The sequence below is a fragment of the Struthio camelus genome, chromosome 1 (assembly GCF_040807025.1).
Source record: "Struthio camelus isolate bStrCam1 chromosome 1, bStrCam1.hap1, whole genome shotgun sequence".
Taxonomy (NCBI): domain Eukaryota; kingdom Metazoa; phylum Chordata; class Aves; order Struthioniformes; family Struthionidae; genus Struthio; species Struthio camelus.
The window spans coordinates 145,557,715-145,701,893 of NC_090942.1; the positions used below are offsets into that span (position 1 = coordinate 145,557,715).

Genomic DNA, 144,179 nt, shown 5'->3' on the forward strand with positions numbered 1-144,179 from the left:
GATATTATAACAGATCTTAAATGAAAGAACAGATTTATGGAAATAAATGGAATGTTAAATAAAATGCAATCGTTCTTTTTCAAAGGTGGATCTGGCCAGAATAATTCAATTCATTTTATAAGATAACTGCTTTCATACAGAAAATAAATGTGGAAAATTATGCGACTTAATATGGACTATTATTCATAGGAAAATATTATTGAAAGAAGAAATGCATGGGAAATTAAGTGGAAGGAAGACCTTTCCCTAACAAGATGAAAACGAATGAAATTGAAGGACAGTGCCTTACTGGAGAGAGATTACTGCTGGGAAGAAGGGTAAACCTTGTGACTATCATAGTAATGAACCTGAAACACATGAAGGGGCAAGGGCAGGGGGAGGAGCAGGGAAAAGGCAGGGGCAGGGGCAGACAAAATAGAAAAAGGAAAAGGGAAAAGGGAAAAGGGAAGGGGAAGAGGGAGGGGAAGGAGAAGGAAAGAGAAAGGAAGGGAAGGGAAGGGAAGGGCAGGGAAGGGAAGGGAAGGGAAGGGAAGGGAAGGGAAGGGAAGGGAAGGGAAGGGAAGGGAAGGGATGGATCTAAATCACTTCAATGATTCAAGGAAGTATAAATGAATGCAATCTGGACACTGCCACATTAAAGCACCAAATTACCTCATTCAGTTTAGTCTAACTAAATGAACTTCTATCTGTAAATGCACCAGCAGGGTAAACATAAGGAAGGACACAATCCCTTTGTCTGAATTACTATCTCTTGCTTATCTATGCTAAATAATTATCTTGGGAACATGTGTAAAAAGTAATGGCAGTCTATCCATAGCTACTATAATTATCAGGTTCTGGAATAATCTTTTAGAAGGATGATTATGTACAACAAGCCTAACTACTTTTAAGAAGGGTTCTATAAATTATAATGAATACTGCATAATAAGGGAGTTTCAACAACAGGGGCATAATTAATGATTAAAAGGCTTCTTCCAGAACCAGATTTTCAGCTATACAAATAAGCATGTATTAGGTAACGTGTATTAACACAGGTTAAATATACTATATAAATCAAAAGTATTACTTGCATCATCTGCATGGTTTGTGTTGAATAAAGCCTACAAATCTGTGGAAGAAAAATACTCATCTTGTGCTCATCCAGGTTCAAACAGTGATTGTCTCCTGCTGACTAGCCTTTCACTGTACTAGAGGTACTAAATATTTCAATTCATAATGCAAATTACTTAGTTTTTGCCCTGAAAACAACAACTGGAATACTTACATTGCTAAAAATAGCAATGACTTACTTGGATTGTTTTGTTCTGGCTGCAAGCACAAATTCTTTCAACGCCACACATTATATTATATCCATGCAAGAGGACCTTTGCATCATAAACCAACATCTCATCTAAGTCAATTTGTTTCGAAGAAAGTGATTAGGAAGCATTTGAAACAGTATGGATTTTTAAACTGAGTTTATGTTCCTTAAGTCAAAATGTCACTTTCTTATTGTACTCATGTAATAGCACTAATAGTGTTAGATGTGATGCTGTGAATGTAGTGCATTAAGTCTAATCAACAACTAAAAAGTTAAAAATACATGTTTCTGTAATGACAAATGAACCACTGAGATACAAGAAGTGTAATAACTTTGATTAAACCTCCTTCTCATTCCTGGGAAAATATTAGAATTTATTTCCTGTTAGTACTGTCAAAATTGTATTTACTGTTTTTGATTGGCAAAAGTCCCTCATTCAAGTATAAATAAATGCTTAAAGATGTTGATATTGTTTGTTTGTTTGCTTATTTGTTTAAATGATCCAGCACCCAAGACAATCTCTTGTTTGGTGCTTCATTGTCTGCAAAAATGGAAAGGTAGTAAGACAGTTATTAAACTTTTGTTCTGTTTTCTACAGAGCACAGTAACAGCAGCATAGAGATTTTGTTTCACAAATAAAAAGATATGTGTTCTGGATTAAATCTGTTCCAATATTTCTATTTATGAAGTTATACTGCTTACGCTTGCAATCACACATGCAGTTCAAAAATGTTCATTAAAAAACAAAAATGTTTTAAATAGTGAACAACAGGCTTTTCTACATTTGATTCTGACCAAGAAGGAGGAACTTCAATGGTAGAAGGCCAAGTGAGTATTCATCAAAATGACAGCTTTTAAAATAAATAATATTAAGGACACAAGTGTAAAACTATCTAAGCTGGATAGATAGCAGGGAAATGCAGAAAGAAGGAAACAGTTAATTCATGAGCTTTTCAATGACCTGAAACTTAGCGTAGAGATATGTGAAATGTGAAAATTAGGTCATATTATTAGAGATGACTATGAAAGAATTTCTATAACAGGTACATGTAAAATAAGAAAGGAAAAGATACAAAGAGTTACAATGATTGAAAAATACAGATAGTAACAGGAAATAATTTTATAAATATAATGTTCAGCAATGGAGCACAAAATTGATCCTTTAAGGGGAATTAAAAGCTAAAATTAATGTTATGAAGGATAAAGTCCTTGATGTTATTTAGCATCAGTATTCATTGAGAAAAGAATAAAACCTCACTTGTCATTATCTGACTAACAAAATTAATATCGTCGACAATCTCACATGTACTTAGCATAGAATGAGAAAAAAATTGGTAAAAAAAAAAGAGTGGATATTTTCAAATTTATTTACCTAATAAAGCTCGTTCTAGCCTACTGAGAGATCTGCCCAAAACAAGCTTGAGCTGTTTATATTTAACTGTAAGGAATCATAGAACATGGGTGAACTTACTGAATACAGGTAAAGCATAACAATGCTGTTCATGCCTACGTTAAAGGAAGGTAAAACCAAAAGAGTGGTGGAACTGCCTTTTGAATTTCCATACGTGGAAGAATACTAAGAATAGATATTCAAGCAAATTATTTGTTAACCAGATGTTAAATAATCACAAAATATAGACGTATATTTATGTCTAATAAGGGACTATTAGACTAATATGTCTAATAAGTAAGCCGATTTTTACTTCTGCCACAACATTAACCATCATAGATAATTCATGATTATTATTTGGAAAATATACTGACCTTCAGTAAGATTTTTGACACAGTTACATAGATTATTTTCATATGTAATCTAGGAAATCATAGTCTTCCTAAAATTACTGAAAGGACAGTGAAGATCTCACCAAATTGTTCCTAAAAATGTTTACAACAGAATCACATTCTAATAGGAAGGCTGTACTCGTTAGGTTCCTTAGGGATAATAAATAATAAATCTTTTAGATATTTTATTGTGGTTTTTTTCATTATAATTTAAAGCAGGACAGAGTAACCTTACTCAAAGCTGGAGATACGAGTTTGGGAAAGGAGAGAGAGAAAGCAAAAGAAGAAGGTGGAGACTACAAGTACTTCAGAAAGTATTAGCATTAAGATACTTTGATCAGCTAGGGAAAAGCCCAAATAGATATTATAAAAGTCACTAAGGACTTGCGCACTTGTGCACAAGCTGCAGAGGAAATTGACTGCAAAAATATCTCATGGGGAAAAGACTGACCAAGCATCAGTTTTGTACCTATACTGAAACATAGACTGAATATCAGTTAAGAATAATATGCTTCCTTACAAAAAAATGCTAGTTAGGAATAGCTGTGTCATATTTAAGACATTCAAAGTAATCGCCGTCTATTCTTCCCCGCAAAAAGTAAAAAAGTGGATTAGTAATCTAATTTTTGGAATAACATTTCAAAAAAGATACAGATCAACTGAAAAAGAGTGTGACGTAGTTCAGCAAATGCGATTAGAGACCAACAAGCAAGATCTGCTCAGAAACTTATGAAGAGTTGGTGGATGTTATTTAATTTAAAAAAAGAAGGCTGAGGAGCGACATGATAAGCTCTTCAAATATGATAAAATTTGCCAAAAAAGAGAAGGTAATGAACTGCTGTCCATGTCAGCAGTTCCTTTTGAAACAACACAAGAAGTATTGAGCTTAAACTGCAGGAAAGGAGATTCTGGATAGACATGACAGAAACATTCCTAGTGATATGCACTCTTAAAGAATGAAGTGCATTGGTTAAGAAGGCTTCACTACCTATATGACAAGTCTTTTAGAGGACTTACGTATTGTTGATCTAACTTCAGAACAGAGAGATGTATGGGGTGATCTTCTGATGCACTTCCACTCTAATCTTCTATAACATGACAATGATGTAAAATTACAAAGACAGAAGTGGTGAGAAAAACATTCCCAATTAAAAGTCAGTAAGCACGTTGTCCCAGTAATAAATAATGTCAAATCAAATTTAGAAGGCTAGAAGCCTGACTGCTTGGATGGGTTAGAAGTCTAGGGAGAGTGTGAACTAACTTTTCCATTAACTTGTATTAAGCACTAATACAAAAGTTAGTAGAGAAGTTACTTCACGCTTTCCCGAGACTTCTGAAACACCCAATCTTATCTTTTCTCATATGATTTTTTACAATAAAATTCGAAGTTTTTTTTTTTTTTTTTGAGACAGGTTTCCTTTATTTTTCTCTTCAATATATGAAATATTTTGGAATACAGACTTTTTTTTCTTTTCATTTAAAAAGTGTTAACACCTAGCAAAATTCCTATGAAATATTATTTTAATAAATTCACTTTACAGTATGAAATCAGTGTAGATCCTTAAGCTCCAGTTATGTTCCAGCTTTAAAATTCAAGGAACTTTAAGTTCTGTCAGATCAAATAGTTGGGTTATTGCTATACAGAATCAAGCATTAAGGAGGAAATAAGAAACTATCTACAGCAGGAAAGCTATCAAAAGGTATTTATCTTTCAAGTAAACATTAAAAAAAAGCCTTACCATATTTTCAAAAGTCTATAATTAATTAAATGAAATTATGTCCCTTTTTTGTGTCAGAAAGAAGCATTACATGATTAGGAATTCATCAGCAGTCATCTCACTTCAAAATGCATGTGTTATACGTAGCTAATTTTGTTCTACTGCATTAATAAAATTGCTTTGGACCTAAAGGATTTGGAACAACTTGTTCATTAGCTTGCTTCATCATTCAAATGCCATTCATTTGAGATATTCCTATTTTGCTTAAATTTCATTAAATCTTCTCAACAGACAATATATAGTTCTTCTCATTTGTGGGAAATGCTTTCAGGGAATAATATGTTCTCTTTCAAACATACCATGATGCATTTTCTTCACAAAAATACTGTCTTTTCTGTTGTGTATATTTTCATTTTACCATATCTTTTCTATTGTGTATATTTTCATTTTATCATATTCCTTAACATGAAAAAAATCACTCCCTAGCTGATGGTAAATGACTTACATTACAACATTGATTATAAGCAGTTTTCAACAATCCATCCTCCGATTTTTGGTCTTTTCTGGAGTTCTAGCATGTCTCAGTACATCCCTAATCCGGATTACTGAGGGACAGAGGCAGCATCATGCTGCAGATGCTAAATCTAGATGCAGATGATATGTCTTTCTTTCCTAACGCTGCAGTTATCCAGATCAACGATGAAGGCATACTTTAGTAAACTAGCACATACAGCTTCTCTGCAGAGCGTATCTTTTATTCCATTTATTTAATTCCATTAGCATGCAGCTAATCCACAGGAGTCTTAACTTTTAATCTAAGAAGTTCTAGAGCTGTTAATTCTTGTTTTGCATTTGCATCTGACTCATGACTGGAAGTTCCTGTTTAAATCTGAAAAGGAGGTGAAATTTCATTCACATCTCTTTCTCTGTTATATGGATCAGTTATGTTCCATTATCCAAAAAGAGATGAATATCCCTTTCTGGGGGGAAAGAAGGTATTTTAAACAAAAATTGTTAAATAAAAACTAAATCTTCAGAAAATATCAGCTGTTTTTGGAACACTTTGCAAAGCCTGAGTATGTTTACTTCTGTTCTGACGGGTCCCTGAGGAGGTAAACATTAAATAAATGCATAAATAAAACAGATTACAAGAACTTTTTCTCAGGCAGCTTGTATGCCTCAGAGGATTTCAGAGTGATTGGACCATGAGGTTTTTTTCATCAGATAACTGGTGAAGACTCTAAGGAGAGTACCACAGGAATCCTAGGAAAGACTGGGACAAACATGGGTGAAGAGGTGAGTGGAGTTGTTCTCCCTTCATTAACCATAGGATTCCAGTCACTCAGCAGAAAGTTGCAGATACCCAAGACAGCTGCATGAAAGCCAATGTGAAGCAATATGAGCTTATTTCATATTCCCACTCTACGTTAATGCAGCCCTAAGCGTTCATGTTTGATTCCTTTTCCCAGTGCTGTTCATAAATCAGCAAAGGAAAAATAAAATCTTTTCACAGAACCACAGAATCGTTGAGGTTGGAAGGGACCTCTGGAGATCATCTAGTCCAGCCTCCCTCCTCAAGCAGGGTCACCTAGAGCATACTGCCCAGCATCACATCCAGACGGGTTTTGAATATCTCCAGCGAAGGAGACTCCACTACCTCTCTGGGCAACCTGTCCCAATGCTCTGTCACCCTCACAGTCAAGAAGTTTTTTCTCAGGTTCAGGTGGAACTTCCTGTGGTTCAGTTTCTGCCCGTTGCCTCTTGTCCTGTTGCTGGGCACCACGGAGAAGAGGCTGGCCTCATCCTCTTGACACCCTCCCTTCAGATACTTGTACACATTGATCAGATCCCCTCTCAATCTTCTCTTCTCCAGGCTGAACAGGCCCAGCTCCCTCAGCCTTTCTTCAGAGGAGAGATGCTCCAGTCCCCTCATCATCTTGGTAGCCCTCCACTGGACTCTCTGCAGTAGTGCCATGACTCTCTAGTACTGGGGAGCCCAGAAGTGGACACAGGACTCCAGGTGAGGCCTCCCCAGGGCTGAGGAGAGGGGCGGGATCACCTCCCTCCACCTGCTGGCAACACTCTGCCCAATGCACCCCAGCAGACCATTGGCCTTCTTGGCCACAAGGGCACACTGCTGGCTCATGCTTCACTTCTTGTCCACCAGCACTCCCAGGGCCTTCTCTGCAGAGCTGCTTTCCAGCAGGTCAACCTCCAGCCTGTCCTGGTGCATGGGATTATTCCTGCCTAGGTGCAGGACCCTGCACTTGCCTATGTTGAACTTGATGAGGTTCCTCTCCGCCCACCTCTCCAGCCTCTCCAGGTCCCTCTGAAGGGCAGCACAGCCTTCTGGTGGGTCAGCCACTCCTCCCAGTTTAGTATCATCAGCAAACTTGCTGAGGGTGCACTCTGTCCCTTCCTCCAGGTCATCGATGCTGAACAAGGCTGGACCCAGAACTGACCCCTGGGGGACACCACTAGCTACAGGCCTCCAACTAGGCTCTGTGCCACTGACCACAGCCCTCTGAGCTTGGTCATCCAGCCAGTTCTCCATCCCTCTCACCATCCACTCGTCTAGCCCACACTTCCTGACTTTACCTACAAGGATGTGATGAGAGACAGTGTCAAAAGATTGGCTGAAGTCCAGGCAGACAACATCCACTGCTCTGCCCTCATCTACCCAGCCAGTCATTCCATCAGAGAAGGCTGTCAGATTGCTCAAGCATGATTTCCCTTTGGTGAAGCCGTGCTGACTCCTCCTGATCACCTTCTTGTCCTCCACATGCTTAGTGATGACCTCCAGGAGGAGCTGTTCCATCACCTTTCCAGGGAAGGAGGTGAGGCTGACAGGCCTGTACTTTCCTGGCTCCTCCTTCTGGCCCTTTCGGAAGACTGGTGTGACACTGGCTTCCTTCCAGTCCTCAGGCACCTCTCCTGATCTCCAGGACCTTTCCAAGACGATGGAGAGTGGCCTAGCAATAACATCCGCCAGCTCCCACAGCACTCGTGGGTGCATCCCATCAGGGCCCACGGATTTATGGATGTCAAGTTTGGACAAAAGATCTCTAACCTGATCCTTCTCCACCAAGGGAGAATCTTCCTTTCTGCAGCCTTGCTCTCTTGTCTCCAAGGTCTGGAATTCCTGAGGACTGGCCTTAGCAGTGAAGACGGAAGCAAAGGCAGCATTCAATAACTCTGCCTTCTCTATATCCTTTGTTACCAGGGCACCCGCCCCATTCAGCAGTGGGCCCATGTTTTCCCTAGTCTTCCTTTTGCTGTTGAGGTACTGGAAGAAGCCCTTCTTGCTGTCCTTGGCAGCCCTTGCCAGGTTTAATTCCAACTGGGCCTTAGCCTTCCTTGTCGCATCCCTGCACACTCTGACAACGTCCTCATGTTCCTCCCAAGTGGCCTGTCCCCTTTTCCTCGTTCTGTGTACTTCCTTCTTCTGCTGGAGTTGTGCCAGGAGTTCCTTGCTCAGCCATGCGGGTCTCCTGCCCACTTTGCTCGACTTCTTCCTCAGAGGGATGCACCGATCTTGAGCCTGGAGGAGGTGATCCTTGAATATTAACCAGCTCTCTTGGACTCCTCTTCCTTCTAGGGTCCTACCCCATGAGATTCCCCTAAGCAGGTCCCTCAAGAGGCCAAAGTTAGCTCTCCTCAAGTCCAGCGTTGCGATCCCGCTTCTTGCCCTGCTCCCTCCTCGCAGGATCCTGAACTCCACCATCTCATGGTCACCGTAGCCAAGGCTGCCCCCAACCTTCACATCTCCAACCAGACCTTCTTTGTTTGTTAGTACAAGGTCTAGCAGCGCACCTCTCCTCGTTGGTGTCTCCACCACCTGGGTCAAGAAGTTATCATCAATCCTCTGCAGGAACCTCCTGGACTGTCTGTGCCTAGCTGTGCTGTCTTGCCAGCAGATGTCAGGGTGGTTGAAGTCCCCCATGAGAACCAGGGCCTGTGATCGTGAGGCTACTTCCAGCTGTCTGCAGAAGGCCTCATCGACAGCTTCCTCCTGATCAGGTGGCCTGTAGTAAACCCCCACAACACTGTCACCCATGTTACCCTCACCTTTAATCCTTACCCATAGGCTCTCAACTTGCTCTTCATCCACCCCGAGGCAGAGCTCCACACATTCTAGTTGCTCCCTCACATAAAGGGCAACTCCACCAACTCACCTTCCTGGCCTGTCTTTCCTAAAAAGCACATAGCCATCCATGACAGCATCCCAGTCATGTGAGCTATCCCACCATGTCTCTGTCACTGCAATGAGATCATGGCCCTGCGACCGCACACAGATCTCTAACTCTTCCGGCTTATTCCCCATGCTTCATTCATTGGTATACAGGCATTTCAGAGAGCCAGTCAAGCATGCACGCTTCCCAGGAGAGGTGCAAGAGGATCCTCCATAGCCATGTTGCATGCTGTCTCCCCTGGTTGTATGCACCCTCTGGAGGCATCCTGACTTGAGCAGTGTTTTACTGACTCTCCTGCCACTATACCACTCCCCTTCCCCCATCTTGCCTAGTTTAAAGATGTCCTTACCAGGCTGGCCAATCTGTTGGCAAAGACACGCGTGCCCCGCTTGGTAAGCTGGATCCCATTGCTCCCCCCATCAGCTGTCGATCTTCAAACAGGGTCCCACGGTCATAGAAACCAAAGCCCTGTTGCCAACACCAGCGGCGCAGCCAGTTGTTAACTTGCAAAAATCGTCTACTCCTCCTCCCGTCCTTTCCCCTCACAGGCAGCATTGAGGAGAAAATGACCTGGGCTCCCAGACCCTGGACCACCATTCCCAGAGCTCTGAAGTCCTGTTTGATGGTTTCCAATTTACCTTTCGTGTCGTTAGCACCCACATGGGAGATCAGCAGAGGGTAGTAGTCCGATGCATGGACAAGCCTTGGCAGTTTTTCCACGACATCTCTTATTCGAGCCCCTGGCACGCAGCAAACCTCTCTGGACAAGAGGTCAGGTGGGCAGAGAGGTGCCTCTGTCTCCCGCAGCAGGGAGTCACCCACAACAATCACTCGCTGTTTCTTCCGGGGGTTGCTGCACGGCACAGGGTCTGCCAGGCCAGTTGCCTCCCTTGGAGCCATGCCCAGCTCCTCCTCAGCTTGGAGGGCGCTAAACTTGTTCTTCACAGGCAACTCTTGAGGAGGAGCAAGAGCCTTTCTCCTTCTATGAGAGGTCACCAGCTTCCAGCCCTCTTCAACAGCGTTATGATTCACCTTTACACACGGTGCTGAGCCCTCTGACAACTTCGCTGCAGTGGGGGGTGGGGACTCCTGGAGCTGAACAGTCTCTGAGAACGCCCTGTCAATCTCCTGCTCATCCTCTCAGATGCTACGCAGCCTACTAACCTCCTCCCGTAACTCCTTTATCTGGTGACGCAACTGGTCAACCACAGCACACCTCACACAGGAGAGCTGACTGTCAGCCCAGGCCCCACGGAGAAGCCCCAGGCACTCCCTGCAGCCTGACACCTGCAGAGCTGCATCTGCTGTCTGAGGGTCTGTCTGGGGGTTTTCTTTTATAAAACTGTAATTTAACTTTTTGTCAACATGCTGTATTACCTCTTTTTCACGCTCAATCCATGAATGATTCGCGTCAGTAATTGCTATGCGACCTTTCTAGCCTTACTGCTATATGAACTTATATTGAAGAACAGGCTTTTCCTTGGTATTTCTAAAATTCTTTGAGATCGAGGTTAAGCCTTAGAGACTGAAAAAGAATAAACGTACAGTTTTTAATGGGTATTCAAGTTTAATTTAAATATTGTTATGGTAGCAGTTTTATACAACACATGTTTTTCTTTCTTTTTGATGTCATACTTTTCATAAAAGAAAAGAATTATTACTAGTGAAAACTCTTATTAAAGGTGCAGGTTGTTGATACTTTTCTGGAGCTTGTTTCTTTTGTTTTAAAATGTCACCTGCTGTTTTTAAGTTACAGTTTCTCAAATGCACTACATTGTGTGCTCTCTGGTCAAACAAATTGAAGCAAAGATAGGTTGCCATAGAAACAACATCAGGGCAAGTCAGTGAAATTGTTAAAAGAAAGCAATGGCTGCAAAATCAGCAGTGCTTGAATCACACAAGCAGATGAAATGCTGAAGAATGCCTTCACTTTAGAAAGGGCAAATGTTTAAGGATTAGTCAGTGAGCTGCTCATCAGAGATTCATACTGTGGCAAATAGGTCCCTTCAGACTCTCTTACAAAGCTTCCAAGCGTAAGCCAAAATTTATTTGTAAAGTACACAGAGGTCTAGACTGAAAAGAAAGAAACGCATTCCAATGCATTGACTCTGCATGGTGGAGCCAGTTAATCAACGAGGGAGAAAGAAAGCTTACAGTCCCCTAAGTCATGACTGAAAACACTTAAGAATGGGGCATAAAGAGAGAGAAAGGGAATAGTGAGATTGATGAAAAGGAACAAAAGTGAATAATTCAAAAAAATGAATATAGTTACAGTAAATGCTCAGAAGAAAACAAGTGACACTGTTGGCCAAACATTTAATAGCATTCCTGCTTCAGAGGAGATTGGGGAAAAATTATGGAGATGCCTTCTCAATACTAAGTGTATCCTAAAGACACTAAATGAGGAACCAGGTAATACACACAGGGGCAGGGGTGTGACCGATGAATAAACCTCTACAGTGGAAGAAGGCTCACAGGAGATGCGTAAGGGCAAGGTGCCCCTGAAGCTCGGGAATAACGTAGGGTGTGACTCATTAACCACAGCTTTGCACCAAAAGCTGACTTTATCTCAACAGAAAGGGAATCAGAAGGTGACCTTTGTTTTAGATAAGCAGCTGCATCTGTTGAGTGGATCAGCTGGTGTAAATGTTTCTTCCGAGTTTATCAAAAGCCTGTGAATGTCTCCCTGAGTTAGGCAGCCTAACACAGAGTATAAAATCTGAACAACCAACAGAGGAATTTCAAAGAAAGCAATGGACTTGAGCTGGCCTCAACCCATGCATTCCTTCCCAGACACTGAGGATGCCCAGTGTCATGACAGTGAGCATATCATAGAGGCAGGTAATGGGAATCACACTGATATTATGATTGAACTGTATATTGCAACGGCTGTATTTTCCTAAGTGTATACATACACTTGTGTTGTCACTGTATTGCTATATCATTCTGCTAAATCAAAAATCCCATGTAACATCAAATACCTTCAAAGTGAACTTTTATATTAAACACTACACTCTCCATGTGTGGAATATCTAAAAGAACCTGGTCAGAGAGTACTGTACTGTGACAAGGAGCATGGGTGGGAAGGGAAGGAGGAGGGAAAGGAAGGGGTGAGAAGGGAAGGGGACAAGTAGGGAATTACTTTTTCTGCTGCTACTAGTCTTCTTCAAAAGGAAGTATCATTAGAACTAATAACTCTTTCTCAGTTTCTTTTCCAAGTACATGTTGATCTGCTCTCCCCTTAGCCTATGATAATATTATTTATTAAAGAAGAAAGAGTTTAGAAAAATGTAGAAGGTCCTGAGACTTCATTCAGGAAAATGTTTTTAATGGCTACCAAAATAAACTCTAAAAAATATTCATGTCTATTTTATGTAACTGAACACATGGACAGTTAGGTGTTGAGTACAGTGCGGAGAGCTGCACATGCAGTTTGTTTATAGGTCAGTATCTCACCACTAAAATTTCTTCCATGTTTGAATCTGACTAAATCATTTATTAAGTATAAACTTACTACCTTGAGGCTATCCGCCAAGAAACAAATGTTATGTGGTATCAGATGCTGTACAGATATGTCAGGGTTGGCACATGTTAAGATGTGTGCATTCATGGTGATAGCCTGACTTTCTCTCTTGTCTGCTTTTTGGCTTTGAGGTACCCAGAGTCCTCTGTGGTTTCAGTTGTTCTTTGGACAAGATGTTGTGATTACTCCTGACATGAGATTCTTTGAATCCTGAAAATATTTGTGTGTGGTATTCTCAAAAAGGGTTTCCAATAAAAATGAAGGAAGAAATCTTTTGCTATAGTGAAGGTGAGGGCGTGCATTGACTAGATGACTACATTGATAACCCTTCTTGCCATTTTTCCAAATTATTGCTTAAAATGTATAGTCAACTACTTCATGCCCTTTGTAAATCATCAGAATTTTGGTTTAGATAGTATAACACATATGGAAGAAATAGTTTACCTTCCATTTAGTTAACATGTTTTCTATCTCAAAAAATTTGAAATGGCATATATTTCAGCAAATTAATTCTGAATTTAACTGAATTCTTTTAAGATTTCAGAATACCTTTAAAAAATTTCTGATTATATACAAAATATTTCATGTTCTATTGACACTACTTCAGAAATTTAGAAGTATTTTCTCACTGCTTCTAATAAACAATACCAGCAATAAGAGACAGGCTAGTCAGAAGATCAAAGAATTGTAACATCATTCAATTACTTAGTTTATCATGTTAGTCAAGAATAAAACAATTATGCTATCTTCTTTCTGCATTAACACTATATAATCATAATTTAAATAGCTAAATTGCATTTCTCAGTGATGAGGTATGTAGGTTCATTATTGCCAGACATTAAATTTTCACTTTATTCATTGATGAAATGTCTTTCTTGAATTTAAAACGTGGGAGAATTATAGCACTGGATTTTTTCTGGTTATTTAGAAATAGGGTCATTTCTGCAATAAATTATACCATTTGTTTGTTTGCTTATTTGTTTCAGAATTGTCTAGATTTTTTGGCTGTAACTGTCACAAATCAAAATTTTGATGTAGCTAAGGACAATAAAGTGCATATCACATAATCCATGAAACTTCGGATAAGAAGTGCTCTGAAAGTAGGTTAGTGAAAAGAAGATGAATAATAGCTTCCCAGATACCTACTCCTCCTTTCTGTTATTCGGCTAGATGGTACTGGCCTAAATGTGGGAGCACATGTTGTAGGATCCTGGTGCTGCCACTCAGAAGTTTCAATTTCTCTCACACTTGGTAATTTTGATTGCCCTGAAGTCTTTCCGCCAACAGAACTCACTGCTGATTATCAAATTTAGCTCCAGAACAGGAATGATAAAAGGTTTTCTTGCAAGGAAGGAAAGGGATGATTTAAAGAGCCAGGTAACCAAAGAGTCTTTCCCCTGATTGAGATCTCTTTCTATCATCTAGAAAAAGTCTGTATAAGGCTAAAAAGACAGTATTTGCTTGCTTGTTAGCAACGAGGAAGGTGCAGTGAAAAGGTGAAGAATTCAAGCAAGGTAAGATTGAGGTCACTTCGCTTCTTCCCTGTCAACTCTTCCAACATTACTTTCAAACTGGAGCCAAAGATATTTGGAATGCTTTTTCTTCTGATGATATTGACACTACATCATATAGGTGATAAGATACATACCTCTAGAATGGATAGATAGATAGACAGATAAATATAGTACAATAAGAGGTATATGTCTTATCATCTATATGATGTAGTGTTATTTGATGATGCAGACTTATTTAAATATGACCAGACACATTCTCTAGAACATTTACTACTTCATGAACTGTTTATCTCCAAAGTTTTTGAGGCAATAGCAAATGCTTGCTAAACTGCTATTTGTTTTAACTCTACAACAGATCTAGCACAGTACAGTGCCATTCCATGACTAGAGGATTATCATAATACAAATAATAAATAACTAAGATCTCAGCTAATATTTTTGATATCATCTTTTTCTTTGATATTACTCATTGCTTGGTTTCAGCTGATGAGATAATATGAAAGATGATAATAGTTTTTTCTGTCCCATGAATATACCTAAACAAATGGAAGAAAATTTGTACTTAAAAGAACAGATTGTTTTTGAACTGTATAAATGAAAAACAAAAACAAAATAAAACAAAAAGCAACCCAACCAACCAAAAAAAATAAAAAAAATCAATCAAACAAACAGAAACAGGAAGGAGAAACTTCTGCCAGAGGACACATTTTGCAGAGTGCTAAGCACGGTAAAGTCCTTCAAAGCAGACGGAGCTTCACACCTTTGTATCATTCAGGAAAGAATAGACCCACAGATGACAAGAATATATGTCAAAATTCCTCCTCAGTAATTTGAATTTTATGTTCTTTTCACTCTTTTTCACTCTTTCTTAAGCAGTCATTTCACAACAGTAACATACTCATTTCGTATAGTCTTTCAAGACGCATCAGAAATGATTAAACTAGAGCAAAGCTGAGACAGGAACTGCTTCCTCCTGAACAGAAGTACATTCCAGGCTGCTAGAGGAAGAAAATTTTCATCATTAAATAAGAGAAGATAACTTTCTCCTTTGAAGTAAATGTAGGCAAGGAATCCCATTTTGTGGGACTGGGGTATATTCACAGCAGAAAGAAGGAAAAACATAAATAAGAATATAACCTCATGGTTACGAATCATCTCTATGTTAAATGTCATAAATAATTCATATAAAATATTTAGGAATTTGAAGAGAGAATGTATTATGTATGCATTGACAATAGTATATCTTAATAAACAATATCAAGATGGGCTGGTCTTACCTTGTGACCATCCATTCCTTAGTAGGCTTATTCATGCCTATAGGACAATAGACAGATTAAAATTCTACTCAGTGTAAACAAAATGTCAGCCTAAAACTATAGGTAAGTCTGAACATCTACAGGAGTGAATGAAAATGAACATTATGAATGTTTAAATAAACTTTTGAGAACTGCTACTATCAACTACACTGCTCTCTAGCTGAGAAATATAAACCATCAAAGTAAAAACGTAAGAAAAATAGACACACTTATTGGTACATTGACAGAATAAGAATCAGTTCATACTATATAAGACATTTACTAGATATACCCTTATTATTAGATTAACTCTTTTTTTATATACAAATGTACACATTTACATAGTTATTTCACCTTCTAGGCCTCATTGATTTAATACTTTTAGGTTATAAACAATGCTTAAAATAACTTTCTAATAACCTATTCCTAAATCTTTTTCTTTTTCTTTTTTTTCCTAGCCACTGGAGAGCTCAGATCATAGATTTTAGCTTATGAGAGAGAGAGAGAGGAAAAAACACCACCACCACCACCCCAAAAACCACTTAATATAATGCATATAACCAGAAACATTTCTTCACTATGATTTCTACTTCAAAGGAAGCATACCTAAGAATGGTGCCTTTGCTCAGGACCATAATTAGATATATTTTTTTCAAAGTTTCTCAAGTAAAGGACGTATTACCTACTAAAACAATGTAATTCTTAAAGTTAGAATGTAATAATTTACTATAGCGCTAATGTATAGTCTTAAATGTAAGCATCTGGTTCCACTTCAGTTAAAATTAAATGTTTGGAATTAATTTGTTAAAACTATGTAGCACTTTAAGTGTCTCATCACCAAGAATTTGATTACTATTTCTTTATAACACTGATATTAAAAGACTCACTTGAGATTCCTGTGGAGATCTCATTTATTATTACAGTTCTTCATTACAATATCTTCATTTAATGGATGATTTTAAAAGTGTTGCTAAGAGCTTCCATGGTATACTACTTATTTCTAATTTTATATCGTTATTTAATAATTCAGCTCAATAATACTAACACTATTCCCTGATTATCTTCAGCTTTTCCTTGAGAAAAATATAAAATTGTATAACTTATGAGTCAGATTATTACCTATAAAATAGAATGATTTCTTTTAAGCATTGAAAATAAGGGATTTTTTTATTCTTGCTACTATTATTTATCTGTTATTAGCTGATGATCTAGTCATGCAATTGCAGTTATGTGGAAACCTTTTTTTATTTTTATTTTTTATTATTATTTCATTCAGTAAGATTGAAACAATAAAAATAAAATTATGATTATAGCACAATGGAAAAATGGCTTATTGAAATATATGCTTTCACTCCACAGTCCACTTATGACATTATAAAGAGGAAGAGAAGGAATGTGCCAGGTGTAGGTTAGGGTCAATAGATAGAAAGATTGTAAACTAAATCTCATGATTATAGATTACATATTATTGTATACAAATTACAAATATGACTGAAGGGTGAAGTACAATACCAGGCACGACAGTAGGGAAAAACACTTCTTTAATGATAAAAAGACAATGCTTGTGTACATGATGCTGCAGTAGAGGATATCTGAATGATTAATACATGTTCTGAATATGTAATATTCTTCAACATTATACTGAAGAAAAGGAGGAAGCACATAGCACCACATGGCTTGCTGCAGACTCATATGCCTGAACCACGGCAGCATAACTTGTGCTGTTATTTACAAGCAATGTGGTGGCTACTTCCCATAGGTAAAAGATATGGATCCTCTTCAAAGTCAGCTGATCTTTCCACAGAAGGTTCCCATTTTCTTTAATTTGATAATACATCCATTCTATGAACACTTTTTTCTGATAGCTTGATCATATTTAGATTTTTTTTTGCTCTGTGGACTGTTTCTCTGTGGACCTCTCTGAACCTGTTTCTCTGTGGACTACATATTTTCTTTAGATGTAGATGTCTTTCTTGTAAGACATAGGATCCTACTGAGGTTTTTCCAAGTGTAGTTCAATATAGCCTTAATATTTTTGGTAACACATACATTCTTACTTTACCATTTCTAGACTCCTTCGGAGGTGAGGGGGGGTGAAATTCAAGTGACATGGCAACAGTAAAAAAAAAAAAAAAAAGAAATATATGTATATGAAAATGTATACATATGTATGTACTTACACAAGTTTAATGTCTTTCTAACTACTTGCTATTATCATCCTAAATTCTATTTAATTACAACAATGTTAATGGTAGTTAGCAAACTGTTTTCTTAAACCCAATTGATTCTTTCCAGGCTATAATAAAACTCTTTGAACACCTTTTGAACAGTATTTTAGGTTTAAGCATTCTAGAAACTAATATTTATATATTTCAAGACTTATACCTTTCTACATTTTATCCATTTATACAATGCTAAAGTTTTTATCATTGCAGCCAAACTGCACAGAAATGAAGGAGTATATAATGTCTGCCAGGCATAAGAAGCTTCTAACCCTTTTATTCCTGGCCAACATTATAAGTCACTGCTCAGAGACTACTAGTTTAGTGCTTTGAAATACCTTCATTATTTCAGTAGTCCAGTTAGCAGTGCAGCACCAGAAAGAATTGCATTTACACAACTACAGGTGATGAAACGTGGCATGAGAAAAAAATGGAAGGAATCTTCTTAGTGTGCTCTGCCTTAACATAGTACAAAATTTTGATAATGATGGCAGAGGGAGGGCATGAACTAACAGTGATCAATTATTTGCAACGGTTTTTATTTTGTTTTGCAAATGTTCCTCTAACTGCCCTGGGCCTGTCCTTTAATTTAGGCTTCCCTGTAGTTGTCATGGCAGTAGTAGGACTCTGGGGTAGATCTGAAGGTCTGATTTAATCTGACCAGTTTCCACCTTTGACACGATATGTGAAGTAAAAGGCATCTGTAGGAGAATCCCAGGTTGGCCAAAACAGAGCAAAGAGAATTTTGGGCACTAGCTTGAAGCAAAATTCTTGCCTCCTAAGAGATATCAACTGTTTCAGGCTATCTGTGCATAAAGGCAACAGACCTTTCTGTCACTAATATTCACAAAGATAATTTCCCAAAGATTTTTATAAAATACTTTGCTTTTGTTCTAATGAAGAGCACATCTGAAGGAAAAAAAAAAAAAACAAACAAACAAATTTCACTCATATTCTGTGCAGTTTCATTCAGATGAAGCTGGTAAATAGCACATGCCATTTGTTACAGGATTTAATTCCAAATTCACATGCAATCTTTGGTGATAATGACACAGCATTGTGTAATAATATCTTCTTTTGAAGGACCAAAATGAGATATGTTCCTCTTTGACAAAAACGCCTGGAGAAAATCATATCTCTATATTAAAGAGAGTGAAAGAGAATTCCTTGCACTTCCTTCACAACAACCTGTTCTCTTCTCTTTTTTCCTCCCTTTCAGTACTATTGGTATTCTAGTTTTTCATATGTTATAAATGATGATCTTATGAGGACTACAGTCAAACCTCTGAATTTAAAACTTGAAATTAGCCTTTCAGTTTGGTTTAGAAGTGCACCTTTGAAGTGAATCTTTAGCATATCCTCATTTACAGCACTTTTCCAGCACAGTCTTGGAGTTCATGAAGTAAATGAATGTTTTGTTACATTAACAGGAAGCATGCCTGGAAAGGGAGTGTTCTGGGTCATGGTACAGCCTCACAGTACTTTTTTTTTTTTTTTTTTTTTTTTAAAGGCATTTCTTTGAGCAGGGACCTGACCTCTTCTGTCCTAATTTACCTTTCTGATCTTTAGATTCAGATCACTGGAGTCCAATCCCTATGTTCCTTCCAGCTCTAAAGTTCTTTTCTCAGTTTCTCTGTCTCTACATATTTTCTTAATACAAGATTGCGTATCAGATATTGCATATCAAAATTTGGCAGCAACAGCAGCTTATTTTGGGCTAACTTCAATGTTTTATGTTAGTCCTGATCTGATCTATGCCTAACTAGTTAGGCCTTTTGGGGGATCGGAAAGCATTTAATCTCTTTCCTATCTGCCTTTGAATTTTGTGAGAGCTGTGTGCCTCCCTGCCCAGATAGCAGGAAATAACTTTGAAACAATGTAGCACAAATATGGCAAAGCTCAATGCACAGCTGTAGGAAGGTCCAGCATCCCTGGCTGACACTCATACCCACATACTCGCAAGCACCAAGGCATGTCCAGGTGATCTGGTTAGATTTCCTTATGGTGACATGGAGTGCAAGGGATGCTGGCTACTGCGTTCTCCTTGTATGGTTTTACTTGGATACATAGGGAGTTACTTCTGTTCCATAACTGAACAAATGTTACTCTTGAACACAGATTTCCTATGTAAATACTGCAAAGAGTTAAAATTCAGTTCCATTTACATTTAGAAAACATCATTTCCAGTAAGCTCATTTAATATAATACCCTTTGAACACCATTAAAAAGTTGCAGAAACAGCTGAGCAAACTGAAAAATTTATTTCAGGAAATGTTTGCCTAATGTTCTTTTCAGGTGTTCACAGCCTCATGTTTCCCAGGAAGACTGAATTTATCTTTTCACAAAGTTACAAACAGAATAAAAACATCGATGGTGCTCAGTGATTGACTTCCATGGGCTTTTGCAAGTCTGCTTTCTCGCACTGATTCTACAACATGCCTGAACCGTAATGTTTACATATAGTATTATTCCATTTCTCTTTCTCTTCTGTTTTATCCTTTAGTGAATCTGTGCAGGAGTTAGTTTAACTTTAGTTCCTTATGTAGGATTAAGTGAAATTTAGTCCTTTAAAAATTAATCCAATTTGCCTAGTGAAAAAATCAATGACAGTTTTAAATGCACTTGGATTTACCAGGGAACTGAGGAGGCTTTTGTCAGGTTTCAATCAGACTCTTACCACTGCCTTCTGTGTTTATCCTCCAGCTTGATTTTTTTTTTTTTTTTTTTGTTTTGTCTTGGTAGATAATGTTGGAATGGAATCATTTATCCGGGATTTTTTGATTCCTTGTACCTCTGTTAGAAAAGGAACTCCAACAGGCTGCCTCATGCCCAGAAAACCCAGACAAACAGCCAGTTTGTACACAAGCGCAGACTGACTGTGCAGCTCGTGTTTGGCGACTGGAGGTATCCAGACCGTAATGTGCATGCATTGGCCATCTGTTCATTCTTGCATCGGTCAGATTTGCAGTGAAGGCCAGTGTCACATAGTGGCTGTTGCAGCTCTGTCCAGAATAAATATGAGAGTAGTGTTATTGAGTATACTCCTGAGCTTTTTGTTGTAGATGTAGTCATGCAGTTCAGTTGCCTCGCCCTTTGTTTTTAGGCTGCTCAAGAACTAAAGAGATTCCTGTCTATCACAGGTTGCTCATTTTGGCACAGTGCCTGTGAACCTCACTGTCTCTAATCTATTCTTCACAACACTGTACTGGGCTATCCAGCCATTGTGTTTTCACAAGGAGAGCATAGTGTTAAGAAGAAAAAAAAAAAAGAAGTCAAATTTCAGGTAAATCTGAAATTCATTTCCTGAAAATCTGACCATCTGCTGCCTATTTTGCAAGGCTTCTGAACTTAGTTGTTAAATCTTTTTTAATATCATCTGTTTTACATCCTGGGGACATGTAGCTTTGTCTCAGATTTTATAGACAGATTCCCAAACAGGCTCTAGGGAGCAGGCACACTTCCACCTATTTTCCCTGAGCAGGTATTCTCAGAATACAACCACTGGCTTGGACTTGTCATAGTCGTGCCAGATTTCTCACAGGATTTCTCACTGTCATGCCTGCCAGCTTCTTCTACATCTCAGAGAATGGGAGGAAAAAGTAGCACTCACTGTATCAAGCTATGTGTACAGTACACCTATAGTGTAATAAAATGCTATCACAGTAAGAACATTTGTCAAATTTTTTACTGCAGTCCTAGCATCAATGTTAAATGCTGACATTCACAATTATCCCTTTCCCTGCTCCAGAAGAATGGTTCATGCCCCATGCTGTATACACATAAGCTATACTGGGGAGAGGGACACTTTCCATCCCTCTTGTTGAAAACTGTTTCTCTTGGCAAAGAAATAATTCTTATGGGTGAAAGAATAAGAAGAGAAAGTACATACAAGCCTCAATATGATTTTCTAGACCAGTATTATGATCAGTTCCTTGGAATGGAGAAGTTGAATTTGGACTACCGTATTCCTTTATACACTTTACATATGTCAGTAAATTAAAAAAAAAAAAAAAAGTAATAGAATCACAGAATGGTTGAGGATGGAAGGGACCTCTGGAGATCATCTAGTCCAACCTCCCTCCTCAACCAGGGTCACCTAGAGCATATTGCCCAGGACTGCGTCTAAGCGGGTTTGGAATATCTCCAGGAATAGGGACTCCACAGCCTCTCTGGGCAACCTGTTCCAGTCACCCTCACAGGAAAGTTGTTTTCTCTCAGGTTCAGATGGAACTGCCTGTATTTCAGTTGGGGCCTGTTGCCTCTTGTCCTGTTGCTGGGCACCACGGAGAAGAATCTGGCCCCAGCCAGTCTTGGAGAAGGAATTAGGATCCAGGATTCATGCCTTCAACACAAGCACTCTGACTAGTAAGTTGGAGCTTAAGCCCTCTGGTGTCAGCTTCTAAACTATTGACTTCTCAGGTATCAATGCTACAGTTGGAATAGAATGGTATCATCTTAATATTTAAAAAAAAAAAAAAAAAAAACTTTGAGTGAATGATAGCAAAGGAGAAAATATTTTGCATTTAAATATGTATATATATTGATATATATATATCCCTGACATTTCCCTGAGATCATTAAGAATAGTCTTTATAAATATATATATGTATGCACACACACATACACATAAATATATATTTCCACATACTATCCATATACTACACATTACAATCCAATCCTTTAATTTTTTTTTTTTTTTTTTGTTATTATTCTAGGAGCTGAAGTATTGCAAGAAAGTAATGGACAACAATCTCACTCTGGCATTTATCCAAACCCCTTGAATGCAGTATGATGTAGTAAGATTTCATCAGTGGCTTGCAAGAAGAAACCTTTCCTTTTAACTTAGTAAACTGTAGTCATATGAAAAAGGAAATTGTTCCTTATTTTTTTTTAAAAAAGAGGACTTTCTAATCTCAGAGAATCAGATGGAGAACTACTGTTCCCCTTAACAAATATATTTCCAGCAAGAACTGTTTCATTTGCTACACAAATTTCCTGAGAAAATAAACAAATCTCATCATCTAAAATGATGATTGCATTGGTTCAATTATTGATTTTTTGCTACTCCTCTAGAAAATAACTTTGCTCTATTTATCAAAATCCATAAGCTTAAACACTTTATTACTGCCCTGATATGTTATTTGCAAGCTTGATATAATTGGGAAGATAGCTATTCTTTGCTGCATCATCCGTTTAAGTCTTAATGGAAAACTACCCTGTGAGCAGTGAAATTTTGAAGTTAATATTAAACTAAGGCAATTACCTGAGGACTGGTATGAATTATAACTCTCAGTGCAACCTAAATTAATCAAACAAACAAAACAGAGTAGAATGATGTAGAATAGTTTAAATTGCATCACTTCAGATCTCACTGGTTATATAAAAGGAATCTTACTTGAATTAATTGATTAGAATTAATTGTAACATGTACATAGGTAAGTCAAATTTTTTTAGTCTTTTCATTTTGTAGTTTTGTACATAAAACATTCAAGAAACTAGTCGCTCTAACACCAGTGTAGAGACATAATGTGTTACAGAATGCAAGGTCTAATGGATTTCCAAGTCATATACAACGCTTTATGAACCTACTAAAACATCAGGGAGTTAGTGGTAAGATAATTTAGAGAGCAACAAACAGAAAAAGTTGAATAACCAACACTCTCTCCATTCTGCCAGTGTAGCTAACTACTCAACAGAGAGAGCACTAGGGAAACTTAATTTTAGAAACCTTGGTTGTCTGACTGTGTCATCCAAAGATTTGAGAGATTACAGACAGCTTCCAGTTCAAAGCACAAAACACAAAGCTCCTAGTTACATGACTGCAGTTTCACCATGAGAAAGCTGCAAGTAATCTTTTATATGCCATACCATTGACAGAGATGGAAGAAAGAAGTTATTTAAAGAAAAACGTTAAAGTTCGCATTTGGCATAGCAATGAAAACAATTTAAAAATTAACTGCATAAAAGAAATGAGTATGAAATTTAAAAACAAAACTTCTTGAATTTCCTGCAGATTTAGATCCATACTGGAAGGAATATGATGCCCTCTATATAGCTAATATATTGTAAACAGAAGAGATGTGACAGAAGAAAAATCCAAAGAAAATCTAAAAATAAGCAGTGATTCAGTGATCTACAGGCATTGTTTTGTGCTGATTTTGATACAACAAAGCAATAGAGCACTTGTTCTAATATTTTTAGAGCATGACACTCCTCACTCAACTCCTAAAAATGTATGATTAAAAAAATCCAACAAAAATACCTTTTCTTCCAAAACCATTATGGCATAAGGCATATTGTGCTATTTTTCCTTATATAGTGTAATATTTGAGAAGAATGAATAAGGAAGAATAATTTATTGATGATCCCCACCTGGCAGACTAGATTAGTTCTGCATTTTCTACACAGGTCCAAAGCACTGAAAAGCCAGGAGTGAGCTCCCTTTCCGACTGATATAAATGTGGTAAACAGACCAGCATCTAGGATGACGTCTAGCATAACTTTACCATCATCATAAAAGTAATTATATTCATTTTCTTTCATTCTGAATATCAAAATAAAAGCAAACACAATTAAGCTGGACACTGTCTGATATATTCAAAATGTAACAATTTTCTGTATCAATGTTTACAGTTTTGTGATTAAATTTCTACAACAAAGCAGAAAAATAGACCACACACAACTTCACTGTAGTTTTCATATCTTTCCTAACCTCCTGAATTAACAAACCTTATCCTGTGAACGCAAATTTAATTCTATCTATTAAAAAAATGATATTGTTTGGATGTAATCTCTTCACATATAACATCAGTTTTGCTTCTTTCCCCCCTAAACTGATACTTCTTTCTCTGCTCCCATTTGACTCACCAGATATTTTAGCCTTAAACTGTTTATCAAAATCATCTGACTGCAAGAAGTGTACTGCTGTCAGTCAGCAATGTCAAGTGGTTTGCCACAGAAATTTCCTGAGAAAAAACGTAAATCTCATCAAATCTTATCAGCTCATGAGAAAACATCTCACCAGCTAAGATAATAATTGCACCTATGCAATTACTTTTTTTTACTGCTTTTCTAGAAAAAGAAAAGTTGATCTATTTATCAAAATCCAGGAAGCTTTAATATTATATCTATATATTAGTACATAGCATTACATATGATTATATATTATTATACATTACTATAGTAATGCATTAATAGTATATTATACATTCTGTATATTCTACCACAATAATTATTAGTGATAGTGTATCCTTCAGTAATTACAGCTTATAAGACTTTCCTCACTGTTCAACAAGTCCAGTAATATATATGGAATTTTGATGAAATGGTGGTTATCCTAATAAAAAATGTAAATCTTTTAATACATTTTTTTTTCCATTTTTATCAACATGAATGCATAAACAAGTTGAGACACGTCAAAGAGCAGGTGCTCTCTTAAAGGGGGTGGTAAGACCTGGCAGGATCTGGGGGCGGTGGGAAAATCTCACCGCATGGGCCTGGGTATGAAGTGGGAAAATCTCTGGCAACACCTACCTCCTTTCCCTATGGAGGGAGCATGGATCAGCAGGGCAGTCTAGGTACTTTAAAAATAACTGAAGTGTAATTATTTAATGAGTGAAACATTAGCATAACATTCAGTAACCAAACCTGTAAGGTCCACCTTAATTTTGGACCTGAAGCCAGATGCCTGAATACCAGCCAGTCACTGAATGCTCTTATTATCTCCTATTATAGATAATGGGCAAGAAGAGGCATCAAGCAGTAGTAATTCGTCTCCTCCTAAAATCAGGTAGACTGCTCTACTCAGCTCATACTTAGGTGTCCAATTTTCAAATGCCAGCTAATTATTGACATTTGGTTTTAACATGACTGCCATCTATAACAACTCCATAACTTTACAGCAAAATATTCAGATTGGTATAAGTGAAATGGAAAGTCTGATTGTGATTGCAGACGAAATAAAGATGAGTAAAAAGTAGTGAAGTGCACCTTGAAAGAAAGACCAGATTACTTTTATATAGCGTAGATTACATAATGATCTAAGTTTCATTTTTTAAAAGACTATTTGAGAGCTATATACCTTGTGAAAGTGACGTATTGGACAGCTAGATGAGAAAAATTAAGCTCATCTTCAGTTTAAAACTAAATGATACAATTGAAAAAAATCATACGATAGTGACATCTTTGAGAAAAAAAAATAGCAGTTATCGGAAATGGCATAGATATTAGACTAGGCAGACAACAGAAATATTTAAATTGATAAGGACATGATGAAGATGAGTTTGAAAGGGCTGAATGCAAAATGAAACAAAAAATTTACTTTACTTGCTAGTGGTGTGACAATGAGATGCTGAATAATGGAATAAAATGAACTTTGGACTGAATTAAAACAAAAAGCAAACAACTAAAAAACCTCTATATCTTATCAAGAGTCTTTTTTAAACTTAGTTTTGATGGCACTGATATTCATGAAGCCACAACGTACCTCTCATTTCATGGTGTATGGGAAGGGGGGGAACCCAAAACACAGAATACAAGCACTTACGGTTGAAGTAGATATCTGGTCTGACCAGATTTCTGTATTAATAACTAGAACATATCTGTGCCTCCCTAGGTCAACAAAACATCATCTAAGGTGATTTTAGGGGAGAGGAAAAGGAAAATGCCAGCAAACTTCTTAGAACTTTGCTCCCCCAGCTCAGCCTATGCTGCATGTAAAGCTTTTTGCTTGTTTGTCTTTTCGAGGCGGGGGGAATGTTCTTTTTTCTGTTTTGTCTTTAGTTTCAGAATCTCTATAATGAGAATTAGCAAGCAGATTTAGGGCACTAAGATGACAATTTTCATGATACTTTTGCAAGTTTGACAGATATGTACATAACTTATAAGATGTTTTAGGATTAATGAGGTGAATGCATCACTTTCTGGAAATGAAGATGTAAAAATTAAGCATAGCTGAAAGTTCTCTTGAAGCACATATATTTCATAATTCTGAATGTTGCCAAATATTGTGAACAAGATGACAAGCACAAGTATGAAGAATTACTGACACGTTATGAATATCAGACAAGAAAAGGACATTAATTTATTTCAAAACTGAATTTCAAGTGAATGTGCAAGGCTACAGTAAAACATTTAGGACTGTGTCTTCAGCATTTTTATTGTAGCTACTGGTATTTTAAGAAATGCTGATTTGTGTGATACAGTATATTTAATCTATTTCTTTTTTTTTCTGTGTGTTTATACTTCATGTGTTTGCTATTTTTTACATTAATAAAGGTATAATTAACACTGAGTATTTACAGTTTTCTCTCTTTTTTTTCAAACTGTGAATGGAAATCTGCATATCTGGCCTGAGCCCAAATGCACATTATTTCAGAAATTCAGGCAAAATCCTTCAGTCCTTTCTGCATTATAACAGCACGCTCTACACACGCATTAAAGGCAAAAATAAAAAAATTCCAAACCTAATAAATGAGTAATAACTCATTAATGAATTTATGTGCCATTTCAAATTTGTAATGCTTTTAACTGAAGACTGTGTAATTTTCTTAGAAATTGAACTAACAAAGTTCTGACTGTTTGCAAATCATTCTCTGAGTTCATCACATGTTATGATGGTGACATAAACATGCACTCTGTGATAAGCCTGGCTATTTAAATATGACTTTATTAGATTTGTCATGTTTTGAGGATCATTACACATAAATGCCTCTAATATCACAGAATCACAGAAGAAGTGGGGTTGAAAGCACCTCTGCAGATCATCTGATCCAAACCCCCTGCTCAAGCAGGGTCACCAGGAGCAGGCTGTCCAAGATTGTGTCCAGATAGCTGTTGAATATCCTCAAGGATGGAGATTCCACAACCTCTCTGGGTGACCTGTTCCAGTGCTGAGTCACTTTCATAGTGAAAAAGTGTTTTCTTGAGTTCAAGTGGAATTTCCTGTGTTTTGATTTGTGCCCGTTGCCTCTCATCCTATCTCTGGGCTCCACTGAGAAGAGTCTGGCCCCATCCTCTTAACACTCTCCCTTCAGATACTTGTACACATTGATCAGATCTGCCCTCAGCCTTCTCTTCTCTAGGCTGCTCAGGCCCAGCTCCCTTAGTCTTTCTTCATAGGAGAGATGCTCCAGTCCCTCAATCATCTCAGTCGCCCTTTACTGGACTCCCTCCAGTAGCTTCCTGTCTCTCTTGTTTTGGAAAGCCCAGAACTGGACTCAGCACTCCAGATGTGGCCTCCCCAGGGCTGAGGAGAGGGGGGAGGATCACCTCCCTCGACCTGCTGGCAATGCTCTGCCTAATGCAGCCCAGGTTCCCGTTGGCCTTCTTGGCTAGAAGGGCACATTACTGGATCATGCGTAACTTGTTGTCCACCAGGGCTCCCAAGTCCTTCTCTGCAGAGCTGACTCCCAGCCTGTGCTGGTGGAACTTCCTGAGGTTCCTTTCCACCCATTTCTGCAGCCTCTAAAGATTTAAAGGTCTCTCTAAATAGAAAAACAATCATCCAGTGCATCAGTCGTTCCTCCCAATCTCCCAATTGTCTTTTCCAAACTTCTTGATGGTGCACTAAGTCCCATCATCTGGATCATTAGCAAAGACATTAATCTCTATTGGCCCCAATATCAACCCCTGGGGGCACCACCCTAGTTAATATCTTAATCTTATTTTATCTTGTTTCTTAAAGAAAACTCCCACCTCTGGTTTCTTCTTTAGGAACAATAAATTCTGTCTTACTCATTCCACATTCACTACAAATCCTGTGATCCAAATAGTACTCTATTCTGTCCATTTCATACAGTTCAGAAAAAGGTAGAACCAAGTCCTTAATGACCTATTGTCCTATTACAGGGGAAACCTATCTTAGGGTGAACCAGCAAAATTGCCTTTTCATCAGCTGTTTTCCAACTATCTGTGGAGTACATCAAGGGCTCATTCTGAATTATCTCCACGTAGGCATGCTGACTTTTCCCTGAGAACAGACATGTGGAAAAGGCAAAGTCACATTGTGAAGTGATAGACAAAAACATCTGTTCTCTGAAAGAGAATAAGGCACCCGACATACCCCCAGTAATTTTCAGGGCTGAAATCAAGCTAACTTGAGGTAATTTATATTACAGGTGAGTTCTTATGTGTCCTAAGTTGGGGTTTTTGGTTCATTCCTAGCTCTGAAATGGTGTGGCCTCGAGTTTTTGACACTTCTGAAATAACGTTAAGGGTGCATCACTTAGCATATTGTAGATCTTAGTCTTGAATTACCCTGTTAATATTCCACTTTTTTAGCACATATTATACATTATATTTAAATATTATTTCTATAATATTTTAGAATTTGTGAAGTCATAAGTGTAGTCTGTGTAGATTTTTTCTATTTGATGCAAAGTATCTGTTACTAAAGACCCAAACCAAAACTATTAACTCACAAAACTGCATAGAACAACAATATTCCTTCTAAATCTTCAGTGTTACAGAGCTGTTGTTGGCATCACTATTAATGCTACAGAATATTATTGCTACACTCTAGCTGCTTTGGCTATAGAATAACCATAGTGGTGGCAAATATAATAGAATTTAAATTTCAAAAGATTTGAAGTCATAGAAATATAGCTTCCTTCTTTTCCCTTCTCTCCCTTCCCTCTCCCTCTTACTTCCTCTTTTTCATGTTATGGCACATTAACATCTGACTGGTGCCAGTTTGTACCTTTATCTGCTATATACCTGGGGTAATTAAAAGTTAAATGATTTTCTCCATCTTAATATATAGGTTAGAACATATAAATTTTTTCACCCTGAGAAGGCAGACAGATGCTAGGTGTACAAATGAAAGGTTTGCTTCTGGTATTTTTGCGTTACTAAATGCATATCTTGAGATGCAACCTGTGTTAAGTAATCAGCAGTACAAAGTCAGTAAGCAATCAAGAATACTGTCTATATTTCAGTAAAGTATTGATATATAAATCAGGTTCTTTCCGAACACCAGGTTTCACCATCAAAAAAAGTAAAGGCCAGAAAATCTGAATTACTGAAGTTTTATCTGTAAAGGCAGCCTAGAGAGCATTACATTTGTTTTATTCTTAGAAAACATAAGGACGCTTTCAGCTGCCAAAGCCTGTATTCTACAGCACACCTTCAGTTACTGATTAGATTACGTAAATTTAGCCAGTTCTAAGTCCCTGAAATATTTTAGAAACTAGCAAGCCATCTTTGGGTAGCGAATTTAGTTAGTACGAGTCTCACTTGATTTACATATATCTGGAGCAAAAATCCCAGCCCTACCCAGGATATGCTGCTTGCAGAGTTAGGTTTTCTTCCTACTCATTACAAATCTAGCATATCTTTCTCCTGATCTATCCACATTCAGATGGCTATAGGCAAAGGCTCTTGAGATTTGCACATCACTGTAGAAGTGGACACAGCTTTAGCGCTGGCCTCCCAGTGAGTGACTGCTCTGCCACACTTTCAGCATTCTGGGAATTTTGGGTTAGTACTTACGACCTATGCCACCTTGATATAAGGCTAAAGCCTTTTTAACACTGGTATGATATTCCTGGATTTGAAAAGTTTTATTTTTAACTTTGTTTCCCTTGTGATGCATTGAACTGAATCCAAAGAAATTCTTATCTTCTTTCTTATTAGAATGTGTATTCACAAGCCTGCAAGGTGCGTGTGTGTGTATGTGTGTGTGTATGTATACGTATATGTAAACTGTGACACTAAGTAGTCACTGTAATACACTTTTTTAAATTATTTTTCCTGTATTTCACCCCTACTGTGATCTTTTACTGCTTTTTCAGGTTTTCACCAGTAATTAGGTAGCATGTATACTTCTTCACCAAAACAAAACAAAGCAAGCAAGCCAAATAACAACAATAAAAACTCACCCCATACAACTTCACTCAGATACTTGACTATCATTTCTATACTCAGTTCTATTGTCTTGCCCCAGATAAGCAGAATTATCTGTTCATATAGTGATTTAACAATCCTGAAATACTACTGGAAACATAGCGAGTAAGAGAGTGACATGGATTCATTCCATCTTGATCTGCCAAGGTTTACTACAAAGGACTCTGTGACAAAGCTCCTAACTTGCCATGCAGAGCACCAAAATGTGCTGTACATTCAGCTTCTTTATTAGTCATGCATCTTTATTTGGTAGTTTTGTATTTATATCCATAAGTGTGAAACATACTTATATTCACAATGATTAGTTATTAAATATTCTGAAATGCACATGAATGTCATCAGCATTGTTAGAGCCCTGAGAATGCAATATCTCGTTAAGGTTAGTTGACTCTTGTGGTTGTCCTGCAGATGCCAAAGTCAATGCAAATAGCTGCAAAATGAGACGCAGTCAAGTGTGGATCCCAAATAATCAGGAAATAGCAAATTTCCTTTTTTTTTTTTTTTATTTCAGAAAAAGAGAGATATATGTATGTGTGTGTTTATGTATATACAGATACAGGTATATGTGTACATATTATATGTATTAATAGATACAGAGGATACAGAAAGGTACAGGTATAGATATAGATGATATAGATATAAATAGATAGAGATAGAGATAAAGATAGAGATAGGGACAGAGATGATAGAGAAAGATAGATAGATAGATGTATAGATATCGCCATAAAAATAATGCTGACAGTAAGAAGCATTGAAATATATTTGAAATAAATATTTCTACCTTGTATTCTGTATCATACAGTGTCTTCTGGTCCTCAATTGTAACTCAGAGTGCTTGGAGTCAGTTGTAAGTCAGAGTTTTGGAGCTGCCCATAGGATTCAAACAAGTTCATTATCTTTGGGTGTATGAGTTTGTTAAGGACTTCAACTCAGTTTATATTTGTTAAAAAACTGTGCCTTCTGTGAGAGAAAAACAAGTTTATATAAATCTCCATCTCTCCAGGCTGTAGATGTAGCTCTATTATAGCTGAGTCTTACTGGGAGATTTCCTGCTCATGGCAATTTAAAATTCAAGATGGGTACAAAAGATGAAAAACTAACGCAATAGAAACTGCTACTTTTTGAAGAGATCTTTTAGATTAATTTTTCAAACTGAATTATTTTACTATATTTCTGAATTAACATGACTAGTAATACCTTAGCATAGCTCATGTTCAATAAGTGTTGGAAATGGTTCTAATCTTAAGTAACTTTCAATTTCTAGATTATGTCTTTTTACCTCAGTGCAGCAGGTACTAAGAAGTTGTTTGGTCAGAAGGCTGTAAAGAACTCGTTTTCTACCCATGATTTTACTTTACTTGCCACCAAACACACTAATACACTATGATACGCACGTTGGTAAGGTGCTAGAACTCTGTAACTATAGAACTCTGCTATGAACTCATAACTTACTAGTTTTGACGATACACCACGGTAAGGTATTACTGTGCAACAATATAGCATTCTGTTTTACTACCGCTTACTTACTACAGTATTGCTAATCAATAACATCCCAGTTCTATCAGTAGCTATAATGTGAATAAGTGGAATAGTCATTATATTCTAGAAAGTATCCAGAATCTGAGAAAGAGCCTAAAGTAAAAAAAAAAAAAGCCCCACCAGCAGCACCATCACCAAAAACCTGACCTCTTAAGCTCTCCCTCTTCCTCAAAACCCACATAAAATCAAAGTTCAAGATTCCTGTGGGCCCTTGTTATACGTGTCTGTTTATTCTGTTCTCAAATTCACCTCAGCCGTATTCTGTCTAAATGACTGAAAATACACAAACAAAAATTGCTGTAAGTCCTCTTGGAAACATTTTTTTTTTTCCCAATACAATGAAGCATGTTCAGAGCTTGTTCAAGTTCAATGCACCTGCAATTTTGTTTTTAACAATTTCACTTGTATTCCTTATATAGTAATATCTACAATTTAGAATATTTAAAGAGGAACAATATAAATAATAAAAAAAATAGCTATGAGAGTGCTGCAGTGCAGGATTTCTCCCTATCATGTTAATATTTTATTTCATCTTAAAAAAATAATCTTGTCTATAATAATAATAAAAATTATATTTATTATTATAATTCAATCAAAAAGTAAATAAGAATATCCATACTTGAAAACTTTCTTAGACCTTTGTTCAAACTTCATCATCTGTAGAACTGTGATGAAATTCTCATGAGATGCAAATGACTTTTTAGATCTGTAGCGTGTTGAATATGTAAACTTTACATAGTGACTAATACATAACTCTATAAATAATGTGCAGATATCATAAACTCTCTGAAAAATATGTTTTTCATTAGTATGATATAGGAGATGAGAGATATAAACTTTACATTTTCAACCATTTAATAAATTCAGATATAATTTTACTTTGCTCAGGTGTATAAGAAAATAAATACTTATTTTAACTTGCAGATCAACAATATTTCATTTTGAATTTTCTTGGTCAGTTCTGTGAAAGCATTAAAAAAAGTATAAGTTTAGATTCTTGATGTGTAGCTCTCAACCTGCTCATCCTTCTTGCATTATACTACTACTAGGAATAAAACTCAAACAGAATTTTTTTTCTTTTTTTAAAACTTCTTCATTATTTAATAGAACATTTGTGTACTTTTGTTTGTTTGTTTATTTTTCTATCATCAAGTGTTTTCCCTTTGGAACAGAGCATGGAATTATTGTATAGTTCTTTTATTAGATAACTTATATGCATCTATACCTGAGGTAAATTCAGAGGAAGTCATTTCTTGGATATTTTGCAATCAACTTTTAAGTGTGATTTAAATATTATTTCTTTTGCAAACTGTATTTTTGAGAATTATTATTTGCATGAGTCTCATTAGAAGTACTGAAATCCTCCAGCTAGCTAGAAGAAGCTTCATCTGTCTCCAAGGAGGCGTTTTTCCTCTGGTAGCCAGATGTGTAAATCCAATTTTAATCTTACATTATAGGCACTCACCATGTTCTGCTGAGATAAAATGTGTGGCAGATGTTCCTGATGGAAAGTTAAGTACCTGGCTTGGCTTTTTAAAGTTCATTTTAATGCGCAAATAATGCGATCACAAAATATTTGTACTCAGACTTGCACTTAATCACTTGTGGTAAGATCAATATTTTCTCTCCAAGTGTAATGGGAGCCAACGGAATAAGTAGAAAACATCTAATACAAAGCAGTAAGTGACAGTTTACTTACAGCTCTATTCATAGCACCATCAAGTTCACTGCACTGTTTGTGACCTCAGGGCACTTGCTGAAATTCCAATCTTTCAGCAGAAATTTAAGCTCAGTGTTGGCCTAGTCATTCCCTTCACCCCAGCAAAAAACAAAACAACAACAACAAAAAATATATATATTCTTTTAATCATAAACTGATATTTCTAAGGATAATATGTGTAAGTATTTTATATGCTTTTATATGTCATACTTATGTGATAGGGCATACAAGTGTGATAGGTTGTTAACACAGGGTCTGTGCTACTTGACAGACCTTAAAGATTAGCTGGAAAAAGCCATATTAACATGAACATGTCAAGATAAACCAGTTATCTTTACAGTGCTCTAAAAGAGTGATTTCAGACATGGTCATAATCACAACATAATTTGCCCCCCTTTGGCATCTCATATATGCATGTCATTTGTATGTGAATGCAGACAGCTTCAGTTAATAGAAAAAAAAATCTATATTTTCTAGACATGAATGTTTATTATTCTGTACATCGATTATTTTAAAATCTTACTCATTTCTACTTACCTGTATGGCTATCTATTTATGAAATTGGTATAGTACGTAGTATGCATGGTTTTTGTACTTTACATTAAGTGGATTTAAAGACTTTACCCTACATGCTCGTATTTCTAATGAATCAGTAAATGTTGTTGTGTAATGCATATTTCCATATTTTCCTTTTTTATAAACAGCTTTTTTCACTTTATTCGTTTAAAAATGAAACGGATATTAGGAGTAGGCACATAGAGCGCAACCATGCTTTAAGTCTTCAAAGTGGAATGCCTTTGCCAATATTATTTTGACAGGAAAGATAATACTATGATATTCCAAAAAATCATAGATATTTATCATGTGAAGATTTTTCCTTTTTTTTTTTCCCTCAAGCCCCATCTTGCCTTATCGTTACCATATAGATTTGTTATCTTTAAATCTCTTCTTTTCCATTGCTATTTCTTGTGTTTAGTCCATAATATTCTCTACTTTTCCGTACATTTATTCTCCCTCTCACCTCCTCTCTTTATACATTGTTAACTCTCACTGCTGTTTTAAAAAACATAAGGATGGTAGTTCATCAGTTTATACATTCATCTGAGGTTATCTACTCTTCATGTTCAGCCATGTGATAGGACTAAATCAGATCAATGATAAAATAATTGTTTAGCGGTAGATTTGCAACAATATGCTCTGGTCTGACTATTTAATACCCTTACTGGTGCTTTCTTACATGTTCCATGAAAATTATTGTGTGTTCTTTCTCTTTAAGAATTCCAGTTGCTGTTGCTGTTGTATAACTGTTTTGCAAGCGTTTGCCAACTTACTCAGAAGTTGCTTGTATGATTCATAGCCAGCCCTAGGGATATAACACTTACTGCCATCCCATTATAGCCTGTTCACAAAAGAGCTCTTCAGCTGTTCTGGTCTTCAGAGAAATTTCATAAATAAATGCACAAATTGGGAAACATAAATAATTTGAGGGAAGAAAGGAATCTCTACAAATATAAAATGTATTTAATGGCAAGTATTTACTGCTGTTTAAAAAGTCTTATTTATATTCCATTTACAGCAACTTCAGATCATCAGAGATACTTAAGCGTTGTAAGGACTTTATCTCCTTTGGAATAAGTCAAAAATTATAGATCAATATCATACACAACAAACAGGATTTTTATAGCAAGTAGTTTCCCTTTTCCTACATTCATATGAAAGTAAAATATCCAGCATGAACAAATAAGTAGATTTTCCATTAAAGAGTTGTGTAGTGTCACGTGCTATTTACAACAAAACAACAACAAATCTGGGGCATGTTGACTTTGCTAGCTAGGATGCAGCTGTGTATAGCTGAGTCTGAGGGAACATTAGTCCAGGGCCTACCTCTGTCAATCTGCGCGTTTAAACTCTTTAGCTCTGGATGACATTTTCATACGGACCATGAAAATGCCTTTCTTCTTCCTCCCTCACAGGCTTAGTGAAATAATCTGAGTTGTTTATAAATTCGGTGTGCATGGTGAGGTGTTGGTGCTACTCATAAATTCTCTCTTAGCTCTTAATTACTCCATCCACTGTTGATTACTGCTTCTTAGGAAGATAATGTGACACGGATAACGCTCCTACCTAAACCTTTACACTGTGGCACAAATTGTCACTATTTTCAATATACATGAAGTATCTGGGTTCAGACTACTTGAACTAAGAACATATTGTTCTCTCATTATTTATACTACAGTTCAATATTTACCTGTGATCTCAATTAACCTTTTTCTTCAGTTACAAAAGTAGAAGACCATGTAGCCCTGTAACATGGCATTGCCATTGCTAATTGCAGGCCATAGTCTTTGGATTGAGTTTGGAAAGCCTCAGGACTGAGCTGCCTGTAGCTTTGTTTACCTGTGGCAGTAATTTTTTTTTTTTTTTTTGTGATAATTAAGTCTAGACTAACGATGATTCTTGAATTAGAGTTAAGATTTCATTTATACTAGCAATCATTTTTTTTTGTTTTATACATATGTATGTAAGGTATGCCTCCTCTCTGCTCAGAAATAAGATTTTGAGTGTAGCACAAATATTCACAGAAGGAAATATACATAAAAGATTTTGTATGAGGGAAGATATTTTGAGCAATTTTTGTTTGAGTGCACACGTGACAACATACGTCTCTTAGATTTCTATCACTGTACAGTTATATGAACATCTACCTTTCAGAGAATGTACTTGAAAAGAAGGGCTCACACTTTATTAATGTTCTTGTAGTGAAATGTCAGTTTCGGAACAATCTGATGCAGCAATATTATTTTGTGCTATATTCTCTTTGTTTCATATTTACTTACGTTGATTGTCTTTGGTATGCTTAAAAGATCTATCTGTGCCATGGACATATGTAGGTTAGCATTTTGGACATATATAGGTTAGCATTTTTTTTTTTTTTTTGGCATGGAAGATAATATCTCTGAGATAATCTTTTGGGGGATATTCCACAATTTTTTATTTTGTGTTGATCAAATATCCTTTCCAGAATGAAGTGTTATGGCTAAAACAAAACACTCAGCACACAATGGCCAGCCTTCGCAGCTTTAGGGATCCCAAACACTGTGTATTTACCTACTTCCTGGCAAAAGCATTTTGCCACATCCTTCTCTCACTGCTGATGGTATCAGTACTTACATTTTCCTAGAAATACTTGACTTGATGCATACTAGTATCATAATTCCTTTTCACAGAGATACCAGATTGCTCTTTGCTTATTATCAATTAATGTGTCTTTTTTTTCTACGTTGCTGACATTTCCAGTTCTTGATCCTACAGTTTACAGCAGAAGTATCTAAAAATATAAATTCTCATATCTTTACAACGATAGCTTAGGCTAATGAGTTTTGCTTTGAATAAAAGTTGATTTAGAGTGTCCACATATTTCTCAATATAACAGTAAGTTTCTTTTGTTCACTGTTGTTCATCCTGTTTTGAGTTTTCTATTTGCGAATATCAAGAAATACCTGCCGAAGCAAATTCAATTCCTTTTGGCTAATACATTTCAGTCAATAGTAACACAGTTTAGACCTTAGTGGAGTGTGGTGGTTCCACTAAAAAGGATGGAATTAAATTGGTCACAATTTATGTTTTAACATCTTGTCTAATATTCCTTTTTTAATTTCCAGATTTATTTAAACCTTCCCTAGGTATGATCGGAATATATTTAAATGCACGCTAAATCAAAAATGTCTTGTTCCTTATATATAGCTACTTTTAGCTGGAAAAACCTGTTCATCAAAATGGTAACAAATGTGTAATCTGATGATATAACCATGAAGCAGTAGTACAACAAAGACATAAATAAATCCTCTTATTTCAGCAGAACCACAGGGCATAGTATAATAGACCACAGTTTTGTAAATTATTCCACTGATTCGTACACGACAAAATATCATTGAAATAATTAAGTTACAATCAGTAGCAAGTTAACAGGGATTTTGAAAATAACAGTCTATATAATTTATTAACATAAGAAATAAGAACTATAAGGTTCTTTTCAAATTAGTATTAACATAACTAACCCCCAAATGTTTTTTACTGTTAAAAAAAGATGGCTATAACCAAAGCTAGTGTTATAAAGAACATATGATAACCATATATTCTTGATAAATGCTGTGTGGTAGAACAAATTCAAATGTGAGCAAGATCATACCGCTCCAGTACGTATGCATATATCCCATGTAGGCTTTTTTTTTTCTTTTGGTAAAAAATGTTTTGTCTAGAGTCTGAAAATGAGATTATAGATTTATATCAAAGCTTAAAAAAGGATAATTTATAAGCCACATTCTTTTTCCAAGAGTCTTTAATAGAAAGTAATAATGTCAGAAAATAATGTATGGTAACTTTCACTAGCTATGGAATTGTTTTTATTTTCTTTATTTATTTTGACTTTTCTCATATTCCATCTAGATTCTAAGGGTCAGTGATGGCCCATAGGCACCTAGATCCAGGAGATTTCCAGAAAGGAAATGGAAAAAATGGAAATTAACACTGTAAGACCAAGCAAATAACATATTTACTGATTTAAGAAGCACTACACTACAGGCTGCAAAAATTTGGAACACATCCCTGATTATCGCTTTTTGTAAAAATGACTCCTGCAGTTATCACGGCTGAACTTTGAGAAAAATGTTGAGGTATGTGAGATTGGTGAGCAGTGTTCCTCCTGATTTATAATGCAGTGCCCAGTTATAGTTAAATTAATGTGGCTATTTCCTTTTTTTCCTTTTCTTTCTTCTACTTTGTTACCCAGCATGATTTTAACACCTTGCAACTGTTTATAAAAACTTGAATTTCAGTTGCATGATTGTTTATTTTACAGGCGCTTCCTTCATCCTTGGTCTCAACAATAGTAAATATGATTTAGGCATATCATGCTACCGAACTATGAATTTTAACAATACAAAAGCTTCAAGATAAGACTTCAAGATTTAAGGAGCTATTATTCATATTAGATAAAATAGAATGTGTGAGTAGTGTATTTTCTGTCCACTTTGGAATAAGTTTATTCCCATTTCACTTAGGGAACTTTTCATTTACTTCAGGATGAGGATATGTTACTGTGGAATAACTAATACATCATAATTTTTTATCCTATGATAACTTGGTCATGTCCATAACCTCATTTAGTAGTTCCACAAATATAACTTACGTCTATCTTCTTATCATTCTATTGTGAGTAAAGTTCTACAACTGTTGGGACATATTTGAGTACTCTTACATAATATTTCATTCTTTGAACAAACCCATTGGTTTCACTGGAAAAGCTCTCAGTGACTTCAATGAGCTGTGAAATTAAGCTATACCCTTGTACTCTTTTCACTCTGAATTTCGTCACGGACATTTGTACCGCTGTTTTGTCGTATGAATGTTTGTGGAAGAGCTTTTAATTCACCTGAATCCCTGATATTCACACATGAACGGCTATGTTCATAACCCCAGTGTATAAATATGAAATTACTAGTGGAATTTGACAAGGTAAAGTTGAATGAAAGTTGTGCAGGGTAGACAGTCCTTATGAAAACCCTGAGCTCCCTTAAGCTCCCATTTTTTAGAGTTTTACATCAAGTGAGAATCTTTATATCCTAGGTACACTAGAAAGGCTTTTAAACAGACTTACTGAAATCAATGAAGATATGTTAGTTTACAGTAGCTGAAGATTTTACCCTTCATTTCAGGTTGAGGAGAGAAACAATATTTGAGCATATGTAATCTAAAGACTAGAATACCTGGAAAAAAATTAAGAAAAGATTTGGTATTGAAGATATGCCTTATTTTAAGCTAGGATTATGATTTTCAGGGGCCTAATCCAGGCTTTAGATGATTCTCAGTAGCAATGCCATGTCTGAAGTCCCTGAACAGTCACTGGAGCACTTTGTGACTTTCAGTTCATCCTGCTGGATCCTAACTAGATTCCATTCCGAGGAAGGCAGGAGTAACTTCTTCCAGAAGCAGTGGAGCTAAACTGAGTAGCACTAGCAACGTGAACCTTTGGGAGACGGAAGAGAAAAGAGGGATGAGTTGAATTCATGGTATATGAAAATATGGGGAAGAAGCCCTTATTCTCCAGTATTTATTACTTCTACTTATCCTTTGTAGTCATGGATGATGGTGACCTACCGGATTACTGCCAGAAAGCTATTCTTACCGTATGATTAAACAGCTGCCTACATGATGTGACTCAGAACTATAATAAATCCTCTTGGTCTATTATGCATATTGGAAACTCTTTGAGCAATTATAACTAATAAGTAAAAAATTACAGATCACAATTGGTATATAAGGAAGACGAACAAAGAGAAAAAGTACAACCTCTAATAAACACGGTTTTTGATCAGCTCAGAGATAAGATTTTTTTTTGAATAATTTGTCAGAGTAAAAATCAGAAGATCTTTGTTATGCTGAACAAGAGAAAAACTGAAACACAAACACCTTCACTTGAAAGGAGACAAGAGGAGCAAATTTTGAATGTTTTAGATCCAGCTTACACTAACTTTTCAGCACCTTTTTCTGTACAGAGTTTAGGTTAATGTATAAAGATTGATGAAAAAAGTATGTAAGTTTCTTTCAGAGAATTTTTTGCGTCATTTGAGCCAGAGTCCCCGCACACACCATAAAGCTCTTAGAACAAGGTCAGCTAGAGTTGATGTTGATCCTGATGGAAGTGGATGACTCTCATCGCCATACTTTAAAGAACGTTTTTTATTGGAACTTTAATGATCCTTTTTTAGTACTTCACAGTCTATAACAAAGTTTGAACCTGAACAGAACATATTTTTACAGTATGTGTTCATTATGGTGCCTTTTATTTGCCTCTTAATATCAGGCTCAGCACTCTATGTTGCAATTTTTCTATCACCTCATGAGACATGGATATAGGTACTGCTAAACTTAAGTAATTATACCACAACACTAAATTCTCCAGTGAAAAGTTATGGGAGGGGGCTTTGCCTTTTTTTTTTTTTTTTTTTTTTTTTGAGAAAGATAGTATAGTCCAAAAAGATTATGCCAACATGGTTTATTTGAATATAAATGTCTAAAGCTATTAAGCTTTTTCATATAGTTTATTGACAATCTGTAGATAAGGATACTTAATTTGGTGTAAAATGCAATATTTGAGATTTCAGTGCCACACATTCAATGCAGCAGTGGTATCAGTGGGTGATGTTGTGATTAATAATCTTTTTTTCCTATTGCAGTGTTTGAAAACAAAATACTTTTTTTATTGCCTGAAACGTTATCAAATCATCAGCTAAAGAAGCATGGTCTGAAGTGATGAGAAAGTGACATATCTGTTGTGCACATACTGGCCCCCGCAGTTTGAGGAACCAAACTGCCATCACATTTCTTCCTGTCTCTCATTCCTGTATACTCATTTGAAGGGGTGATCCTCAAATGTTTGTCCAACTGTCTATCTATATGTGAACATTATAAGATATATCTAGGCTTTTTTTTACATCTCTTAAATTTAATTAAATGCTCTCAGAACATCAGGAGATAATACATGCCTGTAATTTCTCCTGAAATATTGGTTGGCTTTTCATTACAACATGTGTGGCTACAGTAGGTATTAGCAACACTGCCAGCCTGACACCTGCACTAAACAACAGACTCACCCTAATGTAATTTAATAAGATGTCTTTTGTTATTAAACTAAGAATTGTATGTTGCCAGGCGAAGTGGAAAATAGGTCCCAGAGGTTGTTCTCTCTTATTCCATCTGCAGTTATTTTTAGCGGGCTTTAATATTTAAAAGTCTATTACTAATTTCAGCGTTGCCTGCACAAACCTGCTTTGTAGTTCTATTGCCAAATTATCCCTTGAAGGCAAGTGCTGTAAATAATTTCTCAGATCTGTTCCTAGACACTTGCCAAGGTCATTATCTAGCTTTCCCAGAATTCCTCTATTCTGACTTTGATTGTGAGTGGTAACTAAGAAACAGTTATGAGATGCAATCACAAGCTGTGGCAGTCTTATCAAAAGCTGAAGATGGTCCCAGAGCACTCTAATGAAGCCAGTGGCTCAGCTGCTCTTGCTTTCTTAATACTTCATTTATCTTTCGATTTGGTCAACCAACAGAGCAGCAACAAGAGCAAACATAAAACAGGAGCTATGAAACAGACATGACAGCCAGCAAGAAAGGAGGCTCCAGAGAACCAGCTGGCTGCAGCAGATTATAAAATTTCAGCATTTGACTCCTAACTGGCAATAATTTGTTCTTGTGTTTCTATGCTTTGCTGCTCTTATTGTGAAAGTCCCAGTTTATGCATGCTAAACTTAAGACAAAAAAGGTAAAGTAGATGCGTAAATAGAGATGAATAAAGTTTTTCATTCAAATATAACCTTAAACGTCCATATGCACTTCAGGTCTGTAAGTTTAGGCGGTACAGAAAAAGATATGAGTGTAGTTATGCAAGTTCCCATAGCAAGCATATGACAGGGTCATTTGCAGAATTCAGCTTCCAGCCCCACATCCTGGCATCCCTCAACCCCTCTGACTAAATATTACTGTAATTTCTAACTCTAGTCATTTGACTTCTACAGATTGACAAGCTTAAAATTAAAATGCTTTACAAGCTCCAGAATCCTCAGGGTGAAATTTGGTCTCAGTGGAGAGAAAAGAATGCTTCCCCAACTTGTAGCTGTTCACTTTAAGGAGAGATTAAAAAAGGAGAAAAGGACAGAAAGGAAAGCCAGAAAGAGAACAAAAGAACAAATTGAAAGGGAGAGGAGAGGGAAAGGGAAAAGGAAAAAAGAAAAAAGAAAAAAGGAACAAGGAAAAAGGGAAAGGCAAAAAGGAAAAAGGAAAAGGGAAAAAGGAAGGAAAAGGAAAGGAAGGGAAGGGAAGTGAAAGAGAAGAGATAGTAGGAAAGAAAGAGAAAAAGAGGAAGAATAAGAAAAAAAGGAACTGCCAGGCTGCTGACTGAAAATTTCAACACTCACAAAAGTACATTACTTTTTCTTACCTTTTCAGTGAATAAATTATATATATAGTATTCTAGGGATAGCATACTTTAGATTCAAAAGCTGTATCTCTGCTAATAAATAGAGTTAGTCAATATTTATAGGAGCTGGAACTTGTTTGACCATATTGCTACAGTTTTAAGGGAGTTTCTCATATAGTTTGGGCTAACCAGCATGCTTCTAACAATTTCCGGACACAGTTAGAGGTTCACCGTGGTATAGCGAGCTTTCCTCCTCTGAGTAAGCAACTTACATAAGACCATCCTCATTTAAGAGTTGGGAGAGTTTGATAGTATGGAAGCACTTCTTCTATGCCTATAGACTTGAGTGCTAGAAAACAGCCCTAGCCTCTTTTAATCTTTTTGTATAGACACAATATCATTGCTTTATTTGAAAAATAGGATGAAATTACATAAATAAAGGAGAAAGAATAAACCGTATTCAGTTTTAATTACTGTCTTTTTGAGAATTTAATTCTAAATAAATCTAAACCTTAACATTTTGTATTCCTTTGATGCATACAAAATAAGTCCAGAATCTTATCAGCATCATTTTTAATTTGCTTTCATGCATTTTTTCATATAATGCTTAAGCAGAAAAGAGAAAAATAGCAGAAATGAACTTTTCAGGAGAACACAGGTTCCTGGGAGGAAGACTTTGAATTAAGTATCAGGAAGAAGTCTGTTTATACACGACTGCAGCCGAGGCAACAGAGTAAACACTTCTCTGTATTAAGAGCTATTTTTGTTTTGAAGGTGTGGGTGATTCATTTTGTAAACTCAACCAGTGCATAATATATTTAACCCTAAATAATTTATGCAAGGGGAGAAAAGTACTGTATAGTTCTGTATTTTATTGTAGTGTTTTGAGCTTAATTTAAATTCCTTCAGTAAAAGGATATTCAAGTGATTTCATTCTATAATTGGAGAACTAGTTTCTCTTAATTTGAAAGCATCACATTTTCTACATAATATTTCTTATGCATCATGAAGATATACATTATAACATTATCTTTATCCTTTGGATATCACTGTAGGGAAAGTACACTTCTCATCTCAGTCAGGTTTTCTTTGTTTGTTTCTTTTGATTTTATTCTTAAAATGAGAATATTATTTTTTTTCTGAAAAATGTAAATTTGGGCCGCCTGAAATTATTCATAAATTCACTAAATACTTCTCTTCTATCCAAAACTATTCTAAACCCAGACAATATATCAGAAATGAAATATTTTCAGTTTTGCAGTTTTAAAATAAAGGATATTTAATTTAGAAAGGAGGGAGGAACACAGACTGCACATACACAAAGAAACCTTTTCCAGATCACTATAACTCTGAACTCTGTCCTAACTAACATTCCCTCATTGCCTTTGTCCCACACTTTCTATACCTACTCAGAGATTCCTCCATCATGCAAAAGCAAAGCCAAAAAAAAAAACGACTTAAAAAGCCAAAAAATACCAAGAAACTGTAGTAATGAATTCTGTAGCTGTAGGTAAAAAAAAGCTATTTTGTGGATTTGATCTTGTATTGAGTTAATGCTGTGTTTTAGTTGTCACTCTGGGTTTCATTTCTTTTGTAGCCCCTGTACTTAGTGAGCCCTGATGAAATTGCATCACAAAAGTTGCAAAGAGGAATTTTTATTGATCAATGAGAATCTCAAGGTTCAGGACAGATCTATCCTTCAAAGATGTGCCAAAAAGGCTGTGGCAATTAGAATTGCTAATAATTTTTCTTCTAATTTAATATAGCCACTACCTGCAACCTTGCCTGTGCCAAGTCCACCCCATCATCTTGAAGAAAGTTATACTGATGTAAACTCTTTTACAATCCTGTACTTCATCATATAGTGGTTTTAGTATATTAAAATCCCCTACCTCTCTCAGCTGAGAGATATGAGCTGCATCACTCCAAAGAGTTGGTGCAGCTACACAACGTAACATTCAAATAAACTTGGAGCTTAGGTCTTAGCTTGGAATGAGGAGAGAGTTTAGATTATCAGTTTAAATTAGACACTTAACTTTTAGACAGCTAAATTTAGATAAACTTCAACCTTTATATTCTGGAACAAAAGGTATTTATTTTCAATACGAATGTGCTGCGTACATTTGTGACAGAAAGGAAATAAATTAAACTAAACATATGGTTTCACTGAGATATGACCATACATTAACCCTGTAATGAGAAATATCGTTTTAGCATTTCATGTTCAAAGTCAGGACTTAACTGGGTCAGCTGTTCTACTTTTTTTCCCCAATGAGACTATGGAAAAGTACTAGCTCTGTCTTTTGGAAAGACTTTCACATTTTCTTAGAGACATGCTTAAAAAATAGATACAAAGTGCTTTTGAAAGGACAAATTCTTTTAAGACGATCAGAGTTCATACTCTGATTCTGTAAGGCTCAGAAGAACAGGAGTGAGCCAGGTCTTTCAGGACAAGAGGCAATGGGCAGAAACTGAACCACAGGAAGTTCCACCTGAACCTGAGAAAAAACTTCTTCACTGTGAGGGTGACAGAGCATTGGGACAGGTTGCCCAGAGAGGTAGTGGAGTCTCCTTCGCTGGAGATATTCAAAAGCCGTCTGGATGTGATCCTGGGCAATCTGCTCTAGAGGTCCCTGCTTGAGCAGGGAGGTTGGACTAGATGATCTCCAGAGGTTCCTTCCAACCTAAACGATTCTGTGATTCTGTGATTCCCCTTCCCCTTCTGGCTCCTCCCTTGTCTCATTTCATTTTTTTGTCCTTCTTTGCTACTTCATAGGTATCTTTTGCAATTTCTGCATAAGTTTTTTGCAATTTGTTGAAAAAAGAAATCCCTGAAAAAGATATCTTTTTGTTACAATTTACTTTCTTATCATTGGGAACCCCAGAAAGTGAGTCTAATAGGTTTCGTATCTTACTTTTTAGTAGGAAAAAGACTCAAACAGATGCTCTTAAAAACAGCATTCCCTGCTAAAGTTTTAGGATTAACATTTATATCTGTCCCTAGCATTCAGGTTATAGGAATTCAGTGTCTTTCATGTAAGTGACTTTTATGAATTTCAAGATAGGTACTTTCTCTTGCCTTTCTCTGACTTTAAATGATGTTAAACAATTTTCTCAATAACGTTCAGATATTGTCTTTTATTAATAAGAAGCTAAATTTTTTGACTCAGATAATTCTAGGACTGCTTCATATGCTCACTTAATTTCTCCAAGTATACAAGGCAATAATTTAAATATAGAAATACTGAAACTAAGGCATAACTGCAGGCTAGAGGAATTCCAATAATTCATCATTTGTGTCATGTTCACTCACAAAATCATACAGTATGCCTAAGAAGCTGTTTATAAAGCTACCGAAACAACCCTACGTACCAGAGGACCTTGTCAAATTTCTGTGGAATCATTGCACCTATTTCACAAATAAACTTATTTGTATTTTTCTCAGTAGTGTCCTGTGAGATATTACATGCTTTTCCTTGCAGAGATTGTTGAAATTGTGCCCTCTCGATGAACAAGGCTTCTACAGCTTTTCCCTGCATGTGGGGTAAACAGAGAAGAGTTCACCTCTCTTCTATTTTATTTCTCTCGTACTTACGAAAAATTATGCATGTTATGTCCATTAACTTTATCCATCTTTTTTTAAGGAAGTTAATAATATTTTTTTCCTAAAAAATATTCTTCTTTCAATAACTATTTTCGTTTTTCTAATCAGAAAAAAGATTAGAAAACAGATCTGTGTTTGCTGTTTCATGACCCGGACTCACACCATTCCATCATCTCACAGGTTAAATCATTAACTCCATTACTAGTAATTCAACAAACTTTTAGATGCCCCAGTGCCCACTATTGGGAAAATCAGAGTTTCTTCAATCCTGTTAGCTCCACCTTGTCATTGTACTTCCACTATTGCTCCTAAGCTGGTCCTGTGCTTGTGCTGTGCCTGTAGCTCAGGCACAATTGTTACCCAGTAATGCCTCAAAGGCATTAGCCTGCATTGAATGATATTAACGATCTGTCTTCACCTATGATTTATTTCATGTGGAATGCTGAGTTTTCTTTCTGACATGCTGTACACTAAAACAGGCAATGAATGCCTCCTTACTCTCAGTTCTGTGATAGAGGATCCTGTCCTAGATTGCTCCCTCTCTGTGTCCATCCCCTGACTGAATGGTAGCTTTGCTTACTGCCCTAAACCCGAAGTTGCTGAAAGAATAATCTGCTTTAGCTGTTCTATAATACCATAAAACTCGTGTCCAGCACAAAAGACTATCATCCAGCAGCAGTATAACCAGAAAACTCTTAATGCATTGGTCAAATTCTGGCCTGAAGCAAAAAAGAATCATGATTTGGGAACTCGTGAAAGCAATATGCGAGAATATGACACCATGAAAGAGAAAGTGATAGTAATTAAAAGATCAGCCTGACTGGATATCAGTTTGAGAAGAAGATAAAAGCCTCAGTGGACTTATAAAAAGGATAAAATTACCAATATATATACTTCTGTTTTATAAAGAGCTGAGCAGCTTACTCTGAACAGCTCAATGAGTGCAAATAGCCCTGTGAAAGGTGTAAGTATCTTTATTTCCAGGACACAGTATATTCAATACCAAACTGTCTGAGGATTGTCACCTATCATTCAGCCATTTAAATTCATCTCAGGAAAAGCATGACCCACTTCATAGCATTTCTTTGACAACTTCCTGCACACTCAAGAAGCACATTAACAGGAATGTCAGGAAAGAAATAAGAAATGATGGTTATTCTCGATTGAGTAAGATGACATTAGCAATTTACATAGAAAAATATTCTATAGCGCTAAAGAGTTAAAGTCATTTTAACAATAACCCTAAGAAGTTTTACTAGAAAAGAAACTGATAGGTATTATATAATGCTAACATGTGCCCATTCCCCAGAATAATGGCCACTTAGTCATAATTTTTTTCTTCAATTTTTCAGGAGTAGTAAAATTGAATTTTTCATTCTTTAGAAATTCCAAGTAGCATATGAAATTTCTGGCCAATGTAACTATATATATTCCCCCTTACACAATCATTTGAGCCATTTATTAGATCTGTTCTTATATGTGATGTAGAGTCCTCTTTTATAGCCAGAAGGTCTTCTTCTTAAGATCTTAATAAAGTATTCCCTTCGCTAGTCCAGGATCTGCAATAGAATGTCATTATATAAAAACAATAAAGTCTAGCTTCAAAATAACTCTCAATAATATCATGCTTCTTCATTTTAAGAAGAATTTATGATAATAGAATTACATTTTAGGGTTGTGGGGAAACTCTACTAGCTCACTGTGTTTTCCTTAGGAATATTCTTGAACTAAGCAAAAGTATGTATCAAAAGCAAAGTTTGTCTTCTAAAGGAGACATCAGAATTCTATATATACTAAATTTGAAAGGAAACTGTTATCTAAGCTTATGTATAAAGGGTATGGCACTATGGTGGTATTCAGATCATTAAATGAGCAAAAACTTCATTGTCTTTGTTAGTCATTCTTCAGACAGTGTAATTAAAGGCTGAAGAGGAGGATATCGAGCATTTTTTTGCATACTCAGCTGTGCAATATCAAAGCACAGCTTTTATACCAAGCAATACAGGAATAGTGATTTTCCCCCAGTAGGCAGATGACTGGGAACATATCTACAGAGTTAGACAATTAACTCCTTGGTCTTAAGTTCTCTCATGGCATAGGTGACAGATGCCAAATTTGCATTCACGCTGCAACTGCAAAACCCTTCTGTACCTTTTCGCTAACATGCCTCTCTAAATTCCCTCTTCTCCACCATTTGTAAATATCTTTTTTTTTTTTTTTTTTCAGGGATAGTCTGAATGATAGTGGCATACTCTTCTACCTAAACTCTGAAATGAGCACCTAATATTTGTCCATGACTATCATAATGGCTTCCTACTTTTGTCTGACTCTTCCTTCTCTTCTCCTCCCCACCCCGCCCCACACCCTCTTCCCAGGCTTTCAAGTGTGTCCTATTCTGATAACAAGGTTGTCTACTGTTTGGATATTCACCTTCTGCCAAATTTATACTAATTACAGCAAGAGTTAGCTCCACTGCTACATTTCATCCATTTTATATTCTTTATTGGATATTCACCTCTGCAGGAGGGTCCTGGCACTGACCACTGCCCATTCATTTTAGAGCTCTTACCATTAATTCATCTATTTCACTTGTCATCTTCCCACATCCTTCTTACTTCATACATATACACAGACCCACAGACACACAGACACACAGAGCACCTTCTTTTTAGTTAGATTTGACCCATCCACTAAGTTCAATGACTGCTTTCAACATCCAGTTATCTACTTAAGGCAATGCAACTCACTACACAAAGAAGATATATGAATAGAGTTATAGTCGCAAGATCCTGTCGACACAGTTATGTATTGTCCTTCCCATTTACTGTCCTTCCCATGCAACTGCTCTGACTTTAAATACCAAGAAAAACTTACTATATTTTGCTTTCCAGAGGTGCCAAGAAAACTACCTGGGGCACAGAGGAACTGTATTTATCCAGTAGGTCCCTCCTCACACTGACTATATGAAAGGACTATGGAATATAAACATATTGTAAACTTACAATATGTAAACATATTGTAAGTTAGCTGTACCTTGAAAAGCAGAAAATCAGGTGGGAAGAATGTAGTATTCTGCTCATTTAAACAGTCCTGCAATAGCTGTAAGGCCTAGTTCAACAGATGTAAATCTACCTGGGCCAAGGTATACTTAGGGTTCAGAAAATGAGAAAGAGTGCTGGAGAAGAAACTTTCACTCTTTTGCTGAGAGCTGAAAACAAGCGTTGGAGACAGTTCTCACTGTGCACAGACCATGTCATGCTGTTCCATATACCTCAGAGAGGCTGGAGATCAACCAGAAGGCATTTAATTATCACAAGATTTGTCACAGCTAAATTTAGCAACTGTTGCTCATATCAGTTAATTTGTTTCTGAAGAGAGATAGCAGCATGCATAAACCCTCCCAGTCACTCTCTCCTGACAACATTTTACTGGGAAAAAAATATTTTGATTTTGAGAGTTTGTATTTACGCAACGATTACTGCAGCAATTTATTGGAGAATATATGTTTCACGGTTAAATCAAAAAGTACTGTAAGGTACTCTTTTCATCTGATTTTTTAAAAGAAGCTAGGCATTTTTTACTAGGTCTCCTGAAAATTTATTTATTATCAATCTTTTTCTAGATCGTTTCTCCTTCTAGCTGTCAGAAGCTAGTGGTCCCAACAGTCCTTCATGAGAAATATTTCTTTCATGACACATCCAGGGCAAAAGGGGCAAAATCTCCAAATTGGCAAGCTGAACAGGGACCATCTGAAAAGCTATAAAAAGTAAGAATTTAAATGTTCGACCAATACACCAGGAAAGTTAATATTTTAAGAAGCATGCTCTGCTAAATTGAGACATTTGGTAGCCTCACTCCCAGCTGAATCTGTTTAATAAACCTTCAGAATGTTTAAGATTTCAAATAGGAACAGGAGGAGAGAATCAATTTCTCAGCCAGTTTTTGCTGTCTACATACGAGTTGGCACTGTTAGAGATGTTCACGGCCGTATACAAAATGCTACTGGTGCAAACACAGAGGCATGTGTGCAGTATATTGTCATTGCAAAACTTTCGTAAATTGTTCTACTGGAAAACGCTATTATAAGGTAATATAGGAAAAAACTATTTCAGCAAGCATCACCTTGATAACATCAAAACAGCTTTTGCTTGCTTTCTGAGGTTGAAAGGTATGAGGTGAAAATAATATGCAGTTACTCTGAAACTGTTAAAGGAAACATATTCCATTTTCCTCTACAACAAAAAAAAAAAAAAAAAAAAAAGAGAGGGAACTCAAATCCAGATCAGTGTTAAACTGCACAGATTTAAGATTATTCTAAGACTCTGGGAGTGTAACATTGCAAAGTGTTAATAGCATGCAGATTTAAGGCAAAAGCTCTCTTTTTATCCTTAAATAAGGATGCAAAGCAAAACATTTTTGTAAGTTTGATAAGAAAAGAATCACACTTTGTTCACACGTTATATCTTCCCTTGCTGTCACTGGTTATGAAAAAGGGTGTGGGATGGAGAGGAACTGAACTATTTAAAAAGTTACATGTAGAGATTAAATCAACAGATAGAACCCAAGTTTCTAGTCTCAAATCCATTTACTCATCCTACTTGGCACTTCCTTGCAGGAAAATGGAGATTTGGTTATTTATGTAAAATCTGATTTTTCTTCTTTTATGAAAGTTAGTGTGAGAAGTAGCATTATTGTCAGTACACTGAAGTAATGATCTTGTGGTCAACATGTTCAAATAACCAATGAAAATGCGAAAAAATAAAGAAATTTGGAGCAGAGAGCTCAACAATCTGCTACTGTTGAAATGCAAATTTTCAACCAAATAAATTCATTAGTGTTTACTCTGAAGTGTATGCTATAAAATGCTCCATTGTAAATATAAATTAGATCTGCAGAAAATTAAATAAAATTCATATTTATTGAAGAAACATGCATACACATAACTAATATACCTGTATTAGCTTCTAACTTAAAACTCTTCTATACATAATGTCTTTCATTTGTACTGCATAGTTGTAGATCCTAAAAGAAATATCATAAGTTCAATTGTTACAAATTCACTGCACTAAACATGAGATATTTTTTAGGGTATGGCATATAATTGTTCCTGTTCCTGTTTTTTTTTTTTTTTTTTTTCGTAAAACCTATTGTTTACTGGGGGGAGGTAGTATTTATAACTACAGGAAGTATAACAAAATGATGATAGTCGTAATTACCAAGACTTGAAGTCATATATCACTTGCAAAATAAGGTGATTAACTTGTGATTCCACTACCATTCTCTTACCATTCTATTCCTATTTTCTATTCTTTTTTTTTTTTTTTGATTGAGATAGAAAGGTTTTAACAAGTGGGGAATGTTTCTCATACTTAATGTTCTCCCCACCTTTCCCCAAGCTGCCATGAAAATGCACGTATGAATGGTGACAGTGATCCAAGTAGCCAAAGTTGTAGTTCAAACTAGAAATATTGACATCATCATGAATATGGCATGGTTTGGGAACCAGGAAAGTCTCCTTTGTACTGGAGAAAAAAATAAGGTTTGTATATCGTAACTTTAACAGAGAAATAAAATCACAGAATCACAGAATGGTTGAGGTTGGAAGGGACCTCTGGAGATCATCTAGTCCAACCTCCCTCCTCAAGCAGGGTCACCTAGAGCGTATTGCCCAGGATTGCGTCTAAGCGGGTTTGGAATATCTCCAGGAATAGGGACTCCACAGCCTCTCTGGGCAACCTGTTCCAGTGCTCTGTCACCCTCACAGGAAAGTTGTTTTCTCTCAGGTTCAGATGGAACTGCCTGTATTTCAGTTGGGGCCTGTTGCCTCTTATCCGGTTGCTGGGCACCACGGAGAAGAGGCTGGCCTCATCCTCTTCACATCCTTCCTTCAGATACTTGTACACATTGATCAGATCCCCTCTCAGTCTTCTCTTCTCCAGGCTGAACAGGCCCAGCTCCCTCAGCCTTTCTTCAGAGGAGAGATGCTCCAGTCCCCTCATCATCTTTGCAGGCCTCCACTGGACTCTCTCCAGGAGTGCCATGTCTCTCTTGTGTACTGGGGAGCCCAGAATTGGACACAGTACTCCAGGTGAGGCCTCCCCAGGGCTGAGGAGAGGGGCAGGATCACCTCCCTCCACCTGCTGGCAACACTCTGCCCAATGCAGCCCAGGAGACCATTGGCCTTCTTGGCCACAAGGGCACACTGCTGGCTCATGTTTAACTTGTTGTCCACCAGCACTCCCAGGGCCTTCTCTGCAGAGCTGCTTTCCAGCAGGTCAACCCCCAGCCTGTACTGGTGCATGGGATTATTCCTGCCTAGGTGCAGGACCCTGCACTTGCCTATGTTGAACTTGATGAGGTTCCTCTCCGCCCACCTCTCCAGCCTGTCCGGGTCCCTCTGAAGGGCATCACAGTCTTCTGGTGTGTTAGACTCTCCCCCCAGTTTAGCAGCATCAGCAAACTTGCTGAGGGTGCACTCTGTCCCTTCCTCCACGTCATTGATGAGTACACTGAACAAGACTCAACCCAGAACTGACCCCTGGGGGACACCGCTAGCTACAGGCCTCCAACTTGACTCTGCGCCATTCACCACAACCCTCTGAGCTCAGCCATCCAGCCAGTTCTCCATCCACCTCACCTCACTGCCCACTCAGCCAGCCCACACTTCCTGAGTTTGCCTAGGAGGATGTGATGAGAGACAGTGTCAAAAGCCTTGCTGAAGTCCAGGCAGACAACATCCACTGCTCTGCCCTCATCTACCCAGCCAGTCATTCCATCAGAGAAGGCTGTCAGATTGCTCAAGCATGATTTCCCTTTGGTGAAGCCGTGCTGACTCCTCCTGATCACCTTCTTGTCCTCCAGATGCTTAGTGAGGACCTCCAGGAGGAGCTGTTCCATCACCTTTCCCGGGATGGAGATGAGCCAGTTTCCTGGCTCCTCCTTCTGGCCCTTTGGGAAGACTGCAGTCACACTGGCTTCCTTCCAGTCCTCAGGCACCTCTCCCGATCTCAGGCACCTTTCCAAGAGGATGGAGAGTGGCCTAGCAATAACATCCGCCAGCTCCCCCGGCACTCGTGGGTGCATCCCATCGGGGCCCTTGGATTTATGAATGTCAGGTTTGGACAAATGATCTCTCTCCCGATTCTCCTCAACCAAGGGAGAGTTTTCCTTTCTCCAGACTTTCTCTCTTGTCCCCAGGGTGTGGAATTCCTGAAGGCTGGCCTGAAAAATGCATTCTTCTCTATTTTATTTTATTTGAAAATTCTCTTAAAACATAACAGACTAATTAGTAGTAGACTAACATTCTTACTTTGCATAATTTAATCTTAAATTTATAAAATTGAATAATTTACATTTGGTATTTCTATATTCCTTTATTTAGCTATAGATTTATTACCATTTATTTATTTTATTACCATAGTTTACCTTTTTTTCATGTATATTACAAACATTTGGAAGAATGCATAGGCCTTCTCTGTTTGAGTTATTTGTTTACGTTTTGAGTTTATTTTTATGTTCTTCCCCAGAGGTGTGAGATTTTTCACACAGCTGTACTTCTACTGCTGGGCAAAGTAGCTGTATCTGTCCTGGCTTCTTAACAACCAGATTCTGTTTGTATTAATCCATAACCAGCAGCTGAAAAACTTATGTGTTGCCTTCTGCTAGTGCAAACCCACAGTATGTCTGCATCCATTTTTGGTTAGTCATACCATCAACCTGAACATGCATGCACATGTAGAAGAGCACAAACTATTGCTAATATAACCCTGCCCCTTCAGAAGCAAGTATCTCGTTTCATGGAAGATGAAGGCATACCAGCCTTCCCAAAGGTAAAACTCGTTTAACTGCCGTTACCCTGTGCGTCAGGTGCAAAAATCTTAATGGATCTGGGACACATGAGGCTGCATCAGGTAACTTGGAAAGCTGAGGGTGTGAAAAACTCAGAGAGAGGCTTCAAGGCTCAGCCTGGCGATAGCACTGCAAGGACACAAATGCTCTCACACCACGTGGCACGGAAGTGCTCAGGCGTGCTGCACACACAGGTCGCAGAGTGCTAAATGGCATTAGCCACTGCTGCTTCTCTTCCTCCCACAGCAGGAGATCTGGTGGGCCCAGGAGCCCCTCTGCCAGCCCAGAGCTGTACAATCAAAAATTTCGTGAACTGTGCATGGCTCAAGAGCGGCAGTTTGGCCTGCTTTATGTAGCATGAATGAACATAGTGAGTGCAGAAGTGTCATTGCTTTATAAGGCTTCATGGTGAGATTTTTCCTAGTTGAATAGAGTAGCTGCATCTCCTGATCACTGCTCTCCCACACGAGCTGTATTTGCATCCAGAGCAGCCTCCAAGAGCCACACAAACAACATTCAGCTACTGTATGCATCTTTGAAAATAGTTGTGGGCCTGATTCCAAAGCTGGCCTCTGCAGCCAAGATTCCTGTTAATACCCTGTCTCAGACACTTCAGACAGAAAATAGGTATGAAAGCTTTTCTTTTATTTAAAAATTTGTGTACATTTTCATTTTTTAATAATTAAAGGTAGAAATTTCCCTGTAATGAAGGACAATTCATGAAAATATTGCAGCCAAGAAAAGCTCCTTTTGTGTACCTTGATAGTTTAAAGGAAATCAACTGAGCTATTATTCATTTCAACAGAAAAAATATAACTTAACATATTAATCTACCTTTTATTGTACATCATGTAATACTCTTGTTAAAAGACAGAAGAAGCTTTCTGTAGCATCAGCTAGAAAAACATTAATAAGAAGGAGAAAATAAATAGAGATTATCTGAAGAACTCATCATTATCTAAGTAACAGATTTTCAGGATTTTTTTATATATATAATGCAAAATATTTATACTGTTTTTTTAAATGGAATAAATGAATACCAGTCCTCTGTCTCTGAAGTGTACCCTACATTCTCTCTGTGTAACAATGCTTTAAATTAAAGTAATCAGAAACCCCTGGAACTGGAAACAATGGAGGGTGCATTTTTAAAGAATGCAATTCTGCAAATCCGGTAATTCCTGTTGTACTGTCAATCTCTTCTGGGCTTCTGACTGTAGCTTTTAGGAAAATTAAATCTATCTGAAACTGTTTTTTGCATTTTTAAGTGGTACTCAGTATAAACTAGTCTTAATTCTAAACTGTCCTGAAATCCTTTTTGACAACGAGATGACAGTTATGTAGGTCTAAGAAATCCTCTTTCTTATGTCTTTACTTGCCAGCATGTTTTGTGAATATATCCTAATTGACTTACATTTACATATGGATTGACAGTTTCCTGGTAGTAAATAAAACTTTACATTCAGTCTAAATTTTTTATTGGCTTATTCTTTCACGTTTTAGTATCCTTTGTGGGAGTGAATAACAGAGCATTTTTTAGTTTCTTTTTATAATGTTGTATTTCACTTTGATTATATATTTCATAACATATTTTGTAATTAACTGGGACTTTAAAAATCACTAACAATGGAATGGTATTATAAGATAAAAGTACTCAGAAAAAAAAAAAATTAAGTCAAGATGTTTCAGTAATGTGAGTAAACTTTAATACTATTCTCATCTTTTTGCATTTTAGGTAATACATTATGTTATTTAAAAAATCATCACTTAATGTACTCCTTTACTTGTATCTAAAAACGTAAAAAATGCTGCACACACATGAAAAAAAACTTCTGTCTTTCTGGAAGTGAAAATGCTTTATGCTGTGTTTACAGGTACAAACTGAGTTTTAAACTAATTTCAAAGAAAGTCAGAAAATAAATGCCTGATTTTTTTGTTTGTTTGTTTTATATCATAAACACAGCTATGGTCAGGCCCTCATCATCATCTTCTGGAAATATCAGGGAAGTGGTTAGGAAAAAAAAAAAAAAGAAGTCACCGCATTTCCACATGTGACTGACCAGAATGATCCATCCATTCGTATAGAAGAAAATTTCCCCGTATCCTGTCCTTTGTCACACACTTGTCGGTCACTTCAGGTTATGTATGCGTCCAAGGGGTGCAGTGTGGGGAAACGGGAGGACTTGAATGTGAGGCTGGTGAGGTCAAATGTGACGTATATGTATGGTAGGGCCTTTACAATTCTGAAGAGTTATGCCACACATCCACATAGCTAATTTATATTGTCTGTGCAATTAAGGAGTCTGATCATTCAATGTGTGATACAGAGGCCCTCTACACATGCACAGATCAGTCGTGCAGCCCGTATGCCATAGGTCCCAGGCAGTTCTTGTCAGAACTGCTTTAGTTGCACGGTACAGTCACACATGCAGAAAAGCAAGCACCTGTCAGGAAGATACAGGAAAAAAGTACGTCCCATTTGGTTTTGAAGGCCTTGCCTGCACAATATGAGAAGTATCATGTAAATCGGCAGCTGCAAGGCTGACTAGCAAGTCAGGATGGGAGAGGGACAGTCTTTCAAACGGAGAGGTCTCAGGCTGGATCATGTGAGCCACTGCTGGAAAGGTAGCACTAAGAAATGATTAGAAAACTGCCTTCCCTTTCTCCCTCTATAATTTTTAAAGGTAGTACTCAAGCTTATGAAATGGGCTTTCCTGCAATAGTTTTTGGTGGGCCTAGAACAGATTTATAGAAATCTGCAAATATGAGAACCTGATGATGAGAGAAATAATCAGTAATGTGAATGGTAGGAAAGGTCTCTTATCTCTTTAGACACATAGGAAATTTAAAAAAGCAATGGGGACAAAAAGCAATGGATTCAAACCAGAGGGGTTTTTTTTTTATCCTTAAAAAATGTATAATTAATTTGTAGAATTCATTGCCAGAGGATAGTATCTATCAGAGGATTCTCTCTCTTCTCTTTCTCTCTGTTTATCTTTAATTTCTATTATTATCATATAGCAGTATTGTCTAAAATTTAGATTAGCACAAGGGCACAAAAGTGTTCTCTTATTTTTTAGACTAAAACTGATCTATTAATTATTTGATGTTAGGTAAAATTTACATTCCAAATCTCTGTCATTTTGCAAACGAGCTGCCTCTTTTTTATGTTGTGGATCAAACATGACTTTACTTGTGAATAATTCAGGCCTTTCAATACTGAGTGAGGTTTTTTTTTTCCTCTTTTTTCAGGTTGTTTTTGTGGGTCCTCTTTGAGGAATAGCTATCTTTTGACTTTGGGGTTTTATTTTTAATGACATTAGTGTTAATACCATCCCACATCTCAGATAACTTACATTTAGACTTATTTATTTTCATCTGGGAAAAATATAAGATATTCTGCTTCCTGAGGCCATACCTCACTATTAGGCAAATTAATTTAATTAAATCTTTGATTTAACTTCATTAAGCCATTCTATTAATTAAAGATAGTAACAATCCATGTTCTCATTTTCTGGTATGTTGTACTTAGTCGACTGCCAACAATTTCAAATGATAGAGAAGGACAGTTAGAGCAAGCCAAAAGGCTTTCTGTATGTGCAAGAAGGAAAAGAAATATACTGAGACCAGTGCAAATACATGTATACATACAAATGGATACACAGAACTGCCACTAATTTGAAAATTAGACTACTTTTTCTTTTTTTTAATAACAATCTAGAAATTTTACACTACCATCAGGAAAATGTTTAGACTAAGTTGTTGCAAAAGTTCTGAACTTCTGTAGAAATCATCCATGGGTTCTGTAGCAAGATGCTTAAAATAGAGCTACTTTTATTTTATCATTTATAGGCTATTTCTTGCAAACAAACCTTTTTTTTTTTTTTTAAAGAATCAGAATAAGTAAACTTCAGTACAAAATATAAATAAAGCATCACAGTTTTGAGTTTACCTGGACATATTAGGTTACACCAGCTAGACTGCATGAAAGAAAAGTCAAAAGGGAAATGCTAGAAGCAGGCGGGGTGAAAAGTAAGTATAGGAACTTTATCTTATAGAGAATATGAAGGAATACGGAATGTGGTTATAGAAGACTGAAATGTCCCAACAGCAATACAATCAAGTTTATGGATTTTAGCACCGTATCTATCTGCTATTCTGTTTCTCAGGTTCATTTCTAGTATCCTGTAGATATAAAAGTTTGGTTCCTGATGTTCATTTTAAAAGAGACTTTGTAGCTCTTCCTTAGCAATGAAGAAGGTAAAGATGGAGACAGTGCTTTTAAAAGCTTATTTCCCATCTTCCTTTTCTCTCTCTTAACCCCAGTAACTGTTTCTGTTTTGTCCGTCATCAATTACTCTTGTAAAGTGGTGTGAAGTGGTGGACCCTCCCAGAGTGTGTGTGTGGTGGAGAGGGACTTATTTAGTAGCTGAGGGACTGTCTAGGCAAGGCTTTCTTCCATCTCTGATTCCTTCAGGGTTGATCTTCAAGAGAGATCAAGAAGCACTTTGCATAACCCATTCATAAAACTAAGCTCCCCAAGCAACATAATGCTACAGTGAAAATGTTGTCCTCAGGTATATACAACAGTGATTCAATTCTAGCATGCTGGAATGAAAAAAAATGTCCAAAATTCTGAACACCTGAGATAGCCCATATCCTACTGAAGTGCTCTGGTATCATTTACTCTATCAGTACAACAGTAGCCTTGTATGGCTATTAAATTTGGGTTTTACAGGGTGTGTATTTTTCTTATAAATTCCCTAGTTTTTTCTCCATTTCTTTCCCTTTAATGCAGTTGAAGATTTTCATTTTTTTTTGTCCTTGCTGTTTTCACAATTAAATTTCAAAGGCACAGCAATACTAAGCACAAACAAATGTCTTCATTTTCTATGTATAAGAATCATCATCTAGTTTGTAAGATAGACTGCTAAAAGAGATAGTGATAGGAAGAGTCAAACAGATTTGTAAACAATCATCTTATGATACCTGTGTATTAAAAAAATGAAAAAAGTGACCAACAGAACTAAATTTTCTCTCATGTGAATTATAACTAATAAAGCTAAATTTAAATAGAATGGTTTTTTGTATTTGTTGTTGCTGTTGTTTTCCTTAATGAAGATCCTGTGGAGTCTCTGTCTTTTACCCAAATCTACCCTACCTTGAAGACTCTTGTCTACTGGTCAAATGCAGTTGAGTTTATCTAATGAGTTTAAAAGTTAATAAAAAGAAAGAGGTGTGCAAATATTTATACATATATCTTATGAAAAAATAGAAAGATCACATAAACCTTATAGCTTCAGCGCACAGTCTTAAATTGACTTGCAAAAATATAACCTCATTTTTAAGCTTATACAAACATTTTTAATGTTCACATAAATATGAACTTTAGCTTCTTTGCAATACAACTTTGAAGTCTATGGGTTGTTTGTTCAATGAATGATATGATGTGCAAGTAAAAGAGACAGATCTTTAGTAAAGGAAAGCTAGACAAATGCAAGAATGGTTGTGCCCAGAGCAATCTATAAATATGGAAACCGAATTTTCCACCTGGTTGCACCTTGCCACCCAATTTCCATCTGATGTTATAAGCAGAATAATTTTGTCAAATCTACAAAGAAGATATTACAATCAATGCTCTTTGGGTAGCAGCCATGCAGATAAATAAGGAGTTCCCACATTACTCGTTAGGAATTATCCACACCCAGCAACTGACAAACAATAATAAAATATTTCAGGTAAATGTCACTCCTTGAAAAGTTATTTAACTTAAATATCTCACCTTTTTAATTTTTTTTCTGACTTTCTAATTTACTAATAAAGAGGCTAAAAAATATGTTCCTGAATAGAGAAATTAACAGAAAAATAACAACAAAAATGATAAAAAATCTATCCCACTACATATTTTCTTTGAAAGTAGAAAAACAGCCAATCAGTGTTTCTACATAACAATTGACTCCTTCTGTTTCCACCCATTACTGAAAAATTTCAGTAGGTGCATGAATGTTTCAGCCTAGCAGTGTTGTATTGTTGTTCTAATTGTTCTTGTTGTTGCTGATTTGAAACAAGTGAATAATTATAAATGTTGCTTGGACACTAAAAGAAATGTAACCACTTTTATACACAGGTCATCATGGTTAATCAGCTATGCTCCAAATTGAACAAGAACCCAAAGATCGTTCATAAATTTATCTTTTCAGTTAAGATCATTCAATTTCTTTATTGTAATGTATGATTTATTGGTATCTTTTGCTTAGATTAATACTCAAGTAGGAAATCAAGCCTTTCCAATATGTCTCTGTGGATCTCAAGTCCAGATGGTGACCAGAGTCTCGGTTGCAAGTATGCTTACAAGGATATGAAGACATTGCTGGATCAGGTGAGACTCCTTGACCTGTCCTTCTGGTGACCCAGCTGACCTAAAGTCTTGCGCCGCCTCTCCAGCACATGCACAATCCATTTCTATCGATTACCTTAAACTATATACAAAACATATCCTAACTACTTTATCTACATACAAAAGACTGTGCTATGTGATCATTTCTGCCCCTGCAGGAACAATTTCTATTGAGTTTTTTTTAAATGATGTATGTGTTTAGTCATCCTTGGCTGGAGGAACCACTTGTAGGATCCCTGGGATGGCCAGATGCTCCAAGGAGGGAGTTAATTGGCACCCCAAGCATACGAGTGTGTCTGTCAGTGGGTCTGTGCACAGCCTGTGGGAACCTCCAGGACTGACTGAAATTTCCATCCAGAAAACTCCTGTAAGATTGAGTCAAATACTGTGCTGTGAAGGTGGTTAGGACATCAGTCAATCTCCTTCTCTCATTTCAGTGGATCTGAGGAGGAGCAAGCTCTGCATCTCCTCAGCCCCTGGAGAACTCATGACCAAGAGGGCTGGGTATGCATAAAAACAGTGCTGATCCCCAGCAATGCAACAACTGTAAGCATAGAACAAACTTGAATTTCATCCCTATATCACAATTATAACTTACATGCCATAGATATTGCTACAAGATATATATGAAGTTCTGAGACAAATGATAGGAAACTTACCTAAGATATATGGGCTAGTATATGAGCTTGGGTCACTGTATAGTCTTTTTCTCAGAGTTACTCTAAGGAAAGTTTTCTCAGTTTATCTACACGTTTTCACAAAATAAATTATTTTAATATGATTATTTAGTGTTGTATTTTCAAATGCCATACCCAATGGAAAGGAATCTATTACAGTTCAAAGTAGTATTATTAACAGATCATATCTACCACACCTGTACGCAAATACATGCCTAATAATGCAATAAAGTCCAATTGTCAAGTCACAGAGTACTTGCTGACTGTGTTTTTGAATATCAGCAAATACTCTGTAGCATGTTGTAAATTCAGTAGCTAAGTTTTGTGTGTGTGTGTATGTGTGTGTGTTTCGTTTTTTCAGAAGGGCAGTAGAAAACAGATATACTGAATCAGAAATCCTTTTACTCAAATATTAGAGAGTGAGAAAGGCTTCTACAGTAAGGATTAAGGAAGAATCTTCCTTTGGAAGGAACTTACTGAATTTTGCTTACCGAATATGGAGCTTTGAACTTATATTCCATCTCTTATTTCTGTGCAATGGTTTATTTGACTCCCTTAGGAGCTATAGACTTGGATAAGCTCTTCAGAGAGAAATAATATTGATCATACTAATAGTACTTTTGCAGAAAATGATCAGATATTATGATGATTATAATGAATAGAACAGAATACAGAACAGAATATAAAAATTTAGAATGCCTTTCTGTAGATTAAATGATACAGAGCAGACTTTGAAATAATAGAAATGTGTTTATTATATCTTTGCTGAGTTATGTTAAAAGGTGGAAAAACACTCTTTGTCAATCAAAATAATCTAAATGTTCTTTTGTAATTTGATATGTCCCTAAAAATATGTGTTCTTTTATTGCACTTAAATGTTTTCCTTTCCTGAAAATTTCAATTATTGTCAATTTAGTAATAAATTGTCTTTTAAAAATATGAAAGCATACTTTCCTCTCATAAAAATAGCTTCTTAAATTGGTATACTTTCTACAGCATTACGTTAATTCTTTTATATGAAATAATTTAATAGGAAGAATTTAAACTGGTGTTCATTCCATCATAACTGCTGATATGTAGAAGGAAAAGTACTTATATTCTATGTTGCATATGTTAAGTCATTTAAATATAGTTAGGCTCCAAATGTAACCATATTATATGTTAACATGATAATAAATAATACAGAAGGCAAGTTCCTTTTATTATATTTGTTTGCTTTATTGCTAATAATAACAAATAATACAACAATAAAATTATTTGTGTGATTGAGTCACCTCCTTAAAATTGAGGTGTTGTGTTAGTATGTGCCTAAGTGAAGTATCAAACAATGTATATACAAGGCATAGGTATTTCCTGAACTAAAAATGTGAAAAAGGCATATTCTATTAATCATTTAATTGCCTATTAACTGTGCTAACAGTTATAATAACTGAATGACCATCACTAGTACATTTTTATTTGATATGATATCTTTTCAGCATTAGAATTCCCATCCCAGGACTACTGATACTAATGTATCCATGAAATTAAAGGATTCTGGAATATTAGGAGATCCAAACTGCATACTGAGATACCTCTAAACTATACATAGCAGATATATTAAAAAAAAAAAAAGTATAACTGGTCCAGAATCCTTTTCTTTAAAGAGTGGAGAGATATACCACTTAGCTCTACTTGTGGGCAGCAATTAGTGAATCAGGAAAGGTAATTCAAATACCTCCTTCTCCAAACACAGAACTGACTATGAGTTTTCCCCCGCATGAAATAGAAAGTACAGGGATTTCCTTGAATGTTCATCTTTGCCTACATCCTACATACCTGCATCAGGGCTATACGGAAGTTTTATTCCCCTTCGGCTAAGGTAAACCCGATATGTAGAGCCAACCCTCCTCTCCTCAGATGAATGAAGATCATTCTAACAGGTGGTATTGCTGTTGTCAAGATTTTTGGTATATTCTGGGTAGGTTCTGAGCCTATGTACCACCTCAGAATTTAATTTTATGTTTTTTATCCTTTTTTCTGTTTTATGTTGTTTTTTACCAGAGTTCTAAATTAAGTTTTCCAAATTAAAATGTTGCCAGAAACTGTGTGTAGCAGATGGTCACTGCCTTAGATTTGTGCACAGAATTTTAGTCTAACTCCAATTTTAAGCATTAAAGATGAATGTCTGGATTTTAAACTAAGTGGTATGGCAGAAAGATGCTGGTATGTTGGCTCAGGTCACTGGAGAGCTGTACCGAGGAAACACAGTTGGCTTTTGATGTGTTCAGGTGATAAGATTAAGCCTGAGAAAACAAGATTACTAGAGAAACTATGGGACACATTTTTGTGCTATATCTTCTTCTATACAAGTTATCACAGAAAAGGGTATTCAAAAATCTGCATACTTGGTAGGAGTGGAAGAAAAGAAGGAATGCAAGCATGGATATTTTCTAGGTATTTTTTTGCCATTCTGTTGCACATTATTTCCAAACCAAACACATGTAAACCTTTTTTTGATTTTATTTCTTAAATATCTATTTGACTAGGTAAAAAGAAACGAGTATATTCCCTTTGTTTATTTTTATTGGTCTGTTATAATTTGAAACATATGATATGGATCCAGATTCCAAAAAGAGTAGGCTGGAATGAAAAAAAATATCTTTCCTAATGTTTCAATCACTTTATGGTACATGTATTTTCACAAAAGAAAGTCATTGTCTCATACTTTGTGCCTACATGATGTATGCATATTCAAGGTACTTTAGAAAATCAATTGCCCTTTAAATTTGCAAGTGTATGCTTACAGTAAAGCATACTATTTTATAAGACAAAAAAATGCTAATTAAATGGGTTTTACAGCTACCCTATAATTTTCTGTTATAAAGAGTGGATTGCATGCTGTCAAGCATGTAATAGTAATGTTGCCAGTTTTAATTCCATATCCTCTATTTCCTACTTTTTGGCCAAAAACCATACAAACTTGTATATATGTCACAGCAATAGATGATTCACAGAGAGAGAGAAAGCTGGACCCAGGAAATGTTCTACCTTCCTGTGACTTCTTAGGAAATCTTTTTATCTTTAAATATACTCCTGTATGAGAATTACCTAATAGTATTATCAGTAGTAATACATCCAAAATTGTCTATATTTTAATGCAATAAGGTAGGTTAACAAGGTTAAGTAGTTAGAAAGAATGATTAAAATAGATAAACATAATAAAAAAATCTTGCAATTCGTAGTAGGCAGTACAGTCCTGATGTTACCAGACTGCAATATTTACATATATATATATATATGCATGCGTACATACATACACACACCAGCTGCAGAAATGCTAGTGTTGGCATAAGCGAGAGACAAGGAATGCCAGGCCAGTGACAGAGCTGCGCTGCAGAAGTCCTCCTTCCCTGGAACACAAGCCTGGGTCAGCAGAAGGTGACTGTGAACCCGAGCCCTGGGTCTTCTCTTAAATTGGAGTGGGAGATAGGAAATTCAAAACAAAAAAATCTGCATTCCATGCAAGTGGCTATTGACAGAACATGATTTACTTATTAATTAACACAGATATTTAGATACAATTTCTCCTATTAAGAGTGGATTCTTATAGTTGTGTTTTTTGTCATAATAACCTGGAATACAGTGGCTTTCTCTGAAGTTAATTAATGAAATAGGGAAATAATGTCATAGCTTGTCTGTGCTGAAAGAAAAGTGAAGTAATCTCAAAAAGTGATATCCATAGTTGTGACCACTGTTCTGTTTGACATACTTAGAGGATGAGACACTTTTTTGACAGTCTGGCACACAGCCAGATGCTTTGACAATAACTTAAAAAAAGCTTTACTCTCGCAGAGTATTTGATTTTTTTTTATTCTGTGAGAAATTAATGAGCATAATTTTACATTTTCAGTGTGTGAACAACATTCTTATTTACTTCACTTTTGTAAACTTGTCACACAATATGGTAATCCTTAGTTTAAACTTAAATTTACTTTTTATGACATGAATTTTAGTAATGAATATGATATCTGCCTGAAGATGACGTAGACAATTCACTCTGCTTTTCAGGGACAGCATATCTACAGAAATAATGGAAGATCATATTTGGGGAAATTAATCCCTCTTGCATGAATTTAGTTTTTGAAGGTAAAGCCCTGCTGCAAAGGTTGTTTTGAAAAATGATAGTACCAGCTATAACGATCACTTTCTAATGGCAATTCATAAACATTACCTACTTGATCAGCATGAGCAAGAGTGGAATTTACCATCCTATTTGCTTTCCTGTCATGTATCACTACTTGCCAAAGTACCTCTAATGTAGGGCATTGGAAGAGGCCGTGCAACATGTTACAGAGATTTGGGATATCAACAGTGCTTTGAAGGCTGAAAGCAGTTAGCGGCTTTGTCCTGTGACAGCAGAGTGGTAGCGGGCTGCGAGTGTGTGTCAAGAAAGTTCCACTAGGGCTGTATCACAATTAATACTCACTGGAAGAGACAGGATCTGTGGCAAAAATTGTGATCTGATCACGTATGCAAAGATTGTTTCAGACTGTATTTGTACAGGCAGCAAAATCAAGAATGCTGTCAGCCCTAATTCTGAAATCTCTAACTTTTGAACTCTGACATTCTTTTAACACAATTTTTCAACACAGCATGCAATCTGTAATACAAATATGCAGAAAGGGAGGTTCTGACAGTAGCACTTTCTCACTGTATCTGCTTTTAGATGTTTCTTTAATCAGAAAATTGAGCAAGCCCAATAGCATTACGTAATTTGAAACACAAGTGAACTGACTTTCTTCTAAGAATCTTAATTCTTGCTTTACTTTTGAAACAATTACCTGTGCTAGCTAATTTTATTTTGATTTGATCTCCATCTATTCTGTTCTCACAGGTATGATAGAAAGGTGATGCTTTCAAAGGATCTTTTTCTATTACAAAGGTGATCTGCAGTACCAGGACAAAGCTATACGTATGCTTAAAAAAAAAAAAAAAAAAAAAAAGCAGCAGCTCCTAGGCTCCTAGGAGTAACTCTTAGGAGCATTGTCACTTAATCTGTATTCCATCAGAACAGTTTCACGTTCTATTTTATTAAGCAAGCAGATGGTGTAGTACTCAGTTCTCAGCTGTTGGGAACATTGATGGACTCATCTTCTTTGGCACAATTTGTGTTGTACTTTTTAAAGAATAACACTTTACACTAATTGACAGCAATTATGCACTTCAGCTATGCACACAATGCTTAGCACACTGAGTAGTGGGTTATATGAATTGAATATTTCAAGCATAAGGAAGAGAAAGAGGAAAAGGAAAAAGAGGAAGAGAGAGAGGGAGAAGGCTATGCCCAATCTCTGCCTCATAAACTTTGGAAGTAAAATCAGTTTTCTAGTAGTCTAGAAGTTTTCAGATTACAGTAAAGAGAAGCTATTAGTCATTTCATGGATTTCTTTCACCTGAACTTTGCCTGTTTAAGATGAAAAAAGTCTAAGATTGGTTTTATTTTTAATACTACAGATGTGAAGTATGGCCAGGTGGTTTGAAGAGTTTATCTTGCTTAAGGGAATCCTGAACTTGGATATATCAGTAGGAACATATTGTAGCTAAAGAAAAAGTGATTTTCTTGATCTTTAGTCAATGTAATTTTAGAACCTGTAAGAAAGATAAGTTACAGAAGAACTATTATGGTCTTTGGTAACCCAGCATTTGAGATATTGAGTGTCATCTTTCCTTCTAATGTTAGGAATGTCCACCGCAACTCGGATTTGTACTCTTTATTATCAAATGCAAACTATTTTGTTGCTGAAGTACAATATGAATCTTTTTGCTTTTCACTGGTAAAATAGATCCTACTTTCCCAAAAATTACATACTGCCTGAAGAGAACAATTTAGTATAAAAAAGGTTTCAATCACTTCTCCAGGAAAAGTCATAGCTAGAGTCTATTTTAGAAAAGGTTTGCTGATTTTATATGTAAGATTTTTGGCCAAGAGACAGTAATCTGTAAATAGTGTTCCACAAAACACAAAATTACACTAAATGAAATAAGAATAGTGATAAAATAAAGCTATGTTACTGCTTCATGACGCCTTATTATGCAAGAGTACATCGACTCAAATGGAGATGATGTAGGACACAAACAATATCAAAATCTTTTTAAATGAAGGATGGCTTCTGAAAGGAATAGCTAAGAATTTATTAGAAGTCCACCTTTGAAGGCTCTTATTTAACCATTTCAATCCAGGTTATACATATTCACTCAAATTTAAAAATGTGGAGAGGAAATTTTTTGTAGACATGTACTTAATTATATAATAAGTCTGTGTCCACCACACAGGAAAATAAAGCATCTCTGGGTAAAATAGCATGCCTAATATATCTTCAGTATGTAACTTTTAGATCTGGATTAAGATAAGTTCTACAGCTTTTAAATTTATTATTTTTTCCTGACCTGAGAAATGTAGTGTGTGACAATGGCTCTGCTGCTTGGAAAAAAAATCTTAAAAAAAACATTTCGGAAAAAACCCATCATTTTTCAGGAGAAGATCCACATATTATAGAACACAAAGAAAATATGCACTTATAAATCTCACTGTTGTTAGGATACCACACTCTCAGCTACCTGAAAGATAGTATTAAAAATGCATACTTGACTGGTAAACTTGAGTAGAATGGAGAAGATCAGTGAGCAACAGCAGAAGCAAAGAAACATTGAGAAAGTAAAGCAGAAAGAAGAGAAGCATCTCTTTGAGAGGGAAGAGGTTTCAAAATATTTAAATCAGATTTAAATATTTAAATATTTAAATTAGATTTTAAAAAGAGAGGAAAAAATATTTTCTCTATCTAGATAGCCTTCTAAGGAAGATTCCAAGTATGTTCTGAAAATCAGATTTCTTGTTGAAGTTACAGTGCATTGACTTCAAGAAAAGTGCATACAGCTGCAAAAGCTGAATAAGCTTTAGGATTTGTTAGAATTACTAACTCAGAAATACAAATTGCTCAGTAAAGTTAGTGGGTTGTTTATTTTTCACTATTTAAATATAAAATACATTTCCATGGTATCTTTCCAGTTTTTCACAAAATTTTTTTCACAATGTCACTAAAAGGTCCAAAACTCCTTCACCATACCCTTTCAGTTTGAGATTACAGTTTTGAAAGGATTACAGTGAAAGTTTGCAGAGAATGCACTGAAGTGTGAGATAATAAAACAATGTATTCAAGTGCTGAGAGTGCCTAATTAAATGTTATTATAAGGTGAGATAAAAGCAGTAAAAGAAATTCAGTGCAAGTCTTTCATTTCTCTAGTATGCTTTGTCTATTAAAATGAGATTAAAGTATCTATGTCTATAGGAAGCAGCAGGAAACTAACAAAATTTTAGTATTTTTTTCCACGATTGTTGAGGGTCTCAACTTACCTTTTTTTTTTTTTTTTGAAGAAATTTCATTGGAAAAGTGCTTGGTTTCAGCATGCTCCTGACTTAAAGGACAAGAATACAAGTCAATAGGACTAAAGAAGTTTCAAATTAATCACTGTTAATGATGTATTTTGTACAGAATAAATTAGTTTTATATGTGGAGTCCATATGTATGACAATAAAAAGTGACGACAAAGATGTAGCTGCAAAACATGCAGAAGCTCTACACAGTTTCTTGATACAGCTGTTCTGTTGTATACATATTTCCAAACTATTCTGTAACAGCTGTCTATGTGAAAACATATGCATCTCTCAAAGTTTTCTTGACTATGTCCTAACTATATGTGCATATCTGCTATTATTGAATATTTGTTGAGTGAATATATAATTCATATACATATACATATACACATATAAATCCATACAGAATGTAAAAAAGTTGAGCTCAACACTAGTATCTTATGATATTATGTGTTAGGAGGTCAACAGGCATCTCAAATTTTGCAGGCACTAACTATGTTCTCCAAAGGAGCATTACAGATCTCTATCCTATTTGACATACTCTTTTCTACAGTCTTTTTTCCCACTAAGGATTTTAATTTCTTCTTTGCTCTGCCATGAAGCTAATGCATGAATCTTCACAGATCAGGACCAGATTTTCTTTTTGATTAGCTAAATTGATTGACCTTTTATCTCTTTATTGTAAGGCTGCTATTCCACAGGTCAGATAACATTATGTTACCTCTTCACATAGATTTAGAATCTCTCTGGTTATTCATCAGAGAAGCTCACGAGCTTTCATACCCAGAGACCTACAGGAATAACTAATGTTCACGTAACTATTGACTATGGTCCCTAAGTCCTTTTCACAGTCAGAGATTTTCACAAAAAATACCTTCATATTGTTATTGATAAGTATATTTAATAAGTGAACCAAAAACTAAGCCTTGTGTGATCTCATCTACAGTTTCTGTTTCAAAAGATGATTCTCCATTTGAATAGAGCTTGAAAACCTAATTTTTTATTAAAGGGATTTGATTTTGAAAATGTATCACTGATTGCATAAAGTTCTAGATTTTGATATGATAACAATATTTATCATAAAATGACATTTATTGACTCTAAATCTCTGTTTCCCAGGAGAAGTTTAAGAGTAGCTGTCCTTGATTCTTGCTAATGGTACATTCAGTTGTGTATAGGTACATTCACTTCCTCATTAGATAACATAGTTTTAGCCATGTAGCTGTACAGTAAATCTGGGCTACATTTGGTCTATCTTTCTCCATATTTTATCTATTGGCATCTAGGTTCTCTTTGGAAGTTTAGCACAAAGCAGAAAAGTTTTGATTTATGAGATTCAAAGTCATAGCACTTTAATTCTGGATTAGAATCTTGGCATATATAATGTTCATAGGAATGTAATAAGGCAACATGAATGGAGTGGCATTTGGAACAAGAATAACTTTGTACATTTACAAATTTTTATGTAGCAGAGAATACGATAAATGATGCAGTTTTGTCATTCCTGGGTCTGATATTAATTATAAATTGAAAAAACAATGTTGGATATTGCTAAATGCAAAGTAGTATGCATAAATTTTTCCTCAGAAAATATATGTGGGTAGATCTCAGAATGCATGCCTCAAATTAAAAGATTTTTACAAGCCATGCACAATGAGAGTAGAATATTAAATATATATATTAATGTTCCCTTTTGAAAATTCCCTCAGGTTTTTGTTCAATTTGCATTTAGATCAAGAAAGAATTTCAAAGGAAGCATCAGAAACAAATATATAAATTATTTCCTCAGAAAAATAAAAGAACTACTTCAACTGGAAACAGTTTCCTTTCTCCACTTGTTTGTAGAAGATTGCTGCTGCTGTTTTCTGTTGTCTACAAAAGCTTCCACTACCTGCTCAGGTATCAGAATTGGTGTTTGTAATTTTACAAGGCAGTTAATTAAAAAGCAACAGCAAAAAAATCAAATCTTTTTCCTTAGTCAAGTACAAATTAATGCTATTAATATGCATTAATATATGAAAAGTAGAGCAATATATAGATGTTCTGTTCTGCACATAGTGAAGCAAGCTGTCAGTCATAAATTGCACTTAAAACAGCACTTAAAACATGTGCTGCCTAAGGCCATTTTAGCATTCTAGTTTGTGACTGATCAACATAGAGAGCATTATTGTGTTAAAAGCAGGCTTAGATATGTTACCTGTCCTTATACACAGCTTTCAGATTGGTAAGAAAACTCTCATCAACATAACTTGGAACTTGATCAAGAACTTATTTCAGATTCTCCATAAAATACAGTCCTGACAATAATATTGACTTCACTTATCTGCATTTGAATTAAATATCATACTGAAATTCATTCATGTGCCTGCAGAAAATACATACATACCTATATACATATATAGAGATATGCATGTGTGTGTGTGTGTGTGCGCGCGCGCACCCGCCCATGCACAAATGTTAGAATGCTAGTATAAATTGGCACAAAAAATGTCTTTTATTGGAAAAAGTGGAAAAGAAATAAACAAATGCACAGGTACAGGATGAAAAGGCATACAGAGTACTCCTATCCCAGTGAAACATATATGTCACGGTTAAGATTTATTAAAAACAGTGCATAGAAATCACACTGCTCATAGCAGAAGAGCTGATGCCCAAATACCCGTACAAAGAGGGAGATCATTACTCAAATATTTTTATTGGGCAGAAGTCTGATAATCCCGGAGAACAGTAGCTTACAGTCATAAACTACTTATTTGCATAAGGTCAGTATATTGTGTATGGAATAGTTAAATAATAGCAACAAAGACAGAAATTTATCATTCTTTATCCTAGTATTATCTAAATAGAAATACAAATACACTGTGACCTGAACTGGTACTGGTTTGTGTTATTTGCCAGCTGAATGTATTACTTTAAGCACAGTATTTCTAATACATTTGATTAAATCACTTCAGGCAGGCTTTAAGTTTGGCTTTAAAAGAGCACACTCTTTGGCTTTCATTCATTCCTTGTGTCTCTTATCTGTTTATATTATATGCTTGGAGTAGAAAATTTTTAATCTAATTTCTCCACATGGGAGAAATTTGGGCTTAGCCAAGGTTCCTTGAAGTATGGTAGCATAATCCAATAGTGATATCACTAAATTATTAATACAATCACATAGTCTACATGAAGAGTCTTGCTTCGCCTATATTACAGTGCATTAATGATACTTCAGTTATAACAATGGTATTAGAATATTGTAATTTTAATGCTAAGATCATAAGAGTTAATAAATGTCAGTATCAAAGTCATCTGGCCGGTTCCATATGCACTACAAAATATTGCTTAGCTATATAATCACACATTGTTTTTCTTCCTCAAAAATCTTTGGCTATTTCATTTCATGTGCTGCAAATGTTTATTGAGCAATGAAAGTAATCAACATCTTAGGACTTACGATCAACTTTTACCCTCCCTATTAACTCCCCATTGTTAAAATCTTGTCCTAAAGTTTGAGTTTTAATTTTCTTCTAGTTTCCTTTTTCACTGATATCAATAGTCAGTGATAAGCCCTCTGATAAGTGTTAACACAAATGTCAAAGATGGGAAAGAGTAAAATTATTAATTACAAAATTCTGTTTTTGTGCTCTTTAATACTTTTACCTCCAGAAATGGAGGATTTTTTAAATGAAAGTTCTCATGAAAACCTGCACACTCTAATTTTGCCTACAATATTTCAAAAAGTAGACCGTTTATACTTCAAAACTACCTCAATATCACTGTTTTTAAATGCAGTACTAAGTATTCTGTCACCTTTTATGCCCGTTCCCTTTTTATAGGATCATAAGATAATTCAGGTAGGAAGGGACTTCAGGATGTTTGTAATCTAAACTCCTGCTCAAAGCAGGGTCAACACTAAACACAAGCCAGGTTGCTCAGGGCTTTGTATAGTTTCTTCTTGAAACCCTCCAAGGACAAAGACTGCACAACCTCTCTGGGCAACCTGCTCCAGGGTTTAATTATCGTCACAGTAATTTCTTTCCCCGTTATACCCAACTGAAACTTCCCTTTTCCAATTTATGACCATCGTATCTCACTTTGTTGCTGTGAAACTCAGTAAAAGCCTGGCTCCATAACATCCCTGTTGAGCCCTGGGGCCCCAGCAGGCCTCACCGTCCCTGCCCACCCCTAGACCTCCCCCACTTGCAAGCCTGGGCTCCCATTTTGGACCAGCCAGGAGCCATCAGTCCCTGCCCTGTGACAGTGTATAAATAGGACGCTGGCTCGTGAGGGTCCTGCCCTGCCAGCCATGTTATTGCACTCGACTCCCAGCTCTCTGTCCCTGTTGGCCCATCCCTCCAGCCTGCCTAAGTCCCTCTGAATGGTGGCCCTGCCCTTGAGCATTTTGAATGCACCCCTCAGTGTGATGTTGTCCATGAGCTGGATGACAGGGTATTCTGTCTCCTTCTCCAGGTCATTCTTAAAGGTGCTAAACAGAACATGTCCCTGAATAGACCCATGAAGAACTCTGCTTGTAACCAGCCTCCAGGCTGAGTACTAACCTTTAACTGGAATACTTTCAGCCAAACAAGCTAGACTGTTTTTCACTCATCTAATAGTATACCCATCCAGACTATAACATCACTAATAGCTACAAGAATGTGGTGGTAGACTGTCAAAAATCTTTTAAAAGTCAAAGTAGATGATCCCAGTGCTTTTCCTTCTTCCACAGATCTCATCATTTTGTCATAGAAAGCCATTAGGTTGGTCAGGCCTGATTTACTCTCAGTAAATCCATCCTAGTTGTTCCTAGACACCTTCTCCTCATTTGTCCCAAAATAAATTTCAGGATGATTTGCTCCATGATTTCCCTATTATGAACTAAATGAGGATGACTTGGTTGCAGGTCACCAGCTGTCCTTCTCACCCTTTCTGAAGATGGGTGCAACATTCATCTTTCTCCAGAAACTGGGGACTCTCATATAGTGTCTGCGAACCTCCAAAGATGGTAGACAGCAGCCTTACTGTGACATCAGCCAATTCTCTCAGCACCTGTGAATGCATCCAATTTAGTCTCACAAACTTGAGACTAAATGGACTAAATGGGCCAAGATATCTCAAGAGATCACAGACTTTCTCCCCTTCCATTACTCATAGTTCCTGTCCTAACTGAACTCTGTTTCTAGGCAGAGGATCTGGGAGTCCTTGTCAGTAAAGAGCAAGGCAAAGAAGACATATTTCCGCCTATACTCCACCCACTGTCACTTAATCACCTGCCCATTTGGCAGCAAGCTCAAATCTTCCTTATTTAACCTTTCACTTGTAATATAAAAGTAGAAGCTCTTTTAGACCTTGCCAGCCTCACACCTAGCTGGACTTTGGTTTTCCAACACAACCCCTCCACATCCTGGCAACATTCCTGCGATCATCCTTTGTAGCCTGGTCTCACTTAATATATCCTGCATATCTCCTTTTACGCCTTGGAGCTCAGTCATGAGTTTAACCAAGCTTGTCTCCTGATATATCTACTCATCTTGTGAATCAGGGTGAACCATTTTTATCCTTGAAAGAGGTTGGTCCTAAAGATTTTGTATACGCTATCTTCTATTTCTAAATCAAGACAAGGTGAATTAAACTCTCTCCTAGCTTTACTACAGTATGGAGACTCATATATTCCTGACTTAAAATTGATGAAAAATACAATATTCTTCTTTTAGATTTTCAATTTATATTAAGCTCTTAATAACTGACATTAGAGCTATTGGAATCACAAAGCACCTATCTAGTAATTAAGCTAATTTTATTAAAAAATATAAATAATGTTTAACATAGATAAACTGACAAATGCCTAGATCTAGGATGTTGAAGATGTTTTACAGTAGAATTAGACAGATATGGATGTTCTTGTAATATTCTAAGCTCACATGCAATACTTGTCAAATTATGTTTTACTTTTACAGTACAGCTTGTCTATCAATATTTGTCAGCATCAGAGTGGCAGAGGTTTTGAAGCTGCAAAGATTTAAATATTTACTGAAGTGTTGTTTGCTTGTTTTGCTTTTTTGGATGTGGATATAAGGAATGTATTTGTTGGAGTTCCTCTTCAACTCCTATTTATTATTATTATTATTGTTAATAATAACAAAGAAACATAAAATGCATTTTTAGATACCCGTATTTCCATACTGCAGAATCATCATGTTTTTAATTATCAGTCTATGTTGAAGATAATATTGGGTATATCAAAATCTTGCAGAGGAAGACTTACTAGCCAAGGAACTCACAAAATTTATGCAGTAGCTACAAAGTATGGAGATAATACTGAACACGTAGTAAGATATTAAGAATATGGAAACAGCATACAGCATTTCAAAAAGGTGCCATATATATTTAAAAGTATATATTAAGATGAGGAAAATCAATCATTTCTGTTTTGTGCTTCATTAGGAAAAAGGAAAATGGAAACTTTTAGTAAATGATAAGTTTTCCCCTAATGCATGTTAGCATTGAGTCAGACTCCTTTAAGATAGCTCAAATATCTAACTTAGGGAAAGATGTACTGAATTCTAAATATCACAGAATCACAGAATCACAGAATCGTTTAGGTTGGAAGTGACCTCTGGAGATCATCTAGTCCAACCTCCCTGCTCAAGCAGGGACCTCTAGAGCAGATTGCCCAGGATCACATCCAGACGGCTTTTGAATATCTCCAGCGAAGGAGACTCCACTACCTCTCTGGGCAACCTGTTCCAATGCTCTGTCACCCTCACAGTCAAGAAGTTTTTTCTCAGGTTCAGATGGAACTTCCTGTGGTTCAGTTTCTGCCCATTGCCTCTTGTCCTGTTGCTGGGCACCACGGAGAAGAGGCTGGCCTCATCCTCTTGACATTCCTCCTTCAGGTACTTGTACACGTTGATGAGATCGCCTCTCAATCTTCTCTTCTCCAGGCTGAACAGGCCCAGCTCTTGCAATCTTTCTTCATAGGAGAGATGCTCCAGTCCCCTCATCATCTTGGTAGCCCTCCGCTGGACTCTCTGCAGTAGTGCCATGACTCTCTTGTAGTGGGGAGCCCAGAACTGGACACAGTACTCCAGGTGAGGCCTCCCCAGGGCTGAGGAGAGGGGCGGGATCACCTCCCTCCACCTGCTGGCAACACTCTGCCCAATGCACCCCAGGAGACCATTGGCCTTCTTGGCCACAAGGGCACACTGCTGGCTCATGCTTCGCTTGTTGTCCACCAGCACTCCCAGGTCCTTCTCTGCAGAGCTACTTTCCAGCAGGTCAACCTCCAGCCTGTCCTGGTGCATGGGATTATTCCTGCGTAGGTGCAGGACCTTGCACTTGCCTTTGACACATATGCATATGTGTCACTACTTGATTACTTATTGCAAAGTTAACTTGAGTAGCTAGCTTGGACATAGAAATCCAGACCATAGATGTCTACACTGTATCACATGGATTCTCTATATGGTGTTTTAATTATCATATGCTAAAGATCAAGTCCCCCAGTACTTCAGCTCTCTGGCAAAGCTGAAGCAATAAGCCAAGCAGATTTGAAACAGGCGAAAAACACAATATAAAATTAAATCAACTGGTAAAAGCAGATACAGTTCTTCCAGAACCTCTGATCTGACTGTCACTGGCTATATATATCTGTGCATATGCAAGCATCTGTGTTCACATAGAAGTATGCAAATATATATACTTACAAAAGAAAATAACAACCAGATATTGCAGTTTTTAGGAGCGACAGGTCAAAACTAGAGGTTCAAAACACAACAAAGAAATGGTCGAGTATTGAAAACGGTAACAGTGATTTTTTTCAACTGTCGTGTTCTATTACCAAGTTAATGAGCAGCATTTTGTTGACGGCTTCTTTAGAGGCATTGCTGCAGTCCAGTTCCAGTTGTGGAAAATATTTTACCAGTATGACTGTCAATTTAATATCAGAGAAACAGAATCAGAATGATTGCTCACCTGTTATTTCCTCAGCTACACCCAGAGACAACATAATAATAAGAATATCCATGCAATTACCAGCATCTCAGTAATGACATTTTCTCTTTATTTCTTTTTTTCTTTTTATCTTTGGAAGAAACAGCACAGATCTGGCACACACTTATACTTAGGTCCCTTCTTCTGAGTAGAAGGAACAGGTTAAAGTAGTGTGCCTAAAGCCAAGAAAAGAAAATCCTCATTTCTGAAAAATAAAAAGTAGAAGAAATTATGGTCAGTTAAAGTTTTTAGAAAAATAAATTAAAATTACTAAAAAAAAAGTAGCTTATAGTGTGTAGTAACACTGTAAATATGATCTTATAAAAAGCTACAACCATGTTTTCTTTGTTTGGTTGTTAAGGTATAGATTATTTAGACTTATGTGTATCAATGAGCAAGTGGATATCAGTGTTATCCATGGGTTTTGTCATCTTAAATGCTCACTAGAGCTAGAAAGATTTGGCCAATTGATGTGTGTGGGCATAACTAGAGCTAAGGCAGAACGGTTCCTAGCATTAAATTTGGAGCATGCAAGTGATTGTTTTGATCTTTCTTACTTTTTTCCTTTTTTTCTTTCTTCCAGTTTCACGAGCCATCATTTAGCCCCTAAAGTGCATTACAATTTTCATAGTTTCATATTGTTCTGACTTAATATGTCAAGCGCTGACAGTATGACATTTTGGATATCCATCTACCCTATTTCGTTGATCTGGAACATGTATGGGAATTATAAATCTCTGCTCTCCACACTTACAAACTTATTCAGGAATTGTTATTCAGTCCATTCCTATTTAGTCATTGCTCAGAGTTTCATCAGAAAAAAAAAAAAAAAAAGCAAAAAACACACATTCTGCAGCACATGTAATCAATCATACATGCCATATTTCTTTTGTAAATTTGTTGTGGTGCAAACTGAATAATAATAATGAGAATTAGAAGTACAATTCAACTTGTACATATTGTCATAACTGGCCTATATAATATGGCTAATACAGATCTCCCAACCTTGCAAATACACTTGGTGCTTGGCTTTAGGTGAAAAAAAAAAAAAAAAAAAAGTAGACAGGAAGAGTAAGGAAGGTATGGGGGAGGGGATAGAAGTGACTTTCTTTTTACGGGACCTGATGTAAAACCGGTAAAATGCCCCTATGTTCTGTAGGCATAAAATAAAGTAAAAGACAAGATAATCAGGAAAAAATAATAAACTCAAAAGGTCAAAATGAAATACAAAATGTTTCAGTGTTGCCTAACTGAAGTATTTTAATTCATCAAATTCAAAATTCTCTGCAATGTTTATATATACTTCTATTAAGATTTTTATCTCAAGATAAGAAATATTTTTGGAATCTCAGAAAATAGTCTTTAGGCCTAGTCTTACTGTGTTAGGGTTTCCAGCAAAGTTGTGCTAGCGAAAGAAGGCTGGCCTACCAAATGCCCAGACAATATGTTGCATAAACCCATGTTCCTGTGATGCCTCTGATTCCCATTAATACACAAAACTTGTCAACACACTTACCTAGATGCTCAGTGCTCAGTAACCTTTATTGAATTTCATTTTTCCTCTATGTTCCGTCTTTGCCTTGCTTGAGTCCTAATGGGATACATAAAAGAGAGTTGGAGAGTGAACCTAAATACTGCACTGATCGTCCATACTGTTTCACTCTTAGCTATCTGGCTCTGTTTTGAACTACTTGCTCTGACTACGTCTAAGGCAAATCTGCTATAAAGGGTGCTACCCCTAATCAGTGTAGATATTAGCTAAGCTAATGCTATTGCTCTTGGAGCTACAAATCAGTCCTTGATCCTCATTTATGTAGCAGTACAGACTGCTAGTCCCCACACTTTTTTGTTCACTTGTTTTTATTCACTGGTACAATGCTACTAAGAGAATGATATTCCCAAGACACTGCAGGAGAAGAACTGTGAGCAGTCAGGTTTTTTCCAAGCAATTCAGTCAATGGACCATCCACACTAGGTTTTGCTAGTGATCCATGAAAGACTCCATTTATAGCACCCTGATTTCAACAGTTCTTTTATATACATACCCCCCCTCACACACAAATATATGTATATATATACATATACATATATAATTGTGACATCTCTTGACCACAAGTTCAAATGTTTATTTTTAATTGCCTAAGTGAGAATCCAAACACTAACCTCCTCTCTTCAGCTGGTTTTAGTCCCATATGCTGATCTGCCAGAATGAATGTGACCCTTTCTGTTGTTAATAGGGTTCTTTTCTCTAGATCAGTCCTCTGGGACGTATCATTGCAATCTATGTCTTTTGGCACTCCTCCCATGTCAAAGACCAGTTTTATGAGGACTTCTTTTTTTCTTTTCTTTTTCTTTTCCTGTGAGACGGAACTATTCAGTCCTGCTGGTTCATTAAGAAAAAAAAAAAAAAAAAGAAACACAGGAAATGGACCAGATCCAAGGTCAGTCTCTGAATTAATATAGAACAGGAGATGCTTCAGGGAAGGTATAATAAAAATTTGTATAGAGAATGCTGATGCTTCGCGATTTGAAAGAAAAAAAAAGCAATCTAAGAAAAGAATGGAAACAAAGTTTCAGGGCTGTTGTGCAAATGTGCTGCCTCAGCAATAACATATCCTCAGCGTGAGGACCTGAGAGCAGCCCTCCAAGCCTTTCAGGCCAAAAGAGCAAACCAAGGAAGTTGGCCAAAACCCACATAAGCTTGGAAACCTGCCTAACATATAACTTTTAACAAGCTTTGCCAAGGGCCCTACTGTAGCACTGGAAAAATTGTCCCATTTCTGTCAAATGTTCTGAATTTCTGTAGGAACTGGTCTGTATGACAAATAATTATTTCCTGTCAGACAAACGACACTTCCTAAGTTAAAAAGACAGACTTATCACAAATCTCATTTATAGATGCTTATGCAATAATTTTAAAATTGAAGCAACGTTTTACTAAAGTTTGTAGGCATGTAGAGCATATCCAATAAAAATCTCTGTCTGTCTGTGTTGTCTGTAGAGCCCTCTTAGTAGACTGCAATACACTGTAGGCGCATCAAAATATATTTATAAAACATAATGAAATTTCAAAGGCGGTTAAGTCCCTACAGTCTTAAGGAAAATTAGCGGCAGCCTGGAGGAGACCCAGATTAGTGCTTCCACTGTAGAAAACTCAAAGGGTATGCAACATATGCATATTCTTTCTGGAAGCACCTAGAGGGCAGATTCTTTGTCCTGGCCAGCCAAATGCATATAGTTCTGGCCAAGCTGAATCATGTTTTGTCTTTTCTGTGATGGAGAAGAATCTCTGGCAACACTAAGGAGTAGAAGGGAGAATTAGTTTTACCCTTGTTCTAAGGGAAAGGTGACATACAGCAAAACAGGCGATACCATAAGTCATCTGCTTCTGTTAGTTCTGTTCCTAATGAAATAAACAGCTTTCCTATAGTCTTTGAAGCATAGAAGTATTTTAGATATATTTATATAATTCTTGCCTATTTTATTAATCTTCTTACATTAGCACAATATAATATCAGTAGCAAATTCCATCTTATTCAAATGTTCTAACTTTTATTATGCAAAATTCTTTGCAATCAGTTTCACATATATTACTATAAATCTATTGACACTATCAAAATTCAGAATAATTTATATTAAATTAAGTTTTATTATTAGAGTGTTCAGAAGCCAGCAATTAGGGTTCAAGAACTTTGCTGTGCTAAAGAAATGTTCTAGGTGTTTATATGCATATATATGCACACACATAGCTATATGTATACACACACACACACACACACACACACACACACACACACACACACACACACACACACACACACACGTATACATAACTAACAGATAGATAGTTTGTGTTCCAAAGATGTTGTATTTGAGGTGGAAAAATTAGAAGCATTTTGAAAATATGATTAAACTGTAGTCATATTTGCCTTTCTTGTAGCCTTAGAGTTCATAAAGAGATGAAGAAGTACAAAGAAGGAAAAAACCTTCCAGTCCTAGGAAAGGTTTTCAGATTACATCTGTTGACTCGTTGCCTGTCCTGCATGAAAGAGGGACTTTCAAAGTGAAAAAAAGACAGAAAAAGAAACTCACTGGTATGGTAAAATAATATGTTGGCTATAGCACTCAGCTATAGCACAGGAAGCGGAAAGTCAAATAGCCTAATATTTCAGATTACACTGTTATGCCTACTGATTATTTTATCTAGGTCATTCTATCCTTCTCTTTCCTATAAATAAATAAATGCATGTTCAGTCTGTCTGGATCCTTCATAGCTTATGTGAGTTCTCAAAACTTTAGATCTTGATCTATTTTAATAAGGCAGAAAGACCTATCTTTGCTTTTCAGGCATGAATGGCTATGTCAAAACTCACGTATACTGCTGCAAAATTCTATGGTTTCAACACTTTCTGACTTAAAACTAGAAAAAAAAAACTAGCCTATCAGTGGTTAAGATTTCTAAAAAACAAACGAATTGTGCACATTCATATAGTGTTGCTGATTTATATCAAGTAAGTAAGCGTTAAAATCACTCCCACTGTAGCTAATTAACCTTTGGTGAATTTCTTATAAATTGTTTTTCTGAGACTGCAAAGGTGAAAAATGGCTGATGTTAAATTCACTTTATTTCCACAAGAAATTAAAACGAACTTTTGTTTTGCAATGAAAATCTCATTTCACTTAATACATACTTGCTCCCTTCCACATGTCCTGATCTCAAGAGAATGTTTTCATGAAGACGGCTTCAGGAATATAACATATCATATGGGGAAAAGTCACTTTTTCAAACTTAAAAGAAGCCTGCACTTAGCAGTGGAGGGAATTCTTTTCCGTATTATTACTTCATAAAATATATTGACTTCAGAGCTGCAATCTGTTCCAAAGAGAATACTTCACAAAATCTTTTTCAGCTTCTGTCCTCCCCGGTCCCACTGGCAGAATGTGTTAGATTTGTTCGCAGTACACACCCAGGAAAAGAAAGAAAAGGGAAATAGACAGCTAGTGAAATTCGGTACAACTGCAATTCACTCTGTAACAAAGACGACACAGTGAATGGGGAATAGAGTACCAGCAAACATAAATGATTTGTAAACAGAATTCAAACAGGCATAACAATGGAAATCAAAGTTGAGACTTCTGGGGAAAGCTTGCACAAAATAGCTAGCTCATACCAGAAAAGTGTGTTTAAGAATTAAATTAGGTCACGATAAAGCAGTACTCATGAAAGCAAGATGAGAGTGAAAACTACTTAAGCTAATTCATCTTGGTCAGATCTGTGTTTCAGGAACATCCACAGTTTCTACAATATAAAAGTCCACATCTGAGCTAGTCCCTTTACTCTGCCTTTGTAGTCAATAGGCATTTACCACGGATTAGTCTGACCAGTTTTAGACATCTACTTCAGGGTGAGCTGAATGGAGCTCTCAAATTATTTCCTTTTCTTCATTATCCAGAAAGAAATTTTAGAGTATGAAGCTCTGATATGGGTATGCATATTTGATCAGAGGAATACCCTACCAAACAACAAGCATCCAGCTTACCTGTTCTGATGTTCCTTACTCACAGGTTACTGTAATCAGACCCTGGTAAAGGTGATCCTAAACAAGAGGAATACAAAGATGCATTAAATAACTAGGTAAATACTCTACGTCTTGTTGCTATAAAACTTTGAGAGTAGATAGTTGTTATCATTAGTACTAATTTTTTTCTCTTCCTCTCAAATCCTTAAGACTTGTAAATTATACAGTGATAGCATTGGTCACTCGGAGTCTTTCTAAGGTGATAAAACAATGAAAACTTTTGGCCTTTTAGAGAATTTCTGGAATACTGCAGAGCACCAAAATAGTGAAACGTGGTACTGAATCAACTGATGGCAAACTGCCTACAAGAAATGTGAATTTTTTTCTTCTCTATTTAAACTACTACTTGCAGAAAGCGAACTTCAAATATGCATTATGAAGTGTTCAAAATATCTCACTTTACACTCAGTCATATAAGGATCTGTAAACACTTTTACCATGCTTCATTCAGAAAATGAAACACAATCTTCAGAGAGTAACATCTTCTATGAGATCACAAAGATTATAACTACTCTATCCTACTACTATTCTCCTAGAAATTTAACCTGGGAAATTTCACAGTGAACAGGTGTTTTTTCTCCTGTCAATATTTTAAAATTGAGTTTCATTGTATCTATCAGGAATTCTAAATTCCTTGCTCCTTAAGGGCTCTAATCGATTGGAGAAATTTGGAAGGTGTTAGGAACGGAGAGTGACTGCAAATGACACATGCTAGCATGACTAATTCATACAATCAATAAAAATAAATAATTTAAGCAATCTTAATACTTTGTACTTGTTTAGTTTGTTTCAGTGTAGGGAAACTGTACCCAAGAAATAGGCTGAATATCCTCTATTGCATCTTGAGAGAAGACAATTGTAGAGTTTGAGAGAATGCTATATGAAAATGAAATACAGTGAATATTTCTGTAACTTCTTCACATTTGTTACAATGATTCAATACTAAATTAACAACACATTTTCACAAAAGAAAGCATCTGTACAGCATCTCTAATTTTATTTTATGTTCTAGTGGTTGGCCATTTAAGCACGAGAAAAAAAGTATTTTAAATATGCTGTTTGATGAATATCTTATCAAGTGACAAGATACTGCATTTTTAATATGTCAACATGAAATTTCAGCAGGCAATTACCCAACAATACCACCAGCTTCTTGCCTGATGACATGAAAGTCCTAATAGCTACACTGAGACCAAAAAGTGATGAATACCTCAGAAATCCAAGATGGGTGAGCTTGCAGTGAGATAGCAAAGAAGTAAGGACATTCATCTCTAAAAGATGTTCTGTTCTCAGTTGCACAGGTGCCCTATTCATTAAACAGAAGATTTTACTGAAATTAACAGTAAATATTATTGACAAGTAATGGTGCTCAGTCAAGCTAGTGAGGTTAGCCGAAATGATTACCCATGAAACCTTTGATCCCCATCACTTACTGTGTACTTGTATATAATACAGGGAAATAAAACACGAATATTTCAGAGAGTTCTTAAGAAATACATTGGCATTTTGTTTGTATTTTTCAGCTTTTCAAGGTACAGTCATGTTTAACAGCCATGATTAGCAGTATGGATAGAAAAATGTTAACGTTTTAATAAGGGGGAAAAAATGTTATATGATCATAACTTCCCAGGTAAAATGGTATCTTGGTATAGAAATCCAACACCTTAAAATTTTAAAAGCCTTAGACAAGAGCTGTGCATTATTAGCAAGGACAATATGATAGTCCTCAGTCATATGAACCTTTACACTCCTAGTACATTATGTTAGAGATCCTAAGATTATCTTCCTCCACACAGTTCCATATACTTATGCCTATACAAAGCAACACAATTGAAAACATAGGAAAACCTTTCAAAATTAGATTGCAAAGTCACTGTAATTTTAACCCAAATTTGGATATGTATGATAAACATAGTTTTGACATCTAAAGGATATCCTCACTGCGAAGATAACCTCTAGCAGTCAGATCTCCTGAAATAAAACTTTAAAAAAATATTTTATTGGGTTTGGGTCTATCCATGATCTATAGGTAGCAGTAGTTAGAGTTTTAAACTGTCTTTAAACCAATAGTTTAAAGTACATTTGCACCAAGCAACTCTATTGTACACTAAAGATTCCGTCAAGATATCAATATTACTTTTTTGGTTGTATTTGAGAGAGTTTTCAAGACAAAATCAAAGTTTTGATTTAAGTGAAGACGAACCTTTAAAGAAAGAACACATTTTGCTTCTCCAGTCTATATTTTCCAGATAAAATTTCCAGCAATGCCCTAAACTTTAGAAAATCTAAATAATAAATTTCTCTTTCTGCAATGAACATGAAAAAATTCTTGAGGGTGCTAAACGATAAAGGGCCTGCGAAATATACCATAGAAGGTTTTTGTTCTTTTTTTTGTTTAACAGTAGTTCTTCTACATGGAATTACATTTCATGGCTCTAACCCTGGTGGTATGAGGGAAGTTATAATGTACTAAAGATTTTTCATGTTATATAAAACTTTGCAGGCCTACGATCCAATATCAAAGAAAATAAAACATAAGTTATAATTTAGAAGTAATTAAAGCTCTAATTATTAGCATTCCATCAGAAGGACACCCCCTTCCAAAAAAAAGAGAAAGGCTAAATGAGCAATTTTTTCACAGACTTGTTTTAGACTTCTGGGCATAAATTCATCCCACTGAACTTCAGGCACTTAATAAGGTTAACTTAGCTACTAGTTAGTTTACTAGCCATTCACTAGCCACTAATATAATGCTTGATTCAGTGAAGAAATACGGCCAACTTCATATAACTCCCATGTGGGTTATCTCATTCTCTAGAGCTTCTAATGTTCCAGTCTCTCTCCATTTACTAGGGTAGTCTTTTCATACAGACAGAGATCCTCTCTGCCTTCCTCTGAGGAGAAACATCAAAAGAACAGTTAGATCTTTTTAAGAAAATAAGAGAGTTGGAGTGAAAATCAGGGTAGAGAATACTGTCATCTTATAAATAGTTATATCAGTGTTTCAGGCATTTTTACTACTCAGTGGTTTAGGCACTTCTACAGTCTTTCTTGAACTAGTGCGATAAGCTCCACAGAAAGCTCATTTCTGACTGGGTCAGGAAAAGCTAAACAGGCAGGTGTCAAAGCAGTCTGAATGCTATAGTGTTAGGCAATTCTGGGAAATGTGATTGAATTTCTAATTGTTACTTTAGTGGCTTTTAGGTTCCTAAATCTTAACTTATATAGGATTCACATAGGTTGTATTTCTGCCCACGTTTCAAACTTAAATACTTCAATTTGGTTTTAAAATTATATAGTTTAAATTAAGGGGATCCTTTTTCTCTCCCACTCTAATAAGTGAAGAGACTGTTAGCTGTGTCAGGTCCTTACCATTTACCCAGAAAGCTGGATGTGACAAGATGGACATCCAGACAAATAATGCCATCAGAGTAGTAGTGAGAAAATTCATCCTTCTGCTTCAGAGCAGCTCTTGTGACAAATGTGCCATACGCTCACTTCTGATAAGTTTAGAAATAAAATGGATAGATTTACCTAAAAGAGTTATCACAATAAAAATATTTAGTTAAAATGAGTGAAAAACCCATAACTATCCCAGCTCAGACTAGCTAAGAACTTAAGATAACAACGAATAATTCAGCCATTCAGTTGTTTCAGAGAGTACATTTATAGTTAAAATGTCATTAAAAAGAAGGTCTTGATACTGTGTTATCCTTCTCAGTGAGGTGTGAAGAACTTGGCTTGCAGAGGAGCAATGATTTTACTTGTATAATGTTAATCTTAGATAACTCATTTATATTTATTTTTTAATTATGTTGCCCCATAATGTGAGTGATCAGAACTCAGCAACTCCCACAGGGCAGATCCAGCCTTGCAAACTGCTGGGCATCAACAAGCATTCTCTGTAAGCACATTCCATTATTCATAAGCATATAGCAACAGCCTTGGTCAGAAACAGCCTGTGGTTATTGACAGGTGAATCAAAAAGCTGTGGAGAGGGACATGATCAGATTTGGGAGAAATTCTTTTTGCTGAAACTTGCATATCTCGGAAAAAACGGGTTTGTTACATATGATTTATGTGGTCTGTAGTTTATATCTCTATACTTAGTGTGATGGAGTTAATGCATGAATCCATTACGCTAGCAGTAGATAACATCAAAAATTTCCCCAGCTTCCAGATATGCAGATATGAGAAATCATCACACAAACTATCATAGAAAAGTTATACTTCTTGTTATATGTTAATTAAAAAAAATGCAAATGAAGTGCATGGTAACATGATTTGAAAGGAAAGGAGAAAGCTGAAAAAAAATTGCCAAAATAAATGATGGAGAGGTTAACTACTACTCCAAATTCCTTCTTCCAAACAATGTCATGTGATATTATCCAGATATTCTCTTAGCCCTCCAGTTTCGAAAAATGTCAAGGGTTGGAATTCTTTAATATATTTTCAGTATCTTTATTACCGTCCCTATTTATGAAATTGAAGAAGAAGTACAAGATAACAACTAGGCTGCAGTTAAATTGTCAAGAGAATAGATTAGGCTTATATTATTTTCTGTTCTCATTACACTCGTTGTCATAAGAATGTAGAATCAGAATTTTAATGTCTCATATATTTTACCAAACATGATTGTAAAATGTACTTCTCTGACCTTCTTAATCTTTATTTTCTGATTTATTAGCACATTTTATAGTTCTCTGCCCAGAACGCTTCTAATATACAGGGGGAAACTCAGAATGGTCAGTCTATGTTAAGTATAGCACTATTTAAAGCTTTATATATTATAAACAGTTTAGGACAGAGGGCATCTTCTAAGCAAGTTAGCATATTGTTTAATGGGAGGATGACTTCCATTTGAGGAGTTTACTCAACAGAGATAGTAAATAATGATCCCTGATCTAAAATGTGCCATGTAGTAAAGTAGTGATACATATTCTCAAAAAGAACAAAAAGAGAATTTATCTCAAAACACTCTTAGTGAATTCAGTGCATTTATTTATCAAACTAAAATGTTTTGGAGTACCAAACAATGTTATACCAATACATTTCTGTGTAATTGATTACGAGATATTCTTAATACCAAATGAAGAAATTAACATTAAGAAGTTTGAAGAAAAATGTCATGTAAAACATTTCTTTTATTCTCCAGTGATAGCTTATTCAGAAACAAGCAAATAAAACTCTAAGTAAAGTATGACAGCTCAAGTCTAAAATGACAACACATAGGCACTTTTGTTTACAAAGCTTCGTGATTAACTCCAAGATACAAAATTGCCAATGAAACCTTTTGACACTTTTTTTTCTCTGGTAAAACTGGCCTAAAACTAATTTTAAAATAGTCACAATACACCGATGGATTTCCATCCAACTCACTTTTACATATAATTTCCTTATTACTGAAATCTACAAACTACATTAAGAAATAGATCAGCAGAAGGGGTACAGGAAATGTTATAGACATTTGACCAAGTCTTTGTCAAATTACGAAAAAGATGCAAGTGGAATTACGTAAGATCTGTACAAATGGTTAATTTTACAGTCCCTTAGCAATTGTTGCCTCAGCATAATGTCTCAGAAGTAAGTGACAAATAGGAACCAAAAGCACTAACATTAATTCTAATTTAAATCAAATGCTATATTCGATCCAAATGCAAGTATTTCATGTCACAACTTTAATGTTTTTAGATTAAATTAATTTTCACAACAGAGCTTTGTTGAAATAAGATGCAAATAAAGTATTTTAGTACTATTTTAGCAAAATAATGAAGAGAAATCAATGCAAAATGGTGAAAGTTTTTGATTAATCTCTGTTTACATTTTGGGGAGATAGTGTGCTTAAAAATGTCATAACAAGCTCTATATTCTTCGCCATTGAATTTTTTCCCCTCAATTACAAAACCTGCATATTTAAAGTGTTTATACTTTCTTTCCTATATGAACATAAACTGATCAGAATTGCTGTTTTGATGGATAATTTTTTTTTTTATTTTGTCAGCAAAAAGTTTATTTTGGGGACAGAACTAATGTTATAGAGGGTGACATGTTTGAAACACGAATCATTCAAAGTCTGACAGGAGAAAAAAATGAGACCAGATTTCTGGATGAGAGAGGAAATTTCTAATCTATGTTGAGAGTTTCTTAGCTGAGAAAAAATAAAGAATTCTGAGCATGGAAGTTATAAAAAAAAGAGATTGTGTCTTAGGCATCAGTGCAGAAAATAAAATTAAATCTTTGCTAATCATGAAACTTATTATAAGAGTTTACTATATGTTTGCCAAAACTTTCAGTATTGATCTATTTCCCCTTTCCATTACTCCAACACACTATCACATATAGTTTCTACTTCCACATATGGTATTCCATATGGTTTCATATAAATGATACTACGAATTCAAAATACTGAGAGATACAAACATCTTTTTTTGATTCTTGTCTGTAATGCTGCTTTTCTTCTTAAACTTAAATGTACCTTAAATGACCTTTCTAAACCACATACTTGTACAGAACTGTCATTGGTATCATAGCTTACCTTTTTTTTCTTTCGGATGAAACTCATGTTATCAGAAACATCCTTTAGATAAAATCAGTAACAAAAAAAATTTTAAAATCACGCTCTTTTCTTTTTTAAACCAGGCTATTCCCATTGCTTCTGATTTCTTTTATGTGAGTTTTCAGTATGCATGTGTTTGCAAGAAAGTTCTCTGTCTGTCACTTGCCAAAAGCTATTCTTTGAACTTTCTCTAACCTAGAATAGATATGAAACATCATAGTCCATGATCTTCTACTCAACTCTTGCTTCAGCAAACGCAGTATCTGTGCTTGCATGTCTGGTTGTATCTATCTGTGTTATTATATAAACTGACTGAGTGAGGCCTTCATCAATTCAGTTTTAGGACACAGTAAGTCACAGAATTCATAATTTTTTCATGTATGTACATATAAACTATAACACAAATACTACCCATGGGTAAAATACTGAAGCTCGTTTCATATTTTTTAATTTATTCCTAACTTACTCTTGTCTCTATAGCTCTATTTATGATTTCCTCTAACATTTTTTTAAATTACATATATATCCAAATTTTTAATTTGCATATATATCCAAAAAAGTGATTCAATAAGAAGGACTCAATGAGAAGAAACACAAACGTCTTTAGAAAAGTGTTTTCATCTTCTTCTACTTAATACTTCCCTCTCTTCAGAAGCTTACACGCTTATGAATGTATCAATCATAAAATATCCCATATTTTAAAACTGCAATAAAAATTAACATGGAGTGTCAGTGTTCACATCTGCTAAATCTGTAGAAATCATTTTGGTTGCAAAAGGCTGGAGATGCAAGAATACTTAGAGGACCATGTCTACTTTTTTTAATATGCTTTCCTCAGTCATCAGCTTTTGTTTGGGGTATTAGTTGTAAAGATAAGTGCAGGAGAAGTTACCTACAGATAACTGCAAACATATTGTTGAAAACCGATTTTTACTAGCATTATTGCTGTAATGTATTTGAAACAGAAATGTAATATCAGTATGGTCACAGTACGACCTAATGGTCAAAATTATTAGCATTTTATTGATTCATAATAAATGACATCCAGACCTTTTACTAACACAGTTCTGCTTTTCTGATGCCACTAAGATTTTTGGAAAATATAATTAGACAAATGTGAGTGCATATAGTGCATCAAACTTCTGTTGTCGCATATAGGGCTAGTATATGTTCATTGACAAGAAATAACATAAACATTGTGGTAAGGTTAGTGATAAGTAAAGATGCAAGAACTACAGAGATGTTAAAATGATCCCAAAGACAAACATTAGAAATCCAGGATTCAGAGCAAAGGATCAACTGAAAAGAAAGTTAAGTGCAATTGAAGCAATTTATGCAGTTGAAGTAAATGGCCCAATGGCTATTGCACAGAAAGGAGTGCTGGATCCATAGAGTCGAAAGGGAAAGAAACAGGAAGGAACATCACTCTGCAGTGAAGGCACTCATTAGTGAAACAGCCATATAGCCACATTAGCACAATAGACTGCTCAGTCTGATTAACTTTTCTTTCGGGATGTGAGATAGTTTGTAAAAACTTGTCTAAGCTCCCATGTAGCTGTCATCTGAGGATTTAGTCAAAACAGTCTATGGAATCCAGAGAACTGTTCAGCCGGCCCTGAAGCAGACACTTATGCTGGGTTATCTGGCTAGATCTCTAAGCCTTACGCAGGGTGTGATGCTGTTGCATAAATACAGGAAACACGTTGCAGTAGAGTTTCAGAGGCACCAGAAGTGAGCATTGGAATGTGTAATATATGACCTACAGGAAACCCATGTCTTCTGAAGGAGCAGAAGAGGCCAGACATCTGATTAACCCAAGATACTTATGTTTTGGAAGGTGACTTCCACTCTACTGATATCAGTGAAAATTTTCCCGCTCACTATAATAAGGTCACTACCTCATATGTAGACAACTTTATGGTTAGGCGTCTGAATGCACAGCTGAATCTCACCCTATAATTTTCAACATTTATCTTGCAGATACTTAAGTCTGTTACTTAGATTTAACATTAACAATTGCTTCTTTCATTCAGACAGTTTGCAATGTCTTTGAATTCAAGCCCAAATTAACTTTTCATGGAAAAAGGCCCTATTTAAATATTGTAAGTTTTTCAATTCCTGCTCAGGCTCCAAAATAAATCTTTCAGGAAAGCCTATCTCATATTTCAGTCAGACACTTTTAGTTATTTCTAGCTCTTTGGAGGCCTGATTGAAAACCTGCTGAAATCAACTGATCCAGTCATTTGACTTCATCAGCTGTTGGGTAAGGCTCTGATTGCCTTTAAGTAAATATTAGAAATCATCTCATATTTCATCTTAAAGGCAAAAAAAATTACCTTCTGAATTCAAAATGGAGTAGTCCATAGCCTTCGTTTGATTAATTAACAATCACTTCACTTGATTGGAAAATACAAGATCAAGATCAATAGATTCCATTATTCAACAATTAAAACCATATTGGGCAAGCAAATGTAATTTTAAGGTCTTAAAAAAGTTCAGCATTAAGTCCTACATAGAACACTAGCGTTATTAAAGGAATTCTTAAGGCATTATTCATTTATAATTCTTTGATTGTGAATTGTAATTCACAAAGGCATTCAAAATCTGTGTTTGATAGCTTTAAGCTGTTAGAATATTAACAAAAAAGGCAGCATGTAACATCTTATTATGATTATTATAATGCAAGCGCAATGTTCTATATGTGCTTTTTGCATACAGCTAATTCTTTATCAGTTAAAACATCCTTAAATCTTTAGAAAGCTCATTATTTTGGAAGATCTAAGCATAATGGTTATTTCCAGGAGGAAGAAAAACAGTCTTCCACTCCTTTAGTATACTCAATTTTATTTTTTTGTTGTTATTAATTTCATTTTTAAAAATCTTCTTCTAATATAATCTGTACAAAACCCTATTTTCTCTATATTTAATAAACGGAAGTAAAGTTACATGATATTTTATGGTCCTCTCAGATGAGGACCATAAAATACTCAAATGTTGCCCATCAAGAAAAACTCAATAGTATCTTTGAAACTGCTATTCTTTAAAATTCACTGTAGGTTGAAAACATTATGAAACTAAAATATTTAAAAACTATTTTCATAGGACTTTGTAAACCTGAAGAAAATTACTATGAGGTCAGATTTTTTGAGCTTCTGTGGGACATCCTGGGATACAGAATTAGTCATCTGCCATGCAGACTGGATTGAAACCATAAATCCTGGGGGCCTACCCCAACTAGCAGATCGAAATGGCAATAAACTGGCAAAAAATCAGATTCAGAGATTCTGAAACACACAAACACAAATCAGTGGTGTCTCAAACAGATTAAAATTAATTTCCAATTGAAAATAAAAAAGGTATGGAAACATCCTAGAAATTATTAATGTTCAGCAAACTGCAGAACTATTGAAGGGTAAATAATTACCTTTAACAAAGTGATGTAAAATTCCACTTTTGCAATTCAGAAGTTGCAGCAGAGTCCCGGTCCTATTCAGCTTTTCCTTTGACTTCAGTGAGGCCAGGATTTCACATGGCCTTTTTCCCTGTGGCATACAAAATGGTAGGACTCTCTTTTTCTCCATTTTTCACGATATTTGTTAGAAGGTTCAGCTGAGAGGACTTTTGTATTTATTTATAATGCATAAGCATCAGATGCGCAGGATTTTGAAGAGAAGACGGGTCTTTCTACTGCCTCTTGCACAGACATGCACACACAAACAGGTCTCACCAGGAGCTCGTCCAGACCTACAGCCTTACCAGTAGCCAACTCACAACCCCTCGGTTTCCCCCGTTGCTAGCCTGGACCTCCAGGTCCCCCCAGCACCACAGATGCATGTGTGTGTGTGTGTGTGTGTGTGTGTGTGTGTGTCTCCATCCCAGGGGCGATCCCCATCCATGTGGCGCCCGGGGTTTCTCCTGCAGCGCACGGCGGTGGGTGTCCCCCGACCCCAGGGCTGGTGGCTCCTGGGACGCCCCAGGGGGGTCTGGGGCAGGAGTTCTGCTGGCTCCCGAGGGGGGACGGGGGCTCCCCCTCCTGCCTGCCACCTCCCTGCCCCTGTGTGCGGGGATGAGCCTTTAATCATATTACCTAACAGACATCTTTTTTGTCTCTGTTATAAATAAATTAACAGAGGATAATGAAATCAGGCCACCACTTATTGCAACAATTTCTATCCTTCACTACAAGAAATGCCTTTTTACATAAATAGACTTGAATTATTTAGCAAGACAAGAGAGGCATGGAAGAAATTATTAACTGTATAGCTATCCGTAAAACACTCAATTTGTTGCTTGTAGATGCAGCAAGTGGGCAGAAAAGTGTACTAACTTAACTTATTATGCATCTAGAGGTAAACTAGAAAATTTCTTTCCTAGCTCCTGAGCAGAAACATTCTCATTCCTGTCTCTTTTTTCTAAGTTTTCACAGTATTTATCTTCTTTCTTCTTTCCTTCTTTCTCCATTCTCCTTTTTTCTTTTTTCTTTTTCCTTCTTTCTCTTCTTCTTTCTTCTCTTCTTCTTCAGTTTCTACTTCTTCTCTGCTATTTTGAAAGGAAATTACAACTGGGATTCCAATTGTGTATAGAAAGGATTGCCAATGTTTCTCTTTCCTCCTATCTCAAATCAATTAATTAAAGGTATTTATTACTTTTATATTGCTTTCTAGACATTAAAGTGACTTTTGAACACAAAAGCTGATCCACACGCTTCTCCTTCCATTCAATGGAATTTTAATTTAGACCTTGCTAGGGCTGCAGATAAATGACTAGACCACCAACAAGACCCTGGTCTGAGGTTAAGGCTCACTAAACAGGACATGGAAAAATACTGGAGAGAACATGGCAAATCATTGGAAGTGGTAGATAAAGATATGAGAAGCTGACCAAAATTACAGATAGCGCCATTAGGGATGGGTTGCACAGGTACATAAAGGTAAAAAATGGTCAAACTTCAAAGATAACTGCATGGGAAGATTAGGGATCTTTTGAGGAGCAGAGCCTTGCAAGGCCAGCAGAGCCCGGGTAACCCTATCAGTAAAAGACACATATAAGTCTGAGATGATCTGGGTAATAGTACCAAAAATACAAAATTTGGATATGGATGTACAAAAAAATGAGATCAATGGGGAAAAAGTCATGAGGGGGATTGGTTATCTGGGAGGAGACATGTACTGTGGTGGAAGAAGAGTCAGGTATATAAAACATGTGACTGAGGTTATCTGGGGGTACCCACTGAGTAGACTGCCTGCGTGGGGACAGCCAACCAAACCTGTTGTTCTGACCACACTACAAGAGTCAAACCAGCATCTGTGGTCTGGAGGACAAAGCTTGCGCAGGGGATGCTTCTCCTGCACATTAAGGAACACCTGGGCAGACCTATCAAGCATCTTGGTGTCACCATATTGATGCCCACTCCTGGTCTAATGGTGTCAGCAAATACCCACTCCTTCTAACCAAACTCAGAATTTTTGAATGTATAGAGTCTTAGATATAGAAAAAAAAAAAAACAAAAAACATTTTATTTCTTTTAGGTGAGGTCATCCTGTCATTTTTAGTATGTGATTCAGCTGCTGCATTAGCAGTGTCATTTGGAAAAGGCTGCCTGGGCTCCGGGAGGTGTTGAAGGGAGGCAGCAGCTGATATCCTTATCTCAGGGAGAAAGGTTTGTTGAGGGATGGCCTGACCGTGGGACAACAGTAACTCTTCTCCTCCTGGTACATGCAACAAAGGAGATGCCAGAGAAGGAGATGTCCCTATTCATGAATGAGGCATTGAATGATGCAGGGACGTTTAGGCTGCTTATTTCTGAATATAAATGGCTATAGGAAACTAGTGGTGTTGGAATGATTTCTTGAAAGCCTGAGTAGCATTTATTCCAACAAATTTCAGGTATCTAACTTGGCCAGCCAAATTAGGAAATTAATCTCCTTATACTCCTTATATTTTGTGGGCAAAAAAGAAGTGCTCTCCCAGGGATCATTTAAGGATGGGGCAGGTTAAAACCTGAGAAGTTAGTTCCTTTCTCCTCCGATTTTTGTGTGATCCTCACCCTAAAACAAAAGTTGGTGAGAGAGGGGCCTAATAGGGTAGAATTACCACTGTGCAACAAATCCACAGAACATATTTGCTAACCTTCCTGCTCCACTGACTAAATTTTCCTATATGATAACTCCGTACCACTGAGCATTTAAAAATACTTAAAATTATATTAAAATACACATTTATTTTTAATAGTGTATTCTGAGGTTTAAATTCCATAATACAGAAAATGTGACAAGTTGTTACTAAAAGTTGCATTACTGCAGTCTGTCCTGCAACAAGCCTTTAACCTTGACAAAGATCCATTGAGATTAACCTCTAGAGAAACTGGTATCATATGCAGCATCTTTAGCCTCAGGTTAATGGGATAAATAATTGAGGCAAGTATATTGGGTAATGAGGTGAATTTTAACATTTTAATATAATAATTAGATCTAACCAATTGTCAAGTCTCTCTACAAGCTTTATCTGTCCTGGGACTTGTTATTTTTAGCACAGAATGCAGTCAAGAATGCAAATTAATGAAGATCACAGCACTAGGCAGAAGTAGAGCACAGCACATATCTCATGTAGCTACAGAAAATGAATATATCCTTCTAAAATCTACAACTCTTTTCACACGTGTACCTACTGGAGCGGATTGCATCAAAAACATCTGTTCCAGCCTACTGCATAACAACTTCTAATTAACTCACCTGTAGAATTCAGAGTCTCTATTCTGCTTCCTACCATGCTGGCATGAAGTTTAAGATAATACTAAACAAAAATCAGTATATTTTAGGTATTTTTTATTGACTCATAAAGGAGTAGTTTTATGCATTTTCATTTGCTCACAATGGCATGGCAAGTGCCTATAATTTGCAGTGTATGAAAATAAGGAGTTTCACTCTGCAAAGTCTTTCTGAAAGAATTCACATAGTGTAAAAAGTAGAGTTTCAGTCTGTATGGTATTGTTACCTCACAGTTTCAGGATAAGACCTAATAAATAAGCAATATTACTTCAACTTCTTTCAGGTACTGCCCCTCCCCCCCCCCCCCCCCCCCCCCCCCAGAGTGGACTCAGGTGAGCAGGTTGCTGAAGCATTGACAGGAGGAATTAATGATAATAAATAATCATTCAGTAGCAGAGTGATGGGACGATTTGTATTATAGGCCTTTTATTCCATCTGGGAACAATATCTTGGCAGCATTTTCATCAGAATGTTATTTTACCCTTTCTGCCCATCATAACAACAAAAAAATTAATCAAATTAAAGCATGAGAGTAGTATTACTTCCCCATAAAAAGGCATATTTTTACATAAGTATATGATTTATTGAATGGATAGCCGTATGGAGAACCAGTAATGTTACTATCAAAGTCCTAGCAAAGAAAATTTGCATCTTTCTAAAATTACATTTCTGTCTTGACACGTCATGTTACCATTTAAAACATATTTTGCTGTATGCATGTAGTGAAAACTTCTGGTTTCAATCTGTAATTCTCATTTAATTTTTTTTTTTTTTAATGTCGGCTGAATTAACATTTGCAATTTTATCTTGTGCTTTTATTCCCACCTGAAAGCTGTGAGTGAAAAATCACTACTTTCCTACTGACTTTTACAGGATACTACAGACAGAAAAACATGAAACAACCCAGATATACTTTTAAGGACACCCTTGTGCATTGAATTGAAGCCTCACAATACTCACAAGATTTGCAATCCGACCTCTTACCTTTTCTTCTCCCCTTCTATTGTTGTGAGCTGAAACAAAAGCCATAATACAAAAGGTTAAAAAAGAAATCGAATAACAAGTGAAGTCATAAATTGACAAAAAGAATCAAGACTACATTTTGCTCCTTTCCTGAAAAGCCTGTGGGAAAAATTGCTGAAGACCTTCAGGAGATAACAATAAAAATGAAGCTGGGTTACTCTCTAAGGGAAGTCAGCAAGAGCTTGTTTTTAATAGCGTTTTTCTTTTCTTGACAGGTAAAGTCAGCTAGCTCTCCCTCTCATGTCAAATAAAAGGAAAAAATGGTAACATTTTAATACCACTAGTCAAAGAGAAAAAATCTTTAACCAGGAGTTTATAATTTCCTGGTAATTGTTTTAATAAGAGGATAATAGATCTGAACATCTGGACCCTTCTGCAACTGTAGAATATAGGATAAGATTCAGCCAGTGATGAACTGAATACGAATATTAAACAACACTTGTAATTCCTTCAGTATTGTTGTCCTTTAGAATTTTTATCTCTAAACTAAGGAAGGGAATGGCTGGCATTGTTTTGGAAATGATAGACAATTTGTATGACAAACTATTGAATTGCAAGTATACAGGCAAAGTTGTTATCTTACATTTTCACCTTCTATGATAAAAAATGTAATTCTATTTTCTTCTTGGATTCCATAAGCAGAGAAGATGCTACAAAAGATCTGCTCACAGACAGCTTCTGTGCTTACTGGGGAGTGGGGCGAATTTTGAAGAAACTGGGCATGTTATTGTATGTATAGTGCTATTACATGCAGACTCATCCCCAAAATGTGTCCATGTTCTGTTTGTCCAGCTCTGGTTGTTCCTGAGTTACTCTCCCTCTGGAATTCAAAGGCTGAACTGGAAATAAAGCTGGTGAAAGTTGATGGGCCAAGAAGAATAGAAGTCTGTGAATGAAGAAGGTTTTAATGAAGAAAGGACAAGGAGTATGAATGCTTTAATTTTTAATTCTCCACTGCGGAAATTTAAAATATTACCTTTTCCACTTGTAGTGGTGTAGCCTGGAAATTTAAAGTATTACATAGTGAGCGTCTCCTTTTACGACAATAGGTTTCCATCTAGCCGTGTGTTGCATCCCACTCAGGCTGTGAATGTGGTACTGAAAGAAATGAGTGATGTGCTGCACATAGGGATGCATTAATATCATTGTTTTTCTGACAGGTTTCTATTGAGCTGCCTAAAATACTGCTGATAATATAGAGTTCCAGTACCTGCTCTGCTTCATTGATAATTTGGTCTGCTATAACTAGAAAAAATATAATTAATTATTTATAAATCTGGGCTTTTATATAAAGAGCAAAGCTTATTTTCTTTACAGCCTCTTAGATTTAAAGCTATAAAAGAAGTGAAGTAAATTAAATTGCTGCTTACATATAATTACATAAAATTCACATCTTAAAAAGGTAGTGCTCTACATAAAGATCAGTGAATTGAACCACTGAATATATCAAGCAAAATTCAATTATAAAGCAAAACATTGGATCAATCTTATCAGGCCATGTGCATGTTATGAAAAGCAACTTTTAAATTTTAACATCCCAAAGCAAATTAGAAACTTTGATTTGTTGTTATTGTTGTTGTCTCCCACTGAGTTAACATACTGAGGCCCAGAAACAAGTTGCATTCATTCAACAGCAGGAAACTATGTCCCTAGATGAACCGGGGTATTTCCTTTTTTGAGCTAATTTCCTAAAATTATCTCTCTTTCTTCTTTTGTTTTTTTTCATCATCAAGAAAAAATTTGAATACATATTCAATCTAAAGATTAGTGTACAAAAGGATGGATCATGCAAGTAAACATCTCAATTTGTCTAACCTTTTTGACATCCTTTTTTTTTAACTCACCTTCCTCCCCTCACAGTGATTTCTATTAAAAACAGACTCAGTGAAAAAACCTTTATTTTTTTTCTATTCTTTCCTCTCCTTGATCAACCCTTAAATATAATCTGCACAAAGGAGTGGTTTTCTTGAAACTCTTGTACTGCTAAAAAGAAGCTACGCATATTAGTAACTTACAGATAGTGGATCATGGTATTTCAGGATGGCATTTCCCTAGCTTTGTTTTCTCTCCTGCGTAAGAACTGAGTTGGGGAGGGGGGGGAGAGGGAAAGAAATTCTATTACCAATTCTCACGGTTGCAAGGTATTTTACAAAAGAACTAACTGTTCCTCTGATTGTTTGGTACTTTTATTCTCAGTTGTACTTTCAGAAAACAAGCAAAGAAGATTATCTAAAATCACTCTACAAGATTGAAAACACTGAGCTTTCACCCTTACTGAGTTCACCAAGTCTCTGTGAAAATGCACCACTTTTCATGCCAGAGTACTTTTAATTGAACTCGTGTACAGATCTTTGTCAGCTTTCTAAATGCTAGAGAAGAGGAAAGGTAAAACATGGCTTCTACACTAGTATATATATAGAAGGGCTACAGAACTACAGTATAACCTAGGAAAATTAATAAAAATAGCAGAATTTAAAAGAACTCTAATGAAAAATTCTGATATGATTAAGCAATAAACCTAATTTTCACCTCTCTAGCTCTTTGAAACAGAAAAAAATTCCTGTGGTTCAAGGAATGTGGTTCTCATTACTGCATGAGAATCTGCTTCTGGGTTACTCATCTTATAAAGTACAATATATATCCAGCTCTTTTGACAAGGTTGTGCAGTATATCAAGACTTACAGATTTTTAAAAGTCTCAGTATACTGAAGGTCAAATAGAACTTTTACTGTCACCATGGTTCACCAAAAGTGTAAATTCACTGCTAGCACCCAAAAGGTGAATTCAGAATCCTACTATGGGTCATAAATGCTGTTGTAAGAAGCAGGGTGATGACTACTTTGTTCAAATATTTTTTAAAAAAGTGTTTTGTTCTACCAGATTTTCTGTTAGATATTGTCTTCGCTATCACAATAACCTGAGGTCAAGTCATTAAGTGTTAAGTTAGCATAACCACCATATTGTGTTTCTGATAAATTTCAGATACTGATTATGTGCCTGTGCCTAGTCCCAAACCAGATTGTCCCCCCTGTCTGCTGATATGCTGCAGTTTGGTAACAGCTGATCACAGTCCCAGTCCTGACATTGTTCTCAGTGATCTGTGGGAACAGACGTTACAACCTGATCTCTACACACCACTGAAGCACTTCAGTGTCTTCTTTGTTCTTCTGCCATTTTTTGTTGTTTGTTTCTTTATTTCTTTGTTTCTGATAGTTGTGACTGGTTTGCTATGAACAATGGTATGCGTGCATGGTTTTGCTTTCCTCGGGAATTTAAAGGATTAAGGGAAGATTGAGAATCAGCAAGTGACTTTTTTTGTTCCTGAGATACAAGACCTTCTGTCTTTTTGAATATTGGATCAAAACTTCTGTTTGAGGAGTGGATATCTAGCAGAATAAGTGTCTTTATCTAACATCCTGCTACCCAATAGTTTCATTTCCTAGATAAAAGGGAATTTAAGGAATTTAACTGAGCAATATATTGTATACTTGAAATCTTCAGGGTTACCCAAGATGATTAAGAGTTGCATTAACAGAGGTATTATTAACATTTTGTATTAACAGAGGAGAACAAAATACTTTCAAAACTGAGATTGAACTAAAGTCAGGTACCAGCTCTTTTTGGAGACCTCACTTTGGGGATGTACCCAAAGTGCTAGGCTCTGGAAAATCCATTGAAGCAGACACCATCTTTCAAAGGTCAGTTATATCTCTGGACTGTAGAGGTTAGTTTGGAACAATCAAAAGACTAATTTCACTTTCCCTTCTATTTGTGCAGCAGGATATACAATCTTACAGGCTGAGATCCTGTTACTGCTTTCATTCCTGCTGAGAAGTGTTTCTTCTGTGGTATACTAAAGTATTAGTATTGCTTAATTGTACATGTAAGTATTTGGTAGTCATTCCTTGCTTGTCAGCCAAGGTGAGCTTAACTAAGGAGCAAGCAAAAGCCTGTAAAGATTTTTACAAGATGTTTATTCTATTTAAATGAGAAATCTGAATTTCTGTATCCTTTTTTTTTTAAAGCTCATGTTAATCTGTGGATGTTGTCATTAAAATATATAGTGCTGGTACCAGTCTTGGGCAAGATACAGCAGTGATTTCATAGCTATTCAAGGTTATTTTCCCATTTATTTGTTATTTTGTCCCATTCACTCAAGGGATAAGCCATGAAATACAGAAAATGAGTATGACACAGGCACGCTGGACTTTAAGGATCATTTGAGTTAGAGTATACAGTCCTTACTTTCTCTACACCTTCCTACCCATCTTCTGTCTATAAAAATTGAAGAGTTTCTTGAGAATATCCTTGTTTATATCACATCCGTGTTTATCTCAGTAAAGATACTGAAAGACTTTTTCAGCACTGCCCTTGAACTGCTGATCAGTTCAACTATGTTAGGGAAGCAAGCAGTGGGGAACGGCCAATCCCCTTTTGAACTAGTTGAGTGGGGCTTAGGTTATCAAAAGCTAAGGTCTAGTTTCTTTTCCTGAGAAAATTGAGTAAAACAGATTGATATTTGTCTGCAGCAGCTTGCTGTTATCTATATGTAACAGGAGTGCCAGTTTATGAAGATAGAGCTATTCTGGTGTTAAGGTTAGGAGAAGTCTTTGCCTCTATCCAGAGTTTTTAAATGCCTTATTGGAGAAAAAAATTTCTCAGGACTGTTACCGGTGACATAATTTTTCCTTACATATCGAAGACTAATAAAAGGAGGAGATGGATTTTCTGTGGAACACTGGTTATTAGCACAGCAGGGAGCACTGATTGCCAATCTCCTTCTCAGACTTCTGGCATCAAGCATCAGACTGTAAAGGTCTAGAGCAGCAGGAGGAAAAAATATAATACTATCTTGCCTAAATCTGCTCACCAGCACTGCTCATAAGAGTTGCAAAAAAAGACCAGGTTCACAGGATGTGTTCAGAGCAGGAACACTCAAGGTGCTTGGCTCTGTCTTAGCTTTGAATGTATCTGTTATCTCTACCAGTATTTATAAACTTTTTTCTTTTTTTTTTTGGTTATAGAAGAAACTCTTGGCATCAAAATTATATGTGATTAATTATCATTATATGTGATCCTCTCTCTTCTTTCTCTGTGAAATTAGTGATTTAACAGTACTGAAAACTAAATACTTTTCACCAGATATCTCTACTTTCACCATGCTGAAGTGCATGAGCTCAGCTCTAAGAGGTATTGACTAGCATCTGTTTACTGATTTCTCTAAAATCATCATTCTGATTTTTCCTTTTCTATTCTGGGTAATATATTTTTTATTTTTGTTGTTTTTCCTTTCCCCTCCTCTTTTGAGGTATGAGCAAAGAGGATGGCAGTTTCCAAGTTTCTAAAAATCACAAATATCCTCCAGATTCTTCTAAGTCCTCTTTCACATAGACATAAATAGGTCAGGCAAGCATACTTTTTACTCTTTGGATCAAACCACACCTTCCCACCCACCCCTTAATGGAGTTCTTAATGGAGTATTCCAGACAAGAAGCTATAATTATGTACTCGGCCTATTTCATATAAAATAGAGCCACGACCTGATTAACACAAAAAGGAATTAGCTTTATTAGCTCTACCTTGGCTAGATCTCTGGCTCAGAAAAAGAAAATTCAGATAAAAATCAGACAAAAGCCTTTACAAATAAACTGAGTATTCTTTCTCACTTACTCACCAAGAAAGTCATAATAAAAATAGTAATTCTTCATTAAAACAAAACATCTATTAATATCATGTGTTACAAAATGAGTTGCTTGAACCAAGGAGTTTAACATTTTCAGGGACAAAGGGTACTTGACTCAAATGTATTACAAAGCTTAATATTTTATGTTTTCTAAAATTTCTTCATCATTATTTTTTCTTATGCATAACCCTAAGAATGTCAAAAGTTCTTTTACTTTGTCTTCTCTTCTATTAGTTATGGGTGAGTCACATCTGTCTAGTGAACCTAGAGAAAAAAGGTAGCATATAATTTATAGCATTACATAAAACAACCTGTAGTTAGTATATTGAATAGATCTTACTGAAAACATATCAGAAATTTGTTTTTTTTTTTTCATAATAAAAATATTTTCTCATTTTCCGGGAAACTTAGTAACTTTTATCTTACATTTTAATTTTCTGATCCACTCATTTTTTAAATAGAGAATATCACTGGGAAACTATTCCAAATTGTTCTAGATAATAAATAAACCCTAAAAAAAGTAATAATTCATAATAAGGAGAATTAATAAGTCTTATTTTTGGTAGCACTTCGACATCCTACAGTTTGAAATATCTACTAGCTGAAGCCAATGCTTTCATCGAGGTCTAAGGGGCTCTATACTGCAACTTTAGCTAAATTAAATGTAAGATTTTAGATAGAATCAGTGGTTGAAACAAGCTAGTGTAGGCTAACTGAGTCGAGATGCTTCGGGTTCAACTTCCATACCACTATTTCTGGTGTTCCACTTCAACCCTCATTCTGCTCAATGAATTACGCCACAAAGGCATATCAGAAAACATGTGTGTGCATGATACAAAACTATTAGAAGTAAAGTTTTTCTTATCAGTACTAGCATGCTTTAGAAGTAAGGTAGACTTCGTGCTGAGAAACAGTTTAATAAAGTGCAATCAATACACCACTGAGCTGCAGCAAACTGACGTCATACTCCAAATAATTCAGATCTTAAGCTTTCTTATGCTGCAAATGATCTTCTGCATGTGGATTGTTTAAATGGAAGTTTAGTGCTGTAGGAGTTAATCATTTTAATTTGAACTGGTATTTTGCATAGAAGGCTTCTTAAAACAGTAAAATATATTTACATTTAAAAAATAGAATAGAAAAATCAATTAAGGGATTACAAAGGAATGTCTGGAACAAATTCTGACATTTTCTTTTTTTTTCCCTCACATCAATATTTTAGATAAATAAATAAATATAGCAGTTTACAACAGATACAAATTAGTAGTTTGGATCTGATCTACTAAATACTGCCCTTGCTAAGACTATTGAACCATTTAGGCAGCTAGATATCATGGCTGTGAAAGGTAACTCCACCTACAGAAATCAGGAAGCTTCAGCCCTATTACTCCAGTGAGCCCATCAGGCATAGGAAGCTTTTGATCTTTTTTTTTTTTCCTTTAGGGCTTGTGCAGAAAGTCCACCAAATAGTTGCTGGAAGAAAAAGAAAAGATTGATAGGATATTTTCTATAATGTAACAATTATAATTACAAGAGTCAAGTATGCAATTACATTTTTAACCTGCTGAAAGCACTGTCCCATCATCAAAACAAAACATATTTTGTTGCTTTTTCCTCGTTTTCATTAACTCCATCTCCTTTCTCTCTCCTTCTAGGAGTAGACAAAGTAAAATGATAAATATGCTGAAAAAAGCGTAGTTACAAACTCAGTAAAAGCTAGGAACGATTCCTTAATAACATATAATCGCAATCAGACAAAATTATAACTACAAAAAGATGTTACTTGCTTGAGAATAATTAGAAAATGTTCACATAAATAAGCTTCTTAAACAAGAAACACTCCAAAATTCTTGTTGGTATTATTCCAAAAGAATAAACGTACTTATCTATTTTTCTATTTTTTTCTATTTTATATAATCCACTCGATCTTATTGCTTTTTATTCATCATTATCTTTTGAAAAAGAGAGAAGAAAAAAGTGAATGAATTGATAAAGACTCATTTTTTTAGAGCTCTGAAGCATTTTCAATTTCTATTGTCTTCAATAAAATATAAGAACGTTGGCACCTTGCAGAGCTATCCGTCGTCGTTTTATGATGTCGTCTATGAAGTAGCATTTGTCTTATATTATTTTGTTCAGGCAATGATCGGTTGAACAAAAGGCAACTCCAATATACTTTTTATTTTTTGAAACCTTGACACTTAAATTTCTAAGTAAGTCCTTCAGCAGAGATTACCCTTTAAATAAAGTACTTGATTTTTAATTTCATTGTAGAAGCATGTTATTATTTGGTCGTCTCCAGAGTTTGCTAGTGCAGTTAAAAGTGATTTTACAGTCACTAGCATTCTCAGAATGCAAAACCCGCAAAGCATCAACAGTCATGTTTGTATTTATCCTTATCAAAGCAAGATACACCGTAAACTAGCTTGCGCATTTTTTTGTCTGCTTGCTTGCTTATTTTTAAAATGCTGTCTCACATAGTGGTACCTACTAGAACCTAGATCTTTGTCCGAGGCTAATCAAAATAGTGAAGTTAATTGGATAAAGCAAACTTAATTTTTAAAGATAGGTAACAAATACAGGAGTGGCAAAATGGCAGAAAATATGCTGCACCATCCTAACATGGTGTCTCAGGATGAAAACTTATACTATATTCTTAAAGAACTTTCACGTCCTTCATGTCCTGCAGGGACTTTCCTGCTATGTGAATTCTCTTAAATAATGGTCCTCTTTAAGAACAGACTCAGAAAAATTGGATTTTTAAGGCTCCCTGTCTGGCAGAAAAAGCATGCTGCTAAAACAAGAAAAAAGAATGCTCTACGGCATAGAAGTATTCTCCTAAGAGGGGAGCGCAGACCCAACATGGTCAAGAGACACCATGACCCCACAGCCCCTGCTATTTGATGTGCTGCGCTGCCCAAGCCAAATGCTTCTTTACGTTCTCCTTATTAATCCTGAGCTCCCTGTCTATCTCCTACATCTGAAAAATGCAGTAATGCAATTGTTGCATATGATTTCTGAAACTGAATATTAAAACTGTCATAATGAATAGTAATTCACTAGGATGTCTGTTTTAATGCATCAGTAATGTAAGTAGAGTTACGGATGTTGCCTTAAGTTTATTGTTTCTAAAATAGCTGAACAAAGGATCACTGATTAATGGTGGAAAAAAAATAAAGTCTCTAAATTGGTTATAGGAACTGTGCTAAAAGAATGTGAATCCCATAATTGTGAGCTATTCAATTTTAATTTAGTTTTCCACTTGACTAGGTGTGGGAGGCAACTGCTTTGCTAACCACAATTGTAGACCATAACGAAGAACTCATTAGAATAATGTTTGACCTCACTAAGAGCTACGTTATGGGTTAAATATGGGTAAAAACGTGCTTTTAGGAGAAGAGACAAATTTAGCTCTAAATTACAGTCAGGGTTTCTTCTATAAAAGTCTTAACTGAATCCAAAAACAAGTAAAAGACGAACCTAAATTAAAAAAAAATCAGCTAGTTAATTTAATTCAATCACACAATCAAAATATTTAGCATAGTAAAATGCTAACTGAAAATGGCACAGCACTCCTCAGAGGAGAGGAAAAACAATGAAAATCTAGTTAAAACTAACTTCTAATGAAATTTGCTATTGCTTGGCTTTGTGAACTTCATCGTCCTTCTTTTGGTGCACACATCCTTAGGAACACAGCCATTAGGTACTGTAGATGTTCCTGTATTACACCACACTATAGCCATTTAATCTGCTATGTCTGCCTTCAGTTATGAAATAGTCTATGATAACAATCACATGCTATTATTTACGTGATATCTTTGCCTCATTCTATCACAGTTCATAATGTTTCACTGGTTCTCATATTTACCTAGTATTTCTGAAAATAGATTTTTTCCATTTTTGGTAGGCAACTTTCTCACCACCTTAGTACCTAGGAACTTCATCAATTAATTAATATTGCAATTAATCTATTGTTTAGTTCACTTTTTCTAAAAAAATAGAGAAAAAATCTTATTATACAAAAAGTGTTAGAGTTGAATTTCAGAGCCTTTTATTTCAAAATCTGAGTAATTTTGGTATTGCATTTCGTTATTGCATTTTCTATCTTTTATTGCTTCTTGATCTTTAGTTACGATTTTGTTTGGGCTAAGGATGCTTGAATATTGTCTTGTGCCAGGGTATGCGGCCGTATGTTCTCTATCCTTATTTCTACTGTTATAATAATTACTTTGGCATTTGTTTCGCAACCAGGCATTATATAAGTATCTGCCAGGATTATTCTCTGGTATCTGACTTTAAAGCTGTTCTTATCATTTTGTTCATTGATCTAAGAAGAATAAAACAATAACAGTGAAATTGATGGTTTCTTTAAGAAGAAAAAAAAAAGACATAGATTCCACACTAAAAAAGCATTTTAAAATAAAGTTTCAAGAAGACATAATTTTGAGCCTTTGAAGTACAAATCTCACTGAAAATATCCTGCAAATGTTATATGGAATGGCAACATTTATTGCAGCAGTAATAATATTCACATATAATTGTTTGATGTAGCCAAAACCAGATTCCGCGACTATGAGGTCCTTTGTATGGTCAGTCTTTCATTATCTGGGACAAAGACATTTGGATAATCTGAACAGAGAATATAATGTAATTCTTAGGGGTACACAAGTACCCCTAAGTACTTTGCAAGTAATGCAAAGATGCCTACACATCTTTGAAGGGAGACATTGGAGCTAGCAAATTTTTATTCATTGTCTCTATGCTGTTAAACAAAGGATATGTAGGTCTAACCCTGACCCTAAAGCTGTTGCACTGACTGGTGTGTGTCCACACTGCTTAGAGAAAGCTGTTTTTAGACCACATTTATCTTTAAGAATGCTACGTAGAGGAGTGGTCCTAAGCAGAGCCAGTTAGGAAGACTCAGGATTGATCTGACTCAAAATCTTGCAGAGCCATATCCAGGTTTTTACATGATTTATAAGTTTGTGTGGAGGGAGCATCACATAACGCTATACTCAAAATCACTTTATGGGCAAAAAGTGAACGTAGTCTCAGCAAAGAGCTAGGAATTTATTTTTAGTCTTATTATAAACCTAAAATCTAACCACACCACAACAAACTGTTACTGTTATTGTTATCATCATTATTATTATTCATCCAATTACAAAGTTAGTAACTCTCCTAATCCAAATTATCAAATTGATACAGAAATGTGTCATTAAAATTGTTATACATAAATCTACATTGTTTCTTTAGTGTTATGCTCACCCTCCCAGTGACCCTCTGGGTTTGAAGGCCGGTGGCAGTGGTCTTCTTCAAGAAGGGCATGCATATATGGCCTAGGGGACCTCTTACCCTGTGTTGTCAGCAGCCTGTGTCTTTTGTCAAGAGGCGTATGAGGTTGGTGGTGGGAATTTCTTCCTCTTTGATGTTAAGTTTGCTTAGGTGTTGTTTCTGTACATTTTCACTCTACTCACATGCGCTCTCTTCGTTGGTTCCAAATTCCACATTATACTCATTTTTCTTTCTCTCTGTTATCACTAAAATTGGTTTTGCCTGACTCACAAGGTTGCATTCCTTTAAGATGAGTAATTAACTTTTCTGATTTGTGGTTTACGGTCTGGGGCCTCTGCTATCATCATGGGCCTGTACTCTTCTTCACCACATTTTTACTTAAGGGTCATAGGTAGTTAACACCACACTGAATAGCTATGCATTATATATTGCTATTACATAGCAACAGATGTTACATCAATCCATAACTAATGCTGAAACAAATTCTGGCAATAGCCCATTCCAGATTTCTGTCAGAACTAAAACAAGAAAAAAACCAGCTCAGGCCACAACATGCTTAGGCAAGTCCCAAGACAAGTCCTGCATTGTTAAGTTATTATGAAGCCTGTAACTTTTCACTAGTAATGGCAAAATCATGTTTACTGGGCTACAAGAGCAGGGAACCAACTTCCAAGCAACAACAAAACATCTAGCCTTCTTATTTAATGTTGCACATCATAATCTTCTAGTGTTGCAAGTCAGGTGCTCACCTCACTCCTGGTCTTCGGTTCTTCTAGAATCAGAGCAGATGAGGCACCGTTTTCTATCCCAGGCCCTGCTCCTGTGCTTTGAATCAAAAAAACACTGGATTACACAGCAGGGTGCTGATTACTTTTCTTGTAACCTGTTGATTGTATTTGATTGGTGAAGATGCTTCAGATTTTCAGATTTGTGATTGTATAGGATAATAATCTCAGCCCAATATAACCTCAGATTTATACCATCCAGGTAATTTGCTGCTTAGTGCTGTCCAACACACTAGATTTATAAAGTAAAAAATTAATTTCTTCAGGTCTCCTTGTCTCCTGTATATTTTCCTCTTTAATTGCTTTTCAAGGGAAAACACTACGTTCTGTGCAATAGAAAATCCCTATAATGTCTGTGCTGAAATAGCAAAATATGTATGAAAATAAAAAAGAATGGTAATGATAGCTGATTTAAAAACTAAAACGTATAGATTTTCCCTCCTGTGCATTTCTTATTACTACAGCTAAAGGTGAATAGTATTGCCGTTGAAAGGTAACAACAGGATATATGTTCTGAAATACTATAATGAGTAATATTAAAGTATTTGTGGAATGCATTAACAAGAATAATTGATAGAAGAGTTAAGCTAAAGCTTTCTGAAAGAACCTCTCTCACCCAAGAATAAAAGCTTTTGACTATATGCTTCAGATTGTCCATTTGTTAAACCTCTAGGGATTTTTTTTTCTGTAGCTATGCAGATAACTAGACTCAAAAACTCATTTAATCTCAATAAATAAAATGCTGTAAAATGACAGGAAAATTCTACTGCCCACCTTCTTTGTTAGGCTTATTCTTCAGAAACATTATCTTTGTTTGTTTGTTTGTTTATTTTCTTTTCTAATGACCAAATGAGGAACATCAGCTTATAACTTTAGGAAATCTGAGCTGCATTTACATTAGATGTTAAAAGTGGACAGTAGGTGAATAACTCTTGCACTGACTTTTGCATTAAGGTGGGTTTAACATGAGTGTGCAGCTGTAGTGAGGCATAAAATTTAACTTAACCTCTCTCACTAAGGCATTACCATCTGCATTAGTAAAGACTCACAACAATCATGACTTTCCTGAAAGCATATAAAAATGATGCAGTGATGCTTTCACTGGTTTGCACCTAAAGTACTAATTCTTCTATCATTTGCATAGTGCTTGTGTTTTAAACAATAAATATACCCAACACTGTATTACTTCTTTGATAAGGTCATTCATCATGCATCAGGACTCTGTTACGCAAATATGAAAACACAGCTTCAGCATGCTGGGACTATGAGTCAAGTGAAACTCTATGAATTTGCCTTTACTCCAAAAATATTTTTCCCTATTTGACCAATGACTGTGGTAGATGAGTAGAGGAAGACATAGGAAAGACATAAATATTTACACTTTCTCAGATTTTTACTTTGCCTTTCCAGAATACAAAGTAAGCTAAATCAGTAAATGTTGATTAAAAGGTAAGCATTGGGATTTGGTTTTTGTTTGTTTGTTTGTTTGTTTTTGTTCTCTTAAGAGGATTTCTGTCAGTAGCAGGAAGAAAAAGAAAAGAATACGGTCATATGAAGGCAAGAAATCTATTACCAGTTTTCATGACCTAGACTATATATTCACTTCAGTGATTTTGCTGATTAAAAACAGCAGTGATGAACAGATGCATTTTCAAATGTTTTAAGTAGATAACAAAATTCAGTCTAATAATGGTAATCGAAGGGGTCCTAAACCTGAAATTGGAAGAATAAAAGCACTTCTGTTGTGAGTTTTAGCAATGAAGAGCTCTTTCACTTGTCAATAAGAACAGACATCTTAGTCAATATTAAATCTTGTGGATTGACCCTACTTGTTAAATGGGAAAGTACTTTAAATGTGAGAAGCGACTTGAATAAGGTCAATGACAATTCTCATTATCTACTAGAAGAAAAGTATTTAACACTGTGTACTTGAGGCTTTGATTTCTTCTTTTTCTGCTCATTATTTCTTAGCTTTACTTGTTTTCAGCCCTGTGTCGTTCATGTGTTAATGTACTACTGATGAAAATGAAAATGATGATACTCAAATATATTATTTATTATCAATGTAAGATCAGGAAATTATCTTTCTGATGTGTAAATCAATGATGAGAAGCAAAAATACATTAGAAATAAAAGATTTACTTGAAACAGAAAAACTTCAGTATTACAGACCTAAAATGCTTGTTTCATAATCAACTCACTTCATCTTTGTATCTCAGCGCAAATTAAGAATGGTTGAGAGACAGGATACATGGTATAAATGAATAGTTTTTTTTTTTTTTTTTTAATCAAAGTACAAAGAAAACAAACCAAAAGTCTTCTGACTTAAAATGCTTTTATTTTATTTTTTGTTTGGAGACCTTTAGACGTCTATTGCATTCGTATTCTCTGTTAGCAATACATTCCTTAGAATTAGTATACCTGTATTGACTCCTAGCAATACATTTGAAATAATTTTAAACATGAAATATTGAAAATATTTGAAATATTTTTAAAAGTAGTGACAATGATTTACGATTTTATAAGGGTAAATTTTGTAATAGAGATTTAAAATTGAATTGAAAGCGGTGTTTGTACGCAGAAGTACACTGGAGAGGATTATTTTAAATGCAAAGTTTCCAGGTGCAGATTATTTACAATTAACTAGTTCACTGTGTCAATATAGTATTCAATTTTTGTGTTGTGGAACTGGATAGCTGTGTCAGTCAATATTGATACGGCATTGAGTTTACTTTCTGGAGCTTATGTTTAACTTATCATTAGAGTGAGGTCTCCCAATAGAATTTTATGGACTGCATTTTTGGTAAAGCATCCAAAAGCAATAAAATATTTAAAAGTTTTCCACAAAGTAAAACTCTAGTTGAAACTGGTTCAAGAACAGTGCCATTTAACTGTACAAAGACAGCATCTTTTACATGTGAGACAGAAATAGTGACAAGTTATACCAGCATTGTCCATGTCAGAACACTTTTTTTTTGTTTTAATGTGCATGGGAAGTACTATTTGCAAATGGTGCGTGATGTTTTGTGTCTTTCTCCTTACTGATGCCAGTGTCAGACCCCTAGTCAAGGGAGCTGACTAAACAGTTGCATTTAAAAATTCAATTTCTGTCAAATATCCATATAGGACTGCATTTAAGCATGAATTGGGCTGGCTGATTTCAGAGAAAGACTGGGAAGATATCTGGGGGAGAAGAGATTCCTTTTATTCATCTCATATTATTGCTTTTTTGTTGGTAGGTTTTTATATTTGTTTTATTGGGCTGTAAGAAAAATATTGAAGTATCTACCAGCAAGTTGTCTACGGAAATATAATAAAAATTTTGTCACAAAAATTGTTCATACTTAAAAAAAAATGTTTCCTGGGAAGTCATCATAAGTCCTAAAACAGGAAAGCCTTTTCAATATGAGAATTAAAGAGAAACTACAATGATTTCATTTTTATGTCATATATCTGAGATAAATATGCCTTTAATAAATTGTTTGTGTCAAGTACAATTACAGCCCATCACTGGTTGTGAGGGCTCTAACTAGTAAAGTAAATGTGCCTGTAACTGTCACTGAGGCCACCTAGAATGCAACTGTCCATGTTCATACTGTTAATTACTCTTGTCTCTTTGCCTTTGCCCTCTGAAAAAACAAGCCTGCCTCCAAAATGCATATCAGGAATGGTTGTGCTAAGTTGTGAAACGTGCCCAGAAAGTCTTTGGATGTGCTAATCAGCCTTCAAAAAAACCCTGCCAGGGACTGTTCTTACAATTTGGTGTTATAGAAAACGATGTTCTGATTAATGAGCACAGACATAGACTTCAGATACATCTGACATCTTTGTGTAATACAAAACACGGCTCCTGATAGCAAAGACAAGCAGCGTATCCATGGGTGCACGTGAAGCCCAATGGCTGATGTCAGAAGACAAATCACTATGTCTGCATTAGAGAGCACTGTGCATCTGAGAGCAAAACAGCTGGTGCTGAGGACTTGACACCCACGTGTTTCGGGGATGGCTTTGCTTTGGACTACCCCATGGACTACTCTTCTTTCCCCACGGACTGAATGCCCATTTGCAACTCTGTGTGACCCTGGAGTTCATCTTCCAATTTAGTTTCATCTGAAACTATTTTTAGCTCAGGATTCTGCCACAGTCTCCACGCACATCATTCCGCTTAAAAACCTGCACATGCTAAACCTTTGATCAGGTCCACTGGTTTGCCTAGCACAACAGGGTAGAAACCCCGTCACTTACTAACTCACTACCTGTATGTGTTAGGAAGAGGCAAATACATGGCCCTGTTATTCCAAAATAAAATTTTAGAATATCCTTAACAATAGACAGACAAAAACACTTTCCTAGGCAAAAGCATCTTTGTTACACTAAACTGGCTTAAAGGCTTTGAGTGTTTTTTATGGTCACTCCTAAGCAATACAGAAACCTACCTCATAAATACACTTATTTAATAATCGTTTCCAAACGCATTAGCAAGAATCAGGCCTTATAGCCCAGTGGATAAAATCCCTTTACTATTTCTATTTTTTTCATTCGTTACATTTTGCCTATATGTTGAGAATTTTGTTCAAAGTAGCACAGCATATGTTGTGTATCTATGAATAAAGAGATGTGGTAAATGTGATACTTAGACTCTGATTTTTCTTCCTATACTAGTGGCAGATTATTACGGCTTTAATTTTATCAGCAAAGCTACTCAAGGAGCAAAAACTAATACTCAGAATGAATAATGTTGTATTTTGCATTACTTATTGTCTTTAATTGTACATAAACAATTGATACATAGACATAAACATTCTGGAAGGATCCACCCAAGTAATGAGGTTCTATTTTAAAATTTATAATCAATTTAAATCTTATTTAGCTAGTTCATTCCAGCAACTTAAGCTGACATTGATTAATTAACTGTCCCAAACAAAGCAACAAAAGCATCATGAATTTGCATTACTCTCTAAATTAAACTAGGTGGTTTGCTCAGCTCTGTCAATGAACTCTTGCAAAGGTATTCATGGGCCTGCCTAAGCTTGTTAGTTTGAATATTTTCGAGCAAGCTCATAAAGAAATAAGATAATATAAGGCTTTCTTTCTGCAAAACAGACAAATACTGAAGCTGCTGTGGATCTGAAGATGTATAACAGAATGTGTTTGTTACTTTTGCAAACATTTAAAAATGTAGACCACAAAATAAAAGTTTGAATGTATTCTACTGTTTATCAAAGCTAATGAAAAGTATACGGAACTTGAAGACTTCAATCAGATAAATTAAGTAGTATCTAACTTTTATTGGCTTAAATTTATTTACAGTGGAAGGACTAAACATGAAATATATATATTTAAAAACCTAGGGAAATATATGTATATCCGTTTACGTAATTACAGAACAATTGGGAACAAGAACTCTGATGCTAAATATCAAATCAAAGCTCAGATAAGCACATATTACTGAATAGATCATCTCTGCAGAAAATTACAGTGCCTTTCATCGTGTTCCCATGAGTTTATGTCATTTTTTATGTTATGGATCTATTCAATTAGTACACCTTAATAAAAGATATTAATGGATCTTGAGGCTGACATTGTGCCTAGTCTTAAATAAGTCAGTGAAGGTGTGAACATGCAGACATTTAATTATACATTTAAAATCTTATCTGAGTACTACACATTACTTGTATAATACATTCCCTCTAGATTATAATTCATAAGCATCTTAATTGGTAGAAAATGTGGGATTGAAAAGGGCTTTCTCATCCAGAAGGAAAAATCTAAACAAAATGCAGTGCTTGGACAGAAAACATAGAAAACCAAACGAGAAATTAGGCATTGCTTTCAGGCAAATGAGATATTTAAGGAGTGGGAAAACAGTTACTGACAAAACTACTGGACTCTTTTCTGATGGCTTTCAATCAAGAAGGATGTCTTTTAGGAAGACACAAGTTATTGGGCTCTCCTGAATCTCAGGTACAGATCATGAATACAGAAGCAAGCTATCATACATAAAAATAAAAAACTGACATAATAAAAATAATAAACGTCAAGGTGTCACTATTACAGCCTCCTGAATCCTACTAAAGATGATGAGGATGAGCAGGGAAGGTAATTACAGAGGAAGTCTTGGTCTATCCTGAGAGGAGCACTTACGCTTAAGGAAACCACAGTACAGTTTTACAGTTTACTTTCTCAAGTAACCCTGTGGTAGGCACCGAGTGAAATGACAGGCATTGCCTAAAATAACTCAGGAAGTGCATTATGTTGAGCTTCACAGTAACAGCTAGAAAGCAAATATTTGCAAGGGCAATTGAATTAGTGTTTAAACGCCAAACATTCAATAAAAAGTGTTAGAATCGTTATTTCTACTAGAAGATACACTGCTAAAGCAATTACATTGTAATATAGTGCATTCATATTGCAAGCATAGAAAGTAAACAAGTTTTAATACATTCCTGCTACCTCTTCTGGCTGGGAGAATTTCCCATAAATATTTGCAAAGACACACCATTGATTTTCTTGAAATCCCTTCTGAAAGTTGTTCTTCCTCAGCTTAACCTAAAGTGCAAATTTTCTTGGATAAGGATATCCTTGTCTCCTGCTTCTCTAAAGCATCAATGACAATGGTATTAAGTATTTACTGTTTGGAATACAGGGTTAATGGGCTAATGCTAAAATAAATATGAAAGAGAAGCGGAAAAAATAAGCCTATTGTCAGCTGACTTAAAATTCATTATTTAGGGGTCTTCTTCTCCTGTTGAAATATTTGATAAGTCTGCAAACTGAAAAAGGTTGAAAACCACTGTTCTAGCAAAATGGTATTCTGCTCAATGACTTTGATTCATGGTCTCCAGGACTGACAAGCAGTGTGTGTCAACAGACAGTGCGTGCGGAACAGCTGTACACTGCATGTTTGTTGTCTGTGGGACAGTCCACCACCCTGCCTTGTAGCTGACAAATTTAATGACCCTGTCAGGCCCAGGTCTTAGCTTTTTTGGCTCTGTCACTTAAATTTGCCACATGAGGCATTAAAATAATAGTAGGAACAGTCTTCATTATCATCATCATTATATAATGAAGTATCAATATTTATAGCAAATTAAAAGGCTTCTCTTTATTCATGTGAAGATTCTAATGATAAACAGACTACATTAATGATCTAAAATGTTGCTCTTTCTATGTCTTCCATGGAAGTTTCAAGAAAACTTGAATACGAGAAAACAAATATCAAGCAAATAAAACCTCACAGTTTTTAAATGTCTCTTGCCACCCCTTGATATCTGAGATTCTTGGCAGTTTACATTTTATGAAGACTCTGTTTTATGAAAACTAACATGGAAATGTACAGAAACAGTTTTGTTTTTATAATCTCCAGAAAATAGGTAATTGTGAATTCATGTTAGTTTAAATTAATCTCAGTAATTCCACTAATCCCAATCTCCCTGCCTGCACCTGCTCACCAGCACATGACTTCACCTGGTTCACCTAACACTGTGACACTGGCACCATTTGCAGAAAAGCGTTTTGACTTCTGTTGCCCTGGTTCAGTTTTCTGAGCAGGTTCCCTTCCCAAATTATCTCCTTTGCCAGGTTGGATGATGGTTGGTTCTAGTGCAAGGAAGAAGACAAGACCATAGCAGTATTGATTTAGGCTTAAACTGTGACAGAGCTGCAGTCCAATAATGCAATTAGGTTGTTTGTGTGTGTGTGTTTAATGCAAGCAGCTGTAAGCATTTCAGAGTTACTTTGTTATGCAGAAGCACTGATGAGTTACAGCTATTTATTTAGTTATTTATTTATTCCTATATTACATTTGTTAAGGTAAACAGCACAGCTACAGATCTAAGAGTCATTTTAGTGATTTAGTCATATTTAGCAACCCAAGGATCTCTTCTGTTCTCTGCTTCTGCCTATTTTGGGTGAATGGTTATTCTTACATACCGTTTCCTCACGTAGATGCAGGCAGAAAGGAAGTTCCAGTCTTTCTTTCTTTAGGTATTCCTGTTTGGAGAGAATTAACTGTGATCATTGTAACCTACTTGATCTACTACCTGCTTTTGCACGCTTGGGTCCATTTGAAGATGGTATATGCCAAGAACACGGTACCGGGTTTTCTTTAGTAAACAGTTGCCAGATCTGCCTAAAACAATCTCAAATTATTGCAACTCTGTTGTATACTAGCTGAATCTGCCATATGTCAGTCTTATGGAAATGCTCCAGACATATCAGCTAAGGAGCTATTTCTTTGCTTCCTCTTTGCCCTAGTAGAATGTGCTTATTTGTTATTTTTATTGTTTTTGTTGTTATATAAATACAATGGAAAAACTTAATGTGTTTTGTAAATTGTGTCTGCTGTAAAGCAAAGGTAGTAAATAGTAATTGAAGTAATAGTAAATAGTAACTGAAGCTGCGTGATCATTTAGCCTCTCTCCTGACTCTAACCTCTTAAGGGTCTGAAATACCTCCAGCACCAGACCTGGACGTAATTCTTATTCAGCTTTTCCCACTACATGATTTTTTATTCTTTTCTTTCTATCATATGGTCACTGATACACCTTTTCCTTAGTATCTCAGAATCATTTGTTCTTAATGTGAAGACACAGTAGGAGGTGAAATGTTTTTCTCTTTATAACTTAGCTCTATTGAGCATGATATCACGCCCAATGGCTACCTCTGCATCTGTTCCATTTAGTCAGACAGCCAGATAAACCTTTCAAACATGTCAGTGATGTCCTTAAATGTTTGGCCACACACTAGAGCACCTTTGGAACTTGGCTGAAGCTAGTTGTGCTTTGTTTATTCGTTCGTTTTTAAATCAGCGCAGAGCGCAGCCACAGAAACCATAAATCTTTCCTTTGGTACTTTTTGCCCCTTTTATTGAAACTGATAGCTGTGAAAGATTAATTTCCACATTTTGTAACCAATTCTCATTTCATTAAAATACATTTGAAATAGGTACAGATTTTAAGTAATAATTTTCCATTATAGAACAGTATCCTTCATTCACACAGTTCAGATATTTTGTAAAATGTCTCTCATAGATTCTTTTAGAGATGCTAAAAATGTGATTGCTTAGATCAGTTGCTATTATCAACTGAAAATTCACACCGCTAATAAACTATAACTAGATAATAACATTAAAAGAAAAGCAGAACAAAACTTTATATCTATTGTGAAGATGGGAAGGGAGAAGTCATACCAACTAAATTTGATCTACTATTCTAGAAGTCCAGCTGCCCTTGTTAAAATTGATGGAGGAAAAAAAGACGCATTTTCAAGTTATTAACTTAATGGGCTACTTATTTGTTTCCAACAACTGTTTTATTTCATGTTTATTCAGTAAATCTATTTTTATGTAAAAATTTTTGGTTTTAAACATTTCTAAAATTAGAAATTAAAACTCATTGCCCGGATTACTCATCAAAATACCTAGTACCCACAATGAATAAAAAGGAAAAATGTAGATGATTTTTCTAGACTTGCTAGATCTTTCATTTTTTTAAATTTATTTCGTTCTGTTAAAGGAGAAAACAGCACAAGTATCAACTGTATGTTTTATTTTTTGTTGATTTTGACTTTTTTTAAGTAAAAAGGAAAGTGAACCAGCATCTTGTTTTTAGTTCTCCATTTCAAGTTTTCAACTGCAGTATAAAAACCCAAAGAGAAGGCTATTTGAAGGCTTCTGATCTGAGTGATATAAGAAAACCAGGAAAGTAACAAATTCTTGAGACTTTCAGATCTAGCACAGAATTGTCCATCTGAGACCAATGCATCCTGCATTTTAGCAAAATTGAGTTGTCAGTGTATGCTGAAATAGAGCACTGCAGAGTTGCTCATGTCCATGTCTTTTGAAATTGATATTGTTCCAGTAAAAAAAAATCTGAATTTCTTCAGATGATATGTTAGGTAATAGTATCATCTTGGTACCTACAAATTCAGTTGATATGTTCAATATCCTTTAGGATAGACAAATACTGATTTTTCATTCCTATTCTGTGGCCAGTTATATCTAACATTCAATCCAAAATCTAAAACCAGAAATGTTAAAATTGTAAGAGAATTAGGGTGAGGCAACATTACAAATTCTAATTCTTATGTAAGTTTAGTAACATATCCTAAAATAAGATCATGTGTTCCCCAGAAAATGTTGGTTTCTCAGTACTATAGATGTTCACATAGGTGGTCTAATCCAAAACCCACTGAAGTCAGTCAAAAGTTTCTTACTGAACTTGCTGGGCTTTACATCAAGCCATGAAATAATTTCACCTGCAGAGTTTAAAGTACTTTCCAAAGAAAGACGTTATTCATCATAATCTCCTTTTTCTTAAAAAAAAAAAAAAAAAGAGAAGTAGATGAAGAGTGTCTCCTAGTCCAGACTCACAAAGAAATTCATGATGAGAAATAAGAATAGAACCCAATCTTTTCTTGTGTAGTGATAGCAGTAATAGCAGATGTAATAAGGACAGTGTTGAATAATGGTATAGCATAGGATAGTGTAGAAATACAGGCTAATTGTACCATGTTGTTCTTGAAGCTGAATTCAGATGAATGAAGAAATCATAATATATTTTTACATATGATATTCTCTTGTATTTTGCCATATTTCTCATTGGAAATCTGTTTCGTATTTGTAAAATAAGTGGATGAAATCAAACCATTATTTATAGCAACAATTTTACTTTACACATTTTAATTTAAAAAAGGCAATGTGAGACAGATCTGATGCGTAGTGTGGTTCTCTATTACTTAATGCCATGCAAATAATATTGTTCCTTTTGATATCAGTTCTTTAATCAAACTTTCAGAAATCTACATTACAAATTTATTATTTATGACCTTTTTTCCAACATTAATTTCTCAATACTGTTGATCCTTTATAGCTTTATTTCTCAGGTCTTATGCTTCCACACATCTGGATTCTTCTTGCTGTAGATATTACAGAACTGTGACGTCCTATTAGCCGAAGATTTAGAGAAAATTCAGATTTCTTCTTAAATTTCTGCATGTCAGAAAAGACTCCTGCCAAGTTTTATGTAGACTTTGATATATTTCCATATTTAGATTTGCTTTTGGAATCTGGTCTGTCATTTATACCAAAGCTACCTTTCTGTCTAATGCAAAAGTTTTAATGAATGTTTAAGTATTGGCTATAAAGTGTAATGGCTTTAAGAGTACACTTGACGAGTGCCACTGACCCTAGTACATTCTGAAAGATAATTATGGAAGCAGATGCAGACGATTTCTCAGAGTTTGGTTTTCTCCAGAACAAAGTCCTCAGCACACCAGCTGAGGATCGCTGTCACATCACTCAGGTCAGCCAGTAAAAAATGGTTTTGGTCCATTTACCAGATGATTTATAGTGGAATTGGGCAAAGAATCCCTATACTGAAGATAAATAGCCTATAACACCTTGTCAAAGCCTGAATAAGAGGATATACTGTCACCTAAGGTGTGACTTTACTGCAATAACTACAGGATATCTTAAGATTAACTTTGTCTCTATTATAAATAGTTAAAATTACAATTAGGTAGATTTTGTCAGCTCTTACACATTGCTGTAGGGGATTTGTGGTTCTGATGGTCTTTCCTGGGTCCTGTTGCAATTTCTTGACGATATTAAGTCAAGAATTTCTTTTCCTAGGTGATATACAAAACTAATTTTTCTGTCAAGTTAGGGGATTTATTACATCCATGTCCGACTGTCAATCCTCATTTCATATCCTTTTCTACTGTTGGGGAATTTTGAAAACTTCCTTAACAAAGTTCATATAGTCACTTACGTTCAAGATAAGTTGTTATGGGATCAACTATTCATCAGCTCCCCACTTGCAATATCATGGACACACGATTTTTCTGGGGCCTTTAGTACTATCTACATACATAAATGCTTCCAAGAGATTCTGTGATAACATTCAAAATTTATACTGTGTTGCAAAAACTTTTAAGGAATCTCCATCTACAATAAAGTCAGGAAGCAATGTCATGAGGGAGATACTTTGCCATGTGGTCCAGAATACACATGCTGCACCGGTGCAGCCTTCTTCCTGCTTTCTTCTCTCTCCATCTTTTCCTTATTTCCCTAATGAAACTGTGTCTCCATTTAAATGTCATCTTTTTGAGAAGGACAATGAATCGGGGTCTCTGTTCTGTGGAATGGAAGTGGTTCCATAGTAAAAGAGAATATATTTTATGTATCCATTGTGTCTTATTTAAAAAATAGCTGGAATTTCTAGTAATTTCACTAAGAACATAAGTAACCATGATATTTGCCATTATACTTAAATAATTGGGTAAACGTATACATTTATGATTCAAAAGACTTAAAAAGTTATCCAATAAACATAACATATTTGTGCATATGTGTATGTGTTTGTAAAAATGTGCGCATGTAAGAACTTGAATTTAAAACGCTCCATTGAGGCAACCGTATAACAAGCAAATATTTGTATTTTAAACAAAGCTCATATCTATTTTTCAACATTCTCATAAATTGCAGTATAAGCTAGTACACTCTATACTGAAATTCCTTTTTAATACAGTCATCTGCTCTATCAGAAAACATAGATATTACATTTTGAGTTTTTACTTTTGCATTCCATTTCTGTAAAACAAAAGAAAACTAAAAGCAATTCAGGTAGAAAATTACGATTGTCTTACCTGAATGGAAGCATAAACGCTTTTACAGACTATAATTTCCAAATTCATAAAGTTAATTCCTTGCCTTGTGAACGTGCCATGGACTCTTTAGCACTGATAAGCAATAAAGAATTTTGTTTTGAGAGGTAGATGAAGTTCCATTATCAAAGGAAAGTCAAGCAGGAATGAAGTCTGTACGATTGTGTTGGCGTTATCATAACATGTAACAAAAAACTTTGTATTGTGCAGCACACTAGAACCTGTTATTTCCACTGAACTGCCATCTGTCTTCATATTTAAACTAAACCATAGCATTTCCCCCATGTAATGTATTCAAGCATTGCTTTGGAGAACCATTGAGTGAGGGACTCCAAAAGGAAAACAGGATGCAATCAATTGTTAAGAATATTTCCTTTACTAAGTAGATCTATTTTGTAAGCTTCTTTTTGCAAATACGGACTAGGGGTATATGCTTGGTTTTTAAAATCTGTAATTACTATGTACTACAGCTTGTGAAAATTGAATAATTGATACGTGCTACATTCATCTACTGAAGCAGAAGAACATCTTGATAGCTGTGCGTGTCTTTGCAAATGGCTGGAAGAAGAGTGAATTCAGAAAGCATGGTTTTTGTAGTCTATGCTTCTGATACTGGGGACACAGCAAAACTACTTTTTATGGTTATAAAGAAAAAAGAAATATGACTGCACAAAGTAGCAGCTGAACAAAGATTATCCATCTCTGAGCTACAGTTCTCTCTAGCATCCATTAAACTTGTCTATTTTGTATATGTAATTCTATAACAAAGCAGTTTGTAGAAAATTATTTTTTTCTGCTCTCCCAATTCAGACAACAATGTTCAAATGCAACTTGCATATTTAATGAAAAATAATCACAATGTCTATAATAATTTCAGAAAATTAAAATGAAATTTATCATTAAGAAAAAATGTAGCACCAAATACGCTTGGAAATTCAATAAATTTCTATATTTAGAAGAAATAATTTCCAAATTCTCTAAAACCAAGTTAGGGTAAGTTCTTCAGGTTGGAATTAGCTATCACTAAAAAAATACAAAAAACTTCCGTAATATGCAAAGAGGCAATTGTTGTTTTGTTTCTATTAGTAAGTCAAAAGATAATTCAGATACATTTTAGAAGACGTTTAACCAATGCTGGAGACAGAACCAGGATTTAAAATATCACTGAAAAGACTCCATGTGCTAGTACTATCTGGAAACTCATCTTTTACACTATATGGCTTTATAAGAAAATTACTATATATCTTCATAAAAGGAGTTATTTCGATAAAACATGTGATTGCCATTTCATTCTTCTAATCTACTGGCATATAAAGCAGTATAAGTAGGTATCTTGTTTTGTCTTTGTATAGACACTAAGAGTCTGGGTTTATGGAATTGCATTAAACAAAAAAGTTAGAAAATTAGTCAACATATAGGCAATGCAGCTGCAAAAAGTGTTAAATAGCTTCTTGACTTGGACTTAAGAAAATAATTTAGATTTTTTATAGATTTTTATATATTTTTTGTCCAAGTGTTGAGTGCTATTGATGTTGTAGCTTTGATTTGTTTTGAGAGTTTTGTGCTATTTGATTGACTGTTTTGTTAACTCGTTATTTTATTGCTGATATTTAACTAGAAAAGTGGTACTAGATTCTTTAAACTTAGATATTGCTGTTTGTACTAGTTTAAAATATATTATACACCTCTGTGATCATTCATGAAAGGAAAAGGGTATTTGTTCTTCAAAAACCATGGATTTGCAAAGTTATACTTTTTTCTTCTGTGTTTCTAGGAGCACTCCTTAGGGTTCTGACCTCTTCCCAAAACAGATGCAATCAATATTTTTTGATCTCTATATACATCAAGAATTTTATGTTGATTCAGGGGAAGGAAATATGAAGTGGGGAGAGAGTATTAAATTTGAAATTCTTTCTTCTCTGATATCAGAAGAGAAGTTTGTCTACATCCAAAAGGGAAAATCCACTCATATTTACCAAATTCTGAACAACGTTTTAAGCTTTTTTCAGAATGCATGTGTGCTGGTATATGTATTAGAAAAGCAGTTGTTGTAGTAAGATAGAGAAGTTAATGAAAACCCTTTAACACCAAATATGATCTGCAAAGAGAGAGAAGAGGGACTGCAGTTCTATATACTTCTTACTTGTAACTCCATTTGTTTAATAATGTATCAAGTGTGAAGAAAAAAAAGAAAAATATATTCATTTATCTGAGGGAGTACATGTTGGTGTACCTATTAATAGGACTGGTCTATTGACCTCAGTTACAGTGCTGACATAGGAAAATACTTCAAAAGACCGATGCAGTAACGTTCATGGGTTTTTGTTTGTTTGTTTGTTTGTTTTTAAGTATAAGCAAAACTGGTGTATAATCATATGGTATGCCCAATTAGTTTAGCAGACTGTAACTGGAGGCGTTAAAGAAACTGCTACTTTACCAGTGTATATTTTCTTTACGTTTTTTTTGTGTTTTTCAGAGAAGTGTCATCTCAAAGTAAGACGTTGGTGCTTTTTTTTTTTTTTTAGCTGTTCTCTCAGAATTTGCTAGAAGACAGAACAGCAACACATATGCTTTAGTTTTTCTTTTACTATTTTGGGACTAAAGTTGAGAGAGTTTATTGCATATGGAAGTACTGTATGTAAATAGACAATTGTCAGTAGTCAGGTCAATCCCTGACTTTGATCTCATGAGTGAATATATTAAAACAGGTATAGATCAGGTTCTGGGCTTTGTCTTTGAGTGTATAGCTGCAGGATCTGTGAGTGCTGCTTGCTCAATGTCGGACAGAGTGTATTTGTATTCAAACATTATTTCTTCTTATTTAGGTACTTTCTTATTCTAATGCAACAAGAATTTTATGTTGAGGGGGAAAAAAAGGCAAAATGCCTGTATATTAATTTTGAAAGAAAGGTTGCTACTTAATGTCAGTATCATTAATCTGCAGTTGCTTGGATATTTTAATACTAGTATTTGATTCAGCTTTTCTTAATTAGTATTTAAATTGTTTTGTTTCCCTCTGCAAAGTGTCTGATAATGTTATGACTTTTTCATTATGAAATTTGAAATATTTTTTTTACCAGACTGCAAGTAACTTTTCTACCAAATAGTTCAGATAAAACGAATTTTCACCCTTCCACTCAATGTTCAGAATATGTTTAAGAGTAGCAGTAAAGATTTCTTTGAACATGTTGATAAGAAGTGCAGATAATACTTAGGCCAAACTTAATTTTTCAACAAAAGTCATAATTTAAGCCACTCAGAATTGCATTGGTACATACCAGCCATGTGATATGTGCGATACACCTTCACATGATCAGGCAAAATGCTCCTAATTAAATTAGGGGCAAATACAAGACTCGGTTTTAACTCTGAGGGGGGAAAAGAAAGTTAGGAAATGTAGCAATTAAGGTGCTTAAACACAGCATGTAAGGTGACAGAAGAACTCCTTACACATTGATTTAGCTTTAATGTTATTTTAAGAGCTATGTTTTCCTTGAACCTTTCCTTTTCCTTACACCCGCACGCTGCAAGACCTACTAGTATCTACTAGCACTTAATCCAGTTGCTCCAGGCAAATTCCCTGGTAGCTCAGCCCTAAATGGTTCTTGTCGCACTGCCCTATTATATCTGTCAGTTATTCTACTAAATATCATTACAAAGAGAATTTATATATTTCAGAGACTAATCCTCTTCTCTGGAAATGGAATTTATGGGAATTCCTTAGTTGCAAGGGTTCCTGAGAGTCCTGTGATGGAAATCCATATTTATCCCTCTTTGGATGATGTAGGGTATGTAGAGGCCTTCCTTTAGGTGATATAATTTATCTGAAGGTAAGATTATTCGGGCCATATATCAGAGGCTCTATAGCAGCTACAAAAAAAGGACCTATATCTTTGTTCCTACTATTTTGTTCTCTTCTGAATGATATACTGGAACTATCTTTAGTGGAAGCAATATCGGAGTAACAGAGTACAGGATTAACTCCTAAATTGCATTGTTTATTAAACTATATATATGTGTATGTGTGCATGTGTGTCTGTGTGTCTAATTTATTCTATTATACATGTATTATATACACATATTTATACATAAGCATATATGTATCTATCATTTTACTGTATGCTTCCTGATATGTATTTTTTCCATTTATTTTAAATTATATAAGTAGCTTAAAAGTTTTGAGTATTATTTTTGCAATTGTAATTTAGGGACTTGTACCATGAAGAACACAGATGTCCTTAATTCCTTTGGCACAGTGACCTATGGGCAGAAGAGGTGTAGATGGAGATGGTAAAAAACTGAATTTTCAGTTTTGTGTGTAAATTTTTTATATTTTTGTGTTCCACTTCAGAACGATGAAAGGCAAACTAATCAAAAACTGGAAAGATAAATAAATAAATAAATAAATAAATAAATAAATAAATAAATAAAGCAAACCCATTTTTAATATTTGCAAAATGAAATGGTCTGATAGACAGTTTCACAATGATTTTTTGTTTTAAAATCTATTATATTATATGTAAAAATGCAATTTTTTGTGCCAGTATCACTGCCCTTGCCTCAGAAACAATTTTTCACATTATCTCTGATATAAAAGATATCAAAATATAGACTTAAGACTTCAAATGAAGAGTTTACATTTAATATCTTTGTTAATCTATTCTGTTTGTATGTGTTTATTTGTTTGTACGTTTCTAACTATTGCCCAAGGCATGCCATATGTGATTGTGGCAGCTGCACCAATGTCAGAAAACTAATCCTATTGAGTTCTACAGACATCAGTCAGAAGGAAGGATTCTACTCTTTTCAAATAAAAAAGGGAAATAGCATTTAAATTAAGAAAGTAACCTACAAATAGCAGAATCTTGATGGTTTATAAACAAGCTAAACTTACTAGTTTGTAAACAATCCAAAGTCTTAGATAGAAGTGAGCTAACATTCAAGCTTATTCTGAAACCTGATAGGTGTATACTAAGGAATTTATATGACAGTTATATTGATTAAGCTTGCACAGAAATAAATAGGAAACTGCAGTTATTGTGATCAATCTGGATAAGTGGTATTATGACTAAAAATCAGAATCACATGCAGTTATTGATAAAACAAAGGATTGTTATAATACTATTTTTAACGCATTCCTTGCATTTAAAAGATAATACATAATTCAAATCAAAGTGAAAATACCAGAAAAGATCTTATCAAAAAATAAACATTTTCATAAAGGATATAGGAAAAAATGTAAGGATTTTTGCAATTTTAAGACTGTATTAGCAATTTTGAATGGTTATTAAATAACGGTCTTTATAATGCAGCATAACATACTCTGAGGAAATGATGGATCATTCCACATAGCATATAAATACCTTTAGATGAAATAAAAAATACTTGTGCCAACAAATACTACCATATAGAAAAAATTAATAAATGATGTTAATGACTTCATCTAAGAAAAGGGATATGATTGCCAAACTCATGGTTATTTTGAGAAATAGCTAAAAAAACCATAAGGCAAATGCTTACATTTTAAGAGGAAGAGAGTCTCTTTCCAATACTTTCACATGCCTGTGGTGGTTCATTAACTAAGAAGGGTTAGGCTTACTCCAAGGACACAAAACAGATCCATGTTATATAGCAGTGCAGCCTGTTCTTCCAGAAGCCATGAGGCTGATTAAGTCTATTCATTCAGATAGCTTGTGCCATAAACTACAGTTTCTCAGTAGCATTCCTCTTTCTCCCATTTCAAAATGTCATTTTAACTTTTGGGTTTTGTAAGAACCTTTTTATCACTTTATTTTCTGTTCTGCCTACTGATTTTTCTAACCTTTTGATATCAGCTACTCTTGCCTTTCCTTTTTGCATAATTCTTTTAAACTACATTCAGATCACAAGAAAAAATATGATCTATAGTAGTACAAAAATATAGGAAATCTACTGGAGTTAAGAGAAAGGTATTAGAATCATACAGCATGATTCTGATCTTAAATAGAGCTATCGGCTTTTTTATTATTCCAGCTTTTAAACCAGGGAAAAGTATAATCAGCTAGGTTCATTTCTAATGGAACTACTCTTATATATGCTGAGTTCTAATGTAGAAGAAATAAGTCATTTTCTTTAAAAACTTTAATTAAAAACAGCTATGTGTTTTTTCCCTTCTCTTAAACTTAGAAACTTAAAGTCTAAGAGAATTTTGAAGGTACGGATGATGACAACTATCATAAGTCTACCAGGAACTCCAAGGCTGTTCTCTAACTATGGGGCATGTACACTTCATGTTTGACCCCAAGCTTTGGTCCTCCGTTCTTCTAGTTCAGGACACCTACTCAATGTATCTTTTGCACTCTACATTCTTCAGGACCCCATTTTTTTTCCTATTGAAAAATAAAGTGTGGAGGTCCATGTTGAAACATAGTAGATAAGATGAACACTTGGATCCAAAAATTGGAAAATATTCCCAGTATTCAAGTTTAGCCACACCTATAGACATTTTTGGAAGCAATATTCTTCTTATTTGGGGTTCAAAATTGTAAGATGTTTTCTTTATAAAGATCTAGAATAGATAATTAAAATAACATGGCTTGAAAAAAATTAAAATGCAATGCTTGGGTCTTAAAAGATTAATCTCTTGCCTTCCAAACTCAAATATCTCGAGGTATGGTTAACTTTTAAGTCAGGAAAATGTTTCTGATTCATGCCTTGATCCATGCTGTGTGGAAGGTCTACTGGAATGATGATGCAAACCGTACAGTCTTTTCTGAGGTCAACTGCCACTTCCATGTGGAGCACAGCCACTCATCCTGGGCACCGGCATTCCTGCTACCTTCCGTATTATGGTCCCAGAATGAAAAGAAGTGCTCAAGAAGGTCTTTAAATCAAGAATGTGATTTACAGAAAGAAATTATGGGATTAAAGGAATTGAGGAATTCATAGAGGCAGATGAACATCCTTAGGCATAGAGATGACCCATATGTTAAAGATTTAATTCAAACATAGGAAAAATAAGCAGTATATTATTCTATATTATTAAGTATTATTAAGTTGAAAATGACACTTGTGGTATTTATAAACCACTTACTATTTGAGGGTGTATGTAGTATTATATACCTAAAAAATGGTAGAGATTCATATAGTAAAATTCACAGATTCAATACTTCAAGTATGCTGCTTCATTTTGTCAATAAGAAAAGATGTTGACATTTCTAAAGAAAAAGTAGCTATAGTAAGATTGTCAATGTATTCAAGTTCAAGTCACATTGTCAATGTGTTCAAGTCACATTTCAAAGTTATTGCGCACACTTGACCACTCTGCAGCAAAAAAGCACGTCCCTTAAAATTTTATATAACATTTTCCTATCTCACATAACTATTGCTTTGTGCAAATATTCTTAAGCTCAAAAAACATCTGTAAGTTATTACTTTTTAGAATTCTACCTTTAGCACGAATACAATTCTCTGAGTTTAATAACTCTGAAACTACTGCAACGGTAGAATTAAGTTATAGGAGACTTTAGTGCAGAGAAGTAATGAAAAAATACTTTTGCTCATCATCAATGGAACATCTGAATCAATTTAAAAATAAAAATTTGAAATGTGGCAATTATTATTTATCCTTTTACTACACTTTATTCTGGAGATGTGCATGCTCAAGGGTTTTCTTCCTCAGTCTACAAGTCACTTTCATTATGAGCTTTCTAGTAACCTTTGAAGAAAATCTTATTTGGTCAAAAGATTCTGGTATCTATATGAGAATTTGACCTATGAAAACAAAAAAACAAACAAAGTACTCATGCAAATAGTATACATGCAGTGGTAGTCCATTACTTACTTATGATTAATATATGACTCCAATAAATTGCACATAAGTTACTTTGCTGATGGGTTTGGTGTAGACAGATTCTCTGATAAAGATCAGACTTGTGAATTTTTTCTAATGAAAATCTGGGGAAAATTTCTGAATATTCATTCAGGGCTCTCTTGTCCAGATAGCTGTGAATCACAGAAAGCTAATCATCTACTACATTCCATATTTGGAGTTTTATTTTCCAAAATCTAATTTTGTTTCCAAACATAAAACTCATCAGTGAACCGAAGCAGCAAAACTGATTTAAGGACAAATTAGATTTGTTAACTCTTGTCAATAGAACAAGAATATAAGTGATGTAAAACTATTAGAAATGGGTGCAGCAGATGCCCTAAGATCATTTCAAAATAAAATGTAGTCAAATTCATTAACATTTGTTTACACAGAGAATGTAAAAGTAAATGCAAATATGAATATTTAGGGTAAATTAACTCATTTTTTTAACTAAATACGTAGACATTCATATTTGAAAAAAGAGTTCAATTTGTAACATTTCTATTGATTTTTGCAGGTTCTCAGTAGGCAGCATTCTTTTATTTCAAATATTCATTGTGTTATTCCCGTATCTGCATGATAACTGGTTTTACAGCCATAGGATCACTTTACAAAGTGCCCTAAATTAATCTATCATAGAATTTAAAAGTATGCTTTGGAGGAAAAGTGACTTTAACAGTCAATAGAGAATTGAATCAGCCACCAGATTTTGAACAGCCAATGGTGCTAATACAAGTTGTTGCAGGTTAACTTGGCTTATCTTACGCTAAAGTACCTTGTGAATATACAGTATGCTGTCTGACATTTTGACCTGTGTTAATAAACCCAATCGGGAAGTAGATTTGCAGGAATATCAGAATGAGATTCCTTGAAGCAAGATAATGTGGGATGAATTTCCATGCAGAAATAACTCTTCTGTATCCAGCAGTCTTTTCTTTGCTGTCCTACGGACTGTCTACGCTAACAAAACTGCTCGTGCACTTGTGTACCTCAACTGCAGTAGCATCATCTTGACAACTTGCCCTATTGTCATTTATCATAATCAGGTGTCATGCTTTGCAGCTGCCCCAGGCAAGTTCACATAGTTGAGCTCAAAACGTGACTATTCAGCAGATGTGCCTCATGTTCTGCGTGGCTCATGCTGAGGTCTTAGATTTTAATGAATCATAGAGATTAAAGAGAGTCCTGGCCCATCTGGAGAGCACTCACTCTAATGCACATGCATCTGTTAGGGATGAAGGGAAAGGGGACACTTTGATCCAGCACAACACAGAAGAGAGGTCGAGCTGGGCTATACCAATGCTAGGAGTGGTCAAATGGAGAACAGGTATAGCCCTCCCTAGTCTGAGGGGTGGATAACATTTTTGGCAGAGATGTCATCACTGAACCATGTCATGTAAAAGATAACGGTTCTTTCAGATCATTTTCATACAAGCGTCGAAAACCTACAACACCTTTCAAGAGTAGAGGTGTGCTAAAAGTTAGTCTATCTCAGTTATTTTTATCAGAGCAGTCTCTCTCACTCCAAGACGAGCAAATTTAAGAAGCTGCTTGTCTTTTGGCTCTATATGCAAGAGAACAGATAGAAACTAACCTGTCACAGAAGGATACTAAATAATGGTCTTTCTTAAACAAATGAATATGCTGTACACGCTAACTCAAGCATATACATATATACTGCAACATATGTATATGTTTTTTTTTCAAGAGATCATGATAAGTACAAAATTATAAGAACTTTTTATCTCCCTTGCAGTTTTACTGTACTCAAAATATCCTGTTCTCAGGTGAATTCCCAGTTGTTTCCAGAGGATATATTTTTGACCCAAGAAAATCAGATTTACAACTAAGACATTAAATTCAGTTTTGAAAATCAAATGCAAGAATAAGGAATATTTTTCCTGAAAGATATCTAGGTATTTGAAATTTTAATTGTAGAGAGAAAAAGATATTGTTATTTTTTAGGTTTTGATTGCAAGGAAAAAAATATTAGTCAAAAGTTTGACTAGTTAGATCATGGTATAAACATTCCTTTGTAATATTTTGGTAATTCAATGAAGTGAAAACATTCAGTGAATGAGTATCTATTTTATTAAATATTTCTGCAGAAATCATACAGGTTTTCCAAGGTGTCTCTCAGCTATCAGCCCAGGTTATGGGAGCTGTGATGTTTTCAAACTGCTTTGTGCTTCTTGAGCTTTATTGATGTTCTTGCAGCAAAGAAGAGCGTCTGGAAATCTTGGGCACCAGGGTTTCCCTGAGCTTTCCAGCTTATGGCTATGGGATAGAAAGTATAGGCTTCATGCCATACCTGAGTGGACCACAGCAGTTCTGTTTTTAAAAGTCCAAAAGACTTTTTTCTGATTGAAATTTTGGAAACATCTTCCCAAAGGAAATATGTTTTGCACTGATCAAATTTACTATTTTTTAATTGAAATATTGGCATTTTAAAAAGTTTGAGGAGTCTGGAAATCGGTCCAGGCCTGGTCCTGGTTAACATGAGTTCCAGTTATCTTTTGTTTTTACCTTATAAAGAAAATAAGAAATGCTTCTGTTATGAGTATAATATATCTTAGAGTCTTTAAAAGAATTTCTCAAGTTTATAAACTTAAGTATTCATTAGCAATAACTTTGTGACATTCAAAAGAAAATGGTCCAGCTTACTAAAGGGAAGGTAGAAAGCAATATATATTAAAAAAAGGAAAACAGATGTTCAATCTGTAAAACATTATGCAAGATGAAGCATAAATGGATGGCTGGTGAAAAACGATAATTAGTTTCAACTATAACTTTTCCTGAAATTGTGGAGTTAGTTTCACTTGAAGTTTTATAGCCCATCTATAACAAACTGTCCTCTTCATCATTTAAAAAAAGCAAATTTCTTTGTGTGTCTTCATTATTGGTTACCATACAAGGGAGGGAAAAAAGATCACACTTTAGCACGTTTCTTTCATCTGCAATTCATTTGAGGTGCCTGGCTCCCACACTCAATATGGTATTTAATTATGCTCATATAACCTTTAGTATCCCAGTGCTGGCTAGGTGAATCTTTTAACTGTAAAGATGACAATGCAGTTTTTCACTCACTTAAGCTCTGAAGTACTCATTAAGAGCATAAGCTGTTTGAAGTCTTTTTTTTTTTTCCTTTATACCTGAAATTCATCTCAGAAAGAGGTCAGATTAAAGAGTAGAAAAGAGAAAGTAGAAAGCAGCAATTCATATTTCATATTCAATAATACATGTAGAGCTATAAGGAAAGTCAAGCTATGGAACAAGCTGCTAAGAAGTTTATAGAGTTACTTAAGATAGACTAGGAATCTGTAGTAAGAAGATTAAACTCCATTTTTTCTGACCTTATTTAGTCTTCTGTTGCTTATAAACCAACCATCACAGACTCAGAAAGGTGATCAACTAGTTGGTACAGCACTTATTAGTAGAAAATGGAGTTATTTCTTGCTGTTATGCAAAGTATGGAGACAGGCTTATATACTCAGTGATATATTTGCAGAGTCTGTAGCTGATGACAGACATCAAACTCTACAGCTACAGTTACTTTTGTCCACCTCGACCCTCCAAAAAAAAAAAACCCAACCTAATCCAACTAACAAACAAAAAAAAAAAATAAAGGAGAGAGAAAGAGAGACAAAGGGAAAGAAGGAAAATGCTCTGTAGCAGCCAGTCAAGGACAGCTATGCTGGGGATCTCTCCAGATGAGCATCCTCTTCTGAACATCCTCCCTAGCACAGCAAATCTCATCCATTTCATCAAAACACAGTCAATCTCCCTACTGGCTGCTCTTGCTCATTACACTAATAGCACTGATTGGAACACTCTTTAATAAGGTGCAGGTGCTGTGCTCCAACTAGCTATTAAGCTTTATGCATGAATTTTATATACAATGTTAATTGGCTATTTAAATTATTCTTATCTACTAATGTTAACTACTAAGCTCTATGTGGATATTTTTGTTTGTCTATTTTTGTTTTGTTCTCCCTCCCTCCCCCCAGTATAAAGTTATAGACCGACAAACTGAGGTGAGAAAAGACAAGAGGGAGGAGGAAGAATGGTGATTTGCACACTATTGACAGTTGCTTCCCAGAAGAACCTGATATAATGGACATAACTATTTCAGAGTTTGCAGGTGCAGAGTCATGAGGACACCAGCACTTTGCATACACAAAGGGGAAAAGCACTGCAACAGCAGCCACAGAGTGGGCAGATGTGAGGTTACAAAGCAGAAGTGAAAATCAGACTTCACTGTTATCAGTGAAAGGCTGCAGAGTGGCATATGGGAGGTCCTTAGTCTTACAAAGGTTAACACACAGTGCAATATCACGTCCTTCTTGAAGATGTCTTATGAATGTAATTATAAATGTTCACAAAGTACTTTGGGCTCCTCAACAAGCTTTTCTTAACAATTTGGAATTACAGATATATAAGACTAATTTTGCCTGAGTCTTGCTAAAAATAAAAAATAAATAAATGTCTATCTTAAAATAAAAATCTACTGTGCACATAGTTGAGTGCTTCCTCTAAAATTATTTTGCAATGTATGGCCAGGAAAGAACTGATATGCACTTTACCACCAAGAATCATTTTTCCACTACCTGTATTAATTTCTTACTCCTTTATTTTAATTTATATGATTCCTCATTCTTCATAACTTGTTTGAATCTTCAGCATTTTCCCTCTTGTGTTTCTGGCTTCTGTTCTTCTACTCCAGAGAAGCATAGATAAATTTAGTTTGGAAAGGACCTCTGGAAGTCACCTAAATATACTCCCCTATTCAAAGAAGAGATAGCTTCAAAGTTAGAACCAGCTACAAAGACACATCAATTACTCAGTGCCTTTTCCTGCTGAGAGTTCAGTATCTCCAAGGGTGGAGATTCCACATCCTAATTGGATAGCCTGCATTTCGTCAGTCTCATGGCGAAGACTCATTTCTTTATACGCAAACAAAAATTCCCTTGCTGCAATTTTTGCTTGCCTTTCATCCTTTTGATCTGCATCTCTAAGAAGAGTTTGACTCCATCTTTTCTATAAGCACCCATTAGGTAGCTAGATAACAATCAAATCTCCCTTTAGCCCATGTTTCTGCAGGCTGAATAAACTCTGTTCTCTCAGCTTTTCTTGTATGTCACATGCTCCCGCCCTGTAATCATGGAAGTGCCCTCCCCTGGACTTGCTCCGCTATATGAAAGCCCTTCTTGCGCTCCAGATGTAGGCTCACAAAGCCAAAGAGAGAAGGATAATCACTTCCCTTAACCTACTGACTACAGTATTACTAAAACAGCCCACTATGCAGCTGGCCCTCATTGTTGCAAGGGTACATTTCTGACTTGTGTTCGACTCATCATCCACCAGGATCACCCAGCTGCAAAGCTGTTTTCTAGCCAGCTGGTGTTACCCTCCAGCATACAAAATGCTGCTTCTGACCTGATGCCACCCATGCACTTGTTCTACCATCCAGGTTTCTGATAAAAACATTAAACAGTATCAGCTCCAGAATGCATCCCTTGAGGAATATCACTAATAACCAGGTTCTAGCTGAAGTAAGTATCACTAACCTGTACCATTAAACCCAGTGACCCACTCAATGCTCTGCCTACCCTGTAGGTCAGCCATCCAAGCTACAAATCTTCTCTTGCCTGCACAGATTTTATGTAAGATCATGTTGAAAGACTTGCTAAAGTCTAGGTGTGGTTTTCCAAATCTATCAATGGAATTGTGTTCCAAGATTGGTTTGTTTTTTGTTTTGATATTTCCGACATGCTGTAGAACTGACTTTTTTTCCAAAGTCATAACTGCACCTTGCCATTTCCTGCAAAGTCCATATGAGATTCCACTTAAATGTTTACACAAAACTTTAATTTTTATGCATATCTTAAATTCTTATTTATCAGTCAGTTATTGCCAACTGGGGAGAGAATCCATATGCTGCAGGAACACATATACAACAATTATGGTAACAAGAGATTTTTCACCCGTCTTTTCCTGTGTTTCTGATCATCTTTCTCTGTGCTTAACATGAGATTTGATTATATAATGTTTGAAATGCAGTGTTTGAATAATGTGTGATTAATGTTGAAAGGGGTTGATCCTGGAATCAATATTTTTTAACATGTTCTTTAATAACACGGATGGTGGGAATGAGTGCACCCTCATTACGTTCACAGGCAATACATAGATGGGAGGAGTGTTTGATACACCAGACAGTTGTGGTGCCACTTAGAAGGTCCTCAACAGGCTGGAGAAATGGACAGACAGGAACCTCATGAAGTTCAGTAAAGGGAAGCCCAAAGTCCTGCACCTGGGGAGGAATAAGTAACCCCTTGCACTAGCACAGCCTGACCTGCTGGAGAGTATCCTTGCAGAGAAGGACCTGTGGTCCTGCTGGACAACAAGCTGACTTGTAACAAGTGGCCTGCAATGTGCCCTTGTGACAAAGGTGACCAGTGGTATCCTGGGCTGCATTAGACAGAGCATTGCCAGCAGGTCGAGGGAGGTGATCCCCCCATTCTACTTAGCCCTGGTGAGGCCAGATCTGGAGCGCTGTGTCCAGTGTTGTGCTCCCCAATACAAGAAAGACACAGACCTGCTGGAGTAAGTCCATGAAGGCCATGAAGGGCCACAAAGATGATTAAGAGAGCATCTCTTCCATGAGAAGAGGCTAAGAGAACTGGGACTGTTCAGCCTGGAGAAGAGAAGGCTCAGTGGATCTCATTAATATGTATAAATATCTGCATAAAGTAACTGGGGCCAAACTCTTCTCAGTGGTGTCCAGTGAGAAAGTGAGAGGAAATGGGCCCAAACTGAAAGACAAGGAATTCCCTCTGAACACAAGAAAACACTTTTTCGCTGTGAGAGCAGGTTACACAGAGAGGTTGTGGAAGTGGAGACATTCCAAACCCAGCTGAATCTTTTTATTCACTGAATCTTTTAAGTAACATTTAAAATTACCACCTGCTATAAAAGACTAGACAGCACTTAACTTTCCAAAGTTCTCCATGGCACTCAGGGAGCATTCAGGTTTTCTGTCTATGTAAAATCAGATCTCAGTTGCTGGGAAACCAGCTCCTGCCCAGAAATCTGTTCATAGAAGGTGTTTTTTACCATATGTGGCAAATGAAATTAAGCCCTGAATCAACTTTCAAACTAAAAGAGAGATATAAAATGAATTTAGGCAACTACATGCCATAGCAGTTCTGGTAAATAGAAGGTCTGGCTTATTCTGGGTCACCTGTGGATCTTTAGCACCTGATTTCAAGTGTAAATGGAATTCAGGTGCGGTAAGCAATAACATCTAAAGTACTGCAATATTTTATCCATATCTTCAGCTTGAGTTCAGTATTATTATTATTTTTTCTCTAGGTGATATAATAAAAATATAAATACTTTTGACAAGTCACAATGTTGACTGCCTCTGCAGTATTGCATCTTGTCAGTTTCTTGAAAGAAAAGTTCTCACTTCTGCAGTACTTTTTTATAGCTTAGGAAGATCAGCAATAGAGGTTGGTTTCGTGGACTGCATTATATTGCTTTTCTCCAGAATTAACTAAGAAAGCTTTTTTTTTTTTTTTCACACTTTTGCAATAAATAAAAAAGCCTTTTCTAAAATTTTCAATGGTGGAAGAGAAAGGAGGCCAGAGGAAGCTGTCAGAGGTGGTTATAGAAGGGATAGATTTGAAATTTATTTAGTTGATGATATCCATGAGAAATATTCAGATAAACATGCTTCTGTCAATATTTTTCTGCTGTGAATCAATCAACACAAGTTTTTGTAAAACCTCTTATACTAATTCTAAATCACTAGTCTAATTTGCCTGAATCATACGCCCTCTTCTTCTAATGGTAGAGAGGCAAACACAATCTCTGAGACAAGGCACTGAGTAAAGATTTTTTTTGCTAAAAATAGTAAGATTATGAAGTTTTTATAAATATTTTTAACTCAAATGCATACATATGTATATATATAAATGTATGATACTGGAGGACAGAGTTGCTGTTCAGAGGAACCAGGACAAGCTAGAGAAATGGACTAAGAGGAACCTTGTGAACTTGAACAAAAGATAGAGATTATAATGAAAGTGGTAATCTTAACTATAAAGAAATAGGCAGAATTTCTTTAATGCGATAGATTTTGATAAAATATAATTTATTTTTATAAAATATTTAGATCTGAATAAAACATTTCACAAGAAGAGACTTTTTTAAACAACATACCACAAAGAATAGTAATGCTCCCTTTTTTTTTCTGACTTATTCTCAATTTTTATATGCAAACTTTCTTTCGGAAGGACTTAAGATCATTTACAAGAGCTTACCTTTGCAATGAGACCATATTTTGCACAGAAGAAACTCAGAAGTAGCTTCTACAGTGGGAGATTTGGGTGAGACAATGTCTTCCTCTCAGGCAAAATCATAATTCCTTTCTTAATCCTAAAGCTTTCTTTCTTCGCTCACTTCTAACATGAAAACTCAGTATGCAGTGTCTCTGACCGTGAGAAGTAGGAAAAAAAATAATGAAGTCTTTCTCACTGGCAAGAACACTAATAGCTGATCAAGAAGAGTAAGTGTGTTATTTGGAGTACTCTACATATTTCTGTCTCTTGAAAAATAAAATATAACATGCTTTTACTTATGAGGAAAATCTATCTCGGAGAATGTCTCCATGTGTTCTTAAAAAGACAGAAAAAGATGGGACGTACTGAATATTCCACACAATTGTGCAAAGTCAGACCTCCAGGCTAACTACTGTTTATCTTTTTGAAATAGATTTTACAACCTGCTCAGACATATTTTCATAAAGTAAATCAGGATAAGAAACAGCTATACTGTCAGCCAGTTCTTCACACCATAGGCACAATTCACACAGTTTGCTTTATTAAATTAGGACATTTTCATGAGGAAGCTGAGGATATGGTGATTTTCCCCAGCTATTTTTAAGGGGTGTCTGACACCAGTTACACTTGAGGGCGAGACCTACTCCTACTGCTGTCAGGAAAATTTCTAAACACTTCAATTTATACGCAAAAATATTTTATATACTCAGAAATTCCTCTTGAATGGGTTTATTCTATGTGGAGATGTATTGGCTGAAGCTGCAGGGGGCCTGTGCCATGACGTACTGTTCTGTTTATGAAGTATTGCTTTTTTTTTGGCAAAAACCCATACTAACGATTTAATCATTCTCAGAAACTCTGCTTCTGTCAGAAGTAAATGAATTGTTGTCATTGAGTATGTAGCAACAATAGATGACATTTTTTCTTATTGAACATGGAAACTATAACAAAAATAAGGGACAATAAAGCATGTATGCCAGCAAAGCACAAACCCAAATGGGTGAAAATTAATGTATAAACTGTAGTTATACTTGTTTCTGCTCAGTTGCATACTCTTTTCAGAAGCAGGAAAATGCCTTGTTGTCTGAATCATCTCTTCACTGTTTCTTGAAGATTAGTCTCTCTGCTTAAAGGTTAATTGGTCAAAACTGTTCTTGATTTAACTAGCGACGTCAGCTGAATTTAGCCGTTGTTTAGTGGCTTATCAAATCAAAGCTACTTTGATTTTTTCTAGTAGTTTATCAGATAACATCTTCTGCTTTCATCAGACAAATTCAAGGCTAGTATGCTTTTTCTTATATTGCTTCAGAACAAGTTTTAAACCCCCACAAACCAACATTGTATAACACCAGATAACATGACCATTGCAGGCACTTTTTCTCTGCTAGGAAGACAGAGAGTTAATGAATACAAACAGAGATTTGAGCTGATCTAATACTATCATTATGTGATACTACTAAAGCACTGATTTAATTTTCCCAGGCTGACCATTACTGACAAAATACTCTCATATTAATTACTGGGCAGGTGAGATAGATAACTGTTTCCTTGCTCAGTTCAGAACAAGGGTTGAAAAATTCTTTCTTCATCAAAAAAGGCAAATCTCTCTTTTAATTTCTTCTCATTTGTTTAAAAAACAAATTTTTCACAAAGTTTAAATGTATCATTATGTGGAGATGTCTGTTCTGAGAGCCATGCACACATTTCTCAAACTTACTACTGTTTGTCTATCATAATACAAAGAAACAGCGGCAAGATGGGAGCCTGTAATGCGGCCAAAGACCCTATAGTTAAAAACAATAAATAACCCATCAATCATTAGTCACTTGGCACATAAAATGATCGACTTTATCTAATTTTTTTCTGATTATATTTCAGCTCTCACTTCCTGAATAATTCCTATATTAACATTACTCTGAAGATGGGTTGTTTGAAGACAGGTTGTTTGCTTCAGCACCCATGCAAAATAGCCTTGAATCTTGCAATGCTAATTATGTGATAGAGTGCAGAAATTGTTATGTAATTTTGAACACCTGATGATATTCAATGAAATAGACATCAGTACTCAAATTTAATCATGTGACTAAAAATGGCTATTAAATGAATGAACTATCCAATCTGAAAGTGTTGTTATTTTGCAGCTTTTTTTAGCTTCTTGTTGTGTTTGTTTATGTGTGTATGTGTGTATTAGACATAAATGATAGTTGGATGATATTGCAAAATTGATACTGGGCAAGAAAGGGCACCTTTCTCTGTCTCCAGCATGAGAGAGGTCAACATCATCATGTGTAATCTATCCCTTCTCAGTGATTTTGGTTCTAGTTTCTTCCCATCTGGCTGTTGCAGTGATGACCTGCATGACTATTCTGCATGCTATTCTTTTGTACGTACAGAGTATCATATTAACACCACGATTCTTTCCTTCTATTTAGTAACATAACAAAATGTGATGAAAACTTTCAGCTAACTCTGAATCAAATTCTTACGGATCATCTTATAACAGCACAGACAAACCTGAAACCTTCATCATTGTCACTTAACAGAGGCAGAATTATCTTGTTCTGGGCACATAATTTCTCCAACAAGACAAAACCAGAACTTTATCATATAATTGTAGTTATAAAAGCCCTATCACTGAAGAAAGTACAAGAAGTATCTTCCCTATGTTTTGCATAGCAGTATGTAATGGTAATTTCCAATTATACTTAGAATCATTAAAACCTTTACTTGAAAACTGCCAAAGTTTAGAAAAGTTAAAACACTGATCACACATAATTCACTATTTTTATTTGTTTCTTTGTCATCTTTCTTGCAAATACGATAATTATAACCTTTGACTTGTACATAATCAGAAGTATAAGGACAACATAGAGAATTTCACTGGATTTGCTTCAGGATTGGTTAAAGTAGTGAATGAAAAAGAATTCCATTGCTGAAAAGGAAAGGTTTATTTGTTAGTTAGAGAAAAATGGAAAGTTCAGATTCAAATCAAGGTCATTTCATAATCCTCACACATATAAATTTCCATAACTACGAGATATCCTGACAGAGATACCAAAATTTCTAAGCATGTTGATCCAGACACTAGAGTTTAAAAAACAAATTTGCCTTACAAAGGAGATATATGATATGGAATATTTATTGACTTGTAATTCTAAGTAACTATAAATAAAATTGATAGTCCTATATGAAACAGCAACAGAATGAGACTGATATGGATTGGGAGCGGCTTACAGGATGCTTATGCTAGAACTTGATTACTTCAATTAATAGCCAGAAAGTTCACATGGACTCAGAGAGGCTTGACATTTTATTAATTTTGCTATATTTTTACAATACCTCTGTACTTCCAAGACCTATTATGCCATTCTCGGGATAAATATGAAACCAAAGATTGCTGCTGCTCCTCAAAACTCATAGTTAAAACACATGATAATCAATAACATATATAAATACAAACAAGATAACAATGAGATTTTCGCATTCATAAGATATGTTCATCACATTTCATGAGTTTTTGCAGGAATCCTATAGGTGGTGAATTTAAGAGCTATTGAAAGTTTCTTTGAAGATTTTTAGAACAGGTGTTCCAAACTTGCTGATAAACATGTTATTTTTAGAACTATTGCAAAATTCATCCTGCTAAGCATGAGTAGAGACCCACCACTCTGAAAATTCTCTGCCTGTCACCTTGCTTAAATCTTTTACATGTATATGTAGTCACAGTGAATGCTCTGCATATGGTGGCTAACCCTAGAAATAAAATATTTTTACTGAAGTAAAGGATGACAGACTACCTGTTGCTGAATTTGAGCACATTATCTTTTTTTCCTAAATGATAATATAACATCTAATAGAATAGAAATTCAAATCATTGAATGCTGTAGATGAAAAATACAAAAGGAACAAACAACAACCCCACTCCACCAAGGGAAAATTGCATTATTTTTGTGAAAAGTAGCATAAGCATACACATCTTCTTTGGCAGTGATAGTCAAAAATTGTCCCTTCACAAACAAAAAGACCAGAGAAATGCTGAATGGTAGAGGGTCTAAAAAGAATATGCATAGAAAATCTTTTGTGGATAGCTTTATGGAGTATTTTAGGGTTTTCAATCTGCTTCTGGTACCTGTATAAGGCCTTGTTCTTAGTTAGAAACCTACCAATGAATTAACACCTGCTGTATGAAATGCCAAACTTTAAAGTGTAACCAGTGTATGACAGCAGCATTACTTACAGATTGCAATGCACCTAAGTTAGGCACTAACCACAGGCATGTGAAAAAGTGTGACAGCAACAATCATACACCCTCTCTTTCCTCCTTTCCAAACATCTCAAAGTATGGGGCACTCCTAAAAGAACAAACAGTTCTAGAAACTTGGGCCAGCCATTAAGTAAGGGTCTTTCATACTGAATGATTGGCTTTAAGATTGAATTAAATTCTCTCACTACTTCATCCTCTGACTTAAGTATCCTCACATTTCTGCCTGCAAAATGCCTTCACTAGGAACCTGGACGTTTTTTTTTTTTTTTCCAGAATTCCCCACACAATAGCTACGCTGCCACCAGAGATACCATTTCAAATCTCTTTACTGAGGATTAAGAGCTTCTAGTCTTCCACTTCTAAGGCAAATCTTACTGCTAATAGTCTATGATTGCTACGCAAGCTACCTAATTACAGTAAGCAGAACAGCTTGTAATCCTAATTATGGGTAACTTCTTAGGGTAGTCTAGGAAGACGCTTTCCAGGGTCTGGCTTCCTCCACGGAAGAGTTAAGATGTTTCTCCAAGCTAGCTTCCCAGTCAAGCTCTAGACAGTCGTAGTGACTGACTAGCAGTTCCACAAGAAATAAATGAAGATTTTTTTATTTAAATGCTAAAACAAAAATTCCTACCCTGGAAATTCCTACCCCTTTCTGGGGACCCCTAAGGAACTAGATGGTGCTTGCTGCTAGCAGGAAGGGAGAGCTAGGCAAGGACTACTGTAGGGGACCTTGACTTAACTTCTCCTGGGAAGTTCTAGCTAGGTGGGGCTGCTGCTGACGAGCTCTCTGAGCTGCCCTGGCCAGAGGGAGTTGGGGCTTTTGATTCAGGTGGCTCCTGATTAGGTGGATCAAGCACCCTTGTGAGTCACTGCTAGGCAAAGGCCTGTATAAGAGCCAGGCCTAGAGCCCAGCTCCCAGAGTGCAAACAATAGAGGCAGCAGTTTGTGCAGAAGGGTGCCAGAAGGCAAAGAAGGCACCTCTCCATTTTGCACAGTGGTGTGTCCTTCCCTGGGGCATGGTCATGACATGCCACAGAGCACGTTCCCCAGTGGCTGCTGGAGATGCTGCATTGGCTGTGTCTGAGGCTTCAACCCAGACAGACCCTCAGACAGCAGATGCAGCTCTGCAGGTGTCAGGCTGCAGGGAGTGCCTGGGGCTTCTCTGTGGGGCCTGGGCTGACAGTCAGCTCTCCTGCGTGAGGTGTGCTGTGGTTGACCAGTTGCGTCACCAGATAAAGGAGTTACAGGAGGAAGTCAGTAGGCTGCGTAGCATCCGAGAGGATGAGCAGGAGAGTGACAGGGTATTCTCGGAGACTGTTCAGCTCCAGGAGTCCCCACCCCGCACTGCAGTGGAGTTGTCAGAGGGCTCAGCACCGTGTGTAAAGGTGCATCATAACGCTGTTGAAGAGGGCTGGAAGCTGGTGACCTCTCGTAGAAGGAGAAAGGCTCTTGCTCCTCCTCAAGACTTACCCTTGAAGAACAAGTTTAGTGCCCTCCAAGCTGAGGAGGAGCTGGGCATGGCTCCAAGGGAGGCAACTGGCCTGGCAGACCCTGTGCCGTGCAGGAACCCCCGGAAGAAGCAGCGAGTGATTGTTGTGGGTGACTCCCTGCTGCAGGGGACAGAGGCACCTCTCTGCCGACCTAGCCTCTTGTCCAGAGAGGTTTGCTGCCTGCCAGGGGCTTGAATAAGAGATGTCGTGGAAGGACTGCCAAGGCTTGTCCATGCATCAGACTACTACCCTCTGCTGATCTCCCATGTGGGTGCTAACGACACGAAAGGTAAATTGGAAACCATCAAACAGGACTTCAGGGCTCTGGGAATGGTGGTCCAGGGTCTGGGAGCCCAGGTCGTTTTCTCCTCAATCCTGCCTGTGAGGGGAAAGGACGGGAGGAGGAGTAGACGATTTTTGCAAGTTAACAACTGGCTGCGCCGCTGGTGTTGGCAACAGGGCTTTGGTTTTTATGACCATGGGACCCTGTTTGAAGATCGACAGCTGATGGGGGGAGCAATGGGATCCAGCTTACCAAGCGGGGCATGCGTGTCTTTGCCAACAGATTGGCCAGCCTGGTAAGGACATCTTTAAACTAAGCAAGATGGGGGAAGGGGAGTGGTATAGTGGCAGGAGAGTCAGTAAAACACCGCTCAAGTCAGGATGCCTCCAGAGGGTGCATACAGCCAGGGGAGACAGCATGCAACATGGCTATGGAGGATCCTCTTGCACCTCTCCTGGGAAGCTTGCATGCTTGACTGGCTCTCTGAAATGCCTGTATACCAATGCACACAGCATGGGGAATAAGCCGGAAGAGTTAGAGATCTGTGTGCGGTCGCAGGGCCATGATCTCATTGCAGTGACAGAGACATGGTGGGATAGTTCACATGACTGGGATGCTGTCATGGATGGCTATGTGCTTTTTAGGAAAGACAGGCCAGGAAGGTAACGTGGTGGAGTTGCCCTTTATGTGAGGGAGCAACTAGAATGTGTGGAGCTCTGCCTCGGGGTGGATGAAGAGCAAGTTGAGAGCCTAGGGGTAAGGATTAAAGGGCAGGGTAACATAGGTGACACTGTTGTGGGGGTCTACTACAGGCCACCTGACCAGGAGGAAGTCATCAATAAGGCCTTCTGCAGACAGCTGGAAGTAGCCTCACGATCACAGGCCCTGGTTCTCATGGGGGACTTCAAACACCCTGACCTCTGTTGGCAAGACAGCACAGCTAGGCACAAACAGTCCAGGAGGTTCCTGCAGAGGATTGATGATAATTTCT

The 144,179-nt window shown here is 35.9% G+C and overlaps 1 long non-coding RNA gene across 1 annotated transcript; it reads left to right on the forward strand.

The window, feature by feature from the left end:
* Positions 1-54,635: 54,635 nt before the first annotated feature.
* LOC104149827 (uncharacterized) lies at positions 54,636-98,199 on the forward strand. The gene is made up of 3 exons (XR_695401.2): positions 54,636-54,768; positions 60,396-60,517; positions 97,321-98,199. It is a non-coding gene; the product is annotated as an uncharacterized lncRNA (long non-coding RNA).
* The last annotated feature ends 45,980 nt before the right edge of the window (positions 98,200-144,179 follow it).